Raw genomic sequence first — 144179 nt, 5'->3', positions numbered from 1 at the left:
AGATCCTTGAAATTAACCCTCCATTTCATATCATTAAAATTTATACTGCCTATTGGGTACCAATAATTGCTTGAAAAAAGAAAAATTTAAACAAACTAGTTATTTTCATCAGAGTAACAAAGAAATCACGTACTTCCATTTCTGTAAATGTTTTAAAATTAAATAAAATTAAACTGGGAGTTAACTTGTCGAAGACGCAGGATTGGAGCAAAAATGGTGCTATATCTGTAATGGGATTGGGAGGAACAATAAAGTCTGGGTCTCATGGACAGTCATCTTTTAGTGAAAAACCTGTCCCCTTCTTTTCCTTGTAAAGAAGATAATGCATAGATGCAACTGGCTTTTCTAAACATTAGTGGGAGATTGATGTAAAAACTGAATTATCTGAAAATGCTGCCTATCCATTTGCCTGCAGTAGCAGAAATGACCACCTAGTCAAGACAAAGAAACATATGGGATTTAACTACTTGAAGATAGGGTTGGTTACTTATTGAGCAAATGACACCTTGAACTGTTGCTTATTACATTGTAATAATTGTATTGATCACCAAACTTAATTCTAGCTGATGCCAATTTTTAAATCTTTTAATAACCAAAGTGATATGTATGTAGTGACCTACTCCATATTAAAATATGTTTATCTTTGGGTGGACTCATTAGTTTTAAGGATATAAATTTATGAATGAACTCTCAATTATAGTAAGCAATATTCTTAGCATCTGTATTCTTGTTCACGGTAACTTTCAGAAGATCATCATAAAAAGTTCCAGAAAAATGCAGGAGTAAGTATATTGAAAATTAAGCTCAAGCTTCACTCAGCCATGATTTCCTGATGACCCACCCTTTACCCATACATTCTCACCAGCACTTATTATTTGTATTTTTGATAATTTTTTATTCTAACAAAGGTGAGATGAAATATCAATGTAGTTCTGATTTTTATTTCCCTAATTGCTAGTAATGCTGAACATTTTTATATAATTGTTTGCCATTTTTACTTCTTTTAAGAAATGTCCATTTAATTCACTTATCCATAAATTGAATGGGTTATTTTTAGTGCATGGTTTTTGAGTTCTTTATATATTTTAGATATCAATCCTTTGTCAGAAGAATATCTGGCAAAGTCTTTCTCCCATTTGTAGGTTATTTCTTTTCACAGTTGTTTTCTATGCTGTGTAGAAGTGTTTTAGTTTGATGCTGTTGCATTTATTGATTCCTGGTATTTGTTTCTTTTCTGAGTCAAAGATGTCTTATTGAGGAAGTCCCTGCCTTTGGTTATATGTTGGAGTATTGACCCAATATTCTCTTCTAGAAGTTACAAAGTTTCTACTCTTACTCCTGGTTCTTTGAGAATTTTAGTTTTCTTTTGGGCAGGGTGAGAGGAGGAATGTATATTCAATGTTTTACACATGGATATCCAGTTTGCCCAGCACCTTTGTTAAAGAGGTTGTCTTTTCTCCAATCTAACTTTTTGTAGATATTTTAATGGGTTTGTCTCTATGCCTTCTATTTTGTTCTGTTGGCCTACATGCTTATTTTTATGCCAGTACCAAGCTATTTTTGTTATGATGGCTCTGGAGTATAATTAAAAGTCAGGTATTGTTATGCCTTCAGCTTTACTATTTTAGCTTAGAATTATTTAGGCTATTCTGGTTCTTTTCCACTAGCAAATAAATGTCAGGATATATTTTCTGGTACTGAGAAGAATATGGTTCATATTTAATGTGCATTGCATTCAATCTATAGATCACATTTGGTTGGCCATTTTAGCAATATTAATTCTGCCTATCCATGAACATAGAAGAGTATTCCATCTTCTGGTATCTTCACTTTCTATTTTTGGTGTTCCGTAATTTTTCTTATAGAGATCTTTCACTTATTTGGTTAGATTTATTTCTAAATATTTAATTTGTTGAATTTTTTCCTGATTTCATTCTGAGTATTTTCATTATTAATATATGTATTAAAATCTATCTTTTGTATGCTGATTTTATATCCCACTGCTTTGTTGAACTTATTTTTGATCTCTAGAATTCTTCTGATGGAGATTCTGGGATCTTTGAAGTATGGAATCATATCCTCTACAAACAGGGACAATTTGACTTCTTAATGATTAGAATTCCTTTGATTTTCTTTTCTTGCCTCTAGTTACCATTTTTCTATTCTTGCAGTTTTCTCTTAGCAAGATCAGGGAAGGGTTCTTTGATGGAGTGGTTAGACTGAAAATAAGTTTGTTTCAAAGCAGGTTAACAAATAAGACAGACATGTGAGCAGAGTTTTAAAAAAAACTAGTAGAAATGCATATGACTCAATTTTAATTTTTGTGGATTCTTAGGCCAGAAATGCACAAGCAAATAAAATAAAATAATCAACCACTTCAAAAAAAAACTGATGCATTATAAATATTAATTTATTAATTATTTTGTTTAGCACAACAAATCAGACATCAGTAGAAATGTTTAAGAGTAATTAATCATTTATACAGACTGTCAGTAATCTCTGGTTTGCAGCACATATGTCTACAGAAAAAAATAATGCCCTGATTGACAAGAGATTATTACATATTAAGATCTATTTTACCTACTATCACCAATAATAGACTCATGATTATCTACAATCAGTTATAATTTCAGTTAAAAAAACACATTTCCATTCTAAAATAATTATGCAGCATATTTTTGAAGTTTCAATTCATCAAATAAGTTGTATATTAATTCATAAAATGTAACTAAATTACATTTTAATTATTATATTTGAACAACATGAGTATTTTTTGACAAAATAACAGAGAAACTAACAAACCTGGATGGGGGCATAGAGGGTTGTTTCTAATGCTAAAGGAAAAAATAATTAGAACTATTTGAAAATTTTCTGTAATATAGATAATAATTTGTTTTTTAAAAGCTTTTTAATAAAGTACTTTCATAGACAACTTAGAAAGGTGATTTTTGGTAAATCATAGGAAAAATTAAAAATTGCAGTAGCTGTAGCTTTCATTCAATGGCTTATATCACCTGTGTGAAGAGGAAAGCAAGAACAGATTAGTCTTCTTTGAAGAGGTCATTAGTTTAGCAGAAGGCCTGTGACTGGAAAATACATTTACTATTTACTCTGGTAGAATGTTTTCTTAACATGTGGTACAACTTAGGCAACACCTGGGAGCAATTTTAACTTCCATAATATAAAAAGGGGAAAAAAGCAAGATTTTAAGAGCTGTCATTTTAAAAGTGTTTTTTTGAGTCTTTGTTTATTCAGAAATATATTCTACCACAGTTATTAAATAGAAAGTAAAATCCATTAGTTCTAACAATGAGATGGGCTAAATCCAAATGGATTACCTCACAAGCACAATTTACCTTAAGTCCCAAAAGAACAAAGGCAATTTTGGTAGTTGAACTATTCTTTTTCTCAGGATTGTTTATAATTGCTACTGGTTTGACAGATAAATAAGATCAAATTAAAAAAAAACTGATGGATTTGCTTATTAGACCTTCTTATTAACTGCAATACATCAATAATGCTTAGAATTAAAATGGAATCACCTCAGTTGTAGTAGAGGTCAATATACCCTTATATGTTCCCACCACATGTTTATTTATTTTAAAGTTTTGCATTAGAAGACTTTTAGCATAGTGCTAGTCATTTCAGTTCAAATCAGAGCAATAAGCCTATATTAAGCACTTACTCTGTATAAAACACAGTGCTAGATGAAATGTGGGATAGGAAGTTATTGAAACTTGACAGCTGGCCTCTAAGGGATCACAATCTAGTGGGAGAGAAACGAGTTTAAAGCAATTAACCATAAAGTCAGACATAGTGTATTAAGTGCTATAATATAGATACAATGTGACAGGAGAGTTGAACAAAAGCAGGAATTAATTCAGACTGGGAAGAATAAAAGATTCCTGAAAAGTTTTGTGAGATATTTCATTTTGAAAATTCTCATTTTGAAAGATTCAGAAGGAAGAAAACTCAACACATATGGTGGGGCTTGAGCACATCCTAGGAGTAAGAACCTGGCCAGAAAAGGAGGTGCAGCAAGAGTTGAAGCTAAAAAGCAACGTGGAAGTTAGCTCATGAAGGACTTGGGATGCAACCCTAAGGAATTCTCACTCTATTCTGTATGTGATAGGAATCCACAAAAACACAGAACAAAGCACTCTGACCTGTGTGGGGGAAGGCACGCTTGGAGGCCAACACAGGAAAGGATTGTTGAAGCCAATAGTTCAAGTTAAGGACATCACATAATAATTATTAACACTACATTGAGGGGACACGAAGTATTGAGCTATATAAGTTGTGACAAATAAAATGTAGAAGAAGAGAAAGCCAGTGAAATCCAATGACTGATAGGGGTGAGGCAGAAACATGGGTCAAAAAGGACATTGGATACTGGACAATTAATGATGTATTTAAAGAAAATGTAGACTGAGAAAGTTTGTATGTGCAATGATGATATTTCATGGTTTTAACCATTACAGTTTTGTGCATAATTCTTAAACTAGTTTCATCATCCAGCTCTCTGCTAATTACTAGTACTACATTTCTAATTAGCTCATCCTAGATGCTTTGCTGTCACTTCAATCTCAATAGAATATATTGAGTAATATATAGTGAGTACTAGAAATTATACTAAAACTTAGAATGTCCATGATTTAAGAGATCATAAAACTCATGAAATCCAGTTCTTCTTCACTGACCGAACATTAGAAGCAGCTAAGGAGTAATGTTTCAAAATACTGATGTTTGTAATCTGCTACATGAGATTTGGATATAAGTGGTCTGGCCATGTATCTATTTATATTTAAGTTTTCCAAGTCACATGAAATGTAGCCATATTTAAAACCCCTAAAACAATTTGTGACTTTTATTTTTATTGTAAAGATTATGCTGATATTCAACAAGATTTGGATCCCATTGAGAAGTTTCCATTTTATGGTGGATCATGGTGCTGACTCTTCTTCCCCTGCATCTGACTCCCCTTCTTCCTTCTGTAACCATTATTAAAAAAAATGTTCTTTTTAGTTATTCATGATGGTGAAGTATATTTTGACAAATTTATTCAAACATGGAATGCATCTTATTAGGATCCCAGTCTTGTGGTTATACATGATGTGGGGATTCACTCTAACCATTCTTTTTGCATTTGTACAATGACTCTCATCAGTGAGGTGCCAAGTATTGTTTAAAAAGTAAAAAAAAAAAAAATGTGAAAATGACTACAGCATGTCTACTGTTTGTATATGAAATGGTCGTATTTCATGGTTTTCATGGTTTTAATCATTACATTTTGGTGCATAATTCTTAAATTATGTCCCTCCTCCAGCTCTCTCTTCTAATTCCCAGTTCCACATTTGTAATTTGCTTGTCCAGAATGCTCTGCTGTCACTACAAACTCAATAGTTCTAAATTAATTTATCTTCCTTCCAAATATTCATTACTAGTTACACAAGGATAAAATGAGCTATTAACATACATCTTTAGTCATGCAAAACCATCCACATATTCATTCAAATTTAAATGATTTGAGTCATTGTTGCCTGTCACCTCTGATATGAGTCTACCTTCTAGGTTTTCCATGGTACTCTGTATTCAACAGGCATGTTACTGATTAATATTTCCATAGGTTTTTCTCTCAGAAGCATGATCATGAATTCAGGACTATTTTCCCCTTCATCCTTTCCCCTTCATCTTCTTCTTTTCCCCTTCATCTTTATTTTTCACTCACTATATGTATACAAACATCTAAACTGGGATAATTTTTCTTTAGCTGACATAGAGAAGTGGAGAGTGAGGGATGGGAAAGCATCCTCCTTATTCCTAAGTTTGTTATTTTCCTCACCCCCCAAATCTAGTGGGGTTTCTGTAACCATTATCTGCTTATATATATTGAGCTTGAAGTGACAATAGAATATTATCTTAGGTGGCCTCTCACACTGCATTACTATAGATTTGAGGACAATAAAAAGTCTAAAGACTGGCTATTCCTTTCTTTTTATTAAATCTCATCTTACAATGATGAATATATTGCTTGATTTGGAGGACTCAGGTGGAAATAACAGAAAGAAAAAATTCTAAAAATATTTCACTTTTTAGAGCTTTATTTTAACCTCTTTCTGTTTTACATTCTCAAAATTAAAATAAGGATATTTATGCTTAGCTCTCATGATTACTACAAAGATTAAATAAAAATAATTGATCAGCATCACTTATTAACTGTTAACATTATTATTTTTTCTGATGGTCTCAGATTTCACCATCTAGTCAACTGGTAGTTGTTTGTCACGAAAAGAATCAGGCAAAGAACATGCACGTTTAGGAAGAAAAATATTAGCTATGAGTAGGGTTGCTATAGAATTGTCATTAAAATATATTTCCTATAATATTAGCAAATAATGACTCTCAGAGGGTCTGGGAGGGGCAAGTGATCCTGGAAAATACATCTTCAAAAACAACCCTGGAGGACTTGTCAGATGTCATGATTAATTGCTGTTTTTGAAGCAGAAGTAAAAGCATCACAAAACCGTGAACAAACACCAGACATCCAAATAAGCTCCCATCCAGCACAGTTCCACGCTAGCCAAGGTACTCAGCTGTAAACTGGAGGTACTTGCTTGCCTTCTAAACTCATCAAAAAGCTTAGCCAACCAGTAAATGATAACAATAAACAGTTAACCATGCATGAAACAAGAAATCACAGTTTTCTACTTGTATGCATGCTTAAGGTAGGAGAGATGCCAGTCAATGAGCTTAAAAAAAAAAGTCTGAGGCAACAACAAGATGGCTATTTGGAATCTCTGTCAAGACCTAGGAAAATATGTCTAGTGCCTTACATAGTGGAGGGGAGCTGTGGCTCCTGGAGGTCCTATGAGATGAGCTTCCTGCAGTAAGCAGGGCAATTAACCTAAAGCAGATTCTGGTTGTTAAGTGTGGTAGAAGGGTCTCTGGTCAGCCAGAGACTTCCTTGGTTCACCCTTTTGAACCACTTTTTCACACAAATATGAGTTTCCTGGGTTCAGCATCTTCCTCACAGAAGAGTTCTGAAGATCTCACTTCTGCCATCCTGATTGCACAGATGAATTGAGAGGACTGAAGGAATTTGAGGGTGGATTGGCCTTGCAGAGAGCTATGTTCACCTGGGGAAAGGAGAGGAGATGTGCTTTCGTAGTTCCTTCAGATTCTGCCTTTTTCTCACAGTTTAATTATTTACTGAAAGTGAGAAACAAAATCATGTGTTTTAGCCCTTGATTAAAAAGAGGATAATGTTTTGTTAGAAAAGTCAGCTGCAGAGATTCAGTCTGAATGTGGCGGCTGCTGCTGCTGAAAGGTTTTGATTTAGCTAATCACAGAGGTCTTTCTGGAATACTAACTAAGGATCCCAAGCAGAACAAATTCATTCCTGATGAAGTCTTGCAGCCAACAACGTGGAATAATTTGAATCACAGACCTGTGAAATTTGATCAGGATGGAATTAAACGACTTTCCCGAAGTGATTTGCCAAGTCTGTTTTAACCAAAGTGCTGCGGTGAACCTCAGTAGCTGGTGAGGGACAATTTTCATTGGCAATCTCACCTGTGGTTCTGCTACTATGAGAAATTGTGAGATGCATACCATGGAGGTCATTCTTACTTGTCTGAGTCAAATTTGAAGATATGCTGCAAACTCACATCTTCAATTTACTATCTTTTATGACCCCATAATTTACTAAGATGTCTAGATACTTCCAGGACTATTTATGCTAGATCCACCTCTTGGAGATGATTGTTTCTTGATGTGTTTTCATTGTTTGAAATATAATTTATTTTTTTTCCTCATAAAATTTGCATCGTTTACATTTTAAATGGTACAAACTACATGCAGATGGAGAAACACTCGAAACTAGCACAAAACCCAGTCTAATCTTGAATTACAATGCCCCCAATGTAGGAATTCTCTTTAAGTTTAATCTTGATGAAATATATTGAAACATTCACTTTTGTTCTTAGTGCTTATTGATCAAGTGTTATCAGCTTGGCCTTTTGAGAATAAGGTGGGGCTAAGGTGAGGGTGGAAATAAGAGAATGAAGGCAAAGTGAGACAGAGGCTACAGTTCTATAATATCAGCTGTGAATTCTGCTGTTTAAATGAAAGAGTTTGTACCATGATGGTCGAAAGATGTAAGGATCTTTGCAAGAAAATGGTATAAATCATTATTAAACCATTTTTATCATAAAAGAACATCTGAAAAAATATTTTTATGTTATATTCTACTACTGTTTTTTTAGATACTAGGCAAAATAAGGGAAGTTTTTAGAGAATGATACATTATACATACAAATCAAATTTTAAGAGGTTAAGATTACAGATATTTTCAAAGGAAAGAATGATATGAAAGGGAAATATTTAGGGGCAACTGTGAAACTTAGTGGCAGTGTGTTTATCGAGCATGTGTGAAGCCTTGGTTCAATAATCAGCATGGGAAAAAGAAATTACTGAGTTTCAGAGAAATAAAGTAAGTAAGATGATTCAGGAAAATATAGCATTCAAATTACTATATTTTTGCAACAAACATTTTACTGATTAATCAAAAATGTCATCAAGTGTGGTAACAAGGGGAATATTATTGCTAGAGCTAGGCACCAAGCAAATGGTTGGGTTCTCCTTGCAATAAGAAGGTTTTCACTTTAATGTACTTGCACAGTAGGATGGTACATCTGTTCTTGGTGGTGTTTAGGGGGACATTATTGGTAGAGACTGAAGGGTGCCAAAGCCTACAAGTGTGATATTAACCTACAAATACATATGAATATGGCCATGATTTATGTTTCAAACATTTTCCAAATTCAAAGAGAATTCCTTTTTAACTGAGCATTGCTCTTCTAAAGTATTTCTGAGTGGAATGAGGTTCACTCCTCCTTTGTTCATTAGGCAATACTGTATTTTAATAATAAGGAAATTAGGCCAATTCATGTGATGTATTTTCTTCCACATCATGTAAAAAGAAATTATAGCACACAAGTTAGACTAATTCCATACTTTAGTTGAATTCACACATTAGTTTCCCTATTTTTCCCTGAGGTTGAAATGATACAGATGAAGAAACAAAAGCTTCTTCCTATCATAAGTCTATTCTATGACTATCCTCTATGGATTTAAATATTTTTAACATCTCTGATCGAATATTATACACACACACACACACCTCTGGTCTATAGTATTCTGTTATTCTGAACTAAGACATAATTACATTTAACAAATCATAATTTTCTTGCTATAATTTCATATATTGTATGTACATATTTCACAAACCATAGTTGTTTGTAAAATATAAGACACATACAAGAAGTGCTTAATGAAGAAGTATGTGTTGCTGACTCACAGAATACACTACAATCTTCTTGAATCTGGAAAATGTTTGAAACATTTTGAAACTGAATTCTAATATCAGCATTACTTTAAGGGAGAGAGGAATACCTTTAGCACGCTTGGTAGCAACTATTTGTATGTTGTTATGTATTGAATATGTGTCGCCTCCAAAATTCATATTTTGAAAACCCAAACAGCCATGAGATGATATTTGGAGGTAATTAGCTTATGAGGGTGGAGCTTTCACAAATGGAATTAGCACCCTTATAAAAGAGACCCTAAGAAGTCTCTCTCTCTTTCTTTTTCTCTCTCTTCCATGAGAGGATATGGCAAAAAGAAAGCTGTCTGAAAATCAAGAACGGGGCCCTTACCAAACACTGGATCTGCTAGTGCTTTGGTTTTTGATATCTCAGGCTCCAGACAGGTGAGAAATCAATGTCCTATGTTTATGTCTCACAGTGTATGGTATTCTGTTATAGTGGCCTGAACTAAGTAGGATTATACACAGCATTTATTTTTCTCAGCTACTTTATTCAAAAATAAACTGTGAAAAAGTAGAAAAAAATAAAAATCTTATTTGGAAGCAAATTGCAAGACAATCCAAGTGCTACTTATATTAAATTATGCATATTATGACTCTGAATTATTTGAACAAATATGGCAAATCACTTGGTATCTCCTCCTTTTAAGAATATCTAACTGGGCATGAAGATGATAATCCTTATGTTATTGGAGTACTGCTAATATTTGCATTAAATGTCATACATGCTGATAACATCTTTTGATCCATAATAATGGCAAACATCTGTGGAGAACATTTTTTTTTAATATTCTCATGTTGAGTGCATGAGATGAATGTTATTAGAAAAAACTGGATCCCTGCAAAAACAACTAGTAAACATTTGAGAAATTTCTATACACTGTACAAATTCCTGACTTAGACCACATCATTTCCCTCAAACCTGATAAAAGTGTCCATTTCATGGAGTGTATCTAAACTCTTCTCTTTGTTTTTTCTAATGAATTTTTAAAATGTTCATTAGCTCTGTATTCAACAACAACTCCTCAGTAGCTTCCTGTGAGTTTGTCTTTGGTTTTTCTCCTACTGAATCATGCCTTCATTTCCTGTTTTGGGTCTTCTTTGCCCTTCTGCTCCATAAATGTTGACCACTGTCAAGTTTCCATTCTTTTTCTATGATTTCTCCTTCAGATGTTTCATATGGCTTCAAATTTTACTACTAAGTTGTAGTTTTTTAAACTCATTTCTTTAGCATCAAGGCTCTGTTAAGATTTCTGGTTGAAATTTCAGTTCCCTAGTCATAGGCTCCATTTATGCCTCCTATGTATTATTTTGGCTTCCAATTTTTCCTAAACATTTGGACTTGGGAAATATATTTTACTTGGTGTATTTGCTTCCCTCTTCAAACACCAACTACCTCTCTGATTTGAATATCTCAGCTCCAAATCAATACTTTGAATATATTCAACAGACAACTTAATAGTTTTACATTAATGTCAAAATGTTACAGCAATTTAACTTATACATAGAGCTCTTGCCTTAAATCTCTCTCAATCTGATCTTTTTCTATAATTCTTTGTTTCCATGAATTATATCACTATGCACATTGTTTCACAAGTCAAAGACATAGAAGTTCTCTTTGCATTACCCACATAGGCAATGCAATCCAGCCACACTGCTGACTTAATAAAAGCTATCATTGTCTTTCTTTGTATTACCACACAACTTCCTATTTTCTCCATATAGGTATTTTTTTTTCTTCTTTAATCTGCTTTCTTTATTGCAACTAGAGAAAATCCTCATTTTCTTTGTTTATCTGAAATTCTATGTATTCTTAAAATCTTAGCTGTGGTTGAATGTTTTTTTCAAACTCTTCCATGATTCCCAGTAGCCCTGAAATAATATTTTAGTTTTTAAAGTAGCAGTATGATGGAAAATGTATGTGCCTTGCTCATACCCACTGAACAGAGAAATCAAAGGCTTAAAAACAGAAATAATATGTCTGAAGTCATCTACCTAGTTGGTAGCAACAGGGCTTTGAAACCAGATTCCTGTCACTTAAAATTCATCCTTGTCTAAATTACTATGATGTTTAGTGTTCAGTCTTGCCTCTTAATATTAGTGCTACACCGTGGTACTCATCTTGTACTTCCATTTGCTCATATTCCCACCTGAAGTAGAAACTCCTTGATAGAGCAACTGGGGCTTCATTCAGTCACTTATCAAGTGCTTTTGTCTAAGTACTGGGCTGTCATGTAAGATTTAATAAATAGCAATTTCCAGCATAAAACGTGACATTTGGATGATCTTAGTAATAATAGACTAGGAATATAATCTGCTTTTATTTTAACATTATTAATAATCTCCACTAGACTTTGCCCTTCTAGATTTCAGTCACTGGAATCTTAGAAAGTAACTTTTAGTTGTTTGTAATATAATTCAGGTTTTGAAGATTCAAATTCTTTTAAAGAAATATCCTTATAAAATAAATACTCAGAGGTACAATTAATTTTTACAAACCCTTTAATATGTTATATAATGTTTAAAATAAATGGTACATTTAATAGTACATATTATAGCAACTCACTGACTAAATTCAGAAATAATTAAATAAATGGATGTCAGTATTTATAAGATAATGGGCACAACTTTATTGTGAATAATAGAATGTAGGTTCAAATGCTCAACAAAAAGCACTCTTGCTAAACCTAGAGGAGACATGAAATCGTAGGGCCTGCTAAGTATTCTGGAAGGCCTAAGCTGCTCTTCCTTATCCCTTTGCCCATGGGAACGTAAAACAGATGAGATTATTTAAATATTAAGGGAAAATAAAGGGGTATAAATTAGTCTAGCACACTTGATATATCTAGACTGTGAATCTGTCTAGGAATCTCAGTATATTCTCAGTGGCCAAATCATCCATGCCTCATATCAAAAAAAAAAAAAAAAAAAAAAAAAGGAATAAAAGAAAGAAGAAGAAAAAGAAAAAAAGGAGTCAGTGCTTACCAAGTAATTAGTATAGCTATGCTGTCAGTGTGTCACTAGTGGGCACCTATGTAAAGTGATCAGCCTGTCTGGGTCATGAGTGTGCTTGACTGTGTCATATAGCTAGACCATTAACGTATCTAAATTGGTCACTATGTTTGGGAGATGTGTTTGCCTGAAGTCATCAGTAAGTTCTGTTCTTGCCAGATGTTGGCTGTGCCTTTGTATCTTAAATTGAGGGTAAGTAGAATCTCTGGTGTCAACTGGAATCTTGTCAATTTATTGTACCACATAAGCAAGATGACTGATATCACCACTCTGGTCGTGTAGAGAAATTGCTAAATTCTCAAAGCAAAAGGAATCAGCACCCTAACATCCAGTCTGTATCCTAAGATCACCTAAGAACAGGATTATAAATCACCATGATCAGAAGGGTGATGGTAGAAAAGCAAAGGGTAGTCAGGCACAGTTTCACATAATTGTAATCCCAGGAACTCATTAGGCTGAGGCACAAGGATGGCAAGTTCAAAGCCAGTCTCAGCAATTTAATGAAACCCTCTCTCCAAAAATAAAAGCAAAAAGGACTACGGATGTAACTCAATGATAAAGCATCACTGAGTTCAATCTCCAGTACAAAATAATAATAATAATAATAATAATAATAATAATAATAATAATAAATAATAATAATAATAAATAATAATAATATCATCAACAAAGTGTAGATGTTATCAGCCTTGACTTTAAATCTTCCTCTGTGTGAAAATTGAGTAGTGGCTGTAGGGAGACCTGCACAAAGGATCTTATAATTTTCTAGGCAAAAGATTATATTATCATGAACTATTACAATGGCAAAAGGGTTGGTGAAAATTTTATGTATTCAATAAATATTGAGAATTGCAATGAATGATATTTAATTTTTTGTAGGGACTGAATAAAACAGATGACTCAGTCTTGGTATGAGTAACTAAGTAGATGATAAAACAATTTAAGATAGGAAATATTAGAAGAAGAAAATGAGTAGAAATGGTTAGGGGTGGAGTGTTTATGAATGTTATACTTCCTAAACAGGCAGTTATCTATCAAAGTCTTAAAGTGAGGAGACGGATTTGGGCTGAAAGATCAACTTTATTTACTTATTTTTTCAGTGCTTAAGATTGAAACAGGTGTCTGGGACACATTCGCGAGCTCTCTACCACTGAGCTACCTTCCCAGGCAACATTAGCTTTTAAAGAAGTTGGTATAAAGAGGGTGCCATCAAAGCCATAGAAATGGGAAGGGAGTGCCCATAGAGAATACAAAGAATGAAAGATAGGAGGGGGATTAGCTTGTCTATAATTTGTTACTGGAACACTGTACCCTACAAGTTCTTGGTACTCATCAAATCCCAATTAAAAATTGATAAAAGATGAATAAATGCCTCTAACTTTAAAGGTCTTTTCAGAGCAAAGACACATTTTCACATATCAAAAATGTGGAGTTTGGCATGTGCTTCCCATCTGATGTAGTCTTTCCCTGCTATGTAGAAGTTCATGGTGATGACCTGATTTCTTTCTACAGCTTTAAGGTAAGGGCATTTACACTCTTTCCCCTTGTCCTAGGCTATAAAATCCTGGGGAGAATAGATGCTTCCAGGAGTGGCCACTCAGAGAAAATTTGTCCAATTAAAAATAATAAGCTTATGATAAGCTAATTATATAATTTTAGTAAGAGCTTACTAAATATATAAGTGCCTGAGAAAATCCTCTGCTTTTTGGACACTGGAGTGGAGATAGAGAAAAATGGAAATAAAAAATCAAAATTCCTGGAAGACAAAAGAAAATTAAATTATGTGAAACAGAAATGACAATTAGGTAGGTCCCTTAGACTTGAAACAAAATGTCAATCATTGCATTTGAACTACTTATCTTATAGTGTTATTGATACATTTATTATAAGAATGAATCTCTCTTTAGTTAGAAGCCAATGCTTCATTGCACATCAATTTTAATCACAGTTCCTATTACCTACACATTAAGTCTTTTAAAATGCTAGAACCTATTCTTTGAACTCTGTCAGGTTTTATATGCCATCTCGGGAAATTTGTGTCTTACTAGTTGCTCCATCTGGGATAATCAAACCCTCCCCATGTGATAGTAACCTTTCTGACCTGATTATGCAACAGATGTCCTCCTTTAAGAAACAGTCTGTCCCTAAAGCATGGCTAAGGAGGTGGCTGAGACACATCACCTATTGAAGGTAAGTTTTCCTCAGTGAATTCACCTGCTCAGAGTCTCTCAATCTCTCAGGTGCACTGCAGTACAACTCTGAAATGGTAGGTGACATTCTACTGCTCATTGTATTTTCACACAATGCAGCCTTTGATCATGTTGTCACTTCACATGAAGAGATTCAGGTAGACAGTAGATTGACTTCTGCTGTGTTCTCAGAAATGAACAAAGATGCTCTCTCTGGGAATGTCAGATCTTGAATTTTTTAACCTGATGGAGCAATATTTCACCCGGCCACAAAGCTACCATACACTCTATACTTTCCAATTGCCTTTAGACTTGCTAAACACATTCACAGGCCAGAATGAGCAATAGGAAATACATGGTAGGTGAAATGCAGTCTTTTCCACACTGCCCCTTTTATTATTGTGTTACAAAAACCCAGGCTTAAAATAGATTGAGGTAGATTTATCTTTTAATGAAAATCGCTGGGAGGTTTAAAGTCAAATATTCTTATCTTTTTCTCATGTCTCCAGTGCAGAGCTGACCTTGCAGTACCATCCTAGAGGGAGCTACAGTGATTACTGCAGACTGACTTGCTTCAGAAGGGACATTTAAAAGAAATGATGGAGCCAGCATGCCTCTTTTAAAGCTCCATTGTCTGAGGCTGTGGGTGTCAACTATTCTAGAAAGCAAGGACAAAAAGTGCAGGGGCATTGTGTGAAACAGAAAGGAGTAAGTTCTTAGGACATTGTTAGGAAGCTGGCCTCAAGCGCTCAAGAGGCCATCTGCAGCACTTATTTGGTGGCATCAGTGGTAATGTGAACTGAAGGCTGGAGGCAGGGCAGGTCTGTATCACACACCACACAATGTATACTCCCACTTCCTCCACGCAACATGGGGGGAGACTCAGCACAACAGTGGAGCCTCTGCAGACAGCAACATAAATGGCTCTTTCTGTAGTCATTGTGGTCTCAGGATACCGGAAATATGTTCTCAGAAACCTGTGTAGAATAAGAGTAATTTTACCAGTCACTTAGTTTTTCTTCTTAAATAGCCCAGTAAAGGAAATTACAATTTTATGCTTTCTGTTTGTTTGTTTGTAGACCTTTCTTGCATGAATTTCAAAATTTATAATGGAGAACAATTGAGAATTTGTGTTGGGACAAATGATGAGTCTTTTATGTTCTTTTGTGTATTTTTATTTTTTCATAAATTCTACATATTTCTTTTTAAATCTGTATCTATGTAAAATATCACGTGTGATGTTTCATTAAGAAAAATAAAGATAAATAGGCAAGGACGTTTAAGGAAAGATTTATTGCCAGTCAACATTTAACAAATATCTGCCAAAAAAAAAAAAAGAAAAAAATTAAATTGGGGAAATATAGTAATGAGAAATTTTTGTCAAAAAATTGTAACATTTTTGCCTAAATAGGCTCAACATGAACAAGAACTCTCTTTATCAAAATTAGAAATAGATGGGGGTATTTCAATAATCTTTTCCAAAACTGAATAGCTCTTAGAAGTAATCCCTTTCCAAGTTGAATAGGTAATAGAATAATTAGGATGACTAGTATGTTGTATGTTACAGGGAACACAACTAATATCACACTGATTTTCTGAACTTCATGAACAGAGAAGCATCTCAGTGTAGCTGGTAGTAAATACAATTCTGTCAGAATAGACTTTTATATTTGATGTATATTACTATAAAATCACCTTACTGTAAGTGAATTTCATGTTCAATGGCCAAAGCATATCTAAAACATTTATTAGGACAAGTACATTTTATCTATACCCTTAAATAACAGTGTCAATGAATTTGTATGCCACTTAGCATTTAAGGAATTTTATAAATTGGGGGAACAAATATATCACTATAAAAATATGCTTATAATTGGAGAAACAGATATATCTGCTATAAAAGTATGTTTATCTGGAACTTACTCATTATACTACGATCTACCCATTACCCTCATTTAATGCTCATATTTTTCATTGATTCACAGAACCACTTAGCATCAAGGGAATTGTCTTGTATCTACATATGGTTTTAAGTAGTATGGTAATTTTAACAATAGTAATTACTCCAATCTGCGAGCATAAATATCTTTCCATTTATTTATTGTCCACTTTAAATTCTTTCATTAATGTTTCTTAGATCTCAGTGCACAGACTTTCACCTCCCAGGTTGAATTTATTCCTAAGTATTTCTTTTTTAAATATTATTATAAATGGGATTCTTTTCTTGTTTACTATTTCAGTCTGATTGTTATTTGTGTATAAAAATGCCACAAACTTTTTATGCTAAATTTATATTTGGCAAATTTACTGAATTCATTTATTAGATCTAACAGGTTTTGGGAGGACACTGAGCAATTTTCTACATACAGGATCATCCCATCTGCAAATAGAGATGATTTTACTTCATTTCTGATTTGGAGCTCTTTTATTTATTTATCTTGTCTAATTGCACTTGATAGTATTTTTAGTACTATACTGAATGGATATGACTGAACAATTATGTTGAGGAACTATCTTTTTTATATACAAACTATTATAAATTTTTGCAAAGAAGAATTTGAAATTTGTTATAGTTTGTATATAGTGTGTGTGTGTGTGTATCCTCTAGTGCTTCCTCTGCTAGAAGTGTGATCTCCTGTGTGATGATGTGAGAAGTGATACTGTTGAGGACCACAACCAAGTCAAGATGGCGCCTGGCACTTTGCCAGGAGGAGTGGTTTGTGAAGTAACACCAGCGAGTCATTAAGATGATGAGGATTCCATAATGACTGACTGCTGTATCTAGATGATGTTAATTAAGTTAAGCTGAGTGTAATTAGTTTAGTATATATACCTCTGCTGTCCCATAATAAAGCAGCTCCTGCTGTTTCAACATTCACAAGTTGTTTGTCACCCCCAGTTATTTTGCCCAGCCAGACTGAGGCATGATACAACTTTTAACAAGATGCATGGCCTAATTAAAAGTATGATTAAGTCATTGAAGGTGCTTCCTTTGGAAGGAATTAATGCTAGTCTCCCTGAGTTAATCAGTTTTTATGAGAGTGAGTTGTTATAAAACAAATAATGTGACTTCTGAATCCCTCTCTGATTTTCTGTCTCACCATGTTATCATTTCTGTATGCATCCCATCATTGTAATGCAATCCTCAGTGATGGAAAGCAGAGTCCACATCCTGCCCTTGGCCCTCCAAAACTGTGAGCTATGTAGAACCCCTTTCTTTTAAAATAATTTTTATCTCAGGAATTTTATTATGGCAATAGAAAATGGAATAATATAAACTTTGTTGAGTCTATTTTTTGCTGTGTCAAAAGGTATGATCATATGCTTTTTGTCTTTCAGTATGTAAAGTTGATATATCACATTCCTTGATTTGAGAATGTTAAATCAGTCTTGTATGTTAGGGATATATCCCATTTCACCATGATATATAATCTTTTTGATGTGTTGCTGAATTTGATTTAGTAATACTTTATTGAAGATTTTGACATCAATGTTGATCAGAAATATTGGTCTATAATTTTCTTTCCTATGGTGTCTTTGCTTGGCTTAGTTTCAAGGTGATGTTGGTTGACTGAAATGTCTTAAGAAGTATTCCCTCTAGTTCTACTGTCTTTTAGAAGAGTTTAAGAAGTATTGGCTTTAAGTTTTCCAGGAAGATCTGATAGAACTCAGCTGCTAAATCATGCAGTCTTTGGATTTTCTTTGTTAATGAGAATGTAAGTATCTCAATATCTTTTGGTTTGGGTCTGTGTAGGCTTTCTATTTATTCTGTATTTCACATTGACAAATTGTAAGTTTTTCCTAGGAATTCATCCATTTCCTTTAGATTAAACAATTTTTGGTATGTATTTGTTCATAATGGTTCCTTATAATCTCTTCATTTCTGAGTTATCAGCTATAAGGTTTCCACAATGATTTCTAATTTTTATGTATTTGAGTCTTTCTTCTTTTTCTAAAGCTAATTTAGCTAGGTGTTCACTACTTTTGTTTAGATTTTTCAGAAAACAGTTTTTAGTTTTATTGATTTTTTTTCTGATTATTTAATTTTGTATTTAATTTCTTTCTGTTATGATTATCTTACTTTTATTTCTGTTAATTTAGGTTTGGTTTGTTATTTTTTTATATTTCCTTAGGTCTGATGTTAAGCTATTTAATTTTGATATTTTATTGTATTAAATGTAGATACCTATGGCAGTGGATTTTCTTTTGAGGACCATCTTTACTACATCTTGCAGGTTTTGGTAAGTTGGATTTTCATTGTAATTTCTATCAAGGTACTTTAAATCTCTCACTGTTTTGTTTGTTGTTGTTGTTTTTCTTTTTGTATTTTGGCTATTGGTTGTTCAGGAAAATTTTATTGAATTTTCATATGTTTGTGGACTTTTAAATTCTTCTGTTGTTAATTTTTAGTTTCATGACATTGTGTTCAGAAACAATATATAACATGATTTTAGTCCTCCTAAATGCATTAAGAATTGTTTTGTGGGGCTGGGGTTGTGACTCAGTGGTTGAGCACTTGCCTAGAATGTATGAGGCACTGAATTTGATTCTTAGCATTGCATATAAATAAATAAAATAAAGGTCCCGTGACAACTAATTATATATGCATGTATGCATGTGTGTGTGTATGTATATATATAAAATTTTCTTTCCTATGGTGTCATTGCTTGGCTTAGTTTCAAGGTGATGTTGTTGACTGAAATGTCTCAAGAAGTATTTCCATTTATTTATTGTCCACTTTAAATTCTTTCATTAATCTTTGAATTATGGACAATTATACACACACACACACACACACACATAAACACACACATGCACTGTGCAAGTGCATGTCATTTACCAGATGGTCTATCCTGAACAATGTTCCATGTGCACTAGATAATAATATTTATATTCTGCTGATGTTGAATCAAAAGTTCTATATACTTTGGTTAGGTCCATTGTATCTAAAGTACAGTTCAAGTCCAGTATTTTATAGTCAATTTTCTGTCTGTTTGATGTGTGCATTGTTGAAGGTGAGATATTGAAGTCTCCTACTATTGTTGCATTGTTCTTTATTTTTCTCTTTAATATTTGCTTTACATATTTAGATGCTTTGACATTGTATGTACAGGAGTTTAGGACAACTAAACTGGTCTGTCTCATTGATGAAATGAGTTTTATCATTAAATAATGATAACATTTGTCTCTTATCACCAATTTTTTATCTGAAGTTTGCTTTATCTGATGTAAGTTTAGCTATTCCTGCTGTCTTTCAGTAGCCTTGTGCATGTAATATTTTCCATTCCTTTACTTTCAACCTATATATGTATCCTTGAGGCTAAAGTGGGACTCATATAGGCAGAATATAATTGAACCTTATTTTATTATCCATTCAGTAACTCTGTGCCTTTGGATTGGAGAATTTAATTCATTTTCATTTGAGGTAATTATTGCTATGGTAGGACTTACCACTGCCATTTAGTAATTTTTCTGATTGTTGCACATATCCTTTATTTATTTTTCCTCTCTTGTTTATGTTTGTGATTTCCTGAGTATATGCAGTGCTAGTATTTTTTTTCTTTTATAATTCATGTTTTTACAATTGTTCTTTGCGTTTTGGCTACCATGAGGCTTATAAAAGTATTTTGTAAGAGGCTGTTTTACTCTGATAAAAAAGTTAATTTTGGTCACCAATAAAAACCCTCCCCCTCACAATTTATATTTTTGATGTCATAATCTTTATCTTATTATAGTATGTATTTCTCATCAACTTATTGTAGATAGTTATTTTTTATTTTTGACTTTTCATATTTATACTAGAGGTGTATTTGATTTACACAGTGCCATAACACTACTGGGTTACTCAGGATTTGACTATATATTTACCTTTATCTGTGGATTTTATACTTTCATATGTTAGCATGTCAGTAATTAGTGGCCTTTTGTTTGCACTTGAAGAACTCTCTTACCATTTCTTGTGAGGTTCTTTAATGGTAATGAATTTCTTCAAATTTTTCTATTCAAGACACCACTCTAACAAATTTAATTGTGCCATGAAGATTATGCCTATAACTGGACTTGCTTGAAAATGTCTACTTTACTCAAATTAGTTGAAAACTATGAAGACGTTTCATAGTAAAAAAAATCCAGAATAATTCAATTAGAACTTGAACCTAATCAAAATCATCACTGTAGGACCTGGTTTCACACATGTGCAAATGGTGTGAAATGCAGCATGCTCTCCACCAAGCTACAAAGGAGACTTCTGTCCCATTCTTCAGTTTAAAAGATTTTGCAAAATGTTGGAAGACTCCTATGTTTTAGTGAGGAAAACAAAGGAGTTTCTGGTTAGGTGAACAAACTTAATTTAGTCATATTCATATGGTGAAGCCTAGTGACCATCAGGATGTCTGCTTTTGCTATTTGTTCTTTTTTTTTTTTAATAAAGTTCTTTTTTTTAAGATAGGAGAGAGAGAGAATTTTTTTAATATTTATTTTTCAGTTTTCGGTGGACACACATCTTTATTTTATTTTTATGTGGTGCTGAGGATCGAACCCAGCGCCACACGCATGCCAGGCAAGCATGTTACCACTTGAGCCACATCCCCAGCCCATAAATAAAGTTCTTTATGTTAAGCAAACTGACTGCTTAGTACCCTTATGTTTTTGAACCTATGATGGGGCATTTTATAATCCTATATTAAAGAAAGAACAAGTGAAAGAATACTAATACCTTGAATATAAGAAATTTATGAAAATCAAAATGAAGTCTGAATCAAACATATTTAATTGAAAGTTTTATTTTATTTGTTTGTTTGTTTATTTATTTATTTATTTTTGTGGTGCTGGGGATTGAACCCAGGGCCTTGTGCATGTGAGGGAAGCACTCTACAACTGAGCTATGTCCTCAGCCCAAAAGTTTTACTTTTTAAGGTTGCACTGAATTCCAATGTGTAAAGTTAATGAGTTTTAGTCATAAATAATAGTTTTTTTTTGAAGTAGGCACAAGATTTTTTAATGTTAATTCCTTTATAAGCTGTCAAAATTATGGTTCTGAATATTGTTTTAACCCTGAGTCCTATTATATTTTGCCTTAAAAAACTAATTTTCTTGATATCCACTATGTGTTAGACACTGTTTCAAATGCAATAGAAGAGTAGTGACTAATAAAACAAGACTTCCTGCCTTATTGAAACTAACCTCTTAGTAAAGAAAAATAGACAACGAGTATAAAGTAAATGGCAGTCATGAATGTTGGAGGGGGAAATAAGCCAGAAAGAGAGGTGTGTTTAAATGTTATATAATATAGTTGGAAAGGGCCACCAAGAGGGTGACATTTGACAAAAGTACAGAAGATGAAGAGGAAAGGAGCCCTGAAGATACACAGTGGCAGAGGGAACTCTAGGGATAGGGCAGATCAGTACAAAGGTTCTGGCTCATAACAGCAGGAAGCCAGTACAGCTGGGGTGGAGTGAAGGGGGACAACACTTGACTGGTTCAGGGTTGCAGCCTGGGAACAGACACTGTTAGGACTACATTATGTTCAGTGAGATGAGAGGGGTGGCACTTTCACTAAAAAAAAATCCCACTACTCTCATTTACATTTTTTTTCTTGATATCAGGGTTGATTTGATGGTTTCTCTTTTTTGAGGATGAGTTTAAAATAAGGCTAATCTTATCCTTGCAACTTTAGCTTCTTCCTTGAGCCAGGAAGAAGAGTTTTATTACATTTTGTCACCTAACTGTCCATATTATCAAAAAACATATGTAATAGAGGTCTAAATTGCACCAAAAGACCTAAATGTGTTTTCCATTTTTAAAATGTTAAGGTAGGATCAGCTACACAGAAGGCTGAAGGAAAGTGTGGGGTCATATGGAATGTGAGACCCGATGTGCAAGTGTCCAGAGCCAGATCCCATCTGTGGTGGACCACTTGAAGTCTTATTCTTTAGAAAAACCTGGAGACCATTGAAAAGGCATTGACAGCTCAGAATAAGGAGCCTGGTACTTCCTGCCCACTGAGCAATAGAGGCCTGAATTTTATAACAAGGTATTGCCAGGTGCCCTTCTCTTTTGGCACTGCTTTATTCAGTATGCACAAGCAGAGGCTGTCTCAAACAGGAGTTCATGATGTGTACTTCAGATATAATGATATGTGTCATGGATCATTTGCAGGTGGTTTCTTTCTATCTTTTTTTTAATTCTTTGTTTCTTCTTTGTGTCCTTCCTCCTTTCCTCCACCTCTCTCCCTCTCTTATTTATTTATTTATTTATTGGTCATTATTGAAAATAAAGAAGATTAGATTTAAGTACACTTTGAAATTCTTTCAAAGGTGCCTAAATGTGTGACCAATGAGACTACTCAGTAAGAGGATAACCAGCTTAATAGAGGCATACATTTTTTAGGAACTTATAATCAATTTTTTTGAAAATGGATAAACACATCCTGAAGACTTATTTTTGCTTTTTTACAATTATTATACTACATAATAGAGTTGCTGTTTTTTATTATATATGGCAAGTGATATCATATTTTGTGGCCAAGGTGTCTAAAAATTTTACTTATTGCCTGACTAGAGCTAACTTGTTTTCTTGTCTCTAACTACAAAGATTTTCTTTGTGGAATTTCTGGTATGATTTACTGATTGGGCTTATAATCAAAGTATTTTAAATTCCTTTGATCAAATTTTGTATTATAGTAATTTGTGTTATTCCAACTAGTTGATGGTGCACTAAAGAAATAGTTCAGCAACTTGCATTGAGAATACAGATGTGACTGACAGAAAGGCTCTGGTCAATACAACTTGACAGTTAATAATTAGGGCATTTCACCTTATTATTATACTATTTATTAAATTTCAAATACAATAAGCAAAAACTGATTTCAAACTTCAAGCACTTTCAACATTAATGACCTTTTTCTTTTTTTTTAGAACCAAAGACATCAATTGTCAGACACTATCAATTGGGTGAAATGGAAACAAAAACAAACCTTCCAAACAGCCCTATGTTGTTGATCAATGTCTGATTTAACACCTCTGATTTTAAATTATTTGAATATGTATGTCTTGGAGTTGGCAAAACACAGTAATTAAATTACTTATAAACATAAAGATATTGAGAACCTACTGTATGCTAGGTATTGTGATAAGCAGTCTGGTCATAAAGTCTTGAACTAATAAAATCCAACCTATGACCCTAAGCTATTAAAAGCTATGAAACATACAATTAAATAAGTGATAATGATAAAAATTTTCACAGAATTCTGATGAGGTGATGTAGCCTAATAGTTCAGCTAAAACTCAAATGTTAAACAGATGTAATCCACATAACATGGGAGTAGGGAATCAAGAGCGATGTTCTAATAGAAATAGACCAGGATGGTGCACTTAATAGTCTTAAAAAAAAATTCTATGGCTAAAACATACGTTTGGCCCTGATAAAGTTAATGGAACCCTATCCCAAAATATGGCACCTTGACATTGGAGAAAACAGTAGAAGCAGGAAAGCAGCTCTCCTTTCTCTCACTTTTTTTTTTTAATCAGGCTATAAAATCTAGGAAAGTCATTCTGATTTCTCCTGACTTTTTCTCTTGAGGCAGGTCATAAAACCTTCTTTCAAGAGATACCCTCTCTGTACTCAGAGGAAAAGAACCTCCTTACTTCTGAAAATACAGGGCTATAGAGAAGAATCTGAACCAGTAGATTGTGCTAGGTCTTCTTATCCCTGCTCTCTACCACCATTAAAACACACACTTTTTTATAATCATGCTTCCCCTGACTGATCACACATCATTAAACCTGAGTATAAAAATGCACATATTTTCCCGTTTCTTTGAGTATTTATTTCTAAAGCCTCTTATGGCATATAAAACTATTATTAAACAATTTGTATACAGTTTTTCTCTTGTTAATTTGCCTTTTCTTATAGTGGTCTCGGCCATAAACTTACCAATGAATGGGGGAATGTACTCTTTATTCTCCTCTAGCCCATAACTTTAAGCATCAAGAATTGTGATAAAGTATATGAGAAGACATGAATACCTGAAGGATTGATGAGCACAGAATAAGAGAAAACTACATTTAGATCTATAATAGCTATCATTTAATACAGTCAGAGTTCTTGTCACCCTGAGAGCATTTTCTCCTAAAATACCTTATTTTATTTACAGGCAATGGATTGAAATGTTTGTGGTGAGGGAAAATGTTTACCTGGAGGATCAACCTGTAATTAAGAGAACTTTATGACTTGAAATATACAGGTGTGCACATGAAGTATGTCTTGCTACATGCAGAGAAACTAGCTTTGCTGGAGCTTGGTTCTTGTCTGAGAATTATTCTTTATTTGAATATTTAAAAGAAAACACTTTAAAATTTATATTCATACAATTGGATACTAAATAATAGTGAAAATGTATCAAATGGTGATACATGCAACAATATAATAAATAAAAATATGTTTTTAAAGATTTCGTGGAAAATTCAAGTGCCCTCTATAAATATGTTAATGTGTTAATATTTTTGTATTCTAATAGTTTTGGGAAACAAGATTCTTTCAACAATTTTCAATATCTAGCATATTCTGCATATTACAATTTTTTCAAAATTAGAATTATTTTCTATAAATTGTTATAACTCATCATTTCTCTCAGAATCTATGAGGATATTGTTATTCTCTACAGTTATCAGATGCAATAAAAATCAGAGATTTTGCCTTAAATGAGAAAGGGGACCAAGACTAAGCCTTTTGCCTTATAGCCATCATCTTTGGCCTACGTTAACATAAACCTTTAACCAGGGTTACAGGATGTAAAACTTATCCTACAATTTATCAAAGAAAGAATATGTTGAATTGTGTCTCCAAGTTGTCTTATATTGCTCTAAATCTTGTTCAGGAAAATTTAGGAATTCAATATTTTGGAAGGCATGTAACAGAATCTCATTTTTTAATGCCCGCCCCCCACACTTTTAAAGTTATGATTTGACATAACAAGTCCCTTTGGTTGAGAGTTTTATCTTTTTTAAAGCTAAGCTTTCTTCTATTTAGATGGTTAAATAAGGGCTTCCTCAGCTTTCTCTGCCTTCTCAGTGCAGAAGAATGTCTGTGTTGTCAGTGTTAACTCTCTCAGTGTCCTTTTATCTTTCCTGCTACTCTTCAATTGCCTATTAAGTCACATTTAATTTTTTACCTTTATCTTTTTCTAGTGCATCAATTATTGTGCCTAATAGTAGCCATTCAGTCCTACGATCCTTCTGTTTACTCTTTTCCCTACGTCAGTGACCTGTACCATCTGAATTTATAGTTATTATTTGTAACGACGCAACACCAATTTAAGCTAGCAGCTGTCTGTTTCGCCCAGCAACATTGGTTAAATGGATTCCCCATTTCCAACTAGGTGACATCATATTGTTTAATTTTTCTGCCACCTTTAGCATTGCCACAGGTTTAATTCTATTGAAACACACACTGTAAGAAAAATTTTTAAGTTGGGTTTTTATTAGAGACTAATATCTGGGAAATAGGTGGAGAGGAAGAATGACTGGGCAAAATGTGTGGGAGTCAGCTTTTCATCCAGGGCATGTGTTGGTAAGATGTGGGCTCCAAAGGGCTGAGGCAGCCCTGCCCCCATGGACTGGCTGGTGGCAGCACACATGGGCTCTCTCTTGGGCTGACTCTGCTCACTACCTGCAGCATTCCTGAGCAGATGTTCCATGTTCCTGGCATCTCTAACATCTTTGGGTCTTCAATGCAGCTTTAGTTACACTCTCACAGCTTCATGTATCACATGCTCAGGGCCTGCCTGCTTCTAGCTGTGATACCTATTGCCTTACTTTACAGGACTACCTTTAAAATATTGGTGCAAGAATCTGACTAAATGACATTCATTCCTTGTGCCTACAAAACTAGCACCACATGGATGATGCCTTGGTCTACTGCCAGCAGTAATAGTAACTTGACCTAGTTGGACCATGACTGAAGCAACCTCTGAGTTCCTGTATAGTGGAGTGTTTTGAAAAGAATCCCGAGAAACAACTTTTAAGACGAACCTATGTGAGCAGGGTGCCCCACCAGCTGTTTTATTCTCAAAGAAAAGTCTTACAAATGAGTTTATATTTTCACACACTTGAGCCTGAGGTTTGAAGAGTTGGACCAATTTCTCAATTTCTGAGAAGTCCTCAAGACATCTTTCCTATTGTCTTTGATAAAAAAAAAATAGTAGTTATTTTCTCTTTAATGGTACTAATTTTTTTCAGCAATCATACCTTCCTTGGCCCCAAATTTACAAGCACTATTCTGGTCAAATTATTATTATTATTATTATTATTATTACTCTGAATTCTTACTATAAACTTCACTAAACACTGCCAGCAATACCCAATCCACATTTTGAAAGCTGTACTTCTTTAAAATGTGTTCCACCAAATTAATTAATCTATAACCTTTAAATTTGCCCTCATGCAAAGTCTCAGGATATGGGCAAAATGAGGACAAGTTCTTTACCAGAATGAGCACATGTGGCTTCTAGTCCAATTCCAAATAGAGTTCTCCTTCTCATCTAAACCTACAGTCATAACTATCTGCATTCCTATCAGCATTCTGGTCTTCTGAGCCCCAGCAGAATTGTCCATTAAGCTCCACTTACAGAATTCTAAGGATTATCTAGCCTGAAGATCCAAACTTCTCTAAACTTTTCCTGTAAACCAGTTCCAAAGACTTGTGAACCACATGCTTATATATCATCCCAGCAAAAACCTTACTTCTCAGTACCAGTTTTCTGTGTTGGTCATCTTCTCATCTCTTTGATTCAAATATCAGACATAGACAAAGGAGAAAAATTTTATTTGGGGTCATGGTTCCAGAAATTTCAGTCCACTGTTAATAGACTCCATTGCTTTGGTCATGGAAGAGGGTATGTGAAGGAAAGCTGCTGACCTCAAAGCATCCACAAAGCAGAGAGAGATGAAGAGAGACAGAAGGGGGCAGGAGGAAAGGACCAGAAACAACAATACCCTTCCAGGGCATACCCCCAGTAACCTACTTCTGCCAGCCACACTTTATCACATAGTTGTTACCTCCCCTCCCCAGTAGTCCACTAATTTATCAATGGGTTAATCCACGGATGAGGACATATTGTTTCCCAAAAGTCCCATCTCTGACTATTTGCTGCTTTGAGTACTAAGCCTTCAACACATGACACTTTGTGGGACATTTCAGATTCAAACTATAACAGAAGCGAAAGTCAAATTCTATCAGAGATCCTCAACTAACCCTGTGAAAACATAAAGGGAGCTCCAGAACTATCATCTAACATAGTGGTCTCATATCATCTCAAGAGAGTGGAACTTTTATATTCTTAACCTCAATTAGTTCTTAAATGTGAGATGTTATGATGTTGGAGTGGCTCTGAATAAGGCAGATATTTTCAGATGAGGTAAAATCTGAAGTATTGATTACTAAATCTGTCTGGTATAGCTGAGATAACACATCCCATGCCCTGAGCTGATTATTCAGTTCTGCCATTCTCTTTCATTCCAGACTCATATTTCCAACTATCATCTTTTTAAAATATATTTTTTAATTGTAGTCAGATACAGTACCTTTAGTTTATTTATTTATTTTTATGTGGCGCTGAGGATTGAACTCAATGCCTCACATGTGCTAGGTAAGTGCTGTACCCCTGAGCTCCAACCCTAGCCCCTCCAACTATCATCTTGATGTCTTCATTCTCCTAGAATTCTCAGGATCAACACTGATTAGTCTTTAACCTGACCCAGGTACAGTCCTGTGGGACAGCAGCTATGGGAAATCTTCACAGTAAACAGAGTTAGTGATATTCTTGGTCATTAACTTTATATTGAAGTGGCAAATTATTTTTACTGGTTTGATGTATAAGGGTATAAAGAGACAAAAATCAGGGTGACCTTATTTTGGAGTATTATATGCAGATATATAAGAGATAGAACAAAAAATTTTGGATTATTTTGTGTTTCACAAGAATGTCTTATAGAGAAATTTTAATAAGGAGGGAAATCTTAACCACCAAGTGGACAAGATCACTTATTCTGCAAGATATCAGTCAGCTTGCATCTCAGCTAATAGGCTGTCTGTACAATGGGTTCAGTAACAGGCTGTGTAAGGTGGCAGGGTGTATGCATGGACTCAATAGTATGGGTTCCCTTTTATTGAAGCTGATTATCTGCTACCATTACTGAATGGACAAACTACAGTTATAAAACTAACTAATTTAGCTTTCTGGAAATTTGACTGACTTCTAGCACGTTGGTGAATTTGTTATAAACTGGAATTAATGGTGAGACTATGCTTAGGCAATTAATGTAATAGAAGGATAATATCAAACACCTCATACATCACTTTTCTTTCCTCAACCTCACCAGTGAGTCCAGTCATTAACTCAGTGAACAAGATTGTGTAGACAGTGTCTCATGTCAAGCATTCATTGCTTCTCTTAGCAATGTTTGGATGATTTTTTGACACATGGTAAGTGATACATTCTGGGAACTAACTAAGAATTTACATGTACAGAAATTGAGAGACTGAATGACTTGTGGGGAAATTCTTATTGAAGATATGATTTAATGGATAATATTTTCAATCTTTCTTCCCTTGTATCCTAAGGTCTGTATCACACTGTGAACTGAAGTTCAGGTGAGATTGAATACCCATTATTTACAGAAACAGTCAATTTGAAAACATATTTTTATGTAGGCTTTCTATCCTTTCCCGTTATACTTTGTCTAGTTCCTCACTGCCAAATAATTTTCATGTAAACCCATTCAAACTGAGTTTTAAGAGTAACCTATAGTATAAGAATGCACACTTTTCTATGAATAGATTGCTTGATTTTTCTATCTTCTTCAGATGTCCATATATCTACCACGATTTACAAAAGATAAAAATAAATAAGACCTTTAGAGTGGAAAAGAGAGAAGAAAAAGATTAAAGAAAAATCTTCCAGAAGCACATTTTGGAGAAGAATATAAAAAGGGAAACCTACAGAGGAGAGACAAGTAATATTAAAAGGTTTCCAAATAATATTTTGAACATTTTGTCAGTTTGATTTGCAGGTTCTGGAGTCACACTAAAAGAAAACTTTAAAAAATAATGATAATTTAGAAACTGCTGTTAAAGTGATGAAAAGAAATAATTTAATCAACTTGTTATTTAGAGTCAAGTACAAGACATTTTCTTTTATGGTTCATTTCTTCAAGCTAGTAACACAAAGTAAATATTAAGACAGTGATATTTGGCATTAGAGGTATTACACAATGGTTAATTTCAGAAGTATTCATTTAATTGGTTTTTGTACAAAGTCCTTGGCTTAAGGTAGGCTTCAGTTTTATTTAAACTTATAATTCAGTAATGAATCTGAGAAATTATGGTCAGGATTGGTAGTGGTGATTTCCATAAGTAGAAATTGTAAGCTATTTTAATTTTCTTGGATAATAAAACTTTTCAGACTCTACTGTTTAGATTAATTAATAAATAAATATATCTGGTTTCTAATATTTGGCTTTTTGTGTTAATAAAAAACTGTTTTCTTATTACCAGGATATGGTTTGTCTTGATTTTATCATCCAACTACAAACATGCTCTGCTTGGCCCATGTCCTCTGTCAGGATATTTCAAGATTGCAGAGGAGGTACCATTGTAGTTTATCAGGAAAAAGGGTGTCATTTCACCAGACTGAGGTCTTTCCTGAAATATTTCTGTTTTATGTCCTGACAAGTCTGTGGCTGAATTTATTCATGGATGATCAGAGGTCTTATGTTGCTTGTTATTCCAACAACTGAACTAAAGCTCATAGATGTAAATATTGCTTACTCCTGGTGAGTACATATCATCAGTCATTAATGAATACTTGCTGAATTATATTAAAAATGTCCTTTAACATTCAGTTCAGTAGCCACTGGTCCGAAGATGCTTTTTTTGACTATATATTTCTAAAGGACAAGACTGCTGATTTCATCCACCAGTTCTTCTGTGTTCCTGGATCTCTGGGCACACTAGAGTAAAGTACTTGTCACCAAATAATATTTTAAAAATTTCTTGTATGTCTCATCTGTTCAAATTTTGACAACCATGATAAAAGGTATTCCAAATGTTTAATATTTTTAGGTAATATTACTTGTTACTTTATATATTAAGTAAGTGTAAATATTTTATAAGATGAATAATTTCTAAATTTTGCATGTCATCAAGATTTGCCAATACATACATACAACATTAGTTTATAAACTCGCATAAGAGAAACATGCCATAGGGTCTATAGAATGAAATACAATGAATACACATGTAAATGCCTAGTATTTTGATAAACATGAGGACCAAGAACTACAAATATAGACAATTATTAGAACATCACACAAGAACACTAGGCAAATTACGCTGATAATCATAGAAAAACAGGAAGGATATTTTTTCTCTCACTAAAGCTCATATTTAATCTTTAAAGTTCTCAGTAAATATGTCTTAAAGTCAAATAAATTCCCATTTTTTTAAAGAAAAATCTTGGCCTATTAGGAGAGACATTAATAAATTTTCTCCATATATTATATGGTCAATACCCAAGAGTTGAACTAGTACTTACCCTGTTAGTGTTCTATTCCTGAGAGGAACATGATCTATTTGAACAGAATGGCCTTAGGCCCAACCATAGAGATTAACTAATGTAGAATCCAAAGCAGGACAACTCCAGTGGTCGCGATCTTTCCTGGAAAACATCTGCTACCAGCTGAGTGTGTTTACATTTTGGCAGTACTAGCAGATGTGCTAGTTGTCAGCCCATCTGTGTGGTGTTGGGAGACTGGGGCTAAGGAACCTGGGAGGGGCAGGCAGCAGTTAGTGAGCTTACTATAATATCCTCAGTTGTTCCAGAAAGTGAAAATTAGTACCTTAGAGCAATTTTTTTTCTTCCTGTGCCAATGACTTAAAGCTAACTGATTTATGTGTATTGCCTAGAATGAGCAATAGAGTTTAGCAGTGGGACCTCTATTAGAAATGTAGCCATGGTAAGATCAATATTTTAGAAAAGTGAATAATTGTTTCTGTAAAAAAAATATTAAAAATTTGGAGAGTAAATGTCAGTTTTAATATTTGTAAATATAAAATATACGGTCTATGGGAAAAGAAAACACTGAGTGAAATAAGCGTCAGTTTTTGTAAGTGAAACTCTTATTTTGCTCTCTTGTATTTTTGTTATCTTAAATATTATCCAAAGCAAGTTCTTTAAAACATATTTTCATAGCTAACAGAAAAGTTACTTAGAGAAATTTTCAAGAGAAATCTACAGTTGTCATTTACTGAACACATTTTTTATTTTTTTCCTGGAACACATTGTGGATTGCTATATTTTTTCTTTTACTTGAAAAATTACATTAGCAATTGAGACAGAAATCACCAATTTGGAAACAGTAAATATATAAATAAATAAACAAATTACCATATATTTACATTGATATTTAATTTTTTCACAGTGTAGTTACTGGTGTTCTAGAAATTAAGCAACTAAGTGACTGAAATCTTTTCTCTCTTATATAGGGGAAATCATTAAACTGTCCTCTTAATTTGAAGATTAGGCAGCCCCAGGCCTAGAAAGAAAGAGAAACCCCCGTTTAAAGAGAAATCAGTATTAAATGATGAACTTAGCTATCTTCAGAAGTCAAACCTTAAGACATTTCTATAAAAAAGTTTCTAGTGGAAATGAATGAAACTCTCAAGTTCAATCAAAATGTTTGATAGGAACTTCAACTTTAAGATGACTCTAATATAATGATTTTTTTGATACATAAAATAAGATTTCACATAAGGAAAATACAGGGTGCATGAAAAACATATACCACAAGTTTGAAGCAAGAAATGACAATATTTATTTAACACTGTTTAGGGGAGAGTCACTGACCTGGCAGGCATAGATATTCTTATCATTAAAAATAATTGTGCTGTTTTGAGGCAGTGATCATTAATACTTTCCCAAGTCTAAGTTACATATTCTCTCTCTATATGTACCTATACTTCTTGTTTCTGCTCATTAAATAATAATCTGTTGGGTAACTTAGTTTGCCAAGGAAATTCTTGCCAGTTAAGAGGAGGCGGCATCAAATGTGGCCGTTAAGAGAATGGGCCCTGAAGTTAGTGGGTTCCAGTTTTGGTTGTCTCCCTTTTGAGCTGCATAACCTTGAACAAATCACACAACCTCTTATAAAATTGGGATACCTGCAGCATTCATGTTATAGTTTTGTTATTGAAATTAAATCTGTTACTATATGTAAATAATTCAGAATCTATTTGATCAGAGTGTGGACAATTTCAGTTTTGTTAACATAGAAGAGAAAGATGTGCATTGGTCTCATAAATTGTTGGATTATTATGAGTATGTAGTCAGTCTATTTTACACTAAAAGTATAAACCTTAATACATTGAATTAGTTTGATTCAGTCACTTAGAGCTAAAAAAAAATTCTTCAAAAATTTAGAAAAACTTATTTCAATAAATTGGCAGAATTTGTGCTTAATTAAATGAGCACAAATTATTTTGTATTTAATACCTGCATTTTAAATCAATACAGGCAAATACAAGAACAAGGAAATTTATTTTTATACAAGACACTAACAATAAATACATTATAAAAAGTGTCTGCCTAGTTTTTAATTCCAGGAAAAAATTGCAAAAAATACTGTATAATTACACTTCTTAAAACATGCATTCAAGGTGTAAAAATTGAATTTGTTTGGCCATTCTTACTTAGAAAAATTAATTTTGTAATTGCCCTATTTCTTAAAGTTTGTAGTATGCTATAGTGCCTTTTTAATCCCTGAAGATAAATTGGAATTGTGTGAGAAAATATCATTCCTTTGGAAAGCCTGTTGAACAATAGCACACTATAGAGAAAAATCACAGAATATCTAATCACAATTTCAGAGAACAACATACCTACATCTATTCAAAATAATAAATATTTAGTGACTGCTGGGGTGACTCAGAAGTAGAGTGTATTCCTAGCATGCATGAGGTACTGATTTTAATCTCTGACACCACAAAAATAAATAAATGGATAGATTTTTTAAATAAATAAATAAATATTGTATATAATATTTGATGGTTGGAAAAAAAATAATATTGCCTTTTTGGGGAAGTATTGAGAGTGGAACTCAGGGGCACTTTCCCACTCAGCTATATCCCCTTCCTTATTCCTTTTTATTTATTTATTTATTTATTTTGAAACAGGCTCTTGTTAAATTGCTGAGGCTAGCTTTGAACTTGTGATACTCTTGCCTCATTCTTTCAAGTAGTTGGGATTACAAACATGTGCCAGCATATTTGGCTTAACATTGCCTTTTTGAAAAATAGCTGAAAGTCACCATAACTCACCAAAATCCTGAAAGATGCTCTGTAACATCAGAAAATGGAGTTCTATGATGAGATATGATTATACTCCAAGAACAGAGAGGAATAATCCACTGTTTATGGATCTTTGAAAGTAAAATATAATAACACAAATATAAAAATAGCATCTATGCTAATTTTTCATTGTTAATAATTACTTATTGGTCTACAGCAAATTTCAAAATCACAGAATGCTGAAAGAGACCTCATGAATTTACAGTTAAAATTTTCTTTAGAAAATAGTGTAATAAATGAAAACATGGCATTGGCACATATGAAAAGCCATGAAAGAAGATTTAAATATATAGTCTTTCAAAATCATCCCTTGGAAGGCCACCTGCAAAGATCTGCAATTTGCAGATGAAATCACAAGTCAAGAGGCAGTCCTTGAATATATATGTATAAGGAGTCATTGTCCTCTTCAGCCCTAAAGCTGAAATGACTCAGTTACTTTAGTCAGTGGGAGTATAATTTGGATACAAATGACCATCATCTGTGTAATGCTCCTCCAAAAACCAAAACCAAATGTACTATACAATAAATTGTTAATGATTTTCTCATGTTCTTGTTTCTACTGATCTTATTCATATTTCTATGCAAACACTTTGAAATAAAATGGTTAGCCTAATTTTCAATGACTGAGGCTAAAGGGAAAGGAAGACAAAAACATCAATAAAAAAAATTACTAAAGGATATTGACATATTAAGTAGAACCAAGGTCTTTGATATAAAAGCAAGAGAAAAAAATTGAAAAAGAAATTTAATTTATTTTACAATTTTACAAATGATAAAACAATAATACCCAGTTGCTATACACAAATGATAGGGAAACAGTGTTTAACAGAATGAACCTGACAGAAAAAAAAACCTCATCTCTTAATTCCACAAATAAATGATATAAGAAATTCTCAGTAGCAATTATCCTGTGCAGCAATACTATCTCTGTAAACTGACTTTTTTCCTGCTATATACATTTGAAACACTTGTGCTTTTGCCTACACAAAGAAACAGCATTTATTAAAAGGTGCTACTTAAATGAGACACACAAGGCCTGGAGTCAAAATCTGAAAACTGCAATTCAAATACACTGCCAGCTTGAAGACTTTTATTATTTTTTTTCATTTTTAAAAAAGTGTCCCTTATTTTAACTCTAAGTATGAACATAGAATTCAGTTTTAAAGTAGGTCTCTCTTAAAGCAGTTTAGTCACTGAAGTTTCAAAAGAACTTCTTTATTCCCAAGTGGTCTAATATCTCCAGGGTAGTTCACAGTGCAGACCCTGAAGATGTTAACATAACACAAATCTAGTGTGTACATTTTACAGACTCAGTGTGTATACACACGGATACACATATATAACATTGTATATATGTTACACACATGTCTATTTGTACTATATAGATATATCTATAGCACATATATAATAAAATATCTATTTCTAGGTGGGCTTTATTTGGATTTTTTAAAAAATCAAATACAAACAACAACCCTCACTCATTTTTTTTAAAACATTGGTATATTAATAATGTTTGATGGGGAAACTTCCAAACTTGAAGAGATAACAACTAACTATACATAACTCTTCCCACACCCCTTCCACAATTACAGATAGTCCTTATAATAACCACATGAAAACAATTCTTTCATGAACCAAATACAACATTATGTGCATTATGACTAACTGGCTCAATTAGAAATAAATTACTTTGTTCACCCTTTTCCTGTGTAATAGCTTAGTAACTAGTCGGTATGTACACTACCCCTAGCATTATTTAAATTAATCACTTCTATAAGCATACATGTAGAAATTCCCGTTAATAATTGATATACAATTCATATGATATACAATACATGAAGACATTTGAATGCCCAGCACCTTCTTTCAGTTAGGAAAACTTCCACAGTAGTTTCATCAGTCTTGTGGGCTGAATCATTTAGATTTGCCCAGAATATCTGTTACTGACTCACTTTTTATTTCAGCAATATAACATTAACCATAGAACAGGCTGGGTAATAATGATGCAATGTTTCCATGGCCTATTCATGTTAACAGCACAGTAACATTATGTTACCTAAACAGGAATATTTCACAATCAGCTGCCTGAGCATTGCCAGGTACATGGTTAAATCATGAAAAATAAGTTAAAAAAAAAAATTAAAGCTGTAAGTGTAAGACAGTTTCAAAACAAAGAAAAACCCCTATATTTCAAGTATGTATTTATAATTTGATTTTGCTCTGATCCCATTTGCCCCCTTGTTGTTTAAATTTCAACTCTTTGTTAGTCTTGCTGTTAGCCTTCAATGATCTCCTTGCCCTATCCTTATAAGAAGGCCACAGTAGATATCAAAGGGGGAAGACAGATGGATAGGTATATACAATAGGGAATGAAATAGACTTGTACAGTTGCCTTGTTTGAACACTGAATACCTTAATTGAATTCATTCTTGAGTATTGAAAGTTCCCTGAGATGAACAAAAATAGTCTCAGTCAATACTGAAGCCCTTTTTTTTATGCTGAACATTTTCAGAACTGGGCAAGTATTTAGAGAACAGAAAGTGTAGGATAATAAAGCAGAGCGAAGAAGCTAAAAAGGCACTACCCAATACATCTATGAGATAAACATCAATGCACAGAAACAGTGAATGGCTGACATGTGTTTGCTGTGGCCTTAAAATTGTTTAAGTACATTTGTTGAAAATGCAGTAAAAATGGCAAGGTACCTTGCTGTTGCTTTTTAAGACAAACTTTGAATGAATATCAAGTTGGAAGATTTACTTGTGACTTCTACATTTCTACTGAATTCAAGATAAAGGCTACTGTAACAATTTATTATGTGCAAATAGTCCAAACTGAGATACAATTTTACTTTTCATTTATTAAATAAATCATACTTTATGAAAAGATTCTACTTTTCATGTTAGATAAAGCATACTTTTCAAGTTTACCTTCAAAGCGTATGCAATTTTTAAAAAAAATTTCAATAGATAAGAGGTTTAATGATAAAAGTACATTAAAGTTCTATTCATTTTTAGCTATGAATCTCCCATATGTATTCCATTTTGCTTTCTTAGGGACACAAGAATCCTAGGAAAATATAGTCTTCTGTATCCCAATGTTCTACCTTATTTTTTTAAATAATAGCTCATATGATTAAAATATTAAAAATCATACTATTCTGAATATCTATACTGTGATAACATGAATATACATATATATCTCTGTGTGTGTGTATATATATATATATATATATATATATATATATATATATATATATACAATATATATATATAATTCATGCTTTTATTCATCTCTCACATTGCCTTCTCTAAGAAAGAAACAAAACAAACCTATTCCTCATGCTATTTCTTCTTTCCTCAGATGCCTTCCCCAAGAAACAAGAAGTCATGTAAGTTGGTTCATGCCAAAGAAGAAGTGAGAAAAAAGTGCTTCTGCTTTCTGAAGAAACAATTTACCATCAGAATTACCTACTGGTGCAGTATAAATTATAAGAAAACTAACTTACTGACCCATTCCGTTATATTTTATACTTTAAAAAAAATCACCTTATGAAAAACTTTAGTTTCTTTAAAAACACATTTAGGGGTAATGTGATTAAATTTACAGAAAACTATTGGTCAATTGAATTCACTTTAAGTACATAACACTGACACAGTTTCATTGTTAAACCTCTTAACATTAATCATCTCTGCTATTAATCATGATATTTTTGCACTAAGTATGATACAAAGAGCATAACAATCTTTGCCTTTGAATCATGGGGGAATATTAAAAAACTAGAAGTCACATTTCTGCTATATCAAACTTTATTCTAAACTTATGCTTTTATTATACGGTTTCTTTATTTTCTTGCTTATTCTTGATGCCCCTCTTTATTCTAAAGAGCAAAATGTTTCCACAGAATTATTATGAAATGAAGAGAATATGGCAGATTTCCCTCCAATAAAAATAAAATTTGACTTTGGAAATTTAAAAATATTTAGAGACAACTTTCACGTTAGTAGCATAATACTATATTCATCTTAATAATGTATTACTTTCATGAGAGGAGAATGGTATGTTGTGTAGAAAAATGAGTATAATCTTTGGTACCTAAAGTGCTTTTTTTTTCCTGTTAATTTTACCATTTTAGATGATCTGGAATGTCTTTCCTTTAAAATGGTCCACTATTACTGAGTGGTACAGTTTAGCTGGTACCTTCTACACCACTGGAAATTAATCTGGAGGTTTAGAGTTGTGCAAAATAAAACTTAAAAATAGAAACAGTGTGATTGTTTTTGAAAATTATGAGAACTTTAGTAATGATTATTTGACATTTATTTCTCATTCATTTGTATTTCCTATTTCTTTATCTCAGAAAGGATTTCTGAGCATCCCAGTATCTAAATCAAAAGAGACTTCAGAAGACATCCCCCCACCCCCCAAAAAATTAAAAAAAAAACACAATCAAAAACATAACATTCATGATCAGACTCAGAGTCCTGACTGAAGGCATTTACTTGAGTTGTCTAATCTTATGGATTTCACTGCTCAAATTGTTCCATCTTGATTTCTGATGATAAGGATGATTTAATTTCCCAAGGGCTGAGTTGTGTTCCTGGGTTCCTCTTCTCATGTGCTTTGCGTTGCAGCGGCAGCCCAAAATTGATGAACATATTTGCTTTGCTAATTAATGACAAATGCATTGTTTGATCTTGTAAACACTACTGATTATACATTCAAACTGTATTCTTAGTGGAAGTGGCACTTACTAGGACCCTTGAAGTCAAAATATTTAATTTTTAGAGCACTTTGCAGGTATTTCATCAGCTGGTAGTGGATTTCACATGAACTTTCTTTATCATCCTTTCAGTTAATTGGTGAATGCTGAAACCCAGCCTTGTTTTGGATCCTGTTTTCAAATCTTCAGAAGCATCTTCAGAACAGAAGTGCATATTCGGTTTGTTTGTATGTTTTAAAATGTGCTTTATTGCTTTATACACTTTCCTGTTGTCAATTTTAGAGCTCCTCTATTATGTAGCACATTTAACGTTTTGAATTCTAATGGCATTCTGTGAGGACTTGCATTGGAAAAGTACCTATATTTTAAGTCATCATAGTAATGATATTTGACAGCTTTTCCATTTAAATCCTTAGGGAATGGCCAGAATCCATACAGGTGAATTTCATCACAGAATCTTGTGGCAAGTGTATACATGAGCAGACCTGTGCTGGGTCTTTTGATGGGAACTTTGTTTGTTAGCCAGTAACTGGAAGAAAAAAAAATACAAGTGTTTAGAGAGACAGGCAACATATTCTCAAGCAAGTACTTTCTATATAGAAAATTTTAAAAGCCCCTCATTTACCAATATTTTGAATGATTACTGAAAAAAAGTAGCATTTATGTATTTAGAAACTTATACTTTTATTCTACAGTTTCTTTATTTTCTTGCTTATTCTTGATGCCCCTCTTCTAGCTGGAGAACCTAAAATCTAGGTAACTATTATTCTAGAATCACACATTCAAAAGGAACTACTAGCAAACAATATACTGAATAGAATTTTGTCAGAAAAGGTTAAATATTGCTGGGAATAGGCACAATTTTGGGGTAGAGAATTATCTTTTTAGGAAAAATAATTTGAAACAATCACCTATAGATTTCAAAATATCTAAAAATCCAATCAAAAAATACTTTATCTGCACTATGCCAACTGATTTTTTCAACTCCAATTATAAAAATCATACTTTAGTAAAGCATTCTAAAGCAAATTAAAAGTATTTTCTTAATGGAAGTAAGAATATCAAAAAAACACAAATAAAATATAGTAGTAGAATCACTGATAAATACCACTTAGGCAGTTTAACATCTTGTAAGTGTAAATGTAGGTAAAATGTATTTCAATGTTGATAAATATTTTATAGTACCAACTTATGGAGGCAAAGTATTCAAAATATTCAGATCAATCACTTATACCACACTTTATTGGCTTGAAAAACATGGAAACTCTCAAATTAATCAGTACTTCTGGAAGGCAGGGAGTTTCCAGTATTTCTTGGTATATTCATTTTCTTAAAGACAGTGTCTACTGTGAAAACAGCTGAAAGGGGAAGAGTGTGGGTTTTCTTCTCTTACTTCAAAAGTTGACTACTTATACATACAACAAACTTAATAAACAATTTGTTTGTTAAATTTTTGTTTTCACTATTGTGTCTTCAGTGGGTGAAATACATATCCTGCATATAAATGTAAATGTAAGAATACATTAGATCCTGGTAATTGTTATATTTCATATACTTGACTTCGATTTCACAGAATATACTTTTTCTGGTTTTAAAACAATTCTTGGGGCTGGGGCTGTAGCTCAGTGGTAGAGTGCTTGCCTTGCAGGTGTGAGGCCCTGGGTTCAATTCTCAGTACCACATAAAAACAAATAAATTGATTGATAGATAAATATATCATGTTCATCTACAACTTAAAAAATTCTTATGAAGCTTACAAGAGAAATCAAATATATCTTGAGTATTAAATAAGAACAATTTTGAAATGTTATTTTACACCAATTGTTTTTTATAAAAAATACTTTCAAACTTTGAAACATCCCAAACAGAGAAAACATATTTAGTTATTATGATACTTTGTTTTATCACCCCTTTTATTCCAACCAGGATTGAACTTACATGTTTTCTATTTTTTTTTTCTCTTTTGAGAATGCAATGGGCTAAATATTTTGAGCTTTGAAAAATTTATTATGAACATTTTTTTAATCACAAAATTGTTTTGAGAAAGTCTGTTCTCAGTAAAGATTTATAAGAAATGTTTAGAGAGGAACAACTGAAAATTTTCTTATCTAAAGGTAGCTGAGTAAATAAAGTATATTATATGTTGAAGGTTAAATTAATGAAGAAATCACAGACAGAAATTCCATGCAAGGAGCATAGTTAAGGTCTAGTTTGAAGACTTTGAAGAGACCAATGTGGTCAGAAGATCCTCTGGCACTAAAATGTTGGTGTTCTTAACATGAAATCCTTATAGAAAAGTTTTACCAGTGATTTGTGTATGGTTACAAATGTCCAGTGATGAAGTTGGTTAGTTAAAAAGTGCATCCATTTATAAATTTGTAAGGTAAGCTAAGTCATTTCAAATGCAGAAAAAATAAAATTGATTATCACCATCATGGAATGTCAATGTTGGAGATAATCTGCAGTATTATAATTACGCTAAATTATTTCCAAGGGGGAAAAAACTATTATCAGGAAATAACATGGTGCCTTATTATTTGTATGGAACTGTAAGGTCTTATTATCATTAGATTCTTTCCATTTCTTAATTGTAGAAATTTCCTAGAAGTCCTTGTAACTGTGGATGGATATTGACAAACACCAAAGCAACTTTTATGTGGAATACAAGATGGTAACTACAATGTCACACAGAAATATTCAAGGCAAAGTATCCATTTAAATTCTTCACACCAGTGTCAGAAATGTGCAATCACTCAGCCTTTTTCGATCCATGGCATCTCATGAGATATCACAATCAGAAAGCCAGCAAAGTGTCTTGAAAATGAAACTCTGGTGGCAAAGCACGCTATTTTAAAATAACAAGTAGAGGGGCTTTATAAACATGGAGTATTGTTCCAAATATATTGATCTGTACATTTATTACAGGGGATTATTAATTTAGCTTTAGACACACTAACATAAGAAGAAAGCAAATTTTATGGTGCTTGGCTTACAACAGTTTGTATAATTTCAATGTAAATCACTCTAATTCAGTACAATGTGTTCTAGTTTTAATCTCAATTTTATGTCTTTTACATGGTTTAAAATTTAGAAATATTTCAGTAAATAATGTAGCCATATATGTATTTATGTTATGTAAATTGGTTTTGGAACTATTAAAACAATATAGGTTCCTTGTAAATAATTTAAAAGAAGAAATGTATGAAGAAGAAAATATAACTATAATACAACTAGTTCGAGATAATTGCTGCTACAGCATCTCTGTCATTTCACTTCTCCAGCTGATTTGAATCTTACTACGTGTTTTAGTCATTCATAGATATATACAGGATGCTTTTCCACCAACTAGGCTGTTTTATTTCTGCTAGTATTGCCTTCATTTTCTGTCTCCCTTTTTTCCTGCCCTCTCTTTTTTTCTTTCTTCTTTCCTTCCTTTGTTCCCTCCCTTCTTTTCTTTTGCTTTATTATTATAATAGCCTCTCCTGATGGATGAAACCAATTTGCTTTGAATTTTGTGTGTCAGTAGAACACTTATAACTTTTTTTAAAAATGTGATATCCTCCATAGAACTTATTATTCCCAGCATGGAATCTCTGTCCTTGCTAAGCCAGATGACTTATCTACTCTTCCTCCAATGTGATAATCCCAGCTCGTATTCAAACAAACTCAAAACTTGGAATGCCTCTACCTTCCAAATCACTGTTTATGGTCAGAGAACATGGGTTTGGATCCCTTCTGTGATGGTTATTAGTCCTTGGAAAAGTTGCTTCACTTCCTTGGACCTCAGTCAATGGCATTTTATGTAGAAGATTTTTGCAATAATGTAAAAGAGATAGTAAATGTGAATAAATACAGCATAAACTTGACATGTCGTGACAGTTGAGTTCTGACATGTCCTATAACAACCCCACATCAATCCCACACATAAATCCCACTTCTCCCTTGAAGTATATCTTGGAAGAGAATTGTGGTGATACCACTGAACCTCAAAGAACACGTTTCCTTTGTTCAGAAACATAAGCATTTGTTTCTATGTCTTGGGGTTTCCTCCAGCTATAAGATTTGTTTTTTCAACTGGGAATTGAACCCAGAGGTGATTTGTCACTGAACCACATCCCCAGCCCCCTCTTTTTTCTTTTTTCTTTCTTTCTTTTTTTTTTTTTAATTTTGAGACAGGGTCACAGTAAGTTGCTTAGGGCCTTGCTAAGTTGCTGAGGCTGGCTTTGAACTTGCAATTTTCTTTCCCCAGCTTCCCAAACCATTGGGATTACAGGTGTGTGCCATTAAAAAAAAAATCTTATTGTGGTTTAAAATCTTCTTTCTTCACAAAACTGTAAGAGAGTCTTATTCCTCCTCTGCTTCCACCTCATCCTGCTGTTCCTTTATTTTCTTTTAGGTTTTAATATAAGGCAAAGCCAAGAAGGTACTTAATAAATCTTAATCTTAATAAATTTAATAAATCTTGATTTTTAAAGACAGACTGTATCTCATCATAAAATCAAATAGTAATCACCTGATGAGTCAAAGTATCAGATGGTTTCAAGCAAGCACAATTTTAGAAAGAAAAGCAAAAAATGCTACATTTCACAATACCGATTAGATTGGTGAGAATTTATACTCAAAATAATGGTAAGGGGCTGGGGATGTAGCTCAGGTGGTAGCATGCTCTCCTGGCATGCGTGCGACCCGGGTTCGATCCTCAGCACCACATACAAACAAAGATGTTGTGCATGCCAAAAAACTAAAAAATAAATGTTAAATGTTAAAAAATTCTCTCTCTCTCTCTCTCTCTCTCTCTCTTTAAAAAAATATTGGTAAGAATGAACTATTAATTTCAATTTGTATTTATATAAGGAAGCCTAAAACTTTATAAATAAGGTAATTTTCCCTTGTAAAATATAAATGTTCTTCAAAAAATATGAAAATTCCTAAGAAAATTCAGATATAGAGGAAGATATCTTACCTTGCTAGCAGTTATAATTTAATGTAATATTACATGTAAGTTTCTCTTCATGAGCTAAGAAAATCTTTCTGGTATATGAGATGAAGCAAAAAACATAATAAATATGTGTGTTCTTAATTCATAGGAGTCTCCTTTATTTCTCTTCTTGTGTTTATCTCCCACAACTGAACTTTATCTTTGGTTGTATACAAAATTCTGTCAAAGTTAATAACATAGTTTCTGACTCTAATACATCTACAGAAACTTGAGATATGACAAAAGAATTATATTTATACATTTCACCTTTACAGGAGATGTCCACATCTGCTCAACTCTACACTCCACCTCCAGAAAGCTAACAGGTCCCATCTATTTCATAAGAATGGCATCATGGAGAAACAAACCAAAAAAAAAAAAAAAAGTAATAATTCTGTGAGATTTCACCTTCTTTATTTGCCAATATATTTGTTCATATAAGGAGTATAAGTGGATCAATTCTATAAAATAAAATGTAAGTCAGTTATTCCTCTGTATACTGAAATGCAATGTCTCTGCTATCTTCTTCCAAACTGTCAAAATAACCATTTAGTTGGGTACTGCACCATTTGACACTGGGCAAATGGTGTAATCCTAGTAGCTTGAGAGACTGAGACAGGAGGATTACAAATACAGCCAGTCTCAGCAACTTTGCAAGGCCCCAAGCAACTTAGGGAGACCCTGTCTCAAAATAAAAAATTAAGAGGGCTGTCCATGTGGCTCATTAGATCAGTGCTTTTCAGTTCAATCCCTAGCATCAAATAAGTAAATAAGTAGCCATTTAATTACATTCCTAGTCTGCAGTATACTAGACAAGACGAATGAATTTTTAAGTCCATTAAATAATACTGTTTGGAAATTATTTTGGTAAAATTCATGATACATTTAAATATTATTAGATGGCCATGCTACCACAAAAAAAGAAAAGATTGACAATCAGTTCTTTAAGAAAGATAGAAGCTCCAGTAATCTGTTTACTAAGAATAATCCAATCAATCATGAATTAATCCTTACATTATGCCTGAAAAGCAAGAATAGATAGATCCAAAATATTTTTCTGATGTAAGGAAACAAAGGGAAATGGCATATTTATTGTGACTTGGAAAACTAACAGTAAACTCAGGGATAAGATGATAATAATAATTAATTGAAGTGTACCAGACATATTTCCTCTGTACATATGTTCCTTTCCTTTCTTTTCTTTTACATTTACTTCTCAGCACAAGCTCATGAGTAGCTGTTATTTCACAGAGGAGGAAACTGAGGCTTGGTAGACAGGGAAGGTTAAATAAGCAGAATATGCTTCTAGAAATTGCAAGTCACAGGACCAGAATGTAAGTTTACACCTATCTGCTTGTAATGATTTCAATTTTCATTAACAAGAATTTGGACTCTTCAGCTTCTTGAGGACATTCAGTTTGAAATAGCAAGTCTTTTGCTACCATTTTCACATACAGTTCATTGGGTAAATAATAAAGATCCGTGTAGCATTATGATGATTAACAGACCAGCATCAATAGTAATGCTCTTTATATATAGGGCTTTTTTGACATTTTTATTTCAAAGGTAAATATGACCTGACTAACACAAAGGACCCGTTTTTCCCAATGTACACACTCAGAAAGTGTTTGAAGTCAGATGAGGATTTTTTGGTTTCAACATATAATTTGCTTAACCACATTGCAAATGCCAGGGGTAGTGACATTGTATCAAAGCATAAGAATTTCCCTGTAGATATGAATAGTGTTCCTTAAAGTATTTTGAAGTGTCATTGAAATGAAAGCAGACATTTGTAACCTCACAAGTCATTTATCAATATTTTTCCTGTATGCCCTTTGTATGCAGAGCTCTGTATTAAGTAGGAGATAAAAAGAAAATAGGCAGAAGCCCTCCATATAATGTACACAAAGTTTTATCAAACTTTAGAAGCCAGATTCATCAAAAGTAGAGGATTCAAGGAATGGAGAAAGGACTAGGGATATTATTTTACACTCAGTAATCTGTATATAGTCTATATTAGAATGTGAATTCTATAGAACAGTCTATTCATAGACAATCTCTACATTGTATTTGGTAAATATGTAAGCTATTTGATATTTACCATAAGGAACCAAGCTTTGCTCTTAGCTCTGATGACACTCCTCTTTTTTTTTTTTTTTTTGATGTTACTGTGAACATTGTCAGGTTGACAGCAGATAAAGGGTTAAGAAATATCAGATAGGCCTATAGTCTACTGGTTTTACAAAGTGCCTCATTTTTATTAGTTAACACATAATTCTCATTATTGTAATATTAATAATTTTTTCATTATCATAGTTTTGAAGTACCTTTACATGATCCTCATAAAATGTTTTGATGTACACTATATTATACACATATATTCTCTGTACTTCACAGAGTGTAAATTTGTTGTTCAAGAAGTGGAATCACTTATCAATCTGTTCTGCCACTAAATTGTATATTGACAAGCTGCAAAGGGCTTAAGAGCAGACACTGGGTAGTGGGAAGAAAGGGTTACCAATTTGTAACATTTTGGTTTCTGTGGTGTGTGTATGCCTCACACTGCTGATTTCAAACTACTAACCTGACCTCAGTGCGCACTTCCTTGGGAAGAGACACACAATCAACTGTAGCAAACTAGTACATGTCAGCTTTAGCCCACCACTGACAGGAAAGAGATAGGAAATCTTGCTTCCGACCCATAGCACTATAAATTTTGAACGACTACAAAAAAAAAAAAAAAATCAACATTAAGTAAATTTTCCTTACAAAAAATTTCCACGTATTAGTTGTTTACCTCATTTGTAAAGAGAGAAAATGAGGTGGATGGTATAACTATCTTCTTTATAAACATAGTTTTACTATATATTAATAGAAAGTTTTAATATTATCACCTAAAGTAAATGGAGGAGATGCATGACATTTCTGTTTTTTTGTTTTTTTTTTTTTTTTTTTTTTTTGATAATGGTTAGCACAATGCTCAATACACAAGAAGATTCTAACTATATTTAAGAAAATATCTTTGGGGAGTTCTCAAAGATAATTTCAAAAAGACGAAACTGGTAAATGGCAGCTCCAGCAAAACATAAAATAGATGTCAAAACCACAAGTTTTAATGACCTTCTCTTTTAGCCCAGTTTATTCTTAAGAGAAAACTAAAACTCATAATCTAAACTACCAGAATAAGGAAGTAGTGACATACAAAAAAAAAAGAACTTCTGGAAACAGAATGGGCAGGATTTTTTAGAGCATGTTGAGGGAGTTAAATGGGACTCACGCTAAAGTGTCTTGTGCACATGACTCTTGTGATATAGGTTCACTTTTTAAAAATCAGAGATTCTAGAGACTTTATATTTTTCCTATTAAGATTGAAAGGAAATCGTGTAATCATTCCTCATAGGGCATGGACGCCTACAAAGACAAAAAAAAAGTGGGGGGGATTGAGATGTAGGAAACCCAAAAGCTTAAAAAATAGATTAGACACTGGAAGCTGGAAATGATGGAGATGTATACACGCATGCACCCTGTTCCTTACATTAACATTTAGTCCACGCTGCTGATTTCAAGCTACTAACCTGACCTCAGTGCACATTTCCTTGAGAAGAGAGGCAAAATAAACTGTAGCAAACCAGTACAGCCAGCTCCAGCACACCCCTGTCAGTAAAGAGATAGGAAATCTTGCTCCTTCCTGACTCTTAGCATTACAAATTTTGGACAAGAAATTCAGAAAGTAAACTTTTCTTACAAAAATTTGCACATATCAAACTTTGAGATTGCACTTCCACATTATCCAGTTAACAAAAGGATAGTGTCTTAATAAAAGTCTATTTTATTATGAAAACAAAGTATAAACAACTCTTCAAATGGCCTGATGATTTCTTTTTTTTTTTGTTCAGTTTTGACTGCTTACAAATAGACCTGCCCAATTTACATTAATAAGTCAGTTTACATTAACCTCTCAGATAGGAATAATGCACAATTCATGCTAACAAACTGTGCAAACTAAATATCAGCCAAACCCAGAGTTATCAAAACCAAGTAAAAGAATAGAATTATGATAGCCATAAGCAAATTCTAAGTAATTCCTTATGGCTTTCCAGCAAGTATAAGACTAATAGCATTTGAGAGGATAGATAAATGTAGACATTATTATCTATTTCTTTCCAACCATAAAGGATCAGGTGCTGAAGGGACTGCCTATTTAGACAATTGTCTTGTCCTTTGCACAATTTTATGACTCAATTTCAGGGCTTTCCATGAACATATAACTTGAGAAAGGGGCTTCCAGCTGAGGAAAAATCCCTTAAAGGAATGATGCTGAGGCCAGGGATGCAGGTCTTGAGATCTAAATTATATTACAAAGCTGCCTGTCACTAGAAATACAGTAAATTCTGCTCCACAAATTTATTAGGGGATAGTTTAAATTGTTATCACAAAAAAACTTTGATATAAAATATGACTCAGCAAGTCAAATATTAGTAAAGACATATTTTCCTGCCCCCAAGTCAATCTTTATTTGATGTTATGTCAATCTAATAGAACCAATATTAATCTTCCTTATATTTCTCCTTTTTAGTCAATGCTGGTATCTTTGACATATTTTATGTAGAATCATTTAATTTATAAATAACATTTCTAAAATCGTATCTGAATAAAAAATATAGAGAATTTTTTGAAAGTAATGTTCTTCTGAAGAAAAAAATTAAACATGCAGCTGAAAATACAATTGCATTATGGAATATGCTATGTTTTACAATGAAAAATAACAAAAATGAAATAGTACTGCAACAATCAGACACTATGTAACAATCAGACACTATGTAACACTATTATTTTTCCCATTATTACATTTCTCATAATATTCAGTTAAAATGTATTGTTGAAAAATAAAGTTTGGCACTTTTATCATGCTATTTACAAAAGCTAAAATAGATCATAGACCTAAATTTAAGGGCTAAAACTCTTAACAGGAAAATGCAGGATTGAAGCATTTTGTCTTTAGGCAAAATCTTCCTAAATATGACAATAGAAGATCAAACAACAAAAGAAAAAAAAGATAAATTGGAATATTCAAAATTAAAAAAAAAATTTTGCATGCTATTATAAAAAGGAGAAAGCTCACGGAAGGAGAAAACATCAGTAAACACATCTTGTAAGAAACTTGCCTCCAAAATACACAAATGACTTTTGAAAATAAATGATAAGAAAATATAAAAACACAAATGTAAAATGAAATGGAATCTGAATATATGTTTACCAAAATAATAATAAATAAATGGCCAATATGATCATCAAAAGATATTCCACCTATCAGCATCAAGGAAGTATAAATCAAAAACAACCCTAGTTATTCCACATCATGTTCAACCACAAGAATGCAATCCTAATTAAAATAAATTATAATATATATATATATATATATATATATATATATATATATATATCAAAATACATTCTACTGTCATGTATATCTAAAAAGAACAAATCAAAAAATTTAAAAAATAAATAAAGTAAAAAAAGAAAACACAATGAGATACTATTTCATGCTGTCTAGAGTGGCTATAATAAAAATATTTAAATAATAAGTGTTGATAAGGATATAATGGAATTGAAACCCTCATACATTGCTTGGTGGGAAGGTGAAATGGTAAAAGCCCTTTTGGAAAATGGTCTAGAAGTTTCTCAGATGATTAAAAATAGAGTTAAAATATGATGCAGCAATTGCATTCCTAAGCAAAAATTCTCCCATTGTCCAAACTCTAATTAAGCTCCTATAAGCCTCTTCTTAACTAAATCTCAACACTGGCCTTCCAGCTCCATCCTTGCAGAGTCCAGTTGTAGCAAAACTCTTGCTAAACTTATATAGTGAGAACTCTTCTACTCTTGATATCTGAACATGACTGATCTACTGTCCAGTTACTCATTTCTTGTCTAAATCCTTTACCTGTTTTTAGAAAGAATTCTGTTAGGCCTGTTTATTAAGAATCTCCCTGCCCTCCATGTCTCCTCTTAGTGATTTTTTTTATCCCTCTTTCTATTCCTTGGGTATAAATCCCCACTTTTCCTTCTAACACATGAAAGTGAGCCCAGTTATATTTAACTAATCTTTTCTCCTGTTATTTTGAGATTTTTTTTTCCTCCTTCACAAGTCTCAAGAAAATTGAAAACTCAAGTCCAGCCAAAAGTATACACTAAATACTTATATAAAATTACTATTAATAGAAAAAAGCAATCCAATTTTTTATTAACTGATGAATAAATAAATTGTGGTATGTCCCTAAGATGTAATATTATATGATGATTACAATGAAGTACTCAGCCCTGCTAAAAAAAATACAAATCTTGAAAACATGATAGCAAATGAAAGGAGTCAGCTATAAAAGAACACCTAGCCAGGTATGGTGGTACATTCCTGTAATTCCAGTGGCTCAGGACACTGAGGCAGGAGGATCATAAGTTCAGCAACTTAGCGAGGCCCTAAGCAACTCAGTGAGACCCTGTCTCTAAATATGATAAAAAATAGGGCTGGGGATATGGCTCAGTGGTTGAGTGCTCCTGAATTCAATCCCCAGTACCACCACCCCCGCCCCCCGCCAAAGTGAAGAACCCACCTCATAAGAATCCATTTATATGCAATATCTGAAATAAAATAGTTCATACAAACAGAAAGTTAATTACTGGTGGCTAAGAACTGGAGTTGAAGCTCAGGAAAAATGGGGCATGATTGTTGATGAATACAGTCTTTTCTTTTTTGTAAATAAAATGTTCTAAAATTCATTATGATGATAGTTAAACAACTCTATCATTAAACTAAAAACTATTTAATTAGACAATTTAAATGAATGAATTGTATGGTATGTGAATTGTATGTGAATAAAGTTAATTTATAAAATTAATTTATAAATACAGTTAATTTATAAATTTATAACTTTACAATAAATAAAGTTATTGTAAAACTTCAATATTGAATATATAAACCTCATATTGGTAAGGAGATAAATTACTGGATCAAGTATTATTTTCTTTTGATGTTATTAAATGCATTACAACTTTCAGAAATTGCTTATAGGGAATTATAATCCTTAAGAAACTGAACAATAAATAGTGCTAAAATTGAGATTATCCATCTTTCAATTATCTCTATATATTACATGCATGTTATATGTATGGTTTATTTAATATTAGAACATTTTTTAAGATGAGAAATGGAAAGATTAACTCAGAAGTATGAATGAAATTGACCCTATTGTACTGTATTACTTGCCAGCTTTTGTGCATGAAAAACTCTAGAACTCAGAATGAATTCAGCTGTTAGAATCCAAACTGAGCCTCTTGTTTATCTTCAGAGACTTGGCTGGTCCTTCTCATGTGTGTGTGAGATTCCTGAGCTATAAATTTTGGTTAAAACATCTTACCTTCTGGAATGCTGGAGGAATCAAAAGTTAGCATATAAATAATAGTTCAGTGAATTATCAATATACAAATGGAATTTAATATGTCATGTTACTATGACTACATTAAGAAAATTCAAGCCTGTTAGCTATGTAAACGTTCATATAATATTCAACCAGTGAATCTGAGTTTAGCTTAGTGTAGCTCTTGTTTTTGTTTAAAAATTTTAATGAATTACTGCCTACATTATACAACCAGAGCTTGAAAATCAGCTGGCAAAACAAAACAAAACAAATAAAACAACAAAAAAACCAATAGTTACTTCTTTTAGACTTGATGAATTTTAAAAGGCAGGGAGACATTATCATGAAGTATCTATCTTGAATGTGAACTACAGTTCCACTTACTCTAACAATCATGAAATTCACATAAACTTGGAGTACTAAGACAACCATCTATTTCATACAATTTGTTTTCTTTCAGCTACACTGATATAATAGAAATTCAGCAATGAGAGCCACAAAGTTTTTTCTCAGACTCTTTGAATAAGAATATAAGTTGATGGAGATAATTAGCTTGGACTTTATAACAATAAACTTAACAAGGGTGAAACACAACTTTCTTCAAAATGAAAATGTGGTTGAAATTGCTTTTTGTTATTTTTATTGTTCAAGAGGAATATTTCCATAATAAAGCATTTCAAATCACTTATTTGATGATTGGTTCTACATAAGGGGAAAAAAAATCTGAAGGCAGGCAATCTGTGGGAGTTGTCTTACAAAGTGTGTGTACAGTACTCTTGACCATCTGTTTCCCTCTGTTAGTACATTCATGTAATATTGTTTTGTATGCTGACTCAAATTTATTGTATAAACTTCCATTTTGCATGCAACATGCATAGAGTGCAGAAAACAAGAGATGAATCTGTAGAATAAAGAGGTTCAGGGAAAAAATAGACTGTCAAAGAATAAATTTCATTTAATCATTAGAAAAAGAGATTAAATTTAAAATATTAAGAAATGTCATGTTGAATCTCTAATAGCGTTGCTTAACTAATAAAACATCGCTAAAATCTTTTTATTGCTGTCCTAATATCTCTCCTTTTCAAATAAAAAGGATAAATGAAATTCAACACCACAGAAGACTGAAAAAACTTAACATTAGTGGGAACTCTAAGAACAGTCCAGAAAGTCTTTCATTTTGTGCAGTGAAGAAAGCCTTTTCATTTCTGGGCTCATAATTGTATATCAAAGCCAACTCAGAAATTCAGGGAATAATTTATGTATCTGAGCAATATTATAGAATCTGAGGCAAATAACAAATGAAGGTAGGCCACCCCATTCAGTTCCTTAATTAACTAGAAGAATGCACACAAAGAGTTTCTCAAAATGGCATGTATATGAGAGATTTTGCAAATACTATCATTGTTCAGCTTATTAGAGCCAGTGATTATTCCCTGAAAAAGGAATAAACATATGACTTTCTAGAGTAGAAGTGAAGCAGCATGATATATATGGTTGTTTTGATTAGGTTCAAGTTATACTATTTAACTTATCTTAAAATTCCAAATATTATTAAAGAAAGACATGAGGTTTTATGTTTTCCGAAGAGGGAAAGGCTTAGAATAACTTTGAAGATGGTTTATGAATTCTGCATAAACTCATTTTGTAATATTTACATTAAACTTTCTAAACCAGTGCTGTTGAAATAACAAACATAGAAATAAGGAGTGCATTAATGGCTATCTTTGATCATTCACATTTTGGTTATTATTTTTTTTTTTTTTTATGTAGCACATGGAGTTTACAAATTCTCAAGTGCCCTATAATTCAGTTATCTCTTCTAGGCCAATCAGCAATTAGATTTGCCTCATGGGAAAGCTAAGAATACTTACTATGACAGTTCTTTTCAAATCAAGAAAAACTAGGTCAGTAACAGATTCTAGAAGTGCAGGACAGTTACTAAACTCTAGACATTAAAGGGTCTTTAAGCTTGGAAACTGATTATTGTCAAGAAAATTATGCTGTTTATAAGTGAGGTATCAATTTATGAATAAATATACATTTTCCAACTACAGAATTAAGATCTGTCTTAGGTGGATACTTTTGTTATTTTGTATGTTTCATATTTTGAAAAGGGGTCCCCCCATGTTTCTCAGGCTGGTCTTGACCTCATGGACTCAAGTGATCCTCTTACTTTAGCTTCCAAAGTAGCTGGCTCTATTGGTATATATCTCCACACCTGGCTTTTCTGTAGTTTTTGTATTTTGTATTTTTGTTTAAAAATATCCTTTACCTAATTTGTAACTTGTAAAGAGCATTTTTCAATCCTGAATTCCCCAAAAGCCTCAATAGAACTTACTGTATTTGGGTCAAATAATTCGTATAATTATATAAAATATAATTCAGAAATATAAACATCTCTTCCCGGATAATAGTCCATTTGTTTTTCACTCACCATTTCACCAGCACTTCCTGCATTTTCAGCACTCTAGTGTTTTGGGAGACTATTCTTACCAGAGTAAAACACAGGCTATCCGACTAAAGGCTAGGGGAAATCTAAACTTTTTTTTATATGTGGTATAAACTAAAGAAATATGGAGCTTATTAAAAAACTAAATGGTGATCTTCCAGTTTTTTTATTGTCATACACCCTGGCCAGTTTCCCTGTTTTCTGTTTCCTTTCTATTTTAAGAGCTGACTGCATATTCCAATGTGGGAAAACACTGGCCCTTTACATCAGAAGTTCCACATAAGTTTCAAATTCCAGTTGATTCATCAAAACAAAGCTAGTTCAGAAAGGGGAAAAATTACAAATTGCTTACATCTGTTCAACCTAAAATATTATTCATGATCTGAAAGTGATGATGGCTAAGCCATCTGGAGAATATGATAGGTGTTAAGGGGGAAAAAAAGCTGTCACACTGCATTGAAGAAATAGCATGTGTAAGGATCTCAATGTTATTCAAGAGTTCAGTGATGGCTTTCAGGTATTTTGGGATATGCAATTTCTACATTTAAATTCACACAAACTACAAGCACTTTTTTTTTTACAAGCACTTTTGTACTGAATAGTTAATCGTAGCATAAAAAACATACTTTTTAAATAAATTAATGAATTATCGATTTAAGATTTAGGAGATAAGTGAATCAAATGGCTACATATTATCATTAGGTAATAGGACATTTCATTTAAATTAATAAAATGGATAAAGATATATTACAGGTTTGCTTTTAACTATGATTATAAAATATGTAGTATATTATATATTATTTTTACATAAATAAATATGCATAATAAAATACTTCACAGAATGACATGTAAGTAGATATAAACAGATATATATGTCTACAGTTTACTATATAAATGTATATATACACACATATCTCTTATGCATATTATAAGCTACATAGTTGACAATAATTAGATAATTTAGTTAAAATAAAAAATAGTTTGGAACATTGAAATATTTTTATTTGTAGTGTTAGCTGAATCAAATGTTCTCTCATCCTATTTGCTTATATCTATTGGTTGACAACGTAGGTATGCAAAATTCTAGAGGAAACCCTAGCTAAGATGAGGAATTGTTATTTGAGATCTGTTAGAAATAGTTTTATAAAGAATATGCTTCTACATTTCAGGAACTTTTAATATAAAGCTTAAAAATAAGAAATTGCCACCCAAATTGCTTCATTACTACTAATCTGGGCACATCTGTGAAAACCTGAGTATTAGTTCTTTATTGGGGAGAATAGTTCATGTGAATCCTAATTTTATTCACTCATTATGTTGACATTGAAAATACAAATTAGGAGTTTTGAATCTTTATTATAAATTTTGTGCTTGTGCTATAAATTGATAATAGTATGGAAACAATAAGCTCAATATCAATAAATAATCTCTCTTTTTGAGATGTTCATTAGAATAGCTTGAAGGATCTATAAAATTTTTTCCTTCATTGAAGGAAGAGGATAGAACTGCATATCTTCAATCTGTTTGTCTTTCAAATGTTCCCTATCCTTCTCAAATATAGAGTAGGAAAAATATGCCTCCAGAAAATGTGTGGCAATGAATGACTTGAGGAGAAACTGGGGTCACTTCCACTCATCTGCATATTTAATATAGAACCTAATGTTGAAAAAAAATCACATTGAAACATGTTAGGAGCTGTGCATTTGTATTCATTCCACCATGGAAACAGTTTGAATGTTTTTCTCTGGAGACTTATGTATCAGTGGCAGCTGCATTGCCACAATATGCTGAAGTGGCTCATCTTGACAGGTCATATCCTGGATTTCACATTCTGAATGGCAGCTGGGGATGCCAGAGAGTTTCTCACAGTGGGTTGGCCCTGCATTTAATAAGTCTCTCTCTGGCCTCAGAGACAATCTGCATGTACAGCCACAGTAACTGCAAGAAGTCCAGGATATCCCTTTATCTCTCTACCTAGTCCCTAAATAGCAGTGACATTCATGACAGCAATCTCTTCAGGTCTGTAAGAACAGCCTTGAGTGTCTTCTAAGATCACAGTTTTATTGTAGTACTCTACTCTACCTGTATTTTATTGTGGTACTCGACCCTGATACTAGGTTCAATAACAGCATCATGTACACAGTTGATAATAACTGGCTAAGTTATTCAAGTTTCAAATTCAAATCATGCATTTGTATGCTTTTATGCATGCATATACAAAAATGTATAAATTGAAGCACAAATAAACCATCTAATGGTTCTCAGAAACCTCACCAATCAAAGCAAATCTGTGCTTGCAACTATAAAACGTTAGTCTACTTCTATTTACTGGTAAGACAATTACCTATACTAGGAGAACCTTTGATTCCTGGTACATTGTGGCTGTTAGTTTTCATGTCATGGAAACAGTACATTGTCCACTGAGGTCTGCATAAGCCAAATGCCTTGCAAATCTCTAATGGGGAGATGGGTAATAAATTGATATGTATTGACTTGAGGAGTATTTCCCTCACTCTTTCAGGGTTCCTACTTAGTGCCTGGCAAGCAGCTTTTGAGGCGGTTCACCCAGAGTGCCTGAGAGAGCAACTCTGTCAGTGATTTTGCAGCACCTAAGTCTCCACTTTTCTTTTGAGATCTCAAAAAGCAATACTTTTTTGAAAACCTCTCTGAAAGCTGCTCATAATGGCATCAAATTTTTTTGTGTGTTAGATGGAAACAGGTTGAGTTTAAGTACATCTTTGCAAAAAGGCTCCTCTCAGACGAAAAGTATAGATTGTGTCCTAGGACCCTGTGTCTGCAGGATTCCAGAGACATCTAGGATCACTTTCACTGGTTAAACCTGTACTATGACTATTGATAATTTAAGCAGAAAGTTTCCAGAACTCTAGAGGAGTCAGTGGTTTACATAGGATCTGATAAATTCTTAGTCCATAATAAATGGTTCGGGAAAGGCAACATACTGCTGAATTAATTGAGCAAGTGAAGTATTCAGCTTCTTCAAAGGCCCTGTGATACTTTCTTATCAGGTCTGAGACAGAAAATAATTTTTTTAATGGCCGAATTACAATAGTTAGGAAAAGAACAAGCTCTGCCAAGTGAACAAGGAAATGACTATGAATTTTGACACAGACAATATTTGAGCCCAAAATATAGTCCAGTGACCTTTATAAAGGGTGTTGGAGTAGACATTTGTATGCTCAGGGGTATTCCTATGTCACACACCTTTACCTATGAAATGGTTAATGTTCTGCACAATGATCCTCAGTGGGCATGTGCGCTTGCTCTCGCCTCACCGCTGTGCTCTAATCTCTTAGGATAAAAGCCCAAAGAATCCTAGGGCATGATAGAGCTCATGAGCCTCTGTGGAACTCCAAGTCAAGCAATCTTCCCTCTTTTAACCCCCTAACCCCCCAAAAAAGAACTAAAGAAAGAAACCAACTATCTTTAGGCATGGTCCTTATCCTTTGTCTTTTTTTTTTTCATCACATGGATTAGAAATGTAAACACAATTCTTTTTCAAATATAAACAAATATATCCTCTTTGATCCACTTATTCCTTGTTTCCTCCAAACTATTGACTAAATACTTTGGTAAATCTTTTAATTTATTTGAACTTTCTTCTTAGCCTAAATTCTATTTGGCAGTAATAAAGAAAGGTTAAAAAAATAAAGGATATTGACAGTGATCCATTTATAGTGAAGGAAAAAAGTCATAAGTGAATAAGAAAACAGACATAATGAATTCTTGTGTCCTTAACCTCTAAAGTTTTTGACATACCCAGAATATCTTTTACAATTAAAACAACATTTCTATCTGCAACCTAGTTTTCTCTAAGGAAAACTGACTTTGCTAAAGCACAATTAAACAAGATGAAAAAGTACTATTATGTTGTATTTTTTATTATTTATGTTATATTTTCTATCAGTGCAGTCATCCAGTTTTTTCCACAAACATGCCACAATGAAGATAAAGTGTTCATGTGTCCCAGTCTCAAAGCTCTGCTACCATTTCTAAAATTGTTATTTTAGAAGACCTTTTCTAAGAAGCAAACAAGTAAAAGGCAATGAAGCTCAGCAAGATGGATTCTTGCACAATAGTTATGGGTACTCTTACTGGAGCCAGACTGATGGGGTTCAAAGCCAGTGCCATTATTTATTGTGTGAGCTTTGACAAGGTATTTAACTTTATTGTACTTCATCCCATCATCAATAACATTGGGACAGAATTTAGCTAAAACAATTGTTATGGAGACTAAATAAGTTAAAATAGTCATAGTGCTTCAAATACTGCCTGGAGCATAGTTAGCAATATAGTATTTATTATTGACTATAACAGCATAACAGCGGGTGCTGTCCCATTTCAGCATCACATTTTTTAAGCCCAATTCATTTCTAACTTATAAACTAAGCATATGAAACAAATATCCATACAAAACCTATTTGATTATTATGAATTCAGTATATGCCTTCAAAGCTTCAGTGAAACTATTTTATGACTTATAGTATCTCTGGGTGGGAATATATTATAATAAGCTTGGAAGTTCAGTCAAATAGTCAAAAATGACATGGCAACTCAGTATTATGCTATTTAGACAACTCTGTGCATTTTGTTTGTGTGATGCACCTGTGTATAGGTGCACAGATATCTGAGACATACATGCACAAATACAGCTAAAATTATTCTCAAAAAAGATACAAGACTGGGAATGGTAGTGCATGTCTGTAATCCCAGCAACTCAGGAGGCTGAGGCAGGAGGATCACAAATCTGAAGTCAATGTCAATAATTTAATGAGACTTTCAGCAACTTAGGGATACCATATCTCATAGTAAAAAATAAGAAGGGTTGGAGATATAGCTCAGTGGTAAAGTGTCCCTGGGTTTGATCCTCAGTACAAAAAAAAAGCAAACAAAAAGATACATACATTTTTTTTCTAAGAGGATTAAGCAAATAGTCATATCTATAGAACTATACTTGCATATGACTTCTAATATAAATATTCTATTTTATTAAGTTTGCTTAGGTTGTAAATATGTACAATGTTTTAGTAACAAATTACTAAAATATATTATGACCAGTGTAGTGTATTACTTCTTAAAATTTAGACCTGTAGTTTCTCAGAACAAATCTGACTTGACTCTGTATATATAGGACTTGTATTAAGTGTCTAATGACAACTCTCTTTATCAGTACTGATTGAAATTGAAATTGCTGGTCTACCAGTGAATCATTAGTTACATTATAGTATTGTATTTAAGTATATAAATTAATTTTAGAATGATTTCTTTTTTCATTTATTGCTTCAGTCCTGCAGCAACCACTATAGTTTTGAGAGTTTGGAATTTTTCAGGTCTGCTGGTGAATAAGCAAAGACCTGGACAGACACAGTTCTGAGAGACATAGTTACGACAAACTCCACCCTGGAACTGAGGATTCAGCGAGCTGATCATAAGCTAAAAAGATACTGTATGGACTGCCTTGATGTCCCAGATCAAGAAAAGCTCCAAAAAATAACTATAGTAATACCAGGAATGCATCTTAAGAAATAAAACACTTTTCATTCTATATACTTCCTATCTCTAACAAACCCCTGCAAACCTCAATTCTCATCTTAAAAAGAGACTTATCAAACCTACTTTTATGTTAACTCAATGACAAAATACATGGCCAATAACTGGAACTGTTATTGGCAAGGTACTTCTGCCCAGGCAGACAAACACCTCTTTTCCAACCCATCTTCCCACCTCTGCCCACTTCACAGCCCTTTCTCCCTCAGTGCCCCCAACTGCACTTGTCAGCACTCCACTGTAGCTGGCATCCTGTTCTCAGCTCCAGAGTACCCAGAGAAGTCACACCTGATCATCTCTGAACAGGTTTCAAAACAAAAACTTCATTTAATAATTTTCCCCATTTGACTACTGATCTAACTTTTGAACAATTTGGGGAGGGGGGTGGGAAGGGACAAATAGGTGTTTTAAAAATCAGGACATGATAGGAATCACTATGCCAAAGTGAAAAATATTTGAGTACGTTCCCAGAGTCAAGAACCATAATATTATTTAAAACATTGATTCTGGAAAATACTTATCAATACTTATTAATCAATTGTAAACCTAAGCTAGTTTAAACACCTTTTACTCTTTGTTTAAATAGATGTCAAATGCTATGATAGAATTAATATTTAGGTAGGGTGAATGTGTTATGTTCTTTTATATTTAGAACAGGAACTTTAATACAAATCAGTTCAAACTTTAGGTTTTATCTTTTTATTTAGTTAATTCCACATGGTCTAGTTTTTCTTTTGGGGCTCTTATGGTGCATCACAGTTTTTTCAATTATAACTAAAATATGAAACTGCATATCTGGGACATATGCCTGAGGGAAGCCTTCCCAATACTTACAAAATATTGAAGATATTTTTGTATCACAGATGTTTCATTATTGAAGATATTTCAGTATCACAGATGTTTCATTGTCAAACATGCTTTGGACCACAGAAAGTGCAATAATAGGAAGAAAGATTTCCTATCCCCTTCAGTGAAATGAAGGGAATTGTTCTTATTTTCAAGGTGTGACTTTCCCTCTTTCAGCTAATGCAGGTTGGTACCCTAAAATGTGTTACAGAATTCTAAAAACGTAATACACCCCTGGTTGGCTTCCTTTTTCTTACTTTTATTGGTTTGCTTTAGATTATCATTGATTTGCATAAAGTTTAGCAGACTGGCCTCTAAAATATCTTCATGGGCTCCATTTAATCAATAAAACATGAGTTTTGTAAAAGTACAGCTCTGATCCTATTATTTCTTGCTCAAAAAAAAAAAATGTCTACTGAGTCTCCATTTTCAAAAGAACTGAGTTACTTCCTACAGCATTCAAGGCTTTTGAGAACTGAGTGTCAATAAGGCTCTTCAGCAAATCCTCCCACTGTACTCATTTGTACTCATTTAGGCCTCTGACTTCTCTGCTCTAGTGCTTTTTTTCTTCCTCCCTTCTGTATCTTATTTCATTTTGCTCTGCCCCTACACCACCTTCCATGATAGAAATCCAATCTACAATTCAGGGGCCCAAATGCCCCTTTTAATGAAATATTTCATGATTTACCCTGATTGAAGTGATTCTCTGCTTTATATTGCATCCTTATGTTCAGTTATTCATTACATGTTTAGGCAGGTTTTAGAAACTGTAAAATGAATTCTAAAGTGAATAATACCAACTCTATGCCCACATAGCACACAGGTGTGTTCTCAGTTGTATTTGCCTTAGGTATTATATATTCTTATTCATTTACACATCACTTGCAGGAAAAATTGTCACCTCATTGTAGGCAGAGATAAAACTAAATTATCTTCATATACCTAATTACTAGCAAAGAACCTTGTAGAGGAAGAAGACAATGACTCTCTGTGAAGAATTGAAGTGAATTCCATCTCATTGCTGATTTATGATTTATGATAAATGACACACAAGCTTTTTGGTGAGTTGTGTTATTTTGGCATTTGTCCATTGGTGTCTATTATAAGTTTACCAACTTTATTGGACTGCAAAGTGAATACCTCCTATAATAAATAGACTTTTTTACTGCAGTGAATTCCCACTGTTAAAAGTGGCATGGAATTGAGAGAAAGACTTCAGACGATAGAACCAAGCTGCTTGGCTTGGATCTTGGCTTTGCCTTTCACTAGCTGTGTACATGAGCAAGTTACTTAACTAATCCATTTCTCAGTTTCTTCATGTGGAAAATGAGATTAATACCACAACTAGGTTGCAAAGTTGTTTACATACTGTGAAAATCACTCTAATAATGACTGGCACATAATGGTATAAGAGTGTTAGCTGATATTACACAATGAAATGGTTACACAAAAGCATCTGGTTTCACACTTTTCATTTGCTCTGCCTGAAACACTTCCTATTCCTGGCATAAATTAAAACATCAGTTGTTTCATCAGGTCTTTTTCTTTTAATCAGTTCCCACCTCAGTTCTGCTAGAAGGGTCCCTCTAGAGAGCATCCATTTCTCCCCCATCTTGCACTTATCATACTTCACTGTCATTTCCTGGTGCTGATAAAATCATCAAGTGAGGTCATAGCTACTTAATGCAGATTTGTGTAACCCAGATCTAGCAAAGTCCCTGGAACATGGCATATGTTCAATTAATGTATGCTAAGTGAGTAGATGAAAAAATTTAAAATACTGAAAAGACTGGGAAATCATCTTAATCAAGTTCTTGAAACAAAAGCCAAATGTTGTTACTTACTAAAAAATACAAATCAAATATACAATATATAGTGTATTAATATTCGGGACTCCTTTTCCCTTTGTTTCCTCTTTTTTCTTTCTTTCACTATTTCTTTCATTTCTTCCTTTCTTTCTTTTCCTCTTCCTTCCTATCTTTCTTTATTTTCTTTTTCATTCCCTCCCTCCCTCCATCCCTCTCTCCCTTCCTTCCTTCCTTCATTTCTTTCATTCTTTCTTTTTTTTTTTCCCCCTGAGATAGGGTCTCTCTCTATTGGCCATGTTAGCCTCAAACTCTTGGGCTAACACTATCCTCCTGCCCTGGCCTCCTTGGTAGTGGGAACTGTAGGTATGTGTCTGCACTTGACTTTTGAGATTTATTTTTACTAGAATTAGAAAGATTGGAAAGGTAAATGAAAATAAAACATGTAATCCTTCAGTGACAACAAAAGGATCAAACTTTATTTTGTTGGGCATGGAAAATGAAGAGAGTGCTTAGGAATTAGCATTGTATAAAACTTCATTTCAATATTAAATGAAGTGATTTTATGATTATCTATGTCAAATAAAAAAGAAATAATTTTATTTGTGACAATGATTGTAATTTGGTATCTAAAGTGGCATTTAAAGGAAATATTATCATGGGATTTAGGTGGATTTGAGTTTCCAGATGCTTTAGTATTTTTCTTTTAGTTATTTCCTCTCGAACTTAAATTGTAATCCTTGATCAAATTAACACATTCTTTGTAGATTATTTTTTCTCAAAGCTTCAAGACAAGAATGGAATGGGGGAAAAAGAGAAAGAACTAGGGTGAAGAAGTCTTTCAACTTATATTCTTGCTTTTCAGATGTAGTGTTTTTATATCCCAAGAATGAAACCAAGACTCTTTTTCTATTGTACACAAAGTTGTCAATCACAAATTCTAAAGATACTCCTAGGTTCAGATCTATTATCAAATAGCATTTCATTAACTATACAAAGGAATATTTCATTACCATATGGGGAAGAAAGAATTATTCATGGAAATGTGACATATTCTGACAGCCAAGCTTTGCCCTCTATTTATTTTGTAAGACATTGCCATTTTCTCAAACATAAGCAAACTATAACATAATCATATAAATATAGATAAATGTGTAGAAAATATTTCTAAAATCCTCCTTTCCAGCTAAAAATCAATGTGGCTACTTGAAATCTTAAAATGTCCAAAGGCTATAAAACATAAACATTGGAAAATTTATGTAGTATTGTGATTACTGGTAGTTGAAATAAACTTTTCTACAAATTCATATTCTCTCATGGCAGATTACTTGGTACTCAGAAGTTGTAATTGCCACTCATATGAAAAGATTAATATGAATTTTAAAATTATAAAAAGAAAAGGCCCTTATGGATGCTGTGGTTGTCAATTAGTATTTCATAAATTACATGGTTAAAGACAATAGAGATTTTAACATCAAATAATGTAGGGTCATTGCATCTGCCAGGTTTGAAATATATGTATTCCTTTGGGAAACACATTGGACATGTTCATCTATTATTAATATCCACCTGAGTGAAAAGATAAATATCAATTGACTTCAATCCAAATTGAGAGAGAGATAGAAGTGGAGAAGAAAAGAAAATTATCCACCTGAATTAGACGGATTTCTGAAATCAAGGTATGGCAGATGTAATCATCGCTTTTCTTATTTATTGTCCTAACCCAAACTCTTTTTTAAATTTACTTCAAGATACTTTATTAGAAACAACTGTGATTAATTTAAACAAAATAGTAGAAAGGGAGGTGGTGTCTGGAGAGGATAAAATACCTTGAGAGAGAAATGAGCTTTTCCTAATTACCCAAAGGAGAATTTACTGAATCTGCTTTTCAATGACGCACTAATAGGAGCTGAGCCTTATTTAGCATTTGTCATGTGCCAGACACTGTTCTAAGCACTTTACAAGTAGCTCAAGTGATCTTCTCAACAACCCTATGAAGTAAAGCTCTCAGAAACTACAGATGAGGAGACAGAAAATCCATGATAGCGAGTAACTAGCTCAAAGTAACAGAGTGGGCAAACTGCAGAAGTGTGGATTAAAAAGCAATCTGGTTTCAGTGTCAGTGCCCTAACACCAGGTTGAGCTGGAGCTCTGCAATAATATTATTTTGGCTATATTGGATTACATTAAATTTAAATTTAAAAATAAAATTACTAAGATTATTGAGGGTCTATGTTTTATGGTTTTCTTTTTGTGGTAGTCTGAGATGAGTCATTAGGTGATTTACCCTACTGATAAAAACACACACAGAAGCACAAATCCCCCTAAAATCTAATGGATACAACATTAATATGCTTGCCTCATTAAATATATAGTACTCCTTAATAAATGTAACCTATAATTGAGCAGCTTTCTCTTTTCTACTGCAAATGTTAAACACCATGTGCACATCTTTACTTGATCCAAAGTGATCATTGTTTTTTTCCAAAGGGCACAAATGAGTTTTAGAAATAAAAATTAATTTAAATATTCAACTTGAACTATTACTAGGAAAATTACTTTATTACTTTCAGATTCAATTTTTACTTATATTTGGAAGAATATGTTTATACCTGGGAAATAACAAGATCCCTCAAAGGAAATTGCTACCATTTTGTGCTGACATTTAAACGGAATACTTTGGAGACTTAACTTTCCAATTTTCGGCTAGAAAATTCCCATGTCACTTATTATCACGACTGACTTTACTCACAGGAGCTTTAAAGGAAGCCTGGGAAATTCTCTCATTGGCGCTCACACACATGTGCATGCCCCTTCCCCCCACACACACCCTTTATTACACAAGGGAAATACAAAACCATTCTGATTTTTATTTCTACTTTCCACTTATAAAATCTAAATCGGTCAGAGATGCTTCAGGAAAGCAGTTTTGAATTGGTTTATAAAAGAAAACAAGAAAGATGAGGGAATAGATTGATTCCTCACATTTTATTTCCCCTATTGCAATTTCTTTAAATTTGTGGGCAAAAATAATGAAATGAGAAGCCAATTTATATGTTGCTCTCATGCAGCTATTGCCAAATTCCTTCTCAAGGATAATGCTAGAAACTTGCATACAGACTATTTTACTTTTCTTTTATATTTTTTCTTTGTTCGTGTTCTGTTTGTTCCAAACTCAAGGTACTAACTTTCTCCAACTCATTGAAAAAATAAATAAATAAACAAATAAAAATAACATTTTCACTGATATTATGGGTAAAGAACAATAATTGCTTTAAATGAGTCTCCCAATACACACAGACACACACACACACACACACACACACACACATTTTTTTTTTTTTCATTTTGCCAGTCTTCACAGTTCATATGTCCTGTGAGCATCAGCAACCTGATACTAGTATTGGAATATTTTTCAGGATATTCTCTTTTTCTTGCTTTTGCTAAATTAATTGTCACATTTTCTATTACCTTATTCTTTCTTTCAATACAGGGAAGTTAATGGAAACAAAAGGGGCAGATTCTCTATCTGTAATAATTCTGGAACTTTGGGAAAATCTTCATACAAGAAAGGTAAAATATTTTTGATGAAATGGTTGCAAATGGAACCACATTCAACCATAAGAATGAATTTAAAAGCTGTTGGATTACGTAACCACTAATTTACTTTGCCTGTTCATCCCCACAAAATCAATTTTTGATTAAACTATTTTATTTTATTATAATATTAATACTGGTGAAACCAGAATATGGTCTTGACTATTGTTGCAAATATTTCCAATTCACTTTGTGAGATTCTTTTTATTATGGAAAACGGAAGAAATACTATTTCAATTCTTAATCTAATTTTTTTTTTTCTGAATTGACAGTGGACAATAAAATATCACAGGTGAAAGTTGAGCTGCTACATTGCACACAGTGTTTTTGTTTCTATTTATAAATGAATCTTAACCTTTATTAACAATTAGTTCAATAAAATCTTAGGGTTCTGATATTAGAAAATGAATTGAGGGCATAATAATTGATGTGTTTATATATGATATTTCTATAAGTATATAAACTGTAATATATATGCATGCACACAAATGTGTACAATTAAATAAATATTATTATTATCATTATTATTAATAATTTTTATACCAGAGCTTGATCCCAAGTCCCTTAACCTGAGCCATATTTTTTTATTTATATTTTTCATTTTAAAACAGGGACTTGCTAAGTTGCTGAGGCTGGCTTTGAATTTGCGATCCTCCTGCCTCAGCCTTCTGAGCCATTGGGATTATAGGTGTGTGTCACTACACCCAGATAAGACTTATTTTTAAGTGAAAATTTTGTCATAAATTATATCTCATGCTATATATTTAATTGTGATTAAAGGAAATGACAGTGTAATTTTACTTTATCAGATAAGCTGTGATTACTTTTATTAATGTCCTTTTGGATTTCACTTAAAGTGGTTAAGAAATCTAATTTTTCCAATTATGTAAGTAAATGTGTATTTTACTGTGGGACTCAAAGTCATAAACAGAAAAATTTAAATCCTGTGAAATTTATCACAAGCATTTATAATAGAGAAAATAGAGTAAATGAATTGCTCTGTCATAAATATTACTAATTATCTCATAATTTTTTACATTTTAGAAAAATGATGAATATTTCAGTAAATAATAACAGGTTTAGAATAAATATCCATCTCTGACAAATACTATGAAATTTGAATGCTATTCAAAAGTATTTAGTCAGACCTAGCTCAATAGTAGAGTGAAGAATTTAAGTTCTTCTTTAGTCAATAACATTTAGACACTCCACTTTAAGTATTATTATATAAAATGTCCATTATGCATGCTTATATTTAATCGGAATAATCAACCAGAAGAGGCTAATTAAATAAAAGCTATTGATTTGCTTTTATAAATATCACTGTTGTCAGTGCATTTGCATTAGCCAATCTGAACTATGATGACAGATACAATAAAAAGAAAATATTCTGATAAATGAGATAGTATTTCTGATAGAGCTCTCTGTGTGATAGAAAGGATTTCATCTAATAAGGCTGAATGTAAGTGGCTTCATTTTTTCTTTACTCAATACAGACAAAAATTTCCTTTAACTATGTACATATTTGGGTGTACTATAGCTGGAGCTGATTAATACACAAGGGTTGTCAAATTGACTGAAATTTTGCAATCCAGTTAATATTTTATCATTAACTTGAAACTGGATATGTTGGGAGTATATACACTATGAAAATCAGCAAATATGAATTCAGATTTTTTTTTGTTTACCCAGACAGCTCATTGTTAAACATTCACTAGCACACATTGCCTGAAAGAAACTTTCATTGGTAAGATGCTGCCTAACTTTCTGCAACTATTTAACATTTGGTTTCTTAAACTGGTGACAAAATATGTGCATTTGAGACCAAGCTATTGAATATATATTCTTACTAAGTCACTTAACTGGCTCAATAATATCTTAATGTGATTATTTTAATATGAAATCTTGATTGATGTTATGCAAAGTCTTATCTACTTCTATGAGTGTCTGAATCAATTATCATACAAGTTTATACCTTTTCCTACTCCTCAAAGGAAGAAGAATGAAACTAAGGGTTAATGATCTGGTGTCAGTGTGGGAGAGACAAAAGGGTACCTGGGTTGTAAAGGACTGGATGGCAATAACCAGGCCACAAAAGAAAGCACAGTTAGCTATTATTACAAGGAAAGAAAGATCTATTTTAGATAGATTTTCAATTTTAAAATAAATTCTTGCAATTTGGAATTTCTTTTGAAATTTCACTATTTTTAAATGTTGGCATCCAATTTAATTTTTAAAGTTATGTGTTCCTAAGTAGGTCAGTAGACTTGAAATAAACTGTGAGTCATTAGTTTGCGACTCCTATTCTATAATCAGAAATAGGAACGGAAATGGCAGTAGGGTGTCCTACAAGAGAAATGAGAGAAATCAGGGAATTTAAATAAGGACCAATGTTATATTACACAAAGTAGTAACATCAAATAGACGCTGAATAATAGCATTATAAAAATCTGTCTTGTTCATAAGTAGTATTCAATTTATACTTTTGTAATTAGGTCCATACATTAGTAAACTGATTAAAAAGAACATGCTATATTAAATATTAAAAGTTCAACACCACATGTATTTCCTTATTTATTAATGAGAATGCAATTCATTCAATCTGAATTTTTAAAATGAAGTCCCTCCTACCCTACCATCTTGTATTCCAGACAACCAACTCTCAACATTGTAGACACTTAGAATATAAATATATTCTCTGGTAGTTCTTCAAGTATATCCTTGACAATATCCGCTTTGAAAAGAATAATAAATATGAACAAGGAAAAACAAAATTATCAATAGACAGTGTCAGTATGCCACAAAATTCTTTGGCTAATACCATGTGACCCACATTAAACCTTCTAGTAAAATAAAGTAAAACTGTTGACAAAGCATGCCCTAAAAACTAAAGTTTTTTTTTTCTTTTATTCCTATAACCCTTTACCAACTTTGAATGTGTACAACTTAATATTTAGTTTTAAAATGAATTCCATTTGTTCTTTGGCAAAATACATACATTAAGGTCTCTGATTTTGTTTCAAATTTCAATTAACATAAAATATTTCAAATGTAGATGGTTTGAGTTTTACAAATAATATGGTGCACCATCAATCAATTTTCCAGAAGAGATCTTGATTTTGCTCTGCAGATGTCAGCTGAAAGCCTGAGTAGATAAATGAACTTAAATTAAATGAAATGCTTCTGAACCCAGCTATAGAATTTGTGCTATCTTTTTTAGAGTTGAAAAAAAATTGGAATTCTATTTTAGAATTATTTAAAACTTAGACTTGCAGTTTGGGCTATAAATCCATAGCTAGATAAGCATTTTTTAAGGTTTTTTTTTCCTCTTCTAGTCTGTGAAAAATAATCTTTCTTTTAAATTTGTCCAGGAAACACAAGCCAGAAACAGCTTCAGATCTGTGATAACTTATAAACTGAAATGCATTCAGTTTCTGAATATTACTTTGAAAGAGTAAAATGGTATATAAATCAATACTATTATATTGAAAATCATTTATAAAAAGGAATGATAAAATGGCACAGATATTGTTATCCCAATATAAAGCTGCACTGTTCTACAGAAGGATTGCTAGAAAGATAACCTGGAATCAGCAACTCTGGTTGTGCCACTAAATGAGTGTTTATTCTTGAATGAGTCTGGGCTTCAAAAGTGCCCTACGTAAAATGAGAAAATTAATAGATTACATAAGAAATCGCTGAATTATTTTAATATATATTTATTAGCTATGCATAATATATACCTATATTTTTATGATAGTTATATCATTTTACTATTTTATATATATATATATATACATATATATACACATATATATACATATATATACATATATATATATACATATATATATATACATATATATATATATAGAATCATATATATATATATATATATATATATATATATATATATATGATTTTTAAAATATTAACTCCTCATCCTGAACTTCTATATCATATCATATCATATTTGCTCTCACCAGGGAGACAGAGTACACTTGCCTAATACTTGAAATGAAAATCTCCCATGCTTTCCAAGTGACTCATCTTAAGTGACTTAGATTGCTTCAAGAAGTCATAAGTTTTCTTTCAACTTTTCAACATTTTTCAACATTTTCTACTTATTTTATGGAGTATTGTAGTGCTTTACTGCTCTCTGAAGTACAGTACAGTTATTTAATCAAACACATACACACACACACACACACACACACGATCAATTCCAGACTTTTCTTTAGGGTGAAAATAGGGGAAGTTGTAAAAGACTATGAAACTAGTTTTCAATGTATTGCTATAATGGAATAAATAAGAAGCTATTTAATTTTTTTCTAATATCATCAAACAACAGCTTGGCTAGAAAGTCCCCAGTCAGCCATACATATTAACAATCGAAAGGTCCAGAGCATTCAGAGGCATCCAGAATTCCCCCAAGCAGTTCATTTAGTCATGAGTCGCAATGCTTGGATAACGCAAAGTCATTTTCAAATATGTGAACGACTGGAGAGAAAGCTGGATGTCAACATCATCTGTTTCTCAGTACTGACAAAATATCATTTTACTAGTTTTTCATAGGGAAAAATCTCTTTCTTATGTTTCATCTGGAAAAAAATCTCTTTCCTATTTCTTTCCTCAGCCTATGTTTGCTCATCTTGCTCATCTAACATTTCAGTCTCCTGGTTACTCAAGGATTATATATATATATATAAAATACTATTTTATATATATAATTATCAAAATTTTCTTGTTATGGATATCTTAAAGAATACAACAAATAAAGATAGTTCATTCTTTTTGTTTTGTTTTTTGTTTCTTCTTAGTTTATCCTTTTAATTTTTTTTTTTTTTGCTCTATTCCATTTGTTCTTTGGCCAAATACATACATTAAGGTCTCTGATTTTGTTTCAAAAGGGTCCCTTTCCCTGGCTCCCACTTAATCTTTGTGATCACAGTACGCTTCCTCATTATCACACAGGCTGTCACAGTAAGAAACTCAAGAACTTATTTCCTGTGTACACCAATTTAAATGAGAAAACCAGAGTAAGGGAAATGCCAAATGTACAGTACTTCATAGTAGAGAGAGAAAAGACATTCATAAATCTATTTACAACATACTTTTGTCATCTTGAATTATTTCTTAAAAGGTTAGTCACTGCAGTCATCATATAACTATTTACTCTTATTTTCTTCTAACCTTTGTATCATAAATTTCAGCATGCAGGATATTTGGATCCTGAATCTTTTTTTTCCCAATGTGACCTTGACAATAATACCTTTGTATTCAGGTCATAAGGTACTAGAATCATGTTTCATTCTTTCTAAAGAAGAATGTTATGTAATATACAGTTATGACCCAACACAGGGATGGACCACTGTACATTCTTGGTGTATACTATTAGCTGACCATTAATGCTTCCTAGAATCTCTTCTGTGAATTTCTAATTGGTAACAGCAATATCTCACTGAAGATATGCCAAGTTCTTGCCAAATACCTTGGGATACCCATTCCCAAATTATCTTGCAGCTTCTTTATGGAAACCTTTGGAATATCAGGCTGGGAATTCTGTCACTTGAGGAAGCACAAGTTTTTGTTATCTTCTAGGCAGCTCCTGGCTGAGCCCAGCTCCTGGCATAGAACAGCATTCTATAAATGTTCAGCAAAGGAATGAATGTGCTGTAGCAGAAGTGGGTCTATTCATGTTTTCCAAATGTTGTAGAATTATGTGATTTCAAGTATTTTGTTGCTTCAATAAAAATGTTTAAAGAAAAAATCTGCATTTCATTTTTTATCCAATCTGATAAGCAAACCATATTTTGTGCACTACTAAACTATTTGTATGAATATATTCTGAGCTAATTATTTCCTGTAAAATAATCAGTTTACTAATTTTGATACTGACAACAATTCTGTTGTAGGCATATGTTTCAGAAAAAAATAAAGAAAAAGAAAATATTTGCCAGCTGAACAAACTTAAAAATATTAGCAGCTCTGATTCTTCCTGATAGTGACAGTTATTAGTAGAGATCTGTGGTTGGATTATTTGATTATAGCATCTATAGGTGACTTCCACAAACTATTTTTTCCCTAAAAAAAATTCTGACGACTAAGAAGCAAAAACAAAAATAAGAAATCTGGTAAAAGTAAGTCATTTCTAATGACTATAGTATTTTCCCAAGTGCTGTTGAGAAACTGGTATTTTGGTGTAAGATTATTGTATCATATTGTAAATATTTTATATGTTGCTATAAAACCATTTTGATTAAATCTTTTAGAATTCTACTTTGAGCAACAAGGTTATCAGTGAAAAAAATGCAATTTCAGTTCTTTAGCTGCAAATGATAATCTTAGTTTTACTAAGATCCACCAGAGAAGATGAAAGAGAAAAAGAAAAGTAGGTTCCTAATAGACTAAATTATCAAAATATCAATAGCATAGCACACAATTCCTGGTATTTTATATTTTGTTAATACATAAGAGGTATTTGCATGATTTCTGTAGCTATTAAATGTCATTTGAATGTGTTATTGGTCAAAATATCATTATCTAAACCTAGGAAGTTCTAAATCTAAACTCAGTTGCTTGTTGCTACAGATTAATTAATTCTGGCAACTTTCACTAAAATTGTTTTAAAGACCAAGGAACCTCAGTTAAGAAATGTTATGAACAGAAATCTATACAAGCTATGGTCCTAAGAATACGTAGTTAGTATACTGTCTCCTTATGATTTTATTTATTATTTTGCAGAAAGAGAAATGTACCCTTCCTTCATTTTATCATCTCTGGGATGACATCGAAGATTTATATTTTCTTCAGGAGTGTGCTTTAACTGATGGGACAAGTAAAAAAAAAAATCTTTTCTTTTATTATGAAAACAATTTGATGCTCACAATGAAAATGTATACTGACTGAAACAAAACCAGTTTAGTATCGGAGAAAAAAGTACTAAGAAGGTAGCAATTACCAGCCCAATCTCTCTACTACATACTGCATTGTAGTAGTAGCCACATGGTTACTGAATGATGGTGTGGAGGATCAAAGTGGAAGCAGCATCGAATTCATAAGATGTTGACATTTGGCTGATTTTCTCACCAACTAAAGGTATCCAGGAAACAGGTAAACAATACCATTGCTGGAGTAATGAATTCTTTTGTTGAAAACCCATGCGCAAACATAAAAGCAGCAAGTGTACACCCAACACAGAACAATGTTTCCTCTCCTATCACTTTTTGAAACTGAGCTTAACTGTGATGCCTAACTGGAAACCAGCTGCCTAAAGATGCCCAGAGCCCAGGATCACATGTGCAACAGAAGGCAAAGATGATGAAGCTTCATATATTTTCCGCTTCTTGCTCCTAACTGCTCAAAATTGATTAATAGGGACTTTATGATTCCTTTCTTTTAATCCAAATTTGTTTACTTTTAAGTAAGAATTAGCTATCAGTTATTTATACCTAAAGCATATTTAAGTTGTTTTGTTACCTCTCTCATATATTTGAAGTTTAGGTGGTGATTCTTTTGAGTTCTGAAGAATCCTTCATGACATGTACAATAATCTACTGTATGTCCAATTTATCCACAAATAGTATTAACTATAAGGCCACAGCTTCTAAATTGTAATGGCAAGGACCATTCCCTAAGCATTGAGAAAAATATCTTAGAATTTTATTTTTATTTTGACCTCACAAGTGACAACCCCAACATAAGATCATAGGAAGAAAAATCACTGGATTTTAACAATGACCACTGATCTGAAGAAAATGTATAATAATTCACATTTTATATAATCTGATTCCATTGAACAATATTTTCCATATACATACATGTATGTGTGTGTGTTTGTGTATATATATATATATATATATATATATATATATATATGAATCATCACATAATATATTTAAGTATCAACTCCAGAAAACCAGTTTAAATCACAAATGCCCTAAGTTGAAGTGAGTGCACAGTTGCCTTTTAAGACACAAACAAAGATTGTCATTTGGTATATTTGTATGGAATGCAGAATAATCCTGGCTGTTGGGCACACACGTAGATTAAGGCACTCTCACCAGGGTGTCATATCAGACCTCAGCAGTATGTTTTCTTTTCTTATCAATGAACCTGGTGTTGACCAAGGCTTCACATTGTTATTATTTTCTTGCCTCGCTGAATGCTTGTCTTCACTTATTTCATCCATGGATTGTGAAAACATAAGGGACTAAATTAAAATTAAAAATATTTTTGTAGCCAAATTCTTCAAACTTATTTTTGCTACAATGTACTTTTACCCAGATTTTTTAATGGTTTGGAGTAAGGTTTTAGGGGAGAGAGATAAAGGAGAAACAGAGGTATTTCCTACCTATTCTCTTTCCAACAAGAAACATGATATGCTGGCATACTGGTCTTTGATACAGGCAACAATAAGTAGCTTGTTACCTACATGATAATTCTAGTGTTCTAGCCTCAAGTCTTTTCCCTTATTCTTTTATTTATTACTGGCCTATTGAGCTGGCATTACAACTATCAGTAGCCATAATTTGGAAGCTGTGGCCTGAGGCTCTGACCATATTGTCAACCACATCAGGGGCTGATTGACTATGATCCATCACAAGGAAACACCTAATCTAAACTATTTCTGTCAAGCTAAACTACATCTAAATTATTTCTAGGAGACAAGAAACTGTAACTTTTTAAAGATTTATAAGATTCCTGATTCAATAACCTTTCTCAGAAACTCAAGTATCTACTCATGCTTGCTGTCTAAAATTGCATTAAATATATTTGCCATTTACTTTAACTTCACAATTAATTATTTTAATATATGTGAAAAGTCTCTGAATAGCTGGACTTACAACTATTTTATGCAGATTAACTCAATAGAAAGTGTTCTTATTGATCAGTCTTCCCCTTTTTTCCTGAAAGGTCAGAGATATAAGGGGATTTCTGAGGTTTACTATGTATTTTCTGCCACTCATTAGAAAAGTGAGTCTTAAAAGCAGAAAGATCATAGAACAAAAGCATATAGTGAATATAACTCATGGTAAGAATTCATGATTTTTTCCTGTAGCTCTTGAATATAGCAGTATAAACCTTTGTCCTACTTCCTAAATTTCAGCCTAGAAATTTTTAAAAAAGTAGTGAAAATCAAGTTTTTTCCCTGGCTAGTGTGTTTGAAGTAATCACTTTCCTCTAAAAAGCACCATGTTAAATTAATATTATTTAAAAACTGATTCATACATTAATTAAAAATTAATAGATCAAATAGACTAACTCTGAGCTAAACATCATAGTCTTACTTTATCATAGCATTCTCCTTTTGAACAACTCTAATCTCCATCCTTTGCACAGATTTCAACATAGCATATTCAGAAAATTTATGCTTTTTATTAGGTTTATGCAGATAGGAATAAATCAGTCTTTGCTGTCATGAAATTTACCCATGGGGAAGAATATGAGCAACAATGACATATTTTCATCACTGCTCTAAGAGAATCATGCATCACTTGTGAAAAGAATATAAGAACAGCCAAGTCAATCTAAGAGAAAGTACAAAGAGTGAGAAATTGTGCCCAATTGGAAAATACTTTTAAACTGAAATTGAGGAGTGAATAAAAATGATATATGTAGAGAAGGAAGAAACCAATATGCCAGTGTCACAGTGGTGCCCTTTGGCTTTATCATTCCTACAAAGAAATTCTGGTAGCTTTGTAAAGAGTTTTCAACTCAGTGGAGATAACCAACAATTGGAAGGTGTATTGGACAAAGACATCCTGCAAGCTGTTGTACAGGAATTCAAGTAAAAGTCATATGTGTATGAATGTCTTCTCAGCTACAATGTCCTTTAAAGGATCACATTCTACAATGGAAATCAAATGAGGGATTAGCAGGAAATACTACTGTGTCTGAGGGTAACCAAGTTTGACCCTGTAGGTTAGAATGGGAGAGGGCCAGAGTGTACCTATAGGAGTCCTCTTGTTAGGGAAAGAAATACAGTAACAGTGTTTCTGGTACAGTATTTTATGCCCTTCGGCATAAAATACCTACTATGTTGTGTCTCAATAGTCAAAAACATTTAACTAGGACACATGCTTTATGAAGAAGTTTTACAGCTGTGTTGCTCATAGGTCAAAATAGAAACTATGCGGAAATGTTTTTAGCATAAGACTAATTTTAAAGCAAGTAAGCCATTTTCAGAAAACACTTGGAGTGAATATTTCCATTTTCAAAGTTGTTTTTAAAATTGTTTTTCCATGTGTGTCTTTGAGTTGATTCAATACTCCAAAACAATCTATTTGAATGACTGTAATGCACTCAATTCCCTGAAGTCTACTGATGATATATGTTGGCTTATATTTTCACTGGGGACTCTACTGGGAGAATAGTCTGATTCAAATTCTTCTGCAAGTCCATGGCATTCAATGAAGTTAGTTTGGCATGGGGAAAATATCTTAATTTAAAACAGAGTTTTACATTGAAAGATGAACTCAACTGAAATTCTGAAAAATGGTGTTTTTGTGTTAATCATAAAACTGCAAAGAGTTTAATGCTTTAATATCCAAAAATATAATGTATTTGTAAAAAATGACATAAAAATTAAATGTTCTAATTATGTGCATGTATGTGGAATATGTAGTGTGCAAAATATGTGCATGTATGTGGAATATGTAGTATGCAAAAATATGAATTATTTGTAAAGAATTATATAAAAATTAAGTTTTCTGAGAATCTTCAAAATGTATAAATGAACCCCAAATTAGAAAACACTGCTATAGGTAATTATGTGGTTAAGAAGTATTTCAAATGAAAATTCTTAATTCCAAGAAAACATAAAAAAGTTATACAGTTGATTTCATATACTTGAACATTATTTTTGTAGTCATTCAGTTCAACTTGATAAGATTTTAAGATTTTTGAAAGAGTTACACATATTCTCCACAAAAAGATAAAGATATGTGAGCCTTGGGTTCTATCCCCAGCGCCGCATACATACACACACAGAATAAAGTGTGTATTGAATAAATAAGACTTATTTTGAATAAGTAAAATGTATTCAATAAATTTCTATAGAATAAAAATTTAAAAACTAGTTGTGAACTGAATTGAATATGCAGTGAATTATTATTTTTGTTGTAAATCTTTTTTCTTTTTCTTTTTTTTTTGGTACCTGGTATTGAACTCAGGGACTCTACCACAGAGCCACATGTCCAGTCCAATAATGTATTTTATTTAGAGACACGGTCTCAGTGAATTGCTCAGTGCCTCACTTTTCTGGAGGCTGGCATTGGACTTGGACTTGTGATCCTCCTGCCTCAACCTCCTGGAGCTGCTGGGCTTACCAGCGTGCATCACTGTGCCCTGCTGGAAGTCATTCTGGTGAAGATGTTTGTTTGCAAAAATATTGGACATCTTTAAAATCATTATAATGGTCATGACATTACAAGAGATTGCATGCAGATAGGAATAAATGCTGATCATGTGGAAGTTCTCATTCCAAGTGTTTATCCTGTTTAATACACAGCAGCAGCTTCTCTGTTCATGATAACATAACCCCTATTATATTAAAACAAATTAATATATATAATGTTGTTACAAAATAGGACAATTATATTAGTAGGGGACATGCGTGCTTAGGAAATAACTGAGTTAAATATTTCATTTTAATTTATATAATTAATAATAACTAAAATAATTGCCAGGAGCAAAAAGATTCAAATGTAAGTGTTCTAACATATTTTTTACAGAACTTATGACAAAGAGATCAAAGTTCAAACCAATTAATCTCTTAAAGTTAAATATTTGATTATAGGCAAAAAAAAAATCCGTCTACATTTATTAAAGTCTTTTTATTTGTGAAATGAAAAAAAATTCTGTAAATGTATTTGTAGATACATATGTGTAAATGCATATGTGTACATTAGCACAGACAACAAGAATAGAAAAATATAGTGCAAATCTTAACTATCATTAGCTCAGGGAATTGTATTTGAAAAGGAATTATAACATATAACATTATATATATATAATATGTATATTATATATATACACACATATATGTATACAGATATACATATATGTGTGTATATATATTTTTGTTTAGAGTTATTATAATGAGTATACATGAATTTTATATTTTAAAAAATACTGTTATTGTATAAATTTAATAAAACCACAATTGTATATTTAAGCTCTCTTTCCAGTTAAATGTTCATTACAATAAAATAGCATTATACTAAACAGCAACAACCAAAAAAAAATAGGGTTTAATATAAGAGTTTATCAAACTGGCTGGTTAAATACAGAAAAGTAAGCAATGGGGTAAACTTTCCATTGTGAAGATTGGGCTATATCTTTAAGTGTTGAGAAAACAACAAATGAATTTATATAAACAAAGTAAGGAAGAGTACATATGAATATAGTTGTGGAACTACTAGCATAACTACATGTTTACTTTTATAAATATAGAAATTTAAAATATTCTTATCAGTCTATCCATCTAACTGCTAAAAAATCCTTAAGAAATTAATTCTGATAGTTTGGTAGTACAATTGAGGCTCCACTTTGTGTAATGCTTGCTTTTGTGTTTTGTTTTAAGATGTTGCAAACTAGAAAACAAAGAATAATAATTCCACATTAAAAACTCATAACTATTTGGATATTATAAATAAAATATAGGAATTACAAAAATATAATGAGTTTTCATAATGAAATGTTTTTTTTAAAATAAATTTTGACTTGAAGTATGTTTTCAATAGTAATTTAACATCATATAAAACTGTTTCTATGTTAAAAATTTGTTGTTTTGTTTTGTTTTGTTTGTGATGCTGGGAATTGAACTCAAGGCTTACTACTGAGCTACATCTGCAGCCCCCCGGTTAAAAGTTTTTTAAAGGAGATTTTGAGTTGTACATTGATTATTTTATTATAAATGTACAACATATTCTTTTTTGTTGCATGTAAGAGTAATTCTGAAGTTTCAAAGTGCCCTCTGTATTCTTAAATCTTGTAATTATTCATTCTTCACAAAATGCTTTAAAAACCATAGACCACAGGGGGCTTTCAAAGAAGATTCTACAAAAAGGTTCCAATCCATCATGGATTTAATGTATTCTCTTAAACTCGTGAATATATATTTTATTTGTGTCCATTAAATTAAACTTTCACTATTTTGCAAGACTGTTCTTAAATCACAAATTTTCTATATAGTTTTCCTCTTGTTTCCCTTAATATGACTTTCAAAGAATTATACATTTAATCTTAATCCAATAATGCCATTAGACTTTATGGTTTCATTTTTAGAGCTTTAAAAAAAATAAAATGAGTGTTTAAAGTTAGTAAGCATTTACAATTTTCAGAGGAAAAAGTTGAAATAATGAAACTGGACCATGTGACAATAACCTAAATGATCCTTGTTGTGTTTGGGAATCTTGATGTTCATTATCACCTAAACTTTCCACTTGCAGTTGCAGTACTTGGAAAGGTCTTGACATTCAAGCACTGTCATCATGCCCACCCTGAAATGCGTGAGTTGGTATTCTAACCTTTCATGAGAATCAAAAAAAAAAAAACTCCCAATAATCAACAGAGGATATGAAACTTTTTCTTAACAGTATTAACCACAAGGCTTCAGAGTGTAAATCAAGAGATATGAAACAAATACTTTAAAAAAACAGTCTAATGGGAGTTCGCTCTTGCTTTCATTTAATCTAAATTTTCTTTTTCATTGGTGTTCACACGTCCTATGATTTTTTAGAGTTCTAATAGCTTTGTAGCATACACATATTACATTGAAATACTACCTTGTATGCATAAATGTATCAGTTTCAATAATTTCATAAATAAAATAGCCTCTCACACACACATATGTATTTAATTCTATCTCATTTGAAAAGGGATAGGCCACTATGGAGCTACTTTTAAACATTAGACTATCCTTCAGAACTCTATTCCTTCACTTTAAGGAAGGGTATGTAGATATAAGAGGAAGAAAGTAGTTGAATGAGTTCTTTTTTAATTTATATATGACAGTGGAATGCATTATAATTCTTATTACACACATAGAGCACAATTTTTCATATCTCTGGTTGTATACAAAGTATATTCACACCAATTCGTGTCTTCATACATGTAATTTGAATAATAAGCATCACATTCCATCATCATTTATGACTCCATGCCTCTCCCTTCCCCTGCAACACCTCTGCCCTATCTAGAGTTCATCTATTCCTCCCATATTCCCTCTCTTTATTCCACTATGAATCAGTCTCCTCATATCAAAGAAAATATTTGGCATTTGTTTTTTGGGGATTGGCTAACTTCACTTAGCATTATCTTCTATAACTCCATCCATTTACCTACAAATGTCTTTTTTCTGGAGAATTCAGAATAAGACTGGTCAGAGGTGGGGTTGTGGCTCAGTGGTAAAGTGCTTGCCTAGCACACATGAGGCACTGGGTTTGATCCCCAAAACCACATTAAAGATAATAATAATAATAAGAAGAAGAAGGAGGAGGAGGAGGAGGAGGAGGAGGAGGAGGAGGAGGAGGAGGAGGAGAAGAAGAAGAAGTCTGTTCAAAAAAACTAAACAAAGTAATCAAAACAAAGCATGCCATTAACTTCACCAGTAGTCAGAGTCTGACACTATTTTTATCTAGGATACAACACTAAAGGATCAGCACTGTACTTTATATGTAAATGATTATGGAAGAAAAGAAGATAACACAAAGCATAAAAGAAGAGTATTGGAAACTTACTCAAAGAATCCCCAAGTTTTACTGTTCAAAATGTCTAAGCCAGGTGTGGTGGGATATGCCTGTATACCAGGTACTCCATTGGCTTAGGCACAGGAGTTCAAGGGGAGCTTGGGAAACATAGACTCTTTCTCAAAAAAAGCAAAGCCAAGCAAAGAAAAACAAAACATCTGTAAAAGCCTATATAAATCCACTGTTCATCATTATTAATTCTACCTGGATCTTACCTTATTGAAAGTGCACTATTTCAACCATGTCTCTGATTTCATGTTTAATTGCTTTTTAAAATTTTTACTTTTGAATTGTGAAACATTAAACAGGATCTAGCAAACTAAAATATTAATTCAGCATACTGTTAAACAAAGTATTTACTTTGTTTTCCATGGTTAGGGGTTTACTTACTCATAGCATTTGTTTTTAAACTTATGCATCTATCTCTGTAATGTGTGTTTCTAAAATTGAAAAGTAATTTCTCCAAGTTTGTTTTCAGAACCAAATAATACTTAACTTTGTCATCTCAAAAAAGTGTTCTTAATACATGCACTTGTAAAGTTGCTCTTTGATAAGAATATATCATATTTAGAGTCAAAATTTAAATATAAAATATTTTAATTTAAAAAATGACAGTTACTTGTCCTCCAAATGTACACATTCTATCTTATTTTGTTGAAATTTTCAAACACAAAGATATGAATGCTGAATAACTGTGATCTAATTATAAGAAAGGACTTTAACTGTGTGAAGTATAATACAATACAAAACATTATCTGCAGGTTTAATCAGGAAAGGGAAAATCCTTGCAGGAAAGGACCTCAATACCAAAACAAATAAAACAAAACACCTTAGCCTCCCATCTATTACAGTACATAAAGGAAGTTATTTTTAACTCTGGGCTTGGAACACTGTCTGTTTTAGGAATTCTATCTATTGTATTTAATGGATCCCCTGAACCTGTCATGCTCAGTGCTTCTGTACTACATCTCCATTAACCTATGAGTAAATTAATCAAAAAGGCTAGTTGGCCTTTGCACTTTTAGTGTTTTACTTCTCTTAAAAGAATCTGCAGTCACAAGTGTACCTTCTCAAATTGATACTGTGTTTATACAGGGTAAAACTAATTCCCTGCCCAACCATATTCCCACTTAGTTTTCCAACTTCATATTCCAATTCTCCACAATGGACTCCATTTTTCCATACCTTTACTGTGCACGTAATCATTGTCTTGTGTCAGTTTCCCCTAATGAGGCAATGACATTTCCTTCTGTTTGGTTCTGTCTCTCACTTTCAATTTCTCCTATTTTTGCCCAACAATGCTATGCTGTTTTTAAAGTTCAGTTCAAAATGCTAAGCCCACTAGAGGGACAATTCACCCCTTTCCTTTACTGCTAGAGTTGTATACACCTCTGTTTCTACCATGAAGCCTATGCATCTAAGTAGTGAGATCCTCACTTTTGTGCTGACAGTATCTGAAACTCAGCATACATACATTCAGTAAATAAACATAACTGCTTATCTGCTTATGTGTTTCATGACTGAATTTGGCCTTCTGGTCACTTGTCACTTCTAAGAAAGAGATAATTTCTTATATTTTTTCCTTGAGAATAAAAAGCCTATGATAATAAAAAGGAAATGTTGACTTAATTCATGATGTTGGCATCTGTGACTTTGGGGTGAAGTGTTAAGCCATATTATTTCAGTCAGTCTTTTCTCTCAGTAGTAGGCCTCTTGGCTACAGATGGGACTTAATTGCTCCTTAAATATGTTTAACATTTATGTTTCGATGATATTACCCACTAGTCATTTAGCACTTCTGTTGTAGCTTTGTTATCCTAAACTCATCAATTTTACTATGAATTCTTATTACTCTAGCTCAGAAAAATATAAAAATCTGTAGTTTGTTCATGAGCAGACATAAATAAGTGTCAGGTTCAACAGCTTGCTTTTATGAGAAAAGGATGAGTTAAAATAGTAAGTACACAAACAAAAATTCATGATTGTGAACAGAGTAACCATTATAAAGTAATGGAAACATATATTAATTTGGAGATTTTACTGAGTCTCCTTCCTGTCTAGCAAAAATGTTTAGTTATGTGTTCCATTGTGCCAAGGACAGACTAGTCCTTTCCAGTAACTTACCCTCTGACAGCGTGAATAAGTCTCAATGATGGATAGGCAGTTCGCACTTTCAGTTTATTCTTAAGGATTAATGCATTAACCCATTCCACATGCTTCTCTCCTCCTTTGACCATGAAAGCAGGAATCCAAAGGACACTGTCATTCAGCATGGAAAGTCTATGCACAAATTTTTCTCTGTCACTCTCATTCCGAAAGCCTCCAAATGCTCTTTGCACAACTGATGGATTCATGGTAATAAAATCTGATTTAGTTCCCACATCTGCAGCAAACTCCACCACAGGAGCTAGGTTACACCTGAAGAGGAAAAAAAAATAATGGACAAATGACAAATAAATATGAAACATTCACTCATAAAATGACATACATGAAAAGAAGAATGAGGAACAAGCATGTTATTTTTTGTTATTTTTTTTTCTTTTCCTCTTCTTTTTTCAACAGGTGAAGGAAAAATTCCAAAGATAATCTGCCTGGTAAAATTATGTTTTCAGTGAGTCACCATACTTTCAAAAATATTGCTACCAATAAGCATGCACACTACCATTATAAGACTCAAATTGCCACTTCTATTCAATCTGTTGTCTAAGAGTATTTTTACTGTTATTTTCATTAAACTATATGATAGAATTCACAGTAAGTGAATTTATGATGATAAATTCACTATGGCTCTGTTGCCATGCAGTAGGCAATATAATCCATATGCTGTTTGTGTAAGTACGTAAAACACATTGGACTTGGTATCTCAATTTGTACGGCTTGCAAGCTTACATATTTTCAACAATTTCATATATATAACTGAATGAATTCAACTTCTGTATGCTCTGAGTTAAAGGGAATAGTACAATTCTTTACAGAATTTTGCACAAACATATTTGTCATCTGTGGGTCAAGTGGGGAAGAAAAGAAAGAAAAATGTAGACATAATATTTATTAAGTCTTTCTGGGATTTGAAGTAAAAACAAAATAACAACAACAACAACAAACAAACAAAAAACCCTTTGATGTAAGGTCAAGTATCCTCCATTAGGTTTCTTTTGAGGACACCTTAAAGGTACCTTCTTTCCCTGTTAGGACTTCTTCATCCCTAGGAAATGTTCAAGTTAGAAAGAGAAAGAACTTGTGGTTCTGAGCCAAAAGGTCTTGAAAAATGCCTGACCTGATTTTATTCATGTAACTAGGTTCTATTCTTGTATTATAAGACAACTTTGGAAAGCATCATTTGTGATGCTTTCTTGATTCCATCATATTAATTTTGGGATATTTGATGTAAACTATAGCCTTTTAAAAACTCACTATGTTTAATCTGCTTAAAAAAGCAGGCTAAAATCAAATGATGAATGAAAAACTAGATTTTTAACAAACATGAATTTACTAAGAAAAAATTCATTTGAATTTATTCAATCTAAATCATCACAAAATATAAACATACTCCTCACACACACATCCACATGCATACACACACATAAGTAGAACTTCTCTCCCCCACCTCCTTTCCTTTTATCAACCTTTCAAGGGAAAGAAACATTAATAGATTTTCTTTTTCAGTATTTTTACAGATTTGATTTCATTATGAAAGCATCTCACATTTCTCTTTCTCATATATTGTACTGCATTAATTACATTTTTCCAACAGCTAAGTTTTAATTAAAAATTAAGCATGTGTTTTATTAAAAACATTGTCTTGTATATTGTTCTTATATCTCTTAATTAATACATTTTATTTCTTCCCAGATCTTGTATAACACTTAGCTATTGAACAAATCTCTTTCATCTCACACTGTTGAGAAAATTCTACAGTGAGCTATTAAAAGAGAAAAAATGTTAATGTCAAGACATTATCTGTAAATTATAGATTAATTATTATCTTTCAATTTATATATCTTTATACCCACTATATCGTATGACAGAGTATTTGCTTTCACCACTACTTGAGATTGGATATTGTTCATTTCCATCCTGATAATGATATTAGAAAAAGGACTGCCCCGAAAAATAATTGTTACCCATGAACAGATACCAAAGTGAACATTCTATTGTGAATTTCATAGGAGATTAAGATTTTGTATTTTTGAAGTTCTAAAAAAATGTGCTGCACACAAAAGTTAAAAAAATCTAAAATTTTAATCAAACTTATTATAACATGAATTTGGATACTGTGTAAGGAGGTGTATTCTGAATATCATTATTGCAGTCACTTCTCCTTTTTGATGTAAAATGTCAAGAACACTTGTTAACATTACAGTTAGCATGTTTCTGCCAGGGGAGATGACAGCATACATATTTTTCTGCTACACAGCAATGCTTAGCAATTGCTTTCAGATGGTGCTCACTGTAGTAAAACAGTATCTAAACTCTACTTTCTCCATAACATAAAAGTAATTAGAGCAACCCCCTTGAAGAGAATAAAAATTATATTCTGTTGAATATTGTTAAGAAGAACCTTACTTAAGTACATTATATTTTTAGTTGTTTTTCCTCACCTCATGCTTAAACATCCTATGTCTTACGCCATGTTTGTCAACACCTACTCTTTCAAGATTGATTACATATATTTCCGACACATGTTTGTCTGGGCATTCATCTTCTAAGAAGTGACAAAATGTTCATCAATTAGAGCTGAGGGCTAAACTCGGGTGCTTTTCACTTTGGAAACAAAAGGAAGTTTATCAAATATTTTTGGTGAATAGGATCGATCTAGGAGACAAACACACACATTTGATGCAACTAAACAATGATAAATGAGTTTAATGACAAGGAGGAGAAACTGGATATCAAATGGTATTAAATCCATGCTTATATACATAGGACATGGAGCAGAGGGGATTTGAGCAATCCGAATCAGGTCTTGTGAGTTATGGTAACTGAGGTATGGAAAACAGAAAGACAGTGACAAATCATACAATATACACTGTGCCAGCTCTTGGAGTCCACTTGTCATGTTCGTGGGAAGGAGTATGTGTAATTTCTCACTGGAAAGAAAGAGTAATACCCCGGTCCACATGTGGCCAGTAAATTGCTCTGTGGTTGAGTCAGATATTTTGTCATATAATTAGCTGAATGTCACATAATCAAGGAAAAGAACTCAAGAAAGCCAAAATAAACCACCAGCTGTGCTGTACTCGGCAGTTCAGTAAACTCAAGAACTAGAGAACATTACTTGGAGCAATATTGCTGATTCAGTAAGATTCTAAATGCATTCTCAATCTCAACGCTTTCATCTTTTTAAAAATTTTAGAGGTTATAATATTCAAAAGTAACTGAAATGTTTCTCAAGGATTTATGAAGTGAAACATGATTACTCATATTAATGTTAACCTCATAAAATAGATGAGTGTCCAGTTTTTAAATGGTGGATTTTTGTGATCCAGAGCTGCTGAGTGCATTTAATAGACTCAAGCTCTATTGTCTTCAGCCAAATCAATTGTTTTTTGTACTGTCAAACTATTTGACAAAACAGAATCAGGATAATGTACATGCAAAATTAGATGTGGTGAGCAAACCTTCTACTTATTCTAAACTGTTCTGGACTCCATCTATTGAGGTTGATTTCTCAATGTTGATTAATTGCTCACAAGAACAAAGCTAGGTCCCCTTGTATTCTAGACCTCCGAATTTTCTTCTGCACACACCATAGCATATCACGCTGCATATCATCACTTCTCAGCATTCTTTACATGCAGAAATGAAGACATTTCCTTTAAATTTAAGGCAATATACAACACTTATTTTAAAATTCATGTGGAAAGTAATGTTTACTTCATTTACAGATACTACAAGATCATAGAATTTCCTTACAAAAAAAGTTTCTAGGATTTGTCAATGTTCTCTTCATTTCTCTTAAGTTATAATTCCAAGGTCTAAGCAAGTAGGAGGTCTCTCTTTTATTTATGTAACAGTCATGCACAATTGGTGGATAGAATGCCTTTTCTAGTTATTTTGTATTTCATGCTACCTTACAATGACAGAAATCCGTCCCAAGTGTAATCACAGATATTCTTAATAATATTGATGAGATATGGCTCATTCATTTAGCCATCTGCTTATTCATTCTATGGTATGTTTCACATATTTCTGAACTAGTTACCAAGTTTCTGATGTAAAGTATAGATGGTATACTGAAAATTTTGGAATTTGTACATTCTTACATATTCAATGTAGATTAAATTAAATTAGAAGAAAACAATTCTAAGTGGGTTATACCCACTTTTTGGTTAATATTCAGACAAGTCCTAACCACATAATTATCATATTTCCTTTTTCTTCTTTTGGCCAATCCGCTATGTCTTTCCTTGTACTAACACTGAAATCTTTCAACCTAAACTATCATTATCAATGGGACCACATTTGCCAGTACACTGGAAAATAGGAGAGTCTCTTCTATTCACAGAGGAAACTTCTAGAAGCTTACTCTCTTCTTGCTTCTTGGCTTCAAGAGCCAAGAGAATAATCTCTGTTACTTTTTTTTTTTTAAGCTTTATGGTTACATGCTCAGAAAAGAAGTTGGAATATGCAATCTGTTCATCTCTGACTTCTTGAGGTGAAAGGTAGTAGGGCTCCAATCATCCTGAAACCAACCATTTTTGGATGAGGTCAGGAATAGAATTATCTATATATTTAAGGATGAACCGCAGTAAAGGTGATTATGAAACATGCCCAAGGGCATGGAGATTATGAAAGAAAAGGACAATCAGGTTTGGAATGGCTCCAGGACTGGAGTTTTAACTGGCTTTGTTTGTACATATGATTTCTTTAGAAATGAGGGAAAATGTCTATATAGTCATCTTCACACAAACATTCATATAGAAGAAAGTCTGCTTTGTCTTTCTTACCTAGGTTTTAGTCTTAAACACCCCACATTAAAGCAAGGCCATGTTATACTAAGCCATTATGTCATGACTATCCCCAATTCTAAACAGTTACTAAACAAAAGGGTTTTAAATACCTACAATATTAGATTAATGTCTGTACATCAGATCTTTTGATGGAATAGGTTACCAAAATGTTAAATAACTACTTGGTAAGACTGTTTGACACATAAAGAACAGGGATAGAAGTTGATTTACATGTAGTCTGGCATTAGGTAGTAAACAAATTACAAGAAATAAAGATGCAAATCATGTTGAAGATTTACATTCTCAGTATACCAGATGAACAGGGACACACACACACACGCACACACACACACACACCATATATTATGACTGCTTAAACATTAATAAAATCCTCAGTGTTATAATTGAATACAAATACCACATTTTGTGAAAATAATGATGTGACTTAATAGAAGAGGAAATTTTTCCACAAACCCAGGTTTGTTTACATTACAGGCAAGGGTGGGAAGAATACTGTCAGATAATTTCTAGGGAAATCCACAGAATGAAAAAAAGCCAAACTCATTTTACAAAACAGATCTTGTGCTGAGAAATATGTCAGACTATGTCATTACAGACTTTGGTCAAAACAGAAGTGGAATTAATGGTCAAATACACTACAGCAGCAAAGTCACTTTGATTCAGTGACTCCCAGGGGAGTGGGAAATGGGGGGAAGTATACCAATGAGTGGTATAAGGTGTTTAAATCAAATAAAAGTGTTAAATATACACTTAGAATTTATCTAACCTTGAGTACAACTTTTAGGAATAAAAAGTTTCTGGTTACATTTCTGTCCTTAGTCATCTCTAGTAGCAACATTTGGGTCACCTATGTTGCCATCCATATATGTGTGACATCAGGTAAATTTCTTACCTGAGATTATAATTCTTCTTTTCTGTTTATTGGGATATAATTGAAAAATAAAATATTTCTTGGAAATTTTTTTTTGCTTTAAGTAAGACTAACACTGAAATGCTATAGAAAAAAATTAAATGCAATAGTGAATTTCCCCTCAAATTTCCTTTCCCTTTGTTAATAGTGCTTGCTAGAATAAAGTGATCCTTTTTACATTATGCTTTTTCTTTTATAATCTATCTTGATTGTAAATCTTTGAAATTCATGAAGGAATGTTAAAAGGCATGTCAAAGAAGATCATTTTGAGATACAGTATGAGAAAGCCCAGCCTTTATGACATTTAGTAAGCCATTTTAGTGGAATTTAGTTTCAGTCTCCTAGAAATTGGGGCTTTAGTAGCGACGGAGCTTAACTACAAATATCTTAATTATTAAAGAAGGCAAATTTTATTCCATAGGCTGTATGGAAATTTTAATAATTCTTTGACATGGTAAACTGCATTTAAAAAAGAAGAATGTGGCTCAAGTGTTCAGGAGAATAAAGCCATCCAATTAAATCTTTATAATGTAATGATTCACATATAAAACAACTAAAATGTTTTGTTATGATTGCAAAAGGAATTGTAGCCAAGTTTTCTTGAGCCCTTATTATGTGCCTTTGCAAGCAATATCACATATAATTCTCACAAAACCCATGAGAGAGAAGTACTGTTGTTATACTTTACAACTGATGAGAAAGCTGAGTTGCAGGGAAATTACACAAGATTACATAGCTTGTACGTACTACAGGGAGATTTTTAAGTCCATATCTTTAAGCCTTGTGTATCAATCAATGGGAATGAAGAGGAAGCGCCAGAGCAAAAATATACAGAATAAGGCTCCAAATATGTGGCTATAAATTCTATCACCTTATGGATTCTAACATCTGCTTTGAAAGCCTGGTTGGTAAAGGTGAAGGTTATCCTTCCTCACTTTCCTATAAGCACCCATCCCCAAAGTTGGGGTGTTCGATGGGAAATGTGTTAAGTAAGACTGAGGAGAGAAGACTGCCCATTAAGTTTAATATTAAAGGAAACAGATTGGAATATGTCCTCTTTTTTCTTTGTCTTCTTAAGATTTCTGTTATTAAAAGTGTGTCCATCATGAAAAACTACAGATGAGCAAATGTTACTGCTGGAGGGCAATTCCTTTACCATTGGAACTCAGATATTTCTAAAAACAATGAGGCTACTGTAAGTTTTATCTCAGATAAGAGGATACTAGAAGATCACTAGTAGTTTTAATTAACTTCAATATAATATAAAATACAAATATCTTCTTTTATATAAACAATGGATTAAGTAAGGTCTAAATTTATCAGTTTTCCAAAAACAACAAAACCTTCTATCCTATACGATCACTACTAACTCCAGCACACCAACAGACAAGAATCTGGGGATGAGTGAAAATCATTACAGTTGGATTGTTTCATTGCTAATTCACATTTTTAATCAAGCTCAAGCTTCACTTTTATCAGCTTTCTCCTTGGAGCCTACTTAGTTTTGAGTGGTTGACTAATTACAAGTCAGGACTTGTTTTTCAGGAAAGGATTAAAAAAAAATATAGAGGACTAGGCAAAAGGAAACACAGGAGGAGTGAATGGGGAAAATGTAAGACATCATAAAGACAACAATTCACAAAGTATTTTTCCTCTCAATTAAAAGTAGAGTTTAACAGCCTCTGGCAATCAACACATGATTACATGCACTAAGCAATGTAGAAAATAGAGCTCTAACTTTTGTTCTCAGACAACATAGAAGATAACAGAAAATTCTGAAATGACAACAAAATGCAGGTCCTAATAGTGCAGGCAGCTACTTTTTCTAATTCACTATTGTAGTCTCATTGCCCAAGAACATTATGCAGGTGTTCAATAATAATTTTGAGTGAGTTAACTTCCTTATTTATTAAATTCCATAAGCCCCTGAGGGTAGTGACTCATATGTGGATTCCCAGCAGCTGGGGAGGCTGAGACAGAAGGATTGCAAGTACGAGGTCAGCCTCAGCAACTTAGTGAGACTCTATGCAAATTAGTGAAAGTCTATCTTAAAATTAAAAAATAAAAAAGGGATGGGGATGTGTATCAGTGGTTATATATCTGTGGGTTCAATCCCCAGTACAAAAAAAAATCATAATCAGCAATATCAATGAAACCTAATAGGTAAAAGCTACAATGTCAAATTTTTATTCCAAAATTGATCAACTATTAAACTGTTCTTTATTTAATTTGTATTCTCTTTCTTAAATTTCAGTGCCGTATATTTCTCCTGTTTCTATTCTTAGCTCTTCTGTATGCTTGTAACCAATAGTCAAAAATTAACTTTGGCTAATTTGAAAGAAAAGTGATTTGTTGTAAGGGTGGTTGCACAAAAGAAATCACTAAAGAGATCACACTAACAAACCATTTTTAGGTGTGGATGTGGTTGACTCTGCCATTTCCCTATGTCTAGGACGCTGTTGGGTCTTGCTGTCCCTGAACCTTTCTCTCACTATCTAAGGCCAGAAACAGGAACATCTTGTTGGACTACAGTTAGCCACATTCCATTCCCTTGTTGCCTAGACAAGGAGGAGAAAATATCTGTTCCATTTTTTTTTTCTTTTGCAATGGACAAAAGTGTTCCTTCCCAGTGTTTGTGGATTCTGCTCAAATAACAATTATGATTGATCAGTCAGTTGTCAAATAGCCAAAAAAGGCAGAAATGTTCAGTTAATCATTAGTTATCCTCAATTTTAAGATGCTGATGTTTGCTTGAGTTTCAGTTAGCAGCCATTCCTTCTGTCTCAGTCCACACCTTGCCTCTTGGCAAGTTCATCTACTCCCTTGCCTTCAGTCATCATGGTTAAGAAACCCTCTGTCTCCAACTGTGCTCTTTTACCTTAGATCCAGTAAGTTACTGAACTCAATAATTGCTCCAAAGATATTTCAAAACAGCAAGTCCACACTAGAAACCATACCTGTAGTGTTCTCTGTTCTCTTCCATAAATCCCCTATTTATTTTTTATTTTCTAACACTGTGTCAACTGTCACCTCTGCTGTCAACAGAATTGAAACATCTGCAAGCCTTCTTATACTTCACCTTTTATTCCTCATATCTACTGGTGACCACATTCTGTCTCATGTTCCCCTTCCCTCCATTCAAATAGGAGCCGTTTTACTTGGTCTCATTGACATTGTTTCATTTTAATAACATCTTACCTACATTTTTCTATAATCTAAATTGTTTTACAATCTGTAATCACATAGTCCTCTATTCAGTCATGAACATTGCTGCTTATGAGCATTATGGTCCATAAGACTGAAAGATTATGAAATTTTAAATCTGATATATCAGGATATACCTCAGTCTGCTTTGTAATATATGCATGTTTTAAGGTTGAACATCCCCTAGCATGGTCAACAGTAATTCTTTGGACCTTCAGAGCCAAGTACCCAATCTCAGAATATAGAATGTAAACACCGCTTTTTTTCTTTTTTTAACAAGGTGCTGTCTTGCCTTCATTGACACAATGATAACATAATGCATATTTATCTCTGCCATTTCATTTATCACATTGTATATTAGTTACATGGTATGTCAGTTTCTCCTAATAGACTGCATTTTCCTTAGACCATATCTACTTTCTTTTCATGTCTCCAATCCCTGACAGTTCACATCTAGTGTATACTAGTAATGTTATGTTTGGTTGTGAGGTGTCCCTTAAAAGCTCATGTGTGAGACAATGCAAGAAGGCTTAGAGGAGAAATGACTGGGTTATGAAACTCTTAACCCAATCAGTGAATTCATCCCCCAGTGGGGATTAACTGAATGGTAACAGAAGGTGGGTAGGGTGTGGCTGAAGGAGGTGAGCATTGGGGATGTGGTTTGGGGGTATATATTTTGTATCTGGCAAGTGGATTCTCTCACTCTGCTGCCTATCATGTGAGCTTCTTCCCTCTGCCACACTCTTTAGCCATAATGTTCAGCCTCAACTCAGGCCACAAGGAATGGCGAGCCTTCTATCTATGAACCAAGACCTCTGAAACTCTGAGCCCCAAAATAATCCTTCCTCCTCTATAAGTGTTCTGGTTGGACTTTTTAGTCACAGAAGCAAAAAAGCTGACTAAAACATTAAGGTAATTAAAATATTTGTCAAAATGAATGTTTTTTGATAAATTTAGGGTTAATTTTTCCACAATTTTCTATCATGTATTGCACCTAAATTTACTTTTAAAGAGTAAACTGAGCTTGGTGCAGTGGCACACACCTGTAATCCCAAAGGCTCAGGAGGCTGAGGCAGGATGATTGCAAGTTCAAAGCCAGCCTTAGCAACTTAGTGAGGAACTAAGCAACTCAGTGATACCCTGACTCTAAACAAAATACAAACAAGGGCTAGGCATGTAGCTCAGTGGTTGGTTGCTCCGGAGTTCAATCTCCTGTACCAAAAAAAAAAAAAAAAAAAAAAAAAAAAAAAAAAAAAAAAAAAAGGAGTAACTGAAAAATATTGACATAGTTTAAATTAATGAATATGAAATGCATTTTTTGTATGTGGCTGGAAGATCAAACCTAGGGCTTTGTGCATACCAGACAAGCAATTTATCACTGAACTACATCTGCAGAACATGAAAATAAACTATATTTTTAAAAAAATTTATACAAACACATGCACACACACACACACACGAATATATATACAGAGTTGCCCCCAATATCAATTATTCAGTCAACTTCAGGTATAATATATTTTTTAAAAGTCAAATCTGTATTGAACATGTACAGACTTCTCATCATTACTATTTCTAAAACATCACATTATAACTATTTATCCGGAATTTCCATTGTATTACGTACTATAAATAATATAGACATGATTTAAAGCATATAGGAGAATGTACATAGTTTACATGCAAATACCATATAACTTTATATAAGGGAAATGAGAAAGTAGAGAGTTTGGTATCCACAGACAGTCCCAGAGTCAACACCTCATAGATACTGAGGGATGACTGTGTATATTCACAAGGACATACACGCACACACACACACACACACACACACACAATCATTTAATCCTCATGTCACCACAATAGAGTAAAACCATCATCAATATTTTACAAATGAGTAAATTAAGGCTCAATATATGCAGGATGGATGAGAGTCCAAGGTCATTGGGTACAAACCAATGTGTTAAAAATGTTGTACACATGTGCGACATAGCTGGAGCTCTAAACCAAGCAGTCTAATTCATGATTCTACACTCAAGCATTTTTAACACCTGGAATAAATAACCAAATAAATATGTAGATATAAACAAAACGTGTTTTATTTTGTATGTCTTGAACTTCATAATTTTCCTAAGCATTGTCAGAAATTTTTCACTAGGCTGAATGAGTTATCAAGAAAACTACAGTCTATAAACACAATGGGATACTATATAGCAATTAAAAAAGAACAAAATCATGTATTCACAGAAAAATGAATGAAACTGGAAGTCATCATATTAAGCAAGATAAACGAGACATAGAAAAACAAGTATCACAACATGGGGCAGGGAAGGGGAGAAGATGATCTAATATTAGAAGAATAAGTTTTAGGGAAGAGGAAGTGGACTGGGGCTGGATAAGATGAAAGGGTTAGGAGGGTAGTAGGGAATATGACATGAATAAAGCATAATATATGCACATTTGGAACTATCTCAGTGAAAACCATTAATTTGTACAATTAACATAAGTTAATACGTATAATAATAAAATTATTTGCAAATATAGCTAAAAACATTAAATAATTCATTCTAAAAATAATTAAATATGATCTATTAAATTCACCATTTATCTCAGGCCATTAAAAACTAAAATGTGGTTGACTGTCTTCTTTTTCACAAAAGTCAATATGGATGTATACGGTAGCAAGACCAATATTTATTTGAATCATTACACATATCATATTCCTTGAAATAGCATATAGTATTAACATCAATTGAATTGAGTGAATCCTTCCTTGGTAATTACAAATTGGAATCATTTTATTTTTCTGAAGGGGTACAAGAGAAAACTCTCTAAGTTTTTGAGAAATCCTTGTTTATTGTCTCAGGCAAAGTTTCATGACTGGGATATAGAAAACTAGGGATTCTCAGGACATATTTTGATATACTTTTGCAATAATTGTGTCATTTAACTGGACCACTCCTTGATCTGTCCTTGCTGAGAAGTTACTACTGTTTCACAAAAGGAAGAACTGATTCAGTACAAAATTTATATCCTTAAAAATTATGTTGTACATTAAGGGCTGGGGTTGTAGCTCAGTGGTAGTGCACTTGCCTAGCACATATGAGGCACTGTGTTCAAACCTCAGCACCACCTAAAAAATAAATATATGAATAAAGGTACTGTGTTCATCTACAACTAAATATATGTATTTTAAAATATGTTTTACATTAAAAATCAAGAAACAAAATGAATACAATATTATGATTGGTACTTTAATCACCCATGCTAGAATAAAAAGGCAGAAAATCTGTAATTTTTCCTTTTATAATTCATGATACTAAGAAATTATGTAATGGGGTCATTGCAGGGTTTATAAGAAAGATATTTTTGAATTCTATAATTTATAGCAATTATACCTTCAATGATGTCACAACAACATTGTTTTGCCATTTAATTTTCTTATTTAAGAAAATTTTAAAAAACATAAAACTGTTTTGGTTTGCCATTCTTAAAAATAAACTTTTCTTCTTTTTAAAGTACAAATCAAAGTTAAGAAATGTTGTCTAACTTAGTATGTGTGATTTGTTTAACAATGAGTCTTGCAAAGAAAGTACACTGCTCAGAAGATTTGGCATTCTGATGCCAATCAAGTGTTCAGAAAATTATCATAAGTGTATAAAAATGAAGACTTCAATTTCTGATATCACAAGGTAGGCCATGGCAACTTCAAATTAATTGCCTTGAACTTATTCTAATGAGATCATTCTCAATCTCTGTTTTAAACAGTCACACATTAACTTGGTTGAAAGGCCTTGATTCCCAGAACTGTCTGTCCTCCACACCAACTTATTAGAGACATCTGAAAATTTATTTTAGGAGTTCATCTGTATATATTCTCTCTATTTCTATTTTCTCTGCTGACCTCAAATATACCTATTTTTCTTTGAAATATTCTTACAATATTCCCCTAATTAATTTTCCAACAATTAGCTAGACCCATTGATGGACTATGGATTATTTGGGGACTCATAGGTCAGATTTTGAAAGGATGAAAAAGAATAGAAAATGGCAGTATTCTCTTCATGTAATTTTAAGAAAATTTGCTTCACATGTCTATGTGTGTTTCTGAAGAGAGTAATAATAGTAGTGGAAGCAGTAATAGAAGTTGATAATAATATAAAAATACATTTTCACTATGTATCTGTTCAAACATTTAAAGACATTGAGTTTTCAGTTCATTATCTCAAGAACTCTTTATCGATTCTCTGTTTTAGAGATGGCATTGGGTTGTTAAAATTTACATTTGATCATATTATTCTTACCAAAAATCTTAAGCAGCTTCAGTTAAGTCTCCTAATCAAAACACATAACCTGTTTCTGTCCATCCCATAATTTCTTCTCTATACATCCATTGCTTATCTTAAATTCAAATGACATTAGACTATTCCATGATTTTTTTAAAAATCTATGTCCCTTTATTTATGCCATTGTGTGTGTCTGAAATGACCTAACATACTGTAGCCATTATACTGAAAAAATATTTGTTTTTAAACATCAAAGATTAAAGTCTATTATTACTACACTTGTTATTTATTCTCAGTAAGATCTAATTGCTTACATTGCTCTAGTGTAAAATATTTACCTATATCTTTATTCTACAAAGTAAAACATACTGGCAAATTTAGTTACATGGATAGGCTTGATATCTGTAATAAATTAAGAGTTAAATATAACCACATTTGGAGTTATCCTGTGTCTCTGTATGTGTGTGTGTGTGTGAATTGGAAATCTGTTCATACTAATTTGGTCTTTCAGTCTTTCAGGAGTACTACTGATGCTCCTAACCAAGTCCTAGAAATACGCAGGACACTGGACCAGAGGATAACACAACTCTACAAAATGTATAATTTTGCTTGGATGGTCCCTATTGTAAAGAAACACCAGCCTTTTGGGGGCTCGTGATAAAAAATACCAAAGAAAACAAAGCTATCACCAGGACTGGGTCCCAAGACTGTCATCTGGTAAGCTTTGACTGTATTTTGGTTCTATGTACAATTGCTTCAATTTTTATTTTTAACATGTTGGTTCTATTAAAAATGTTAAAGGAATTTCTTTAGAAAACCACTATTGTATTGTGTGTTTGAGGAGGTAAGCTAAGAAAAACACCAAAGGTAAATAAATGGGTCTTAAGCTGAAAATAGCTTTTAAACCGCTTCGGAAGTTACACTAACTAAAATGGACTAAAATTTTTTTAAAAAGTAGGTGATGGTGGAATTATTATATTTAAATATAAAATGTAGTTGCTTGAACTGATGTAAACATTCTAAATAACTGGTGTTTTCCTTAAGCGGGTACAGGACCATTCATAACAGTTAGAGACTAAAGAAATTTTGAAGAAAATTACTCTATTTTTGCAAACAACCGTAAATAAAATTTACTCATAAGAATTGGCATGTAGGGATGATAAATGGGCAAAAGAAACTATGATATTAAAATCTCCTCTAATTGTTAGAATGCCTGCCCACTATTCATCAAACTCTAACACCTTAAACTTGAAATCTATATTAAAAACAGCATTTTTACTTAATCAATGTAGTATTCTTTTTTATGTCAAATATCACATAAAATCTGGAGATATGCTTAAATGTCTATTATATAATAAAATTGCCTGAGATTTGGAAATCTTCTCATCAGATAATTAAAGAGTAGAACAAAAATAGCTTTAATATAAAAAATCCCAAATTAAATGTTCTAATATTAATAATTTTTTTAAAATTACATGTAGATGATCAGGTCTGAAGAATCTGAGAAAGTAAAGGGCAAGCCATATGTTTAAAAATAAAGTGAGTTAAGCCCTAACAGTTTTGATATATTGCTAGTGATCTTAATCTTCGAGGTTAAAATTCTTGAAATGCACATGTCCACAATACTGGGTTAAGATGATGTGCGTAAAAAATGAAGGCAGGGACCAGCATAAATTGAGGACATTCTTGAAAGGGAATGACTTTTCCTTTCCGTAATAGAACTACCTTTGCACTTAGTTTAATTCAGCCTTGTAATGAATTCCTTCTGTGTCACTGCCAACAATGTTTTCTCCTATTTCTATTACTACTGTCACTATACTGTGTTGTTATTCTTCTTTACATGTCTGTTTCCTCCTTCAAGCTACAAACTACAAGTAAATAGAACATATAATTTACCTTTCTATCCCTATTACCTACTGATGTTGGCCAGAAGTTGTCTCCCTGCTGGCTGTTCATAACTGTTCATTGAATGAATGAACTACTTGTTGAATTAATGTAATAAAGAATTAATAGAACTTATGATTCTATTTTAAAACTTCAAGTAAATGATTTTTAATGTTTTATATTACCTTATTTAGAGGTTAAACATTTATGTCAAATGTGAGATCACTACTCAAAAAGTAATTATAAAATAATTTTGAATATTTTTCCAAAGAATTTATGAATCATAGTACAACATTTAACCTCAAATCCCTATACAGTCACCACATTTTTACTTGACTGTGATGCTTATTCTTATCATTCGTGTAACTTAGTAAGCATGAGGATTACTACTTAATCACTACCTTGTGCCAGGTACTACACATATCTGAGTTATTCAAATTTTAAGGAATATTTGTATAATCAAATATTAGTAGTCACATTTCGCTAATGAAGAAGAAAACCCCTTCAGATTACAAATCTTTAGAGCTGGGATTGAAACATACTTTGAATCAAAATACTGAACCCAAAACTGATCAGGCAGAATTGCCTTTTCAAATTATTGAGTATTCAAGATATAGATTTTCCCTCATGAAAATAAAATAAAATAAAAACAGTAGCAGCAACTCCAATGTCAGCACTTAGGAGGGACTATGGAAACCTACAGGTTACAAAATCTCACAAATTAAGTATTTTTGTGTTTTAGAATGACATGCTAAATTTCACTCAGTCTTGTAGCTGGAAGATAAACACAATTCTCTTTATAGTCAGAATAATGTCACACTTCCCATTCTTCATATTTTTAAATTAAAAAAAAATTAATTAATTTGCATTCATCCTCTATCTTAAAACACTGTGAGTATTCACTTTATAAGAATCACGTGGGTGTGCAGGTGCGTGCATGCGCGTGCGCACACACACACACACACACACACACTCACATACACGTTGAAAAGAAGCCTACCCCCAAAACAAGGTAAGTTAATTTTTAAATATAAAACTCTTGTAATATTCTTTTGAAGGATAAGATAATCACTGTTAATACTTGGCACTATAAGACTGCATATGTATGTACTTTCAGGTTTTTTATGTGTGTATGTGTGCATGTGTGTGTATGTGGAGCTATATACACATATATAAAGCAAATATATATATATATATATATATATATATATATATATATATATATATATACACACACATATATAACACATTACACATAATAACATAAATACATACATATGTTTCCTGTAATAACATCAGTCATATAATATTTAAAGATCATATTCTGTACTTCCAGGAATTTGGGGGTTTACCAGTAAAGTAGATATAGGAACTGAGAGGTCTTATCTCCCAGAAAAATGTCAGGGTCTTTCCTCCAAAGCTATACCGAATGATGTTGATGTAAAACAGTTTCTCTCTTTTGATATTTGCACTTACTGTTTCTCCTTTATATCTCTTGTACATCCTGTGACTTCACAAGGCTCTGGCCTTATCATATTTCCAGGCAACTCTATGACTCACTTAAAAATAGGTTTGCTTTTCTAAGCATTGATACTCTTGGCCTGCTTTACATCTTAACACTTGCTTACTCTCATCAGGAGGAAGGGAAATACTCCTGGACCAAAGGAAACAAAAGGCCAGGCTACAGGACATAGAACTAAGTGGAAAATGTTATTTCCACAAGTTCACTGATGAGCAGGAAATTTATTCATAAAATATGGCAACCAAAAGGGAAAATATATCAAACAGCAATTGAAGCTGACAGTACCCACTCCAAAGGCATTTATGAAATTATAAGGACATAGAATCATAGAGTTTCAGAGTCAGAAAGGTATTTATTTATAAGACCATTTAGTTCAAATGCCTTATTTGGGAGATCAGACTGGGAAACTGAAACCCAAAGTGCTTTACATCTTTTGTTCAAAGATAACTATACTTATCTGCAATACTAACAGGAGAATAAGGTTCCTTAACTATCAAATGACTATTATTTTTTGACTATACAGCATGAGAGAGTATGTCCTGCTTAGGGATGACCGCCATATAGTTATAAAGTTTGCATCTCCTCTGTGCTCAAATTAAAAATATAATTTTCACACTCTGAATATACTGAAAGTTAATCCTAAATAGCAGAAGGGAGATTTGTTTTTACTGAATAATAAATTTCTGCTGTTTATATTAGACTCCTTCACCCATATTATCTCATTTTTAACACTACAAACTACACACACACACACACACACACACACAAACACAAATAGAAGATATGGATCACTTTCATCATATTATAAGAGATGAATTTGGGGCTTAGAGCAGGTGTTATCCATGTAAGATTGAATTCATATTAAATGAAATAGCTAGCACTTAAACAATAGATTTAATTTTTTATCATACCTTTTGATTAAGGTATGATGTGATAAGGTAAAAGTCATAAGTTTCCTTCTTATTCATCTTTAGGATGTTCTGATGTGTTTTTGATGCACAGTATAGACTCGCTGGACAAAAGAAGTTCACATATAATAGTCCAGAGACCACAACTGGAGAAATTGTTCAACATTATAACTTTCAGTGCGGTTTTTGGAGGTTATCTTCCTTTGATTCTTTCACATTTGGTTTGTTAGCCTACACTTTGGAGAATTACTGGTACCTCCTTAAATTATCAGATGTTACAATGGTATTGCCTCTTCTTTCATGATAAGCTATTAAAATTTGGAATAGGGCTGGGGTTGTAGCTCAGTGGTAGAGTGCTTGCCTTGCACGTGGGAGGTATCGGGTTGAGGTACTGGGTTTTATATTTATGTGACGTTCATCTTCAACATCACATAAATATAAAAATAAAGGTATTGTGTCCATCTACACCAAAAAAAAATATATTTTAAAAAATGAAATTTGGAATATAGCCTGAGAAAATTCTTGCTTTATTTTCTGTTTCAGAGTCATTGTACAACAAAAAGCCTCTCAATTGAAAAAAAAAAAAAAAAACAACTTTTTTCTTTATAAATGAAAGACATAAGTGCTTTTTAATTTTTATTTTAAAATAAAGTATTGGATTTTCAGTTGGAGAGAAGAATGCTGTTTTGTCATTCTTTCACCAACTTACTGGGTACACTGAAGGAAGGCATACGAAATCCTGTTCTGTGGAACAATGCATTAGATTTGCCTAAGCATAGCTACCTTAGAGAAAACAAGTAGAACCAATGTGGATTATTCAAAAGTAATTTTCTGTTTATTGTCTGTAAAACAACATGTCAGTGTTTTTCAAAGCAGCATATTCATACAAATGGCCATTTGCATGTTCCATGTACCATACAAATTCATATCACTTCTGCCTTCTTGACTTCTACTTGTCTTTCAAGTCCCATTCCCACCATCACTATCTTAGTTTACCCTTCATTATCATCACATTTCAGCTGTTTTAGGTAATATAGATTGGTCAATCGTAATACAAATACAAACACAAATCTGAAATATTCCGAAGTCTGCAGATTTTTGAGTGCCAACATGATGCCCCAAGTGATGAGTCACAATCAAAATGCAGGTGTATGAAAATATTGCCTAACATTAATTACTGTCAGACCATGTCTGTAAGGTGTATATGAAACATGAGTGAATGTCTTGCTTAGACTTGGGTCCCATCAAAAAAATATGTCATTATTAATATGCAAACCACCAAAACCCAATAAAAAATCCAAAACACTTCAAATCCCACGTGTTTTGCATAATAGATATTCAATCTGTACCACCTAATCTCCCTCTCTTTAATCTATTGCCTCAAAGATTGCCTTACAGAATTTCATAGATCAAAATAATGAACAAACTATTAAGCAAAATTGTGCACAACAAATATTATAAGTAATATTACTATTCCTAAAATATAAAGTTGGTATTAAAATTAATAAAAAAATGAAAAATATTTCTCATGTCTGGTGCCTCTCTCTCTATGAAAAAAAAATTTCATTGTTTGTTATCTACTATTCAAATTAATATATTAATATATATAATATTAATATATTCTCTGTGAAAGCATAAGGGAAAGAATTAAAGACAATCTTAAGAACACATAGGAAAAAGGTCATTTTTACCATCTCCCAGAAAAGAATCTGTTTTGTTGTAAAACAGTTAGCATTCATAAGTCAAAATTATGATTTAAAGTTTGCCATAAATTATCCACCAGTGGAGAATAAAAAATTTATTTGAGTTATAAAAATGTGTTGTATCAGTCAAGGATAGTCGATTCCTCCATCTTTTTCTTTTGTGAAACATATCATCCCTTATCATAGGACTATAGATCATCATAAAATAATACATCTTTACCATATTACTTTAGTTTCCAAAGACATATATATCTTCACTACATTTACATCTAATTTTATATACTCAGATTTTATAGATACTATCATTTGAGCAATATTGTTTTTGTCTGTGTGTATCATGTTGCTTCGTATGTTATTCAGATTCACTTATATTCAGTCATTTTGCATGAAGTTGATACACATTTCATAAATTTGGGGAAAGTTTTTCTTTTTTATTTGTATTAGATAAGGATTTGCATATCTTATCAATGGACTTCCCTTTTAGCCATGACTGCTGGGCAATGTAGCATTGAATTTCATTTTCACCTATAATTAATTCAAAAAATATATGCTAGTCAAATGTTTTCTCTGAGAGGCAGAAGTTAATACAAAACAAAGGATGGATTAAAGAAAAGAATAGAAGAAAGAACAGTGGAGTAGACAAAGGGGAATGAAGGGAAGAGGGAAGAAGTAGAATCCATCTGACCTAACTTTCCTGTGGATATATATGAAATATATGAATATACCACTGTGAATCTTACGAGCTTGTACATCCACAAGACACTAATTAAAAAAAAAAAAAAAAGAAACTATAACTAAGTAGCACAAATGTCAGTAGAGTGGGGGGGGAGGGAGAGGCAGGAAATGAGGGACAAAAGAAGTACTAGGACTGAATAAGAACAAATTATATTTCATAATTATGTCAAAATGAATCCTACTGTTATGTATAGCTAAATATAGTCAATGAAAATATATGTTTTAATATGATTCATCATTAGCTCAGATTTATAGTTTATGCTTTATGTGTTTATATGAGTATGTGCTATATAATTTATATTTATATCCTTTATATATTCTACCTGATACCTTATGAATACACTATGTTATTGATAGGACTGTTAATATTAACCTCATTTTAAAGGAAAAATCATATTTATTTAATATTATATTTCTAGTCATTGTTAGGAATCCAAGTTTTGATTCCCAATATCTGAAACATTTTACTATATTAGTATTTAAATTTGTGCATTTTCTGGCAAGGGTTTGAATTACATTTATATCTGACTCCTTTTAAATTTTAATTTTGGAATTCAGTAAATTATAAAGTCTAAGACAAGAAATACATGAACACAATCCAATTTGTATCAAATCCTACGTTAATTCCTTCAGTCATTTTTCATTCAACTTATAAATGCTATATGCCTCAGTGTATCAATCTTGTTCAGTCCTAGAGTTACAGGGTAAGTAAATCAGACATACTATGAAATGAAAAAGGGAAAGATGGGGAGGTAGTTCAGTAGCAGAGAGCTAGCCTAGCACATATATAGCCCTCAGTATAAATCCTAAACAATTTAAAAAAATGAATGAGTAGAAGAAAGAAAGTGTTTTAGGATAGAGGGAAGATGCGGAAAAGGTAGAATGATGGAAGAAGAAGTAAAAAGAAATTAACAAAACTAAATAGAAAAATCTAACTAGTTATCCAGAATAGACGCATGAAAGTGTTCTGAAGCTTTTCATTGACAATTTCTGAGTCAATTACATCAGACTCACTATTTTTAAAATATCTGTTCAAGCAACATGAGGAGTATGAGGACTGATATTTGATGGTCACAGAATATTAGTTACTAACTGCAATAGTTAATTATCCTCTACCCCAGAATCCACCACATGATGCAAAGTCAGCACAGTGCAGGACTAGATTCACTTGTGACAGAGTCTAGACATTTCTTTTTTGTGAAAAGCCAGCATTGAAATACTGCTTGATATTTCCTATAATCTCCAGTTAGTCCAGAGATGGGAAAGAACCCACACTACACTTTCAAAAAAAAAGTGGGTGAAATCAGACTAGAATGATTTCACTTGCATAAAGTAAAAATATCAACAAATGTAAACTACACTGCTTGGGAAAGAATATAATGAAAGAAAGGGAGCAAGGCAGGGAATTCTGAGGGCTAGTACTATATTTGTTCCTGTTCCTGGTCCCATTCTTAAAGAAACAATGTGAAAATGGGTACTATCCTTATTATTGGTTCAAAGTTTAAATTGTGGTATTAATAAAACAATACACAAAGAAACAGAAGAGAATCAAGAAAGAGATGTACATTAATGTGGACTACTGATTTATGACCAAAATCATTACCTTCCAGTGGTGCAAAGAACATTCTTTATAATTTATAGTGGTGTTTTGATTGACTATCTTTTGGAAACATGATAATTTTATATCAAAATAAAAAATTATAACTTTGAGAAAAATGCTTGTAAAGAGGTAATAGGGAAATGGAATGAAAATTTATTATCTACCATTTCTCAGGGATCTATATTAGGAAATATATGAATAATTTTGTTCTCATCAGAAAATCATATTTTTAAACTTTTGGAATCTGGAATATAGACACAAATACTAGAATAACATTTTTGTGGATACAGATTGGAGTTAATTATATGAAAAACTTGAAAGATAGCTACAGAAAAATTTTAAAATATTTTAAAGGTTTTTTTTTTTTTAAGAATTCAAAACAATTATTACCATTAAAGAAAGTAATTCTTTCATGGAAGTTGTACAGTGTTACAAAGTGAAAAAAATAACCAAAGAAAGGACTCAGTGGCACTTTGAACAGATTACAAAGCTTCTGTTTTCCTTTACCCATCATGATATATAAATGATGTATGGTGCCTTGCACTCTCCAAATTAGTGAAATGTCACAGCACATTTTTGGATAAATAAGTATACATGATGGGGTGAACATTCATCAGGCTTTGGGGTGTAATTCTATCATTCTGTGATCTCTGTGAATATTGTAATAATGTAAGTAAAGAGGAAGAGTGCATACAATAATCTCAGTTTCTAATTCAGAAAATAAACTATAGAAAGGCTAAACACCATCTATTATCACCTAAAATAAACCTGGTTAGACTCCAGGAGTTTATAATGAGTGATGATTTTTCTATGCAAGCACAGAATTGATACTCATACTGTCTGTCTGTTTCTCTATTACTTCTATTTTTATGTTTTATCTTCTATCATCTATCTGCCTCCATATATGTAACTCTAATATTTCACAAATCAGAGAATCCAAATATAAAGTTTAGGAAAAAATATTGATTGGACAATTTTTCTAATAATTGCTAATTTCTATTAACTTAATGACACTCTAGTGTTATCTTTAGTTTTGTTTATATGACACTAAAAATTTTTTTATTTAAGTTAAATTTGGCTCAAAAATGGCACTCTTCAGAGTTTTTCAAAAATTGTATAAAAATTTGTTCTATATATGTAATAAGAATTGTGATGCATTCTGCTGTCATGTATTTAAAAAATAAAACCAATAAAAAAGAAGTAATGTATGAAGAAACAAATTGGGTGTCAACATACTTTATATACAGAAATGTGAAAATTGTGATATATATGTGTAATAAGAATTGTAAAGCAAAAACAAAAAACAAAAAACAAAGTACATCTGTAAAGACATGAATTGGCATGAACATACTTTATACACAAAGATTTTCAAATCTTTGTATATCTATATGTGTAATAAGAATTGTAATGCATTCCGCTGTCATGTATTTAAAAAAATAAAATAAATTTTAAAAAAATAAATAAAATAAAATGTTCAAGAAAACTAAAACTAAATTAAAAAAAAATTTAAAAGTGCACTCAAATATTCTAAAGTACCACTAGAGTAGAAATAACCATAAACTTGGGGCTCTGTTGAATGTTACTTAGTACATTTTAAAAGTTAATCAGTTAGTAGTTGACTATTCCTATAAGCTGTGTATATGTTTGCTGTGTTCTGCTTGGTATGTGGCAGGACAGTTTTGGGCACTATCATAATACTTTAAAATTATCAATGATATCTTCTTGAAATGCATTACTTGTAATATCCAAAGATTAGTAATCTATCTAGAGCTATCCTGGAATATCTAAAAAGACTAGGTAAAATTCCGACTTTCAGGATTCCTGTGCTGTACTGAAATCATATTTACTTTCTTTTCCTAACATTTTATAAATCCTTCAGCATTATTTGAAGTAACAGAACTGTTCACAGACAAATATTTTAAGTTCGATGTGTGTCTTCAGAGATATTATTTTAGTGATTATTCCAGATTGCTAGAGTCTGTAAACAAGTCAATTATCTTTAAACAGATTAACTTTAAATGATTACAAGAATAAAAAAAAACTGATGTATTTTAGTCCTTATAATTTCAGTTAATGTGGAACTTGGGTAGAAGATAGATATTATGGAATCGTTTCTGGGGACTGCCAAATTTACTAATGTTGTAAGGAGTAGCAAAAGTTAGTCTTTGGTCATTTACAATTTTAACAATTCATATTTTAGCTTCTTTTGTCTATACACATCATTTTTATTAATGTTAGAAATATAGCATCGGTCAACCAAATATCTGGATTTTTGTTTCTTTTAAAAAATAAAAAGAACTAACAGGCCTAAAATTCACTTTTCTGCACTTAACTGTATCAGAGACACAGATTTTGTTTTAGAATAGAAGAGATTATCCCTGAGAGGAAAAAGAGAATATTGAAGATGAAATTGTGCATGGCACTGACTTCTTCTGTAAAGATCATGATCTGTGCCTACTCTCATGATGAGGAATCTCATCTTGTAGAAGGAAATCATGGTTTCGCACAGTTACAATGAAGTGCAACTGCAGCATTCAAAATTTTCATCAATTTTTGAAGAAATGGGTCTGGGAAATAAAACCAAAATAATATTTCCTCTCATGATTCCATTTCCTCTTTTTCTCAAGCAGGTGGGATATTACATATAACTGATACATTAATGCTAGACTAAGTCAAAATTTTGCTTCTCTGGAGGCATACCACAGAATCATTGACTTAAAAATTTTATCATCCTTTGTAAACTACCCTCATCAGAGAAGATTTTAGGCCATGAAATAAGATATATTCAACTTGAGTCATTGATTTTTCTCCTATCTGAGCTTCCTTATATGCTTCAGGGCATTTTTTTACTGAGGAAACACATGCAGATGTCTTGAGGTTTGCATATATTTAAAAAAACATTGATCACAGTTTCCTTAATACTGCTGTGTGCATTATGATTTTGGAAATTTTTACTAAGAAATATGTATTTCTTCTTTCTTTATTACTGAGTACCAGTATACATTAGATTTAGATTTTGAAAACCAGTTAAATATTTAATTAGTCATTACACAATCAAAATTAGGTTTTAATTGATTTTCCTATTTTCATGATTTGTTTCACAGTTTTAAGAATCAAGTAATTATATGATAAGGAATACCTTTTGTTTAATATCCCACTGAAACAACAATTTAATGTAATTCATTAATGATACAAGCAGTCACTGAGAGAGTTCCTTTTATAGGAAATGAATTGCATTTCCATGTGCTGTCTGAAAGTCTACAAAAACATCCAAGCAATTTTCACAGGCTTATCTTTAATATTTTTTGCAGGATATTAAAAATAGTTTTCAAAACTACACTTAAAAAGATAATAGTGCAATTGTTATGCTCCATGTCCCTTTTCCCTATAGAAAAAAAAAAAAATGTTTGGAGCAAGAGATTCCCATTCACAGACAACAATGTATTCTGATACACTGGTAGAGAAGATTACATTATGTTTATTTAAATCCCCCCCAAAAAAGTCAAGCTAAATATCTAATTAATGTTGAATAAAGATTTTATCTAAAAATAGTGATTACATTTGTCAAGTTAGAGGTTAGCTTGAACATAGTCTCTGGATGAATCTGATCCTAGAGGAGTCACTGTAAGCAGACCCAACACAATTTATATCTCCCTCAAAAAAATTTCTTTTTCCAATAGAAAAAGTAGGAAACAAGTAAACAAACTGGGAACACAATAAACAAACAATAAACAAACATTGAAAAGACCAACTCTGTGTATTGCCAAGCAGAAACACAAATAATACATTTCCAAGAAGGTAAGATATTTGAAATATTCTAAATGTTATTACTAAGAGCATGTGATAATTTTAATGTGCTCAATGTGGATAAGAAACTTTTTCAAGCAAGAATGACGTTTTGATTAAATTTTTAAGCAAATACTTTCTGGACTGTAGAGGCTCTAGGAGACATATGCCAAAATAACAATTAACAAACAACAAAGTCCACATGCATTTAGGCAAGGAAAAACTATTGGGTACACAAATTATGAGCCAGAATGTAATGGAAATGGCAGAAATTGTTAGGAGGGATGGGAGTCTGGCATGATTATATGTTATTGAAGACCCTGTGTCCACAATCAAGTGATGTATTTGTTGATATTCATAAAGAAGATTAGAATTTTATTTTTTCAAGGGTTAGCAGAACCCCCAGATCATGAAAATAGAGCACAATAGAACTAGGTTAATAGAAAATAATCATACTAGGGAAAAAGGTATAAATAATAAAAAATCTATATGTTGAACACATATACATATCTGAAGGATTATCTATTATTAAAATATTGCTAACTGGATCTTTGGTCTCTGTTTACATGCTCATACTTAAATAACTCATGGTCTTGATTCCTACTTTTCAATTACAAATTAGTATTTCTGTAATGAAATCAACTTAATTTTTCTCTTGGAAAAAAATGTGGGTAACACTGAATTGTATTTTAGTCCTTCCCTATTATAATTCAGATATTCATATGTCTGCTAATGAACCTTTCGAAAGGATATAACTAACAACTAGTTTAGGCAGTGGGAGAATTTGGCTTATCATTAAGATTGCCAGACACAGCAGCAAATTTTCTGGTTCACTAGTTTGAAAGATGTTACATTCTCAGGAGTGTTCTAATTAATAAAATGAAAGAAATGGTGTCACATTCTCTTTGGCAAGAAGTGACAGTCTTTATTAAGAGGTGACAAAGTTTTGATTGACATGCATTACTTATCTCAAATTTTTCCCCATGTAGAATGATAACTCTTAAGTACTAGTTAAATTTTGCCCCCAAACACCTATTGATAACCAAGTGTTAAGACTTTGCTTATTACATCATTCAGTGGAAAGAGACACAAATTTTTCAGGGTATGAATATTGAGAAAAGCTACCAAATATGTCCACTACTGAGTACTATAGGATATAATAAATAATCATACAGATCCAAAATACAAATAATAAAATTAAACCCAAAGGAGTGATTTCCCCAACTAGCTATTAAAAGTGAGGATGGTATTTCTGCATAGATTTTTTTTTCAAAAAATGAACATTTTTTCAAAAATATTTTCTAGAAAGTCACATTTTTTTTTTCTTGGAAAAAATCAGCACCAATTTGTAGTCCCCAAAGAAGTGTAGGAATTCCTCAAAAAACTAGGTGTAGAACCATAATTTGAACCAGCTCTACCACTCCTCAGTATGTATCCAAATATTTTCAAATCAGCATACTACAGTGATGCTAACATATCAGTGTTTATAGCTGAACAATTCACAAAGCTAAGCTATGGTTCCAACCTAGGTGCCCTTCAATAAATGAATGAATATAGTATGTGTATATGTGTGTGTGTGTGTGAGTGTGTGTGTGTATGATTTTTATGACATTTGCCAGTAAATGGATGGATCTGGAGATTACCATGCCAACTGAAATAAGATAATCCCTAAAAAAACAAAGGTTGAATGTTTTCACTGATATGTGGAAGCTAACCCACAATAAGGGTAAGGAGAGGAAGAACAGAAGTTCAATATTTTAAGAAAGTGGAATGAGGTGAAGGGAGAGGGGAATAGGAAAGACAGTGGAATTAATCTGACAAAATTTTCCTATGTACATATATAAATACATTACAGTGAATCTCACCATTGTGTACACCTATAAGAATGGGGTCCTATTAAAATAAGATATATGCTATGCTTGTACAATCATATTAAAATGGAATCTACTTTCATGTATAACTAAAAGAACCAATAAAAAAGAAAACTCAGAAAAAAACTTGGGCTACATATCCTTAGTGTACACTTTTTTCTAGAAAATCTCAAATTCTATTTTTGAAGAATGGTGAAAAAGTAAAAAAAAAAAAAATAAAGAAGAAGGAATGGTATAAAATATACAAATGTGTCCTGTACTTTTCCAGGTACTGAATCTAAAATGAAGCCATGCAAATAATATTTTTTTTTCTCTTATATTTTAGTTGAGGAGACAAGCAATGAAGTGGTAACCGTGGAATGGAAAAGTTCCAAAGGTCAAGTGGAAGGTCACAGATGATGATGGTGGCAGACTGTTTCATATAATGCAGGCAAGGAAAACTCTGGCTTCAGGCAAGTATGCAACCAGGATGATCAGTTAATGGACTACTTCAAGGTTCCAAGCAAGAGTTGTGTTAGGGCAGTAGTAGAATTCATGAGAAATCATTAGATTCAGCATATATTTTGAAGGTAACATCTGTAGAATTGGCTAACATATTGTCAATGACACTAAGCAGAGAAAAGGATCAAGTCTATCTTAATGATAATTATAATTTCTTCCATTTAACATAAAAATAACTAAAGATATTGTATGTGCCTGGGATGTGCAGGTGTGTATATGAATATAAACCAGGAAAGAAATTCATATAAGCTATTTCCCACATCATAATAATTTAAGTGCTAACTTCCCACAAACATGCCTTTTTACACTTGACCTTTTACTCTGATCTAAAGTTTCTAGTTTCATATAAAGCTAAGATTTATATAACAAAATCATTAACAAGGTAATATAGGTTCTAGTACAGTGTAGATTTGCAGAAATACATATGAAAATGTACAAAAATATTCCAAAGTCATAAGTATATATTAAAACTCTAATAAAGCTAATGGTTTATTTATAAACTGTGGTCTTCATAACTCTTATTACAAATTACAAAAATAAGTTTACTATCAATTGAGACTATAAGTATTTCCTGTGACATATATTCATATATAGTAACTATCATTTTAGTCCATGGTAGGCCTTTTTTTTCTCTTGGAAGAGAAATCTTTTGGAAACCCCTAGCAAGAAAAGACACTAGCTGATCAACTATTTCAATATTATTATTGAAGTTTTCAAAGTGTTTTTTTTTTCATACTACTTTATTTTTGTTAGTTATGCAAGCAAAGATTTTTACCTTTTAAAGTTTGATTATATAAGTAATAGACTCATGGAGTCTGAAAGAAGGCAAAGTATATATATATTTCATACAAAGTGTGATGTTGAAATGTCACTGTGGATTCAATGAGGTTACCACAAAGGAAGTGGTAAAGGTATTCTTCACCTTGTCCTTCTAAAGCATTCATCTTGTGTCCTGTGTTGATGGAGACCGGTTACCCAGGTATCAACAACACAGCCTCACATCCACCCACTAGTTAGTAGGTTAAAGACACAGGAGCCACAGAGTGTAGAGTTAAAACAAGTAGATCGGTGTAGTGAGTATTTACTGGAGTATGATTGTTGCAGGAATAATTAAAGAGTATTTCAAAATTAGAGTGGAGTTTATTAATTTAAAGCAGAATATAGGGTTTTTTAATCCTAGAAAGAAGACACTAGATAATTAAAGGAAAAACACATATATATGTTTGTATTATCCCAGTGCCTAGAACCTCAGTATTTTGCTGGAGGAGCCCCCAGAGTAGCTTAATAGTGATATAAATCTGCAGTTGTCCACAGTAGAGGACCTTGATAACAGGTAGCCTGCTGCTCCTGTTTACCAGCAAAAGAGAAAAAAAAATCCTTAATTTTAGAATAAAAGAAATGGCCTGTATGATTCAGGGAATCAGAATTTTATTTACAAATGGATGAGGGCCCAAGAGTCTCGAAACCTACAGATTGGTCAAAGCCAACTACAGGAGAGTGAGCTACAGCAGAATGTATAGTTTCTAGGAAACAGATGCAGGAAAAATGAATATGAAAGACTGTCTTATAAAATAAGGACAGTTACTGGTGATTCTTAGGGCATTCCAGACATAATATAGGAATCCAATCACTAGACATTTAATGAAATGAAAGATAGGTAATTGGGCTGGGGATGTGGCTCAAGAGGTAGCGCGCTCGCCTGGCATGCATGCAGCCCAGATTCAATCATCAGCACCACATACAAACAAAGATGTTGTTGTGTCTGCCAAAAAACTAAAAAATAAATATTAAAAAATTCTCTCTCTCTCTCTCTCAAAAAAAAAAAAAAAGGTAACTCAGTAATTTTTGAATTGGAATAATGCAAAGAACCCAGCCAATAGAAATTGAAGTAAAAGAGTCTGAGTAGAAAATAATATTAATAAACTGATATTAAAGGATAACTTCCATCAGGCCCTTCTCATTGCCCACAGATAATAAGAGTTTTCATTCTAGAGTCAGAAGTAGGGTTGAATCTAAAAGCTTAGCTAGGCCTCATTGTCAAAGCTTAAAGAGACACAGGAGCAAGAAGTGAGCCACATTTTGAGCATTTTCATCCAGTAATAATCACATTTTAAAATATCATTCTTTATTTTGCAACAATTTCTAATGTACCTTAAAATTTTGCTTCTTTATTCTAGCTGCCCTGATATTTTCTTCATTTCAGAAATCTAGAAGTCTTACATTTTTGTCACTTACCACAAAGACATGTATGTTTGAAACTCATTTGTTCTACTTCCATTTTCATTTCCTCATCTAAAATTCTTTCTCCTTTTTGTAAACAATTTCTTTTTGCATATTTACATGTTGATGGAATTTTTCTCAGAGTCCACTCAATTTAAGAGTTTATATGTTTAAAGGTCCAACTCATTACAAATCAGTATCTGACCAGGCAATCGACAGAGAAGACAATAAAATAAAATGTTCACAGCCATGTTTGTTATTGTAAATTGTGCTCACCTGATAATGCTCAATGGGATTGTTTCACAGCTACAACTGTTTTTTTTTTTTTTTTTTAAAGTAGTAGCCTAATTATGGTCAATGCATATGTAATTAATAACTATATTTTAAGTAAAAATATAAATTTTTAAGAGTTATATTTTCACAGCATATTTTTAAAGGGATTCAAATATTTGTCAATTTGTCAGCTCAGCATATTTTACTATATATCTTTATACCACACTCTTGCATATTTAAATATATATATATATATATATATGTATGTGTGTCACTCAATTTTTTTTTAAATATTTATTTTTTAGTTGTAGTTGGACACAATACTTTAATTTTATTTACTTATTTTTATGTGGTGCTGAGGATTGAACCTAGGGCCTCGCACGTTCTAGGTGAGCACTCTACCACTGAGCCAAAACCTCAGCCCCTCACTCAATAATTTTTATAAACAACTAAAACAAGTCAAAACCCATACAGATATAACAACTGAAAATTAAAAATTACTAATAGTTATGATGTAATATAATTACTTTTCTACTGTTAATTTTTTCAGCTAATAAAAAGTAAACATAATTCATCCAATATTTAATAAACACCAATGAAGACCAAACAGACATGTTCAATTATGTGAGAAATCTCAAAAGCTAAAATTAAAAATTACTAGTTATGATGTAATATAATTACTTTGCTACTGTTATTTTTTTCAGCTAATAAAAAGTAAACCATAATTCATCCAATATTTAATAAACACCAATGAAGACCAAACAGACATGTTCAATTATGTGAGAAATCTCAAAAGCTAAAATATGCTAACATACACAAATTCTGCAAATAATGAATAAGAAGCAATTTCTCTTGGATATCAAATATAAACCTGATAATGACTATATCCTTAGAATCCGCTAAATAAAAAAGTAAAAATAGCTTACATCTATCTCATCACTGCAGAGCAATGTTCATAATCAATAAATGAACTTATACAAAACTAATGAATAAAAATATGAGTGATTAAGAAACCATTGTTATGTTAGTTTTAAATTTAATAAAATGGTTACTTGCTTTCTGTCTCCCCAAGCTGTTGTGAATCATTGCTACAATGAGATCACCTCATTGAATTTTAAAATGAGTACAGTCATTTAAATATTCTATCCAAGGTAATTATAGGTTAGGATACAATACACAAAATAATATTTTAGATAAATGTTTGAGTTCTCAGTAATAATTAATATTAAATTCCAACTTTTCATCATTTTTTTATTCTTAAGTAAAATGAGGAAGCTCACCTTATTACAAAATCATGACTGTCAATCTCCTTTCCACATTCACTGTCTAGCAGAATGCCAGAATTTCCAACAACTGCACAAGTCTTAAACCTGCGGTTTTTCATTGGCGAAACTTCAGGTAGGAGGCTATGTAGATCGTGAGAAATATTTAATGTCCGGCGCCTGTCAAGCACATAGTGAATGACATCACCAGGCTTAAAACTGCTCTTGACTACTGAGACATCTCGTTCAGCATCTAAGAAACGAAGAATATTCTTCCTGCATGTGAAATACAAGCAAGATTTAACATTAATGACAACATATCCAAGAACTGGTTATATCATTTGCAAAGTGACATGTGAAAATGTCAACAGGTATACTACTAACCTTAAATTATTAGTGGTAATCAAACCAACCAATTAAGTAGATTTTATAGGAAGTGGAGTACATTTCTTAAAATCCTTCATGCAGAAATTTACAATGGTTTTGTAAAGATGTATAGTATATACACCCATTTGTGGAGCAAAAAAATACTTCATTCATCAAAATATGCTAAAAAAACCAAACTATTAAATACAGCTGTCACTTGATTTTACAAAATGAAATATTCTACTAGTTTTTTCTAAATAGTCATTTATTTTGTTTAATGTTGTTTGGCTGTGAAGAATAGAAATAACTTGAATGTACTTTTATTGCAATCATAGATTATACTTAAGAAGAATAAACTTTACAGTAAACTTATGTAGTTATCCAAGACATTTGTATTTTATAATATTTGAAGAAAAATAGCACAAATTTATATGAAAAATTTCTTCTAAGCTCAGGACCCCAGGAAGTAAAATGGGTAAAGGAGAAGATGAATTGACATAGCACTGGATTATATATGGCAGAGGTAGCTTATTTTTCCTTATTGACCTTTCCTCCCATCTGTCTTTTAGTATTGAACCTTCAAACTTTCACATGTCATGGATGGTCATCCAGAACATCTCCAAGTTTTTAATTCCATGTACAGCTTGGTTTGGTCATAAGAGTTAAGTTTCCTAAAAGGGGGATATGAGTGGATCATGGACATGATCATATAAGAGAGAAAGAAACTTCCCTTCCAATTTGTTTGGCCACTGTATTAGGTTTCCTCATCTAATACCTAATCTATAAATTAGTCACAATGTGAGCTGTTATACAAACATAAATTATATGCATTTGCTAAATATTTAGAAGATAGAAAATGAAAAAAATGCATGCAGATCACTTCCTAGAAATTAGCAAACCTTGGCATGAGCAGACAGTGCATCATCTGCCTGTCATATTTGAAAGTTGTGCCTTATATCTAATAAATTTGTTGTCCTTGGAAAACTGATTAAAAAGAGTGTATTTGTTGCACTGTGCTGGTTTCTCCTTTTAGAAAAACATTAAAAGAGATGAAGTCAGGCTAAGTGATAGCTAAGTTGGAAGCTGAGATGAAAGGGAATGTATCTGGGTGTGTATTCTGAAATATATGAGAGTCTAGTAATTTGGACCTCCCAAATGTTTCTGTATCCCAATTAGTGAGAGATGTGACTATAAATTGTAGACCTCTCAACAACACAAAGGGTATTGCCTTTCCATGTAAGACTATAAACTCAAGTGAAGTAAGGATGGCTATCATTAAATTGAGGAAAAGGAGAGAGAGTTCAGAAGAATTAGAGGAGAGTTAAAGCATAAGAACCAGGCTCAGCAGATATTTAGAGTTATTTATACCTGAAACTAACTAGAAGAAATCACTATAGGACTCTAGTAAATGTTTTAGAATATTCTATTGTCAAAAAAAAAATTATGAACCTGGTCTTCAATAATTTGACATTATTTGATCCATGAACTACAAAGCATATACTAACAAGAAAGTATCAGAAAATTTCACTCCTAGGTTGCATATTGGAGAGTATTATAAACTTGCATTTTCAAAGTGATAAAAAAAAATATGTTAACAACTAGCACCTAACACCAAAAGTGAAATCACAAAGAAGCTTTTATACATACTTATTAACTAACATTTATTTGTCTTTTTGGAAAAGTAAGTAAATACTTTGACACCTGGATTTCAACAAAAATGTTCTCATTTCCTGTGAAAAAGACAGGGCAGCCTCTAAAATAAAGACTGCACGGATGTGGGGAAATCATCTAACTAGGTGATGCTATCATTTTCCTTTGAACATACTTAAGTAGGTTGCTGTAGATGTACTTGAAGATGTAGTCTCACAAGTACTGACATGTTTGCAAGCTTGAGTTGAGTAGGTTAGAAGTTCAGACATGAAATTCTTTATCATGGAAATCCAAAAGGGAAAATTCTTTTTATTGAATCAAAAAAGTTGACACATATCTATCAAGTAGTAGAGAGAGGGACTTTCCAATATTGGTACATTTTCCATGTAATAAAAAATTAGCAAAAAAACTGTACACATCTTCTAAATTATTAAGTATAATTAAACATCTTTGTTTTATTGGAAACAAAACATTTTGTAAAAAAATTATACAAAAAATCAGACTATAAGAGTTGAGCAAAGTTAAAATGTTATTTTAACTCACAATTGGAAGAAAAGAGTGTTTAATGAGATAAAAATATTAAGTACAAATGGTAATATATTATGTATCCTTTCAATTTGTATCATAGGATCATCAGTGTTTTATTCCCTTAACGATAGCAGTAAAAATAGTGAAAGTGCTTTTCAAAGCAATGAAAACTCAATTCATGTAGATTAATCAAAGAATAAACATGTAAAAGTTGCTTAGATAAAATTCAAAACAATTTTTTTCTGGGTGTAGAATTGAACTTTTTAAACCAAAAAAAAAAAAAAAAAGGAAAGGAGATCTTAAATAACTGCAGCTTGTTCTTATACTGACCCACACTTTTATTAACTTTTAATTTTTATTTTAGGGTTTTAAGCAATGCAGAGAAAAAAAATTGATATAGATTCCTGATATAACTGTATGAAAGACTAAAGTAATCACTAGGAGTGAGTAATACCATGACTTAAGTGCTTAATACTCTTCAGAAACAGGAGAGGTTAGTTTATTTCTTCCCTGTAGCAGGCTGAAGGCTTTTAGATTATAGATGCAATGGACCATAACAAGTTCTGTGGATTTGCTAAGTCTAGTTGTTGTTCAGACTATAAATATATGAGGAGAAAAAAGAGAAATAAAAATAAATAAATAAAACTTGTATTTACATATATTAGCTAAATGTCATTGGAAGCATTAAAAGTTCTTGTATTAAGGTAAATGAAGCAGCACTCTAAGTATCACCAAGGAGATATATATGCTTTTGTTCAGACAAAAATGATATGAGTTTAACAGCAGGGTAAACAAAATTACTTCAGAGCAAAGAAAAAAGAAAACTCATTTAACATCTGAGCATTAAAGAAACATGAATCAAAAAAAAAAGAAAAAAAAAGAAAATGTTTTATAGGCTGTACCAGTACAAGTTTTCCTAATATGTGGTCAAGTTACTATCAGGTATTCAAAGCATGGGTTGTGCTTTCTGTGGAGGCCTTCAAAGAACAACAGGAGATTCCTCTTAGGTCTTCTGTGGTCATTTGGTGATCCTTACGAAACTTTTGAAACCTCTTTAGATAAGTAAACATCTAGACTCAGCAACTGTTTTAATGTTAAAGATAACTGAAAAAAATCTGAAACCATGTTTCACTTTCAGTGGGACTAAAAATCTTAGTCATCAAAACTATCTTTCGTTAGGCAATGTTGGCTTAAGATGAAGGGCTGGTTTAGACTGTTAAACTGACAGGAATAGATTCTATACTGAAACTTTTCAACTGAATTTTCAACTAGAACTTCCCTTTCAGCATCACCCATCATTGAAATAGCAGCTGCAGAGTTCTGGAGCATTAATTTACTAAACCTTGTTTTCACTTGTGAAATGTTAAATATAGCTAACCTATCACCAGATGCCATTCTTTTTTTTTTCTGTAGGTTTCTTGTCAACAACCATGCATGCTCTAGCATCTAAAACTTAGAATAAATGGCATAAAACAATCAGAAAGTATTTTGTGACAAAACTTTCAGATGGAACACATCACAAGTTGAAAATAATATATATTATATATCATAATACATATGTCAAGAATCAGTTTTTGTATACTCTATCCAGTGACTCCATGCATACCAGCCCCCCAAATAAAAATCACTGAATGAATTCAATCAGTAATGCAACAGTTCAGTAAAAAGATTAAAAAAAACTTAAAAAAAGGATTAATGGTTTATTATGCCTACAAAAATAATTAGAACACACATTTTTTCAAAGAATTATTTCTACAAGAAAATTTGCCTCAGAGGTCTAAAAGAACATTCTGTAAATAGTTGATACTTCTGAACTTAAGGTCTAGCTGTTATAGGGAAGATACTCCAGTATCAAAAGAAATATTCTAAACAATTATAACCAAATAAAATGCAAAATTGTCCCCAAAACCTTGAAGAAAAGCATTTTCATTTAATTTATACACTAGACCATGTTTTGACACTTGACACAGAATATTGGGTAAATAATATTCTATTATTTCAGCACAAAAAGTGCCATGATATTGTCCATAAATATGCATGCTAATTGTTCATATTTTTATTATCAAAACATAAACTTCCTAGAAATTTGTTTTATAACAAGACTGGTTCAATATGAACCTGTCAGACAAGATAGAATTTGAGTCTTTACTTTGTTACTAATAAGCTTCATGACCTACAATTACCTATACAGATCACTCAATATGAAAACTAGGAAATAGATAGTATAATCCTTTTCCTAAAGCAAACATATGCATGCACTACCAAATTATTTTTGACAGGTAAGCAAATATAAATTTGCTATCATGTTTAGTTAACCCATATGTCTTACTTGTTTGGAAAACTTGATATATATTATACTAAGAATTTAAAATATTCTATAAATTGTTGAAGTCCTAATCTCTTCTCATAATTAACTAAACTCATACATTTCTACATATCTATATTTGGCATTTGTATTTCTTTAGAATTTATTTGATATATAAAAATGAGAAAAATATGAAAAAAGTCAAACCACAAGAATTGGATATAATCAAATAAATCATCTCTCAGTACAAAGTTCACAGATGCATTCACAACATCTAATGCAACCCAAAAATATAAATGTAACTCTCATGAATTTGTAAAGTTGCAATAAGTGTATTTCTTAGGTCAGTTTATGTTTAACACCTTTACCTTGAGTATCTTGATAAGAACAAAATCTATAGTGTCATATGAACATTTATAAGATTCACTTTTTATAGAAATTAGGAAGGCATAGCTGAATATACTAATCAAACCAGTGTCAACTCTTTAATTCACTTGCTAGATTTTAATTTACCCAACATTATTTAGCTTGGCTATATATGTTATTTAAACTATTATAATTTTCTTATTTTACTTAACTTTCTTTCACTATTTTGCTTTACCTGATTTGTATAGTCTAACCTAGTTGGCTTTCTTCTTGCTAAACCATTCAATGAAAGTTCTCTTTCCAGATATGCTTATTCATCAATCATTTTTCTTTCTTTTTATTTAACCATATTTATGTTTTTTTCCAATGTGCCTCCAAGAAATATGAATCTTTTTAATTATATCTGGTCTTATGGTCTTCTGCTACCTAATTTCTCATAATTATCTCACTTCTTGCAGAGTATCTAAATTCAAATAGGAGCTGGCGGTCTGAGGCAGAAAGGAAAACAGTATGCAGGGATCATGAGAGAACAGAGCCAAGGACATAAATATGTCAAGCTGTAGACATCGTGTTCCTCACCACTTCTACAAAACAGCTCTCAGGAAGAATGCGGGTGCTTGGAATCTCTTGATCTTTAATATTGGCTTGAAATTACTTTCCCTACCAAGTGAAAACAAATTGTCCTTAAAAGCCATGATCTCACCAGGGGGCACTAATTAATAAAGTCATTAGTCTCTACAAATCTCCTCATTTTATAGTAGATCAAGAAAATATACAAAGCTCCCCCTAAACTAAAGCAACCAAACTTGTATCACTGGGCAGTACTGTAGATTGATTCTTATTTCCTTTCCAGTCACCTCCAAACCTTTAATACAAAATAGCCTAACTTTTTCTGCATTTCCCTGCCATCATTTTTTAAACTTCCAGACATCTTTCAAGTATACTTCAACTTACAGTGAGTGTCTTTGCTGAAATGCATTCTATGAATGGCATACTCTCAAGATAGTTGACTCTCCCCTAACATTGTTTACGGTCCACCTTGTGTGTAGTTAGGAACCAAGAAGTGAGTAGGTAGAAACCTAGGTAGATAAACCAACCCATTTTCTTCTAATGAACAAGCTACACTTACAAAGTATTTGCATTAATATTCAGCCATTGTGTAATAAACATTTGATACTAAAAAATTCAGTGGTTTTATTATGTAAAGGATGTATTCTTTGGAAATTTGAGAGTTATGATTTACTGAAATACTCTAATTTAGACTTCATCTAACAGAAATGTAATGAAAAGATAAAGAGAAGTAATATCCATAATTAGGATATTTCTTACTAGTAACAGGATTATAATGGAAGAAAATAATTTAATGGATACATGTAGGCCCTAAGCTTGATTTCAAGTCTATTTTGGCTAAAATACCATGTATTATAAAAAATAAAACAAAATCTAGAAGTTTATTTTCTGGTTTTTATCCATTTTATACTCATACAGATGTAACCATTTAAAAGATAAAGTCAGATCTATTTTTAATGATCACCAAAATAGGAGTTGAGTAGTCTCTATTTTCATCTTGATGAGAAAACACAGGATCAAATGAGGTCTAAATAGAGATCAGTATTCTCAAAATATATTTTCATCCTCAGTAATTAAACATATTAAGTACTTGTACCTTATTGACTACTATGTTCCATTAATATAAAGACATATATATTTGAAACTTACATATTTACCTTTAAATTTTTGACTATTTAATTATTTTATTTTATGGTTTCAAGTTCTTCAATGAACAGCATTAAATATAGCTGTATCACTCTTTTGTTTAAGTAGTCATACTTACACTATAAATCAAGTGTTCATATTAGTTTGCAAGCCCAACCTATTTGAGAACATGATGTGAAATTGTGCCTTATTAAAGAAACTCACCTTATCTCCAGGACCAAAGAGGAATTGATTTTCCAACCTTCCACAGAGTGCTGGAAGATTGTCGTTCCAGCCTTTCGAATGATTTTATCAGAACTATTCACAAGTGATCGGCTCAAACACAATTCACCATCCCTGAAACAAAACAAAAATGACAGTTTTATGAAAGTTAGAATTCTGTCTAAGACGCACAATACCTAATTTGATTAATCATAGTGGTGAAAAATTAGATATAATTTTTTTCTGCAGTTTAGAAGGAAAGTATAAGCATGATGAAAGATGTTACAAGAATAACTGTGAGAAACAAATGGTTCTCTGTATTAAAAAGTAATTTATAAAGCATTATTGAAATGCTAATTTAAAAAATTGGTATCAAAATATTTTCTCAACAATAAGATAATTTCCTGATAGTAGGTAATGGTTGAAAGACAGGGATTGTAGTAGGAAGAAACCCATCAGTAAGCATAACTTTTGATAATTTCTGCTGTGTCAAAAAAAAAAAAAAAACTATCTCCTTTCAATCAGTATTGTCAGCTAGTATCACATGGGGCATGGTATGTTGATTACCTGGAGGTAATGATGATGGCGAGAGACAGCTCTGTTATCAGTTATATCATTTAGACATAGCTAAACAACTCATTTTTCAATATGCTATTCTCTTGGCACTTTATATATGTATCAAATTCAGAGAAAAAGCCAATTATTATGGAACATAAAAAAAGACATAGCCAACTCAGTATGTAAATTTATTTATTTACATGTCACTTTTAAAATTTCTTAGAATCTCAAAAGCATAGTTAAAAAGTAACATGACTATTTGTTCAATCACAAAGTCTAAATTTGTGTTTATTATGTAGGCAATCCTCTCCTACTATCAATGGAAACATTGCTTGTGTAACAGCTGTTGGATGAATTCCATAATTGGATGCTGATACTTTGGTATTTTGGTTTGCATTCTTTTTTAAACATGTAGTTTAAATTTGAAGCATCTCAAAGCATCAGATGAAGCCACTCCTTGTGAAATTTGGAACTCTATAAAAATTAATATTTAAACTCTCCTACTGATGAAAATGATACATTTGCATGCCTGAGCATGGCTAATAGTAATCATTTTACAGAGGTCATTTAGGATGCAAAGAAACAAGAGTGTTTTCTTCACTACTCCGTGGCCCAGAAGTCAGTCTTCATATTGCATGTTTAATGATAATAATTGCATGTAAATGATAATGTGAACATGTACAGAAGTTAACTTTTACATTTTTGAAGATGTGCCTTTAAGAGCATAAGCATAAATTATCATTTTTTTTTTTTTGTGGAAGGAGGGATCTTTCCAATCTTCCTCATTAACAATTACCCTGTCAATATCATCTTTCTTAGTTGCCCTCTGCAGAGAATGACTGCTCAAGAAGAATAATGCTACATAGTTTGCTATGATTATAATAATTATTTCTGATACTAACTTATCTTCATAGAAGTACAGATACACATGGTTGCACTTTTTTACATCTATAGGAGACTGTTGCATTGACATGTGGATGCATTTTTATCTGTACAATGATTGTTAGGAGGTACTTACTTACATGGAACCTTTTCAGGACCACCAAAATTTCAGGAGCAATTTTAAAAGTTTAGATTAGTTGTATATGAATAAAATGTTACCATCTTGCTCTGTTTGAATTGTGTATATTTAACTGATGATAGGCCAAACATCAGATGTTAATGACTGGGAAAGAAATTTGAATGGGATAATCTACAAGTAGTAACACTTTTCCCTTATAGTCAACAGAATTCATGTGGGAGATGGCCAAGCTCAGTGTAGTCTGAGATTCTAGGGCAAATTTTTTGTGTATAAAGTTCAATAAGTCCCAAGAGATTTTTCACATGTGGCCTTGGTAGCATTCTGTCTTAGAAAAGACTTCCTTCCTGTGAATGTAAGGCATGAAGGATGTCACCACCCACTGCTTATTTCATATTCCAGATTGGACATGACTTTTGAACAGCTGCACCACAAACATGTTTTGCATAGGACTATCTACCAAAATATTTAATATGTGCTTTTAAAGGCAAAATAGAAAACACATCAGATAAATATATTATACATTATTCTTGCTTATAACTGAGAAAAACCCAGGAAGACAGTCATCTCTAAGATGAAACTAATCATTATTTTGTTACCTAGGATCTAAAATATTTTTTTTTTCTCTTTTGATATGAATTTCCAGGCTTCACCACAATTTATCCATTTTCGTTCTGCAGTTCATAGCAAATATGATTTAATTCTTTTCTGGAAACTTGATCCCCAAAGCCCTACATTCAAACCTGATGAAACTCTTCATAACTTGGTTTCAAAATGAATATTTTCCCTTAGGGCTAGGCTAAACTTCCTCCCTAATTTAAAGTTTTAAAAGTCATTTAAAAGAAAAGAACTCACATCAAACTAAGGTTGAACACAAACAGCAGGCAATTTGGGGTTTTTATTTATTACATAGGTACCAAACAACTGAAAATAAAGATGAGATGTTCTACTTTAACTTATTGCTTATGGGTTTTGGCAGAATTGCAAATGTAACATGTGAAGTAAGTGCAAATTCTGGAATTCCTAATTTACAAGTGTATATTCTACCCTAGAATAAATTGAAACTACCTTGGCTGACAATAGTAATACTCTGAATACTTGTCTTCACCATCAATTTTATCACCAATTTCACAATATGTTTGATAACTTAGTAATATAACCTCAGTAATAAGCCTATTATAAAGGAAATCTCCAGATAAGAAATATAAGTTAAAGTGTCATTTGTGGTCAACCAGGAAAATAATGTGTAGCAAGTTTTAAGTATAACAATCAAACATCTATATCACATTAAAGTTTGTTACAGTTTTTGTCACATTAAATGAGCATATCATGTATTTTAACTGTGGGAGTCATATTACCCCACAACTTTCAGTACCATTAAGGTGTGGGGGCGGGGGCGGGGTAGAAGCCTGTCGAGACTAGAATACTAATATAACCAATGCCTTTTGACTTAAACTTTATTAAGTTATAACAATCACATAAGTTCTTTGCAATTCTTTGAGTTAATCAATCACATAAGTTCTTTTATCACTTGACCTATTCTAGAATAATTCCTTATTAAAAACATACTGCTAGTGTTCCTTTGGAAATATGAAAACGTGGATGTTTAATCGAAAAGTTGTGCTGGTCTTCTTTTTCCCTCTGCAGAGAATGACTGCTCAAGGAGAGTAATGCTACATTAACTCTAGATGGGACTCCGTTAAAAGAGGAAAGGGGTCGAATAGATGCTTGCCTATGGGTGGCGGGGCGGGGGAATGGTAGCAGGAAACCTAAGTATATATTTGGTGGGATGTTGTAATATTAAAGGGCTATGGGAGTCCTGTAACTGCAACTACTGCCCACCTGCAAGGGACGCAGTGCCCCCCAAAGGCCAGAAACTGACTGTTACTTCACTTTGAAATTAAGTACTGATCTGAGCTTTTGGCACCAACATCCAGTTTAGTTTAAACTCATTTAAAAAAATAAAATAAAGCCCGGCCTCGCCTCAAGGCTTGAGTAGAAAGAGTCAATGACATTATTAGATAGTCTGATGAGTCAACTCCGCTACCAGAAGCACTCTTTGGGATTTGAAAGAAAACCACGAGTTTGTATCACAAGCTTTTCTACTGAACGTTTCATTCTGGGGAAAAGGCAATGGGCGCTCAGGGACACTAACTACCGTTCTGGAATTGCTCAGAGGAATGTCTGGGGCAGGAACCCAAAGCGGCACAGCAGCCCGGACACTTAGGGGCAGCAGTATGAGAGTGACGCCTGCAGCCAGCTTTTTGCCTTGCCCCGAGGGACTGAAATTGCAGGTTTTAATTAAGGAGGACCGACTGGGTTGCCGCCAAGCACTGAAAGTGATTTTTTTTGTTGTTGTTTTAAACGAAGGGAATCTGATCCCTACAAAAACAGATTTCCCCCGTTTTCTCGCTCATTCTCCTACCCTGGCTGCTAGCTCACTGGGGATAGATCCAATGCGCACCACTCTTCCTGTTTGGTTAACTCAAGTGCCCGCCCCATGCCTTCTCAAAGAACTGAACCCTCAGCTCTGCTTGGAAAGGGTGCGGAGAAGAGCTCAGTCCTGCTAGCCCAACCGCTGCACCGGTGCCCGCCTCCTCTTCCTCAGCGCCCAAGGCTCGGTCCACTGCCCTAGGCATCCAGTAAAGGGCCACAGAAGAAACGTCTCCTGTGTCATATGAACTGTAATGGGTCTGTCAATTCCCCTAAAAGGACTGATAGCGCGCTCCTTCTTCCCGCCTGCAGTTTAGGGCGGCTCAGAAAGGATGCTTCCCTAGGATCTGGCGCCCCCCTTCCAACATCCACCCCTCCCACTCCTGCTCTCCAGGGTTGCCACCCAAGGTCCCAAACCCTCAGAGTCCTTGCTGGGCTTGGCCGCTTTGTCTCCACACAGATTTATCTTCAGAGCCCACCAACGTGGAAAGGAACAAAGAGCCTCAACCTTCACACTCCAGCCTCCTCCTATTATCAGAGCCCCCACGCGCGGGATCACCACCTTGCTAAAGACCTCTTTGTCTGCCTGGCAAGCGCAGGTCACCAGAGATTGCTCACCCTGCAGCCCAGTCCTAAGACACCAAAGTCCTCCTTTCTGACAACTGTCATGACTGAATTTTCAAACCACCCACTCCTGTGTAAAGGATCTCAGAGGGTTCTTTTATTTAATTTTTTTTTCTTTCCCCAAATGAACAGATCCTGAACAGATTTGTTGATGTATAACAACCATTCAGCCCATTCTTTATTTGCTTTTCTTTTTTTCCAGTCTCTCTTGGCTGTACTACTGTTATCCCGGTTTTTATAGAATAGCAATGCCTTCTGTAAGGATAAATGTGCGTTTTGCTCTTAAATGCTCATTAGTTAGGGAGGAACAGGAATATTAAATGGGCTGCATGAAGTTTAAAAGTATATTCTGGCAGTGCTATACAAAACACACACACACACACACACACACACACACAGGCAAGTTCTCATTCTTCGTTTCAATAGTGTCAGAGAAAATAAAAACCAGAAGGGAATCTCTGCTAGAGTAGAGTTTCCCACAGTGGACACCTCCGGACTAGGGAGGATTTCCGAAACAAGACTTTGAATAGAGTTGACAACCAGGTTCACATCCTCAGAAAATCGCTTCCAAGCTATGTCCCCAACACAAAGTTGCACCACCCCCTGGGTTAACTTCAAAGGCACAGAGCCCAGAAGGAGGGAGGAAGGAAGTGTGATATTTAGAGAACTTAATGGGGTGGGGAGATTCTGAACTCAATTAGAGACAAACTAAAGAAATAACAGAAATATTGCCTGTTAAGATGAAGTACCCAGTTTCCTTCTAAAACTCTATCCAAAACGCTTATGCGTTTTACGTGGTGGTGCTGGATTTACTAATTCAAATTAAAATGCACAAATCTGTCCAATGTCAAAAAAAAAAAAAAAAAAAAAAAAGAAAAAAGAAAAGGAAAGAAAAGAGAATTAAAAGAAAAAGAAAGAAAAGACGGATTTCCTCCTTAGTGGGCTTTAAACTTCATCTTTTCAGAAAACCAGCTTTCTCTAGTATCTCCCTAGATTTACCGGGCAGAGAAAGAAGGAAGGGCAACCGTTTGGTGAATAAAGATATCTCCCTTGAGTTTTGCCCACGGATTAAAAGGACAAGGGCACGTTCTTTGTTGACACTTCTGCAGTGACTTCTCTTTTGGCGTGCGAACAACGGAACAACCGGAACAACCGGCAAGGATAACAATTGTCACTACCGTACAGGGCAAGTTGAACTCCTACTGGGAACAGCGTAGAGAAGCACACACACACCTCAACAACAGCCTTTGTTATTTAAATCACGAGAAAAGCCACACACAAGCTCAAATACTCACAGTATCACAACCATCACTCTATGCACATTTCATTTATGGTTTGACTTTGGGTCATATCCTGAAATGAAGCTTTGAATTTACCCAATGAGTTGCGTCTCCTGGTGCTCCTCAGTTCTTGCTATTTCTTTTGTCTTATAAAAGATCAGGAGCAGACTTATAGTGCAGATCGTCCACCTCTTCCTAATGGAGCGCATCTTGGGTGCCCGCGAAAGTCCTGGTTGCCCCAGCTCCCGCACCTTCTCTCGATATAAAGGCTCCGTTTTGGAGAATTAGACCGGTGGTGGTGGGGGCGGGGGGGGTCTGAAAAATGCGAGGAGAGCCTGGAGCCGGGATCCTAGGATCAGGTCGCTAAGGTCCTCTGCGACGGAGCTGCCTCTGGTCCTCCAGCGCTGCCAGGAGCCCTCCCGCGCGGTTAGCGCCAGCCCGGCCTGGGTCGCTCAGCGCCTGCCTCCCTGGGGCTCAGGTTTCTTTTCAGATGTGACACCTTGTGCATTGGAGGTGGCGGCCGCTTCTGCAGCTGGGTTCGGGGGCGTCACTGGCCCTTCCTTCTTGCTAGCAGGGAAATGATGAGCAAAACCAGCCAATCACTGGGCTGAGTGGGCGGAGGCTGCAGTTGCCTCGCGTTGCTGGAGGCTGCTTGGATAGTAATGTCGCGGGCTCTGTCTGCACTGTGCCTGGAGAGGAAGCTCACGGTCGTCTGCGCGCGCGCTCTCGTACACATACATACTCACACACACACACACACACACGCACACACACAGACATACGCGCACTATATCCTAGGACACCAAAGCGTCAGCTTTCTGGACCCGGAGGCTAGTGTGTTGGTATTTACATGGAGAGAGCACCTTTACAGAGAACAGATTAGGAAAGCGTCCCGCCCAGGAATGCTGTGAACAGAGCTGGGCGGCGGGGAGGGGAAATTTGCCAGAGGGATAGCTTCTTCCAAGCGTCTTTGCTAAACATACACACTCGCACTGGCAATACACACCCTTTGAGGTAGTGTGAAACCGAGCAGTAAAGAGGAACAAGGAGGACGGACGCTTATTATTCCATGCACAGCTCGATGTAGAAATCACAAATACAAACGACTCAATTAGCTCACTCAGAATAAGTGGTGGACAAAGACCCTGGTTCAAGATCTTCAAGAAATAAGTGATGACAGAGCTGTCATTAGAAACTTTATAGATATTTATGTGACTCTCCCATTGTCATTTGGAAACTCCTCACGAAGAAGTCAAGGAAACTCCAATACCACTTAAACTTCATTGCGGAGAAACAGGAATCTGAGAAAAAAGTAGCTACCACGGATCTGTCTTAAAATCAAGCACACCTACAAACACATTCACAGTCTCAGGAAAGAGGAAAGCTAGGAAGGAAAGAAGGAAGGGCAAGATCCTCTCTGAAGGTCTCATTGGTAATTATTTGATCTCTGGTTTTCACCCTGTTCGCCTTCCTACCATTTTCCTTATTCTATTGTATTGTCAGGCAGATGCAGGTCATTCTTGGTCATTAGAATTTACATGTTTCCCTGACTGGAAATGGTGAGGCCCACCACCACTACTTTACCAGCAAGGGGTAAGAGAGGATGTTCTAAGTTACTCCTTCCCAGGCAGCTTGAAATAACAATAACCATCATCTTATTTAAAATTCCCAGGTCTTAGGGATATAGATCTGTGGTGGAGGTCTTGCTTAGCAAGTGGGGGAGGGCAGTGAGGTGGAAGGAATAAGATGGGGGCAGGGGACTCTTAAAACCTGAGGAAGTTTCAGCCAGTGCTTGCCATTCTCCACCCAGGGTTTAGGAAGTTAAGAATCTCTGAGTTCTACAGCTGCTTCTGTGCAATAGAATGAACTAAGGGGTTGGATCTAAAATGCTCAAAGGAGCAAGTAATTACTAGCCTTTATTGACACTACAAGTAGCCCACAGGGAGCCTTTTGAGTTTATTGATGTCTAGGCAAATCCCGCTTGCATTAATGCATTTCTATTACACTGACTCCTCAGCTAGTAGAAACTGCATGCATAAACCAGGTTCTTATTTAAGTTAAAGGGAACTGGAAAGATGGAGGGGGAATCATGGTTAGGACATTAAATTCTCTGTTAAATTTTGATTTTTAATAAATATATTTTGGATTTTAAATAAAATATAATTCTCTCATTGAGATGAAGCAATATCCATCATTTAATTTTTAAATTCATCCAATATTTCCTAAACAACTACTATGGGTCAGGGAATGTATGAGGTCATGGGAACACAGTGATAGAAATAAAGAAAGAAGGAAAGAAAGAAAGAAAGAAAGAAAGAAAGAAAGAAAGAAAGAAAGAAAGAAAGAATATCCTCTAACCAGACAGATATGAAGTTTACTCACTAGGAAGAGTATAGCTTTTAAAATAATTTTCAATATGGTACCATGAACTAGAAAGTGTAATTTGAAATATATACCTGTTATCTGGGAAGCTCCCACATAAAAACAGTGGAGGTTTTCAGCATAAGGAAGGTGAGCTTCCTGATGGAGGAGACACAGACTGAAGATTTTAAAGTTAAGAAGTAACCCAGGAAGAGAGGACAGAACATTACAAGGGGAAAAAGAAATATATGCATAACTTCAGACAGGAATAAGATGCTAGTATCTTAGGGAACTTTGAAGCAGTTCCATACTTTTGAAACATGAAGTAGGAATGGAGAGTGGTGAGCCATAAGTTTTCTGTGTGATCTTAATATTCTGTGTTGAGAGCCACAGCCAAGTTGGAATGGCCCCTGGCATTTTTGCCAGAAGTAGTGGTTGAGAGGTGATGCTAGCGAGCCATTAAGATGATGATAATTAAGTTAAGCTGTGTATACTTTTGAGTTCTCACAGAGTTCCGTTGAGTTCCAGTTGAGCTCTCTTGGGGGATTCCTGGGGAGTTCATGTTGGTCCGGTGCAGGCAGTTCAGGTTGGTGTGTCGTGTTCCTGGAAGGGCCGCATGGGTGGCATTTGCAGGAGTTCAGGCAATAAAGGAGTGCCGCAGTCTGGCTGGGCACAATTCAGTAACCACTTGTCAAAAGAAACAAACTTTATTTTTAGAACACACACACCAAACCACACAGCTCCTCAGGAAAAACCTTCAGAGCCCAACTGCCACCACCGGCTTCCCACAAGCCTCTCCACCTCCCCCACTCCTCCTGCTCTTGAGGCTGATTGGCTGGGTCGTGTGGGCAGAGCCAAAAAAAGTCCCCCAATGAGCAGCTCCATGGTCTGAAAGGGCGGGGAAACATCCCAATGAGCATCACCGCAGAGGAGACAATCAGTTGGCAGCTAGAAGTTTGCTGGGGCCACTGTGAGCCAATCATCAGCTGGCAGCTGGAAGTTTGCTGGCAGCTGGAAGTTTGCTGGGGCCCCTTCAGCTGTGGCTCTCAACATCTCCCCCTCTCTGTATAAACAACAAACATGTGGCTTAGGGACCATGCCTGCCTTAGGTTGTCCAATAGTACATATGGTCCTTATCCTTTATAGGATGAGCTGACCTCAAGGCGTCAGCCTCCTGTCTTAGGTTGGTACCATTGCAATTGGATCTTACCCGTCATTGACTACAAGTCCAGTATACAGCCACACCTGTGGATAGGTCTTTGTACCAGCAGGGGGTGAGGTTCTTTGCCTCACCTCTGTTGGCCCCCAAATTTTAGCTGAACGACCATGACAAGCAGAAGGGAGAAAGATACACCAAGCCAATTGACGGCTCATTTTGGAAAAATTGTACCACGGATGACACCATCAGCAAAAATACCCCAACACTACCACAAGTTGCTGCACCAACAGATAGTTCACAATGCATACAAGTGAGTTCACAATGCATACAAGTGATATATAGTCCAGGCAAGTTCTGCAAGCAGTTCAGTGATGGCTATTGCAGAAGCTGTAGATTGGTTTTATTTTTGTCTTCACCGGCACTGGGATGAAGATAGGAATTCTGGCAATAATGGCTAAAGAAAAAAATTATGTAACATTCCAGAAGGCACTAAAAGAAAATAATTTTCTTAATAATTTACATTATCTTGAACAGAATTATTAAATATAATGAAAAGGAAAGGTGAAAGTAAACAGATCTGTTAACCTCCTTTTTTGTTCACATATTAAAACAATCCTCAACAGCTGTTTACCCAATTTAAATTAAACCATTTAAATCATGTGAATAAAAAAAATATATTTGGATCCATTTTTTCATGAGCGCTCATCATATATGATAAATGGACATACGTACATACAAACATACAACATAAAACACAAGTGTGCACACAACACATAACATAATAGTAAAGGCCTTATAACTTTTTACAGGTGAAATCTCCATTGCAATGTTTAAAAACTCTATAGTCAAAAAATAGAACTGATCAGCAAAACATTAACCTAGGTCTGTATGAGCTCAAAAACAAAATAGAACTTCATGATGTGGGAAAGGGTAATAATAAAATAGATATTGAAAAAAGCATCCTGGATCTGTCGCAGGTGTAAGAATAGCCAAACTGGAGTTTTGGATATCAGTTGTTATGGATTTGAGCCAAATCATCTTCTTTTTTGGTCTGTAGAAATCGCTTTAGTTAATCTTTCTGGAATCCAAATTGGCTGCTGTTCTCCCTGTGGAAACACACAAACAGACTCCCGACTCCAGACAATTACTGGGTCAGGACCTTTCCATTGTCCTGTGAGAATATCCTTCCAAAGTACCTTGGGCTTATGTAAATTTTTTGGACATATATGCCTTTCCGCAGCACTAAGCCCTGGTGAATCCAAATTTAAAAAATTTAGAGTAAAAAGAGTTATTTTAAGTTTATCTTTGGGGAATATATACCCCTTCCCAATTCCCTCTTTTTGCTTTAATAAGTACATTTTAATAGTTTGATGAGCTCTTTCAACTATGCCTTGTCCCTGTGGATTGTATGGAATTCCTGTTATATGATTAATGCCAAATGATGAGCAAAATTGTTTAAAAGAGGTAGAAGGATAACCAGGGGCATTATGTGTTTTTAACTGTTTTGGAACGCCCACAGTGGCAAAATTTTGTAAGCAATGAGCTATAATATCTTTAGTTTTTTCTCCGGCATGAAGGGAGCCATCAAAAATCCAGAAGAAGTATCAACTGTAACATGCAAATATTTTAATTTTCCAAATTGTGGCAAGTGTGTGACGTCCATCTGCCAAATATGGTTAGGTATCAGTCCTCTAGGATTGACTCCAAGATTAACTTGTGGTAAAAAGGTCACACAATTTTGACATTGTTTTATTATTTGTCTAGCTCATTCCTTAGTTATTTTAAAACGCTTTTGTAAAGTATTAGCATTGACATGGAACTTTTTATGAAAGTTTGTAGCTTCTTCTAGTGTAGAGAAAATATGTATGTCATGTGTAGTTTTATCTGCTAAATCACTGCCCAAACTAAGGGCTCCAGGCAATCCTGTATGTGCCCTGATATGTCCTATAAAGAACGGATCTTTTCTGTCCCAGATTAGAGTTTGTATAGTGGAAAGCAAAGAGAAAACAGTAGAGGAAGGGGAAATACTACCAGCATCTTCAAGGGACATTATAGCATTAACTATATACTGACTATCGGAAAATAAATTAAATACAGAATCTTTAAACATCACAAAAGCTTGTAATACTGCATTAAGCTCTACATTTTGAGCTGACTGTTTGGGTACTAAAAATGTAAAAGTTTGATCAAGTGTAACTATTGCTGCTGTACCATTATTTGACCCATCAGTGAATATATTTGGAGCATTCATGATAGGTGTTTTTCTTGTCATTTTTGGAAAAATTACAGGATGCGATGACCAAAAAGACAATAAAGGATTAGATGGTAAGTGGTTATCAAATGAAACATTAGATTTGCACACGATTATTGCCCAAGTATTTAACTCATTAGCTAACTCATCAATTTGATTCATAGTATATGGAGTAATAATTTTATTGGGAGAAATTCCAAACACTCCCTTTGCTGCTTTTATTCCTTTGAGTATTAATTGTCCTACAGCCTCAGGATACCTAGTAAGAATAGTGTTAGGAGAATAAGATAAATGTATCCACAATAATGGACCTTCTCACCAAAACACTCCTGTAGGAATATTTTTTGTTGGTAGTACAATAAATAATAAAGGCAAACATATCAATTCTCTCCAAATGCATATTTTCCATATATGTTTCAATGATTTTTAATGCCTTTCTTGCTTCAGGCGTTAACATTCGGGGTGAATTTGGATCTGATGGACATTTTAGGATATCAAAAAAAGGTCCCAACTCTCCTGTTGGTACAACTAGATAAGGCCTTATCCAATTTATGTCTCCTAATAACTTTTGAAAGTTGTTAAGTGATTTGAGTTGATGTACTCTTATTTGAATTTTTGGTGGATGGACCATGGTTGAGGATAATAGAACTCCTAAATAATTAATTGTAAAATTTAATTGTACTTTATCTATTGCTATCTCTAGATTATAATTTTTTAATAAGTTTGTAAGTGTGGCATAACATTCTAGCAATGTGTTTTTATCTTTATGTGCTAATAATACATCATCCATATAGTGAAATATTTGTAGTTCAGGATTTTGATTTCTAAGTGGCTGGATTACTTTGTTAACATAAATTTGACACATAGTTGGGCTGTTAGACATCCCTTGAGGGAGTACTTTCCATTCATATCTCCGATCAGGACCTTCATGATTCAGTGCAGGGATAGTAAATGCAAAACGTGGACTATTGTCAGGATGAATTGGAATTGAAAAAAAAAAAAAAAAACAATCTTTAATATCTATAGCTAAAACATACCAGGTTTTTGGCAAAGCAGACAATTGAGGAATCCCCGATTGAGCAGGTCCCATAATAACCATCTCATTATTAATGGCTCTTAAATCTTGCAATAATCTCCATTTACCAGATTTGTTTTTGATGACAAAAATGGGAGTATTATGGGGAGATACAGAAGGTTGTGTATGTCCTTCCGCTAATTGTTGTTTGACCAGGTCATGGGCTGCTTGTATCTTTTCTTTGGTCAGGGGCCACTGAGGAAACCATACTGGTCTTTCTGATTTCCAAGTAAGTTTTATTGTCTCAGTGGCCCTTTCTGAATATCCAACCCATGTCTGTCCGTTCCTTGATATATTTGTATTGGTGCTGCTATACCTTGTTCTTGTTTTTCTAATCTTTTTTCCTTTCCTAAAACTTTGTCTAGTCATAATAGTGGGTGCATTTTGGTTGATGTAATTTGTTAATGTCAAACCTAATTGATCTAGGACATCTCATCCCCATAAATTTACGGGAAGATGATCCAATACATATGGCTGTATAGTTCCTTCACATCTTTCAGGATCCTTCCAATCTAATACCATTGCACTCCTATGGGGATTAGTCACCACTCCTAGGCCTCGAAGTGTTTGAGTGGCTTGTTGTAATGGCCAATGTTTTGGCCATTCTTGACAAGATATGATGCTACGGTCAGCACCTGTGTCCAGTAGCCCATTAAATTCATGTCCTTGAATATTTAGTTTTAGCATGGGGCAAGAATCTAAATTTAAAGAAAGCATAGCCCAATCTACACCTTTGGAGCCTAATCCCTTGGAACCTCTTTCTACAGTACGACTGGAAAATTTATCATGTAGGCTGGGTATTATTAGTAACTGTGCTATTCTATCTCCTGGTGAAATTACTGATATACCCTTTGGGGAACTGGCTATAATTTTTATTTCACCTTCATAATCGGGATCAATTACCCCAGGACTTATCATAAGTGCTTTTAGAGTAGAAGAGCTGCGTCCCCAATAATAAGCCTACTGTTCCTTTGGGAAGAGGTCCTTTTACCCCTGTGGGAATGATATGAACTCCCATCTCTGGAGTTAGTACTGATCTGGCGGAGGCGCAGATGTCCAACCCTGTGTTCCCTCTGGTTTGTCTGATGAGGGATCTAATGGACAATGTGTCCTGGGCACTACCCTGATGGGGTTGCTGGGTTCCTCCAGTGCTCCATATATTTGTGGTCTTGGGCCCCAGAGCATTGGGCCCCCCCCGTCCATTTTTTGGCAATGGAGCCCGATGCCTTTCTCCACGATATCATAGATAAACACCTGGTCCTTGTTCATTTTTTGATAACGGAGTACCCTCTATGGTAGTTTGAGAACGGCATTCATTAGCCCAATGTCTCCCTCTATGGCATTGTGGGCAAATACCCGGTATTCTACTCCTTTGATACCTAGTTTTGTTAAACCCTCCTCCTATGGGGCAATTCCTTTTAAAATGTCCTGTTTGTTCACAGTTGTAGCATGTTCTTGGCCTGGCATCTAAAGCCTGTTTTACTGCAGCTGCCACAACTTGCTCTTGTTCATTAATGTCTCTACATAATTTAATATATGTGTTTAAATCTTCATATTTCCATGGTCTAATGACTTCTCTGCACCAACGATTCGCTTGCTCATAAGCCAGTTGTTTTATTAATGGCATTGCTTGTTCTGTATTCCCAAAAACTCTGGTAGCTGTTTGAATAAGCCTATCTACAAATTCAGCGTAAGATTCATTAGCTCCTTGTATTACCTTAGATAATTGACCTTGTAAACCTCCATGTCCTTGTAAAGTCTTCCATGCCCTAACTGAATCTGTAGCAATTTGTGTGTATACGCCAGGATCATATGCAATTTGTTGCTGCTGATCCTCATAAGGTCCCTTTCCTAACAACATATCTAGATTTCTCTGAGGATAACCAGCTGCTGCATTTTGCCTAGCCGTCTCCTTGCAAAATTCCTCATTGGCAACCTTCCATAACAGGTATTGTCCTCCATTTAGCACAGCTTTACACATATTAGCCCAATCTGCTGGTGTCATGTTCAAGTTGGTAATGGATTTGACCATGCTTACAGTGAAGGGTGCTTGAGGACCATAGGTTGTTACAGCCTCTTTTAGCTGCTTCACTGTTTTGAAATTTAAAGCATTGTGAATTCGCTGCCCTCCTGCCTCAAATACAGGGCATGTTAATATTTGAGATCCTGTCTCAGGATCCCAACTATCAACTGCAGGGGTTGGGGGCCTCCCAGCATATGGAGGTGGCCTTGTTAGTTGGACACTTACGTCCTCTGGTGATAGAAAGGTGTTAGTAGCAGTATCCTGTTGTAACTTTCCCCCTGATGGCTTTTTCTGCTCTACACTTTCTTTCTCTGTCTGACTAGCTCGAGAGACCTTCTCTTTTACTTGAATATTTCTACTATAACTATAATACAACTCAAGAAGATAATGCCAAACAAAACTGAAACAGAGTGAAACAAAATGGGAACAACAAAAAATCATTATAGCCTTTCTATCCTCCTGAAATGTCCATCCATCCTTTCTCCCTATCTGTTCCTCAGCTGTGAGTGGTTTTTCTTCCATCTTACACATCTCCAGGGACAGGCAACCTAAAACAAAAGTGAAGCAAAACAAAAGAAGAATCTTAAAATGGCTATCCATCCTCTCGCCCTGCCCTCAGGGGCGAGCAGTTTACCTTATCACTTACCCTCAGTCATTCCCCATGTGAGCCACCAAATGCTGCAGTCTGGCTGGGCACAATTCAGGAGTTACTTGTCAAAAGAAATGAAATTTATTTTTAGAACACACACACCAAACCACACAGCTCCTCAGGAAAAACCTTCAGAGCCCAACTGCCACCACCGGCTTCCCACAAGCCTCTCCACCTCCCCCACTCCTCCTGCTCTTGAGGCTGATTGGCTGGGTCGTGTGGGCAGAGCCAAAAAAAGTCCCCCAATGAGCAGCTCCCTGGTCTGAAAGGGCGGGGAAACAGCCCAATGAGCATCACCGCAGAGGAGCCAATCATCAGCTGGCAGCTGGAAGTTTGCTGGCAGCTGGAAGTTTGCTGGGCCTCTTCGGCTGTGGCTATCAACAAAGGAGTTCCTGTTTGAACCTACAAGTGCCTCGTGGCGGCTTGGTTATTTTGTGCCCAGCCAGACTGCAACAATCCTGCAGTTCCCCAATGAGGAAAGGTCTTCTCTAATGGAAAACCACACAGAATTTTTTTTTTCCAAGAGAAAAGTAGGTTTAATACATCTATTTATCTTTAAACCACATTGAGAGAAACTATTTACCTGGCCTAAATAGAAAAACAAAACAAACCCAACAGCAAAACTAAAGAACCCCAATAACTAGTTAAGAGAATACATGAAACAAATTTAAATGTCAAGAAGGGACAGTGTGATCTTTGCAATTTTGTTTCTGAATTTGACTAGCTATACCACTCCTCAGTTTCATCCTGAAGAATCAAAGTCATCATAATACAGTGATACATGCATACCCCTGTTTATAGCAGCACAATTCATAGTAGCCAAACTATGAAACCAGCCTAGGTGCTCATTAACAGATGAGTGACTAAAGAAAATGTGGGATATACACAAAATGAAGTTTTATTTAGCCACAAAGAAAAAAGAAATTATGTCATTTTTAGGAAAATGGTTGAACTAAAGACTATTAAGCAAAATAAGTCAAACTCAGAAGGTCAAGGTTAATTTGTTTTCTCTTATATGGAAAAGCTAGACAGGAAAAAAGAAAAAGATTAGTACAGATCAGTAGAAGAAAGGGGTGGGAGGTGGGAATGGAGGGGGAAAGTGCTTGGAGAGATATTGAAAAAATTATATTGTTATATTGTGTGCATATATGAATATGTAAAAATAAATGGCATCGATATATACAACTATAATGCACCAATAAAAATGTAGGAAAAAAATAAAGAATAGAGCTTTTTATATGGATTTAAACAATTTGGGAAGACTACTAAGAGTTCCTTGAGATTCAAGAAATTTGCTTCCCATATTTAAACAATTTAATTTTTGGAATATAATATAATGTCATGTGTTTAACATCATCATATTGATGAAATATGTGTTCATCCCAATTTTGAAATTAAAAAAAAGCAGATAAGCCAACGATTAAGCCAGTGTGGTTCATCTCTACATGTAATTGGGTATAACAACTCTAAATAAGAAGTATTGTCCACATGGTAGGATTTGTGGAATCACCTCATTCTATTATAATGATCATTTTGATGTCTCTGAGCAAACAGTTTTTTCTAAATTTCCATTCTGTCTTTGGACAGTAAGTTCTTCAGTAAAGAAATGCATTTGTCTTTATTCAGCACAATTCTCCAATTACACATTAACCTATGAATAAATAATGCAAGCAATGACAGTTGGCTTTAAGATGCTAATTTTTTTCCTTTAACTTAATGGAAATTCATATTTTAATTGCTGATTTGGGCCTCAACTTTTGCTGGTAAGAACTGCATAGATACTTGTAGTTTCATAAGTGGAACTTTTAATGACCAATGGCATTTGGAATAGATTCTTAAAGTATTTCGAGTTTACAGAAAAATTGGGGAGAAAATATTGCATTCCTTCCCTAGACCCCAGTGCCTTGCCCACTCAGAGCTTCTCTCACTATTAACATTCTTCATCACAGCGGTACTATTTTTTTACAATCAATTAACCTAGATTGACATGTTATTATCACCCATACTCTACAGTTTACATTAGGTTTCATTCTTGATGTACATTCTACAGATTGACAAATGAATAAGGGAATTTATCAACAATATTGTCATATCATTAATATTATTATATCATATTAATAATATAATATATTAATAATATATTAATCAGTGCATTAATATATTATATTAATAATATAATATTAATAATATATTAATTATTGATAATAATAATAATTCCTTGTGCTGTGTCACCAGTCCCTGGCTACCACTAACTTTTTTTATTGTGCCCATTGTTTTGATTTTTCCAGAGTGCTATGTTATTGGAGTCCAGATTGGTTGCTTTGAATTAGTCATTTACTCATGGTGAAATAAATGAATCGATAGATTTTTAAAAACTCATTTTTTTCTTAACACTGTACATTGTATGGACATACCACAGTTTATATATAGCTTTAATTACTGAAAGACATCTTTGTTGCTTCCAAATTTCAGCAGACATGAATAAAGCTATTACAATGAATCATAATGCATTCTGCTGTCATATATACCTAATTAAAATAAAGATATTTTTTAAAAAATTTTGTGTTCATAAAACCTTCAACTTATTTGAGTACACAGCAAGACACATGATTCTTGTATTATATAAAAATAATTTTAGTTTTGTAAGAAACTACCAAAGTGCCTTCCAACGTGACTGTAAAATTTACATTTTCACAGGCAACAAATGAAAGTTCTTGCTTCTCCACTTCCTTGGCAGCATTTGGGATTGTCAGTGTTTTGGCTTTTGGCGATGCATGTGGTATTATGTCATTGCTGTTTTAATTTGCAATTACCTATAACATATAAATCTGAACATCTTTCATATGTTGATCATCTTTGGAGAAGTATTTCTGAGATTTTTCCCCTTAGGTTTTTAAAGAAGTTTTTCATATTCTTCCTGTTAATTAAGATTTCTTTGTAAGGTTTCGATAGTAGTCCTTTATCACATACACCTTTTGGAAATATTTTCTCCAAGTTTGTAGTTTGTTTCCCTATTTCCTAACAATTTACTTCACAGAGCAAAAGTTTTAATTTCAATGAAATCAACTAATTTTTCATTGATTGTGCCTTTATTGTTGCATTCAAAATCCAATACTAATGTCATCCAAATTTTCTTGTCTTCTAGAAATTGTATTGTTTCATATTTTATATTTAGGTCTAGGATAAATTTTGTGTGATATTGAGTGGCTTTTTGTCCCCCCCCCTTTTTTTCTAGTTTACTTGTGGATGTCCAGTGTGCTAACACTATTTGTTGAAAACACTGTCTTTTCTTTGTAGTAGTGCCTTTGCTCCTTTGTCAAAGTTATGTTGAATATATTTAGATGAGTTTACTTTTGGGTTCTATATTTTGCTTTATTGGTCTACTTTTCTGTACTGTCACCAATACCTCACTGTCTTATTTTTATATTTTATATTAAGTCTATAATTAGGGTATCATCATTTCTCCATTTTTTTTCTCTTTTTAAGTTGTTTTCACAATTCTGAGGGTCTTTTGACTCTGTATAAACTATGTAATAAGTTTACCTACAAAATGATTTGCTAGGATTTTGATTGAGCTACAATGAGCCTATAGATCAAGTTGGGAAGAACTAATATCTTGATAATACTGAATCTTTCTGTACATGAAAAATGTCTATCTCTTCATTTAATTCATCTTTGATTTCTTTAATTACAGTTTTGTCCTCACCTCATGTAGGTTTTGTAAATATCTAGTGAGATTGATACGTTTTAAGCGTATCAATGCTTTGCAAGCTAATATAAATGATTTAATTTTATATTTCAATTGTTAGCCACTTGTACTGATGACATTTATAATAATGATGTATATGTTTCAGTAATGTTACATTGTGTATTACCTAGAATTCTCTTTAAAAAACAGAATAAAAAATCAATAGAACTTTGTATAGAAGGAAAATAAGGAATTTTTTTTTTAAGGAATAAACACTCACAAGTGTGTAAGTTGCAGTTCCAAAATCTGGAGGATAGGCTGGCAGATAGGGGCATAGCAAATATTTGATATTAAAATTTAAGTGTAACATTGTTTGTGAGCAGGATTTTGTCTTCTTTGGGATATTTCATTCTATATTTAATTAAGGCTTTCAACTGATTTGATAGGTCCCACCAACATTTTGGAGGGTGATATACTTTATTCGAGATTTACAGATTTAAAATTTATTTTCACTAAAAATAATACCTTCATGGAAATATCCAGACTAGTATTTGACCACATGTCATGGTACCATGGTAAATTGACACATAAAGTTACCCATCACAAATGGGAAGGTTGAAGTTCTTATAGATGGTCTTATCCTAGTGAGGATTATTCATGATTGGCCTTTTACCTTTAAGTCGAATGACCGGAACAGGCAAGAATCATAATAATGAGAAAATTCTACTTTTTACCCCAGGCAATTTTATTTTTATTTTTACCCTTTACTAGACAAAATTTAGTTATCTACTTTTTTCTAAGTTAATTTATTTTTTCTCATATGAATATCATATAATATTAATAGATTTTTTCATTATAAGAATTTATTGGACTTCTGTTACATTTTCATCTATAAGTATCAAATGTAATAAATTTTCAATAGAAGGTTGGCCTTGACTTTACAGAGAACACACAATCCTAAACTTAGAATAATTTTGGAAACAATAGAAAAATAGTATCATTGCTAGTCTCAATTTCCCCCTATTATTTGGCCCATTTCCCTTAAAATATTGTTATTTGCAGTTTAGTCCTATTATTTCTATTTAAATGTAAATGCCCTTATAGTAGACATAGGTACCTTAAGTACCATTGGTTAAATATTCCTCAAATTCTAATATCCATTTGGAATGTTCTTTAAGAGACTCTTTTTAACTTCTGCTGATAATTTATACCCCAGTTTGTAATATATATTTTAGTCATTCAATGTCTACATTTTAATTGCCTATAAACCTTCATCTCCTTTAGTTCTATAGTCCTAGCTTTTATTCATTATCTTCCACTGCACTGCCCCGAAATGTTAAAAATACACAGATGTGCTGTTCCACACATGTTTTGGGATGACTTTCCTCATTACCTACTGAGATCTTTTTATGTTCTGACTAAACATCATAAGGGGAACAGTCTGGTAGGAACAGAGCAGCCTTCACTCTACTTGTTCCTCCTGTTTTTCTGTTGAATAGTGGTTGTTTACTGGTGATTTTCTGTGTCACTAACAATAGGGAGTACATTTTTTGAGGCTGCAATTTCTTTCATGTTTTGGACTTTCTAGAATTTGCTTGTTTCTGGTGTAGCCTACTTCTTTTTCCTCTTTTAATATATTTCTTTTCTCACATAGCCCAGTTTAATCACCAACTTAATTTCTTTAGTGCAACCCACCTTCTTTTTATACTTTTTAACCCATCATATTCAAAGCAAAAGAAATAAATGCATAGAGTTTTCAAGGCTACAATTCATTTGTGTTAATTTATATCTTTTGAGATCTCATTCTTGTATCATTCAATTAATATTTGAAACATATTGCTTCATTTTTTACATTTAATAAGAGTTCATATATATTATTATATAAAATAATTCTTTGTAAATTGAATTTTATAAACCACATAACATTTTTAATGATTTTTTTGGTATTTATTATTGGAAGACACTAAAAATTGCCATGGTCATTATTAGCTAGTATACTAGTGATGAATATAGCTATCAAAAGACATGTTTTCCTGAACAGTAGATTAAAGGTAAATGAATACATGTGTAAAGAAAATATACACATGCATACATATAAACACATACATGTGTAGTTGCTAGTATTCCAAATTTCTTTTTTTTTAATTTGTTTTAATTAGTTACACCTGACAGTACAATGATCTTGACATATCATACATTTGAATCTGATGGGGTATAATTTCTCATTTTTCTGAGTGTACAGGTTGCAGAATCACATTGGTCATGCAGTCACATATATACATACAGCAATAATCCAAGTTTACTTTCAAAAACATCATAAGACTGATTAACATCAGATTCACTTATTCTGACAGCAGTATTAGGTGAAGTTGATTATGGATGAGTCATATTACTTTCTACATAACTTTTGTTAATTACAGAAGTTTTATTTATTGCTTTTATCTACTTGGTTCCTACATTAATTTGAGTTTGTAATTGCTAAGTAATACTTGGGGGTAAAACCTTTATGATGTCTGTTTAATGGATTAGTTTTATACTAATCTCAACTATTATAAAGTGAATAATTGAAAGAATAATTGAACAAAGCCCTTATGAACTAAAACTTTGAACACTGAACTTCAAGATCTGCCTGATCTGTCAGTAGGAGAAAGCTTCTCTGAGAGAATGAATCAATGACACTTATTGGTGGGAGCCAGTGGGAATATGAAAAAAAAAATTGTCTTAATTCACATCTGACCTTTGTCTTTCCAGCCTAATATAAATAATTGATCTGTCCACTGCATTACCACGATCATAAATGCCTACATTCTAACAGAAACTTTTATATCAATTCGTATGGGTAGCTATACAGTGTGGTTGAATACAGCATGTTCACAAACATATTTTTTACAAATTCTGACAGTTCCTGCTAGTTGAAATTGTAATCCTATCATTAGAAAATCAAAGAAATATATTTTAAAATTCTACCAGGAAGACACTAGATATTGGAATTATTACAAGCATTATATAATTTAAATGTCAAATTATTTACTTTCTTGGCCCCATGTCTTAGATGGAAACATGAAGAAGAAAGTAGAGTGGATTTATTCACTTTAATCTTTTGGATAAAAGAATACATTTACAGTTAGTTCTCAGGAATAAATGGATTATGATAACATTTATTATGTGTAAAATTATGTGGAGACTGACCCAGAATTCCAGAACATTTGAGTATGTGTCTTCAGTGTTATTCCACCCAACATTTTTCTTCTAAGGGGAGCTTAAATGTTTGGTAAGCTGAGGATTCTTGTTGAGGATGCTGAAGTTTCTTTGAAGATGCAGTAACCTATAGTGAACATCAAATGTAGCCTTATATTGACAATTCTTTCAAGTTACCAGTTGATCCAACTACCCACCTAATCTCATGGTATGGTTATTCACAACTTGGGTTAAGGAGTGGACCACAAGCCCAAAGAATAATTTGGAAATCATGCAATTTCATCCTCTCAGTTTACAGATAAAAATGACTAAAATATTATCAAGAATTTTTCATCTATAGTTCATCATTTTATGATCAGAATCATCTTTTAGTGCTTGGCAGGCACTGCACAAGGTAATAAGTAAATAGCTGAACACAAAACAGCAAACACCTCCTCTTTTTAGTTGTTGTTGGTTTGTTTTGCAATGCTGGGGATCAAACTTGGGGTCACATATGTGTTAGGCAAGTGGTCTGCCTTGGAGTTACAACCCTAGCTGTGTCTTCTTCTTTAGAAGTTTGATTAGATGAAGAAAGGTATAAAAGAGAAAGAAGGATGAAAGTACACACTGTAATTAATTCTGTAAAGGATTCAACAAAATATTTTAACAGCATAATAAAGGAATTCTTTGAGCAAGATGGCCAGGCTAGGGCTCTCTGAAGGGGTGGTAATCTGAATTTAGATCTAGAGCATAAGGAAGAAATGACCAGGGTATGAGCATTACTGTCCATGAAAATAGCAAATGAGAAGATCAGGAAGTGGAGAATGGCTGGGCAGAAATGCCAGAAAATTTAGAATAAGCCAGGAGTGATGATGCACACCTGTAATCCCAATAACTAGGTAGACAAAATGATTGCAAGTTTGAAGCAAGCCTCAGTAATTTGTCAAGGCCCTAAGCAACTGAGCAAGACCCTGTCTCAAAAAAAAAAAAAAAA

At 33.1% G+C, this 144179-nt stretch overlaps 1 protein-coding gene across 1 annotated transcript; it reads right to left on the bottom strand.

The window, feature by feature from the left end:
- Positions 1–34721: 34721 nt before the first annotated feature.
- On the bottom strand, positions 34722–127339 carry St8sia4 (ST8 alpha-N-acetyl-neuraminide alpha-2,8-sialyltransferase 4). Its single transcript, XM_027927868.2, has 5 exons — positions 126899–127339; positions 120893–121024; positions 113776–114033; positions 82243–82536; positions 34722–39239 (listed from the first exon to the last, which is right to left on the bottom strand). The coding sequence occupies exons 1-5, from the start codon at positions 127009–127011 to the stop codon at positions 38957–38959; spliced, it is 1080 nt and encodes a 359-aa protein (XP_027783669.2). The 5' UTR covers positions 127012–127339; the 3' UTR covers positions 34722–38956.
- Between the last annotated feature and the right edge of the window lie 16840 nt (positions 127340–144179).

The sequence above is a fragment of the Marmota flaviventris genome, chromosome 5 (genome assembly GCF_047511675.1).
Source record: "Marmota flaviventris isolate mMarFla1 chromosome 5, mMarFla1.hap1, whole genome shotgun sequence".
NCBI lineage: Eukaryota > Metazoa > Chordata > Mammalia > Rodentia > Sciuridae > Marmota > Marmota flaviventris.
Note: the sequence above shows the minus strand (reverse complement) of the source record. Positions and strands in the feature narration are given on the sequence as shown.

Coding starts and splice junctions, on each gene's coding strand:
- St8sia4 (XM_027927868.2), bottom strand. CDS start 127,011: ATGCGCTCCATTAGGAAGAGGTGGACGATCTGCACTATAAGTCTGCTC. Junction 114,034..120,892: donor TCTTTGGTCCTGGAGATAAG/GTGAGTTTCTTT, acceptor TTTCACATGCAG/GAAGAATATTCTTCGTTTCT. Junction 82,537..113,775: donor AGTCATGATTTTGTAATAAG/GTGAGCTTCCTC, acceptor TTTCCTCTTCAG/GTGTAACCTAGCTCCTGTGG.